This window comes from the organism of the source record quoted next, unplaced genomic scaffold (assembly GCF_019419815.1).
Source record: "Pyrus x bretschneideri cultivar Hongxiangsu unplaced genomic scaffold, Pyrus_bretschneideri_v1 Contig19, whole genome shotgun sequence".
Taxonomy (NCBI): domain Eukaryota; kingdom Viridiplantae; phylum Streptophyta; class Magnoliopsida; order Rosales; family Rosaceae; genus Pyrus; species Pyrus x bretschneideri.
In genome coordinates, this window is record NW_025999490.1 from 3957930 (window position 1) to 4085157 (window position 127228).

At 36.9% G+C, this 127228-nt stretch overlaps 17 protein-coding genes, 1 non-coding gene and 1 pseudogene across 20 annotated transcripts; 7 read left to right on the plus strand and 12 right to left on the minus strand.

Moving 5' to 3' along the window:
• Positions 1-613: 613 nt before the first annotated feature.
• Positions 614-3662, plus strand: LOC103944561 (trihelix transcription factor ASIL2). The gene is given in 4 exon segments (XM_048582290.1): positions 614-706; positions 709-798; positions 800-1772; positions 3339-3662. Coding segments are annotated over 4 exon segments (1155 nt in total). The 5' UTR covers positions 614-628; the 3' UTR covers positions 3353-3662.
• Positions 3663-6173: 2511 nt separating this feature from the next.
• On the minus strand, positions 6174-9585 carry LOC103941087 (protein LIGHT-DEPENDENT SHORT HYPOCOTYLS 10). Of its 2 annotated transcripts, none has more exons than XM_009351364.3 (2): positions 8848-9585; positions 6174-6496 (listed from the first exon to the last, which is right to left on the minus strand). In XM_009351364.3, exon 1 carries the CDS (start codon positions 9447-9449, stop codon positions 8886-8888), a length of 564 nt encoding a protein of 187 aa, XP_009349639.1. In that variant the 5' UTR covers positions 9450-9585; the 3' UTR covers positions 6174-6496; positions 8848-8885. The 2 variants fall into 2 exon arrangements, with proteins under 2 accessions (XP_009349639.1, XP_009349575.1); XM_009351300.3 differs by having other exon boundaries at positions 6174-6484; positions 8848-9584.
• A 17399-nt stretch (positions 9586-26984) lies between these two features.
• Positions 26985-34663, plus strand: LOC103940993 (protein SCAR3). The gene is made up of 9 exons (XM_009351209.3): positions 26985-27477; positions 28253-28416; positions 29043-29166; positions 29307-29436; positions 29940-30007; positions 30148-33448; positions 33567-33662; positions 33968-34075; positions 34177-34663. Exons 1-9 carry the CDS (start codon positions 27323-27325, stop codon positions 34225-34227), a joined length of 4197 nt encoding a protein of 1398 aa, XP_009349484.2. The 5' UTR covers positions 26985-27322; the 3' UTR covers positions 34228-34663.
• A 3349-nt stretch (positions 34664-38012) lies between these two features.
• LOC103940896 (dof zinc finger protein DOF1.5) lies at positions 38013-38891 on the plus strand. Its single transcript, XM_009351106.3, has one exon. It carries the CDS (start codon positions 38126-38128, stop codon positions 38615-38617), a length of 492 nt encoding a protein of 163 aa, XP_009349381.1. The 5' UTR covers positions 38013-38125; the 3' UTR covers positions 38618-38891.
• A 1171-nt stretch (positions 38892-40062) lies between these two features.
• On the minus strand, positions 40063-45068 carry LOC103940808 (dihydroorotate dehydrogenase (quinone), mitochondrial-like). The gene is given in 13 exon segments (XM_048582294.1): positions 40063-40398; positions 40488-40587; positions 40716-40753; positions 41253-41390; positions 41665-41694; positions 41775-41797; positions 41800-41881; positions 41969-42049; positions 42690-42942; positions 43137-43460; positions 44309-44391; positions 44650-44787; positions 44908-45068. Coding segments are annotated over 12 exon segments (1362 nt in total). The 5' UTR covers positions 44785-44787; positions 44908-45068; the 3' UTR covers positions 40063-40323.
• A 2241-nt stretch (positions 45069-47309) lies between these two features.
• Positions 47310-48825, minus strand: LOC103940548 (olee1-like protein). Its single transcript, XM_009350719.3, has 2 exons — positions 48080-48825; positions 47310-47918 (listed from the first exon to the last, which is right to left on the minus strand). The coding sequence occupies exons 1-2, from the start codon at positions 48234-48236 to the stop codon at positions 47557-47559; spliced, it is 519 nt and encodes a 172-aa protein (XP_009348994.1). The 5' UTR covers positions 48237-48825; the 3' UTR covers positions 47310-47556.
• A 137-nt stretch (positions 48826-48962) lies between these two features.
• On the minus strand, positions 48963-51916 carry LOC103940633 (14-3-3-like protein D). 2 transcript variants are annotated; one of them, XM_009350820.2, is made up of 7 exons: positions 51750-51916; positions 51073-51379; positions 50900-50987; positions 50089-50198; positions 49828-49976; positions 49328-49383; positions 48963-49208 (listed from the first exon to the last, which is right to left on the minus strand). In XM_009350820.2, the coding sequence occupies exons 1-7, from the start codon at positions 51820-51822 to the stop codon at positions 49206-49208; spliced, it is 786 nt and encodes a 261-aa protein (XP_009349095.1). In that variant the 5' UTR covers positions 51823-51916; the 3' UTR covers positions 48963-49205. The 2 variants fall into 2 exon arrangements, with proteins under 2 accessions (XP_009349095.1, XP_048438253.1); XM_048582296.1 differs by lacking the exon at positions 48963-49208 and having other exon boundaries at positions 49322-49383.
• A 1095-nt stretch (positions 51917-53011) lies between these two features.
• Positions 53012-56815, minus strand: LOC103940720. Its single transcript, XM_048582295.1, has 11 exons — positions 56617-56815; positions 56327-56468; positions 55826-55893; positions 55492-55562; positions 55144-55386; positions 54685-54848; positions 54548-54603; positions 54391-54443; positions 53661-53829; positions 53487-53584; positions 53012-53400 (listed from the first exon to the last, which is right to left on the minus strand). Exons 1-11 carry the CDS (start codon positions 56765-56767, stop codon positions 53293-53295), a joined length of 1323 nt encoding a protein of 440 aa, XP_048438252.1. The 5' UTR covers positions 56768-56815; the 3' UTR covers positions 53012-53292.
• A 3831-nt stretch (positions 56816-60646) lies between these two features.
• LOC103940466 (heavy metal-associated isoprenylated plant protein 29) lies at positions 60647-62144 on the minus strand. Its single transcript, XM_009350610.3, has 3 exons — positions 62061-62144; positions 61500-61575; positions 60647-61157 (listed from the first exon to the last, which is right to left on the minus strand). The coding sequence occupies exons 1-3, from the start codon at positions 62064-62066 to the stop codon at positions 60745-60747; spliced, it is 495 nt and encodes a 164-aa protein (XP_009348885.1). The 5' UTR covers positions 62067-62144; the 3' UTR covers positions 60647-60744.
• Positions 62145-64186: 2042 nt separating this feature from the next.
• Positions 64187-64750, minus strand: LOC125476457. The gene is made up of 2 exons (XM_048582633.1): positions 64711-64750; positions 64187-64551 (listed from the first exon to the last, which is right to left on the minus strand). Exons 1-2 carry the CDS (start codon positions 64748-64750, stop codon positions 64187-64189), a joined length of 405 nt encoding a protein of 134 aa, XP_048438590.1.
• Positions 64751-65068: 318 nt separating this feature from the next.
• On the plus strand, positions 65069-65476 carry LOC103944542. The gene has a single exon (XM_009355016.1). It carries the CDS (start codon positions 65069-65071, stop codon positions 65474-65476), a length of 408 nt encoding a protein of 135 aa, XP_009353291.1.
• An 827-nt stretch (positions 65477-66303) lies between these two features.
• On the minus strand, positions 66304-68338 carry LOC103944532 (plant-specific TFIIB-related protein PTF2). The gene is made up of 2 exons (XM_048582298.1): positions 66701-68338; positions 66304-66662 (listed from the first exon to the last, which is right to left on the minus strand). Exons 1-2 carry the CDS (start codon positions 68126-68128, stop codon positions 66504-66506), a joined length of 1587 nt encoding a protein of 528 aa, XP_048438255.1. The 5' UTR covers positions 68129-68338; the 3' UTR covers positions 66304-66503.
• An 8801-nt stretch (positions 68339-77139) lies between these two features.
• On the plus strand, positions 77140-84463 carry LOC103944523 (annotated as a pseudogene).
• Positions 84464-90851: 6388 nt separating this feature from the next.
• Positions 90852-94204, minus strand: LOC103940375 (U-box domain-containing protein 7). The gene is made up of 2 exons (XM_009350518.3): positions 93498-94204; positions 90852-91998 (listed from the first exon to the last, which is right to left on the minus strand). The coding sequence occupies exons 1-2, from the start codon at positions 93980-93982 to the stop codon at positions 91149-91151; spliced, it is 1335 nt and encodes a 444-aa protein (XP_009348793.2). The 5' UTR covers positions 93983-94204; the 3' UTR covers positions 90852-91148.
• A 3761-nt stretch (positions 94205-97965) lies between these two features.
• LOC103940288 (ubiquitin-like modifier-activating enzyme atg7) lies at positions 97966-102485 on the minus strand. The gene is given in 15 exon segments (XM_009350409.3): positions 97966-98465; positions 98595-98754; positions 98908-99023; positions 99112-99312; positions 99517-99705; positions 99803-99937; positions 99939-99962; positions 100048-100192; positions 100275-100380; positions 100492-100681; positions 100799-100899; positions 101027-101081; positions 101161-101352; positions 101501-101718; positions 102150-102485. Coding segments are annotated over 15 exon segments (2142 nt in total). The 5' UTR covers positions 102286-102485; the 3' UTR covers positions 97966-98291.
• Positions 102486-104408: 1923 nt separating this feature from the next.
• LOC103940198 (transcription factor bHLH30-like) lies at positions 104409-108214 on the minus strand. Its single transcript, XM_009350313.3, has 2 exons — positions 107363-108214; positions 104409-105243 (listed from the first exon to the last, which is right to left on the minus strand). The coding sequence occupies exons 1-2, from the start codon at positions 107669-107671 to the stop codon at positions 104752-104754; spliced, it is 801 nt and encodes a 266-aa protein (XP_009348588.2). The 5' UTR covers positions 107672-108214; the 3' UTR covers positions 104409-104751.
• A 5468-nt stretch (positions 108215-113682) lies between these two features.
• LOC125476417 lies at positions 113683-114803 on the plus strand. Its single transcript, XM_048582587.1, has 2 exons — positions 113683-114220; positions 114319-114803. The coding sequence occupies exons 1-2, from the start codon at positions 114019-114021 to the stop codon at positions 114528-114530; spliced, it is 414 nt and encodes a 137-aa protein (XP_048438544.1). The 5' UTR covers positions 113683-114018; the 3' UTR covers positions 114531-114803.
• A 4827-nt stretch (positions 114804-119630) lies between these two features.
• LOC103940114 (50S ribosomal protein L34, chloroplastic-like) lies at positions 119631-121065 on the minus strand. Its single transcript, XM_009350221.3, has 2 exons — positions 120715-121065; positions 119631-120107 (listed from the first exon to the last, which is right to left on the minus strand). The coding sequence occupies exons 1-2, from the start codon at positions 120914-120916 to the stop codon at positions 119851-119853; spliced, it is 459 nt and encodes a 152-aa protein (XP_009348496.2). The 5' UTR covers positions 120917-121065; the 3' UTR covers positions 119631-119850.
• Positions 121066-121153: 88 nt separating this feature from the next.
• On the plus strand, positions 121154-121226 carry TRNAA-UGC. Its single transcript has one exon. It is a non-coding gene; the product is annotated as a tRNA-Ala (tRNA).
• The last annotated feature ends 6002 nt before the right edge of the window (positions 121227-127228 follow it).

A 127228-nucleotide genomic window follows, 5' to 3' on the forward strand; every position in this document is an offset into this window, starting at 1 on the left:
CTAAGAGAGGAGGAGCATCTGGTCTAATAGAATTCATCATAAAATGTTATGGATGGAATGAGCTTTATATATTTTTTTTATTTGGATATTGGTAACTTTTTGCGATCGTAGTGGCACCGAGGAGACAGAGAGATAGAGAAAAGGTCGAGTCATCGCCGAAGCCCGCCCATCAATTTTGAGACTTTCTGCTGACCCAAGCGCAGCCACAAGCGGTGCCAAAATCGAGAAAAAATTGTCCCTTACGTACAATATAATATAGCCATATTTTAATTTCTTGACTTTTCTCAAAATTTTGTCTCATATTTTAATTTCTTTGATAACCATCCCCATTCCAAAACGAGTGCAGACTCGTTTGGAGATAAGTGTTTTTAGATTGAAAATGGGTTTTAGTGTTTGCAAGATGTACATGTTTAGTATTTTTTTTTAAATTATTTAAAGTACTTTTAAAAATCAAAATTAATCTTATCAAAAGCACTTTTAGTTATTTGAAAATAAAATAAGCATTATTTTCGAGCTTATAATTAGCCCTGACCAAATTCGTATTAAGTTGTGATGAATTAAAGAGAGATGGTGTTATTGTCTAGTGGGGCGGTAAAAATAATAATCCGTTAAGGCGGAGAGTAATGCGATGGGAAACGGACCGAGCCGAGCCGGTAAATCCATCGAAGCCGCTAAAGCCTTAATGATATCGACAACAAAGCCTCACGCGCCCGTCCCGGCGACCTCCCTCCTACACTCGCGGCTCATGCGGCCGGCGCTTTCCTCCCACCGACGCGACCCCTTTACTCCCTAACAACACGCACCCTCTCTTTCTCTATTCCCACCCACACCCCATTTTTTCAACGCACCGTTCCCGATGGGCGACCTAACGGACCTCCAAACGACGCCGTCCAATGCCACCACCACCCCTCCCTCCTCCAACCCTCGCCCCATGCCCGTCCGCGAAGACTGCTGGAGCGAGGACGCCACCTCCACTCTCGTCGACGCCTGGGGCCGCCGCTACCTCGAGCTCAACCGCGGGAACCTCCGCCAGAAGGACTGGCAGGAGGTCGCTGACGCCGTCAACGCCCTCCACGGCCACACCAAGAAGACCCACCGGACGGACGTTCAGTGCAAGAACCGAATCGATACAATTAAGAAGAAGTACAAGGTGGAGAAGGCTAGGGTTTCGTCCTCCAACGGAACCCTAACCTCGTCGTGGCCTTTCTTCGAGAGGCTCGACTCCCTCATCGGATCTAATGTCAAGAAGCCGTCTCCCTCGCCTCTCTCGCCTTCGCCGCCGGTCGCCGTTCCGTTGCCTTTGGGGTACCGGAAGACGCCGTCCTCGGCTCCGGTGGTGACGGCTGTGGCGCTTCCGCAGAAGCGGTCGGCGTCGACTGCGGCGCTCGACGAGGGTTTCTTTAGGATGAATTACTCGGCTGTGGCTGCGGCTGCAGCCGCGGGGGCTGAGGACGATGACGACGAGGATGAGGATGAGGACGATGAGGATAACGATGAGGTCGATGAGGAGGTTGAGGTGGAGAGGGAGAGGGAGAGCGGAGGCGAGATTGGAGGCGGGGGAGGAGAAGGGTTGAAGAGATTGGCGAGAGCGATTGAGAGGTTCGGAGAGGTGTATCAGAGAGTCGAGGCCGAGAAGTTGAGGCAGATGGTGGAGTTGGAGAAGCAGAGGATCCAATTCGCCAATGAATTGGAGGTGGAGAGGATGAGGATGATCATGGACACGCAGGTCCAGCTCGAACGAATTAAGCACGGCAAGCGATCGGGCTCTAATGGTTAGACAAATCTCTCATCTTTCTTGTGTTTGTATTATCTTTTGAGTTAAATTGATTGAATTGCTGTGCTTTGTTCGATGGTTTAATGCATGAATAGCTGTAGTGACAAAGGTTCTTCCTTGAGTTTGAAGCATCTGTTAATTTTAAAGATCCAAACTTTACCCTGATTGGGAAATTTAAATTAGGGGTTTTACTTGGAACTTTGAATTGGCTTTGGCAGTGTAGTAAAAGCAGTGATTGGCGATTGATTGTTTTGTTGCATATTTTACCGCAAACTATATGCTTGTTCTGCCCCTCTGTATTGGTTATAACATGGATGTTGCTGCTGTTGTTTGATTTTGAGAATTTTACACTTCGCCTATATGGCCAGGTATTCTTAATGCGATTACGAGGGATACTTTTTGTTAAATGGCTTTGATAGGCTTCATGTATGGGAGGCGAGGACGATGTTTCAAAGATGTTGAGAACTCTGAATTGTTTGGTGGAATTTCAAAACTTTGTTCCGAGCTTTACTGAACTTGAACTAAGTTGTTTTGATATCAGTTTTGATTTTGTTTAAAATGAAAATCGATGATAGCAAACATATTATCAAATGGAGGCCAAGATGGATTGGCTAGGGATGGGGAGTTGGTTGAGCTTGTTCATAGTTGTCCGGTCGAGTGTGTTGGTCTTTAATGTCTCTGTTGCATACTTTTCTGAGTCAGTAAAATCCTGTTCTTGCATCTCTTGTCCTTTGGTATGATTCTCTCTTTGAAGTGTTCTGGTGTTCATCACCAACACGCTTGATAAATGATATTGCATGCTTCTCTTACATCCTCATAAAGTTACAATATAACATCTCATGATGCCAACAAACACTTCTTTTCACCCTGATACGTTATCAACATTCGTTCATGAATGTGAAAGTTTGTAAAGCTGACCATGAGAGTTTTATGTAGTGTTCTTTCAATTTGTTTCATACCTCGCACCCCCTCCGTCTATGTGTGAGTGTACTTTTGCCATCTTATTTCTGTGGTCGTAACCTCAGGGGGATGTTTTCTATGACATCTGAGTGACTTCAATGTGAAACTTGACATCTAATTAAATTGACACTGAAAGATGGATCTCCCTGAGTCCTAGTATCATGCGGGAATCTTTCTGTTTGTTATGTTGCCACCACTGCACGGTTTTTAGAGTGGGTCTATGAGATTCATATGGAAATTACGTAATCTCTCGGTTAGCTCCTCTGCTTTTTGTCCAATAGAGCCAATAGTTCAAGTGATATGTATACTCTTGAATTCTTATACAATCATGTGAAATCTCACTTCATAGGATCTTAAAGTTTGTCATCACGTAAGTAATTTGAAGGTATCTACCTGGCATATCCATTTATTTGGATGATTTTGCCTTGTTTTCGATTTGTTGCCGGAAAATCATAGAACTTGTAAGACATAGGCTTTAAAAGTAAATTTCATGCCGCTTTGGGTTTTGGTATTGACCTGGGTTTCGCTCAGCTTGTGTTGAATTCCAGTCTGCATTTGCGTCTCTTGATTTCTAATAGCGTCTTTCGGTTTCTCCTTTTTACAGATATCTTTAGCTAGCTAGCCCAGTGACGGAGAAGCTTTAACGTTAAACTTACATGGGGGAAGCGTTATGTAGCATCTCCTTGATTATCCTAGAAAGTACATATTGTTGCAGCTGATGATACTGGACCTGAGAGAAACTGCTGTCACCAACAGTCCCGAGTTTTCTTTTCGGCTCTTTTTATCTTTTCTTTTCTTTTTTTTTCTTTCGAAATTACTATTATTGTCAACTATTATTTTCGGAACAATATAATTGTATTGTTAGCTTTTATTAGTTTGAACTCCACAATTCTAGTTGTCTTGCAATATATAAATTAGCAGTTAACTTCTTTTTGAATGTGTTTTCTTTTGCTTCTTTGGCTCACTATCCCTTGTTTGTCTATTCTCTTTTGCCATCTTATTTCCAAACTTTCACTTCCGCACAGCAATTTGGTCCTCCAGAATGAGGAGTTGCGTCACTGTCGATCAGGAACCATTTGAGATAAAAAAATCAATAACAAATTTGAATATTAAATGACTACCCAAGGATGAGTAGGAGCTCTAACTCAAAATTCTTTGTTTATGATTCACAGACCTTTGTGTCTATGATAAGAACTGTGTATATTATAAATTACTCTATAGAGATCTTGTCTGTAAAAAATCAATTAAAACTACGGTCATTTAGTCCTCGAATTATGTGAGAACAGGTGAATGGAATAGAAGCATTATGAACTATCTATCTATTTGCTACAGTTGGTCAACTTAATGACCTTAGTTTCAATTCATTTTTTGCAGAGATGATGTGATTTATACTGTGAACAGTTCCGATTATAAACATAAAATTCTGTAAATCAGACATAAATTTTTTTGAGTATGAGCTCCTACTCATTTTAAGTAGCCAAACATTACTCAATAAATATTTACCGTCATATTTTTTTCCTTCCGCAATTTTGGGTTTATGTCAGAAAATCATTCCAGGCACGTACGTAGATCTAGCACTGTCATGAAAAGGACAAGCTTAAAAGTCTCCACAAGATTCCAGATGCACGTTAAAGTTTTGCATCCAATTAGCAAATGATAAATATACCATTAACTATTCGTTCCCATTATTCCATGGCTCTCAAAACCTACCTCTTCTCAGCCTTTCTTTTAACATCGGCCATGCCATTTGCTCCACCCAAACATTTTCCCGCCAACTTGAAGACCAACCATGCTGAAGAGACACCAGAACTGGATGGCCCGATTCCGACACGTTTATAAGGATGCAGAAAAGTCTGAAGGGCGATACGTGATATTCAAAGATACATGTGGAGTTCAGTGAGGATTTTACAAACTCTTGAACCAAAACTACACACTAAGCATACAAGAATTTGCATATGTAATCAATGAGGAATTTCGAAACATTTGTAATGGTTACAAAGAAAAAATCCTCCAAAGTGATCGTGTCCAAAGGTGCAGGTTTTAGATATGAAAGTGTGACTGATCTGCCATGTACCTTCTGTGGATTGGAGAGAAAATGGCACGGTGACACCTATCAAGGACCAAGGAAAATCAACAAAATGCGACTTAGAAGAGAAGAAGGCGCCATTGATGACTTATGTTGTTTCAGTGGTACATGAATCGTTGGCCAGAGGGAGCAAGAGCTTGTGGATTGTGACACCTAGAAGGTGAAAATTATGCCTGTCAAGGAGGTCTAATTGGACAGTGATTTCCAAACAGTCTCCATAAACGGGTACATATGTGCCTAAAACAGCGAAAATGCTTTGTTGCAACTGTAGGCCATTGCGAGCCAGCCAATTTATGTAGCCATTGATGAAAGAGGATCTGCATTTTTATTCGAGTAGTGTGTTTTGTTAGAAAATAGAATTTCACATTGGTCATATATATGACAAAGTAATGTATAATTAATATATGATAGTTTCCATCCTTAATATCAACGATACATTTTACAATAAAACTCAACACCTAACAATAGGTGGTTAAGTTGAACCAATATTGGTAATGTTGGTGGTGGACCTGCATCAAAGTTTATCAGGTGTTACCGCAGTTGGATACAAGACTAATAGTGATGGACTAAGTATTTGTCTAATTCTTGCCCCTACAAAATGGGGAGAAAGTGGATGCTAGGGAATTCATGCCAAAGGAAGGATTCTGTGGCATTGCTATATAGAGGCTTCTTATCTAAGGCCACATGGGTTAGCTCCAGTGGCGGGGGTGGGTAAAGTGATGGGTAAGGGTATGCTCATTTAACGTAACATAAAAAAGAAGAAAAGAAAATGATAATGTTATCATATAGTTTGTGTCGAGCAAGTAAACTACCTTCTTGTTCATCAAATATTGGAAATCAAGACAAACCTTGAATAATAACAACTTACCACCTATATATGTATGTTTTCTGCTGCATTCGGCAATTGATCTGATCTGTACCAAATATCAATATACAGAAGAATTTGGTTTGCATATGTTTAAGGTTCTATATTGAACATGTTAATTAATTGATTTGTCATGCTCTGAATGTTCTATATTCATTGGGAGCGATGTGATTATTTTATAAGGCAATCGAATTATAAAATTATCACAAGCCATTTCTGAACGTTCTAAAATAATCTAGTCTGATAAATTAATTCGGCTCTATAACTGACTTATAAAATAATCACAAGACAATTCTGAATGTTCTACATATTGCAGAATATTTCAACTACAAATCACAAGCCATGATTTATAATTGGACACTTGGAGGAATTCTCGGGCAGATTATAAACTGAAAAATTCGGACTAGATAATTAACCCGAGGCTAATTAACAAAGAAATCACTAATCATTAGAAATTAATGACTAATGTGATATTTGCCACCTGAAGATCAGCAAAATACTCTTGTACCTGTTTATTTTATGGGAGCTGTAACGACGTACTTGATATGAAAATGTCCGGGATAACTAGAATTTAGAAATTAAAGTGTCGATTGCTACCACTTAAAATACAAACCATTGAGCTAGCTTTACGTACGCAGTGAACATTATTTAACGTAAACTAGCTAGCTAGAACTATATTTTTCAGAGAGGGGGAATTAATACATTATATATGATGAAGAGATGAGTCTTCTATAAATATTGCACCATTTCGATATCCATCGTCCATATATATGCATCCAATTGAGATCTTGTAGTGATTCTGCAGAGAAAACTAATGAAACAATCGTTAAATTTCAAAACGAATTAGTTAGTAGTTAAACATGATCAATGACATCAAATTTAATTACAGAAATTTCACATCTTAATCAAAGATAAATTGTTGTTACTACTTCTGTAACTTTTGCTTCCAACAAGTATGTATAACGTATTATACATATGCATGTACAAATTTCTTGAAACCATTGTCATTGTGAAGCTAACATGCATCCATCAAGTAAAGAGACGGAGAAAGAGGTAAAATATCAGGATATATAATGAACAGAATTAAAATGTACAAGAGTACCTATGAAGAACGATTAAACTCTATGAGAATATATTATACCCATCAAATCATGTAGTCGTATGAACCGTCCCATATCTGATCATATATTAAGACTCCTAATCATAATATCCCAAAATAAACAAGGGAGGAGCGTTATTGTCAGCGGATTTCATTGTATTTTTGGTGAAAATTTTTCATGTCACGGTATCAGAGTCTTTTCTCTCAATAACTTTCTCCTCATGTGATTTAGGAGAATTAACTTTTTTTGTCATGGTGAGTATCCCCCTTTCTATCTCTTTTCTCGCATGACTAAGACCGTGACAAGAAATGTATTATTTATCCCTAATTTTTTTGGTCTATTGCGTTTACTTTCTCATTGACATAAAACTGTGTTAATATGTTCAGCAAGAAATGAAATAAGATATATATATACATGTAGAGCCTCCATACCAAAATATAGGTTGCTCTAGTACTATGAATTACAACCTCCTGATATGGTACTCTCTCAACATCGATCAATTGGATCTAAGAAAAATGTTCATGCATGGCTACCTATTAGTGCACATCAATGTTTAACTTCTCAAAGGTAGAAACTTATAAATTCAACCAAGATAAGAGACCTAAATACATCTCAATGCCTTTGAATTCATAAGACTATTATCACTTGAATTTAAATATCTAGATAACAAACTAGAGTTTGACGTTGGCTGAGTTTCCTGTTTAACACAACAAGTCGTTAGTCTGGTTAGGGAACACTTTTTGCCACTTAAACAACGTTTAATTTTAGCTACTAGCAAGCTAATTTAACCTTGCCAATCGATGTCATTTAGCTGTTCATGTGAACTTCAACAGGCCGTACAACCAAAGCTTGGAAAATTGGAGTTCATCATTTTTGTCGACTCCAAATTCCATTTTTCAATTCTCATTGTCTCAAGATCAGTCAATTATTTAGGAAGATAAGAAACAAAACTAGATAATAGCTTGGAACATTCTTAAGTTATAATGCATAGGCAACAAAGTTGATTAATTACTTGAGTTTATAGTGGCATAGAATCCTAATTCTGTGGAATTAAGATAATACAAAATACGTGAAGATCTCATGTATAGACATACAAATCGATGCACAGCACACCAAGATCTTTAGTTAACAAACTAAACAAATCGTATGTCAACAAATATATACACATAAATATACATATATATGTGTATAAATATATCTGTGTGTGTGTGTATCTATGGTTTTGGATCCACCGCAAGAAATAATATATTGTTGCATGCATCCATACATACATACCATACATACATACATATATATATATATAACGATTTGATTGGAGAGAATCATATATACTATTTTATATAATGAATATATACATATATACATATATCACTGTCAGCAATACTAGAACGTTAGTTCTTACGTCCAAAGTATACGACTCATGCAAGGACGTATGTTTGTATGGTATTATCACATATATGTGGTGCACCACGGGGAGCACTAAATCGCACAGAATCATAAAAGACCCCAAAACAAATGAAAAGAGAGAGTATATATACACACACACACTAGCAAGACACATATTTAATATTTAGGACAAAACAGAAACAGAGTTATGTCTGATTGATTGAGAGAAAGAGAGAGAAAGTAATTAATATATAGAGAGGGATCATAGATGTGATCAAGTAAAATTACCCACCTCTACCAATTTAACTAAGTTCTTCATCGATATCACTCAGTGCACTATTATGTATAGGCTATAGCTTGCAGTAACTAAATCTAGATCTTGCAAATTAGGGTTTTTTGGGATTAGGGTTTTATGATGAAATTGAGATCTCAGTCTCAAATTTTAGTCAGAATTTTGAATCTTATAAATTTCAAATTAATTAACCTACCTCCTCCATTTTCCTTTCAGTTTAAACTCCCTTTTCGGGAATTGATGAAAACCCTTTTAACATGAAGCTGATCATGAATTACTATAACTAGGTAAATATCTACAGGTTACAGCAGCACGGGGTAGCTACCATATGTATACATAGTACTTGATGATTGGGTAACAAATTAAAAGAAAAAGAAAAATTACCGTTTAATAATCTCCATCAGAATGCCAAAGGAACTGATTCAAGACGTGATCTGCTTCAGAGTACCCTCGTTAATTGCCTTAAGCTGACCGTTCCTCTTCTTCTTCTTCTTGTACGGAATCCCTCTTGCTTTAGCCTGACACTCCTTCACTTCACGTAAGTAAACCCGAATAGCTCCATTCCCAAAAGGGTTTGTCTCCGGGGACCCTCCATGCTCCTCGTAGGCAGCACGGAGGCGTCCGATCAGCGCATCCAGACTACCCCATGCCTGCCTGAGAGGGCAGGTGCACGGGGCAGGCGGGTCAGGCTGCCCAAAGAAGACGCAACCGTGTAAGTGAACCTTAGTCTTTCCGAACTGATCCAAGTAGCGGAGGAAATCGAGGACGTGGTTGCAATTGCAATGAGAGAGTGACACTGGGGGTGATTGGTTCTTCAAGTACTGTCCGAAAGTGTTCCAGTCGCGGCGTTTCTGGGACTCGTATCGGCTGAGGGGTTGAGGTGCTTGCTGTTGTTGAGAAGTGGATCGTGATGAGGAGGAGGAGGAGCCCTCGATGGGAGTGGAGTCTTTTCTTCGATGACTGTGATCATGATGGGGTGCAGACATGATATTATCGTGGTGGTGGATGTGGAGGAATTCCTGTGTATTTTTTGCAAGAAATGGAGAAATGACAAGGGGAAAAAGAAGGAAGCAAATAGAGAGAGAGAGAGAGAGAGAGAGAGAGGTGTGTGGAAGAAAGAATGAATAGGTTATAGTGCAATGAAAGAAAGATGAAAATCACATCTTGATGAAGTCTATAGAGAGGACTTGTCATGGGCCCTATGAAGGTGCTTTGTGTTCCTCTTTTTCTATCCCCTTCTCCATGACTCTCTCTCAGAGGTTGATTTTGACACTATTAGCACTAACTATATTTTATTTATGCTAATGTAACCTGTAGTGACATAGGGTACTACTCATCCAAAAGAATTAAGTCACACAACCATTTTTACTTCTCATACACCTCTTTTAATTTTGACTATCCGATCGAATAAATTGAAGAAAATCAATGACAAAAATTTAACAAGAATCTATTGAAGGTAAAAATAGGTGTGTAAATTATACATCATCCTATAGTAATGCTAGCGCAAACACAAAATATTTAATTGTTATATGACTTCACATTGTAATCACTAATCACATAGCATATTTATGGACTCCGGTTAATTACATAGAATAATCATTCATGTTAGTACTGTAGATATAATGTTCTCTTTTTTCATTTTATATAATCTAGCACAGTAATGATAAAAAAAATCAGGCAAGTAGAACTACACATAACAACTAAGTCATTTAAATGCTACAACAATCTACCCTTCCCTCACTTTGGGCAATAGAATGTCCCTCCAGTCCATTAGACACCCATACTTACCAAAAGATGAAAATTAGTTACCGTCATATCACATATAGTTAATACTAATTAGAATTGAGTAATATTCGACACAAACACTAGATAACATGATTTAGACACGACATGACATAATATGACTAGATTTACCATCTTTAATGAGCAGTAAATGCACTAAGCAAACACAAGTAAAAGTTTATAGAATTATTAAAGAGCTAGAGATAGAGATAGTTTAGTATTGTGAAAAATTATTACCAACGTGGTCCATGATTTATATATTCACCCCCACTAATAAAGTTATCCTATTGTGACCAATAATGTACGTACGTATCCTTATTTTATTTTGGACACTGTTTTTTTTACCTTGAAGAATATACAAATGGAGTGTGGCCTTAGTATACTTAAATCTAGGGTTTGAAACTCTAGATTTTGGAGACATCTTTGAGAGATGGGTAAGGTAATGGATATGAGTAAATTAGACGTCAATGATTCAAAACCCTCCTTTATATAAATAAATTTAGAAAAAAAGGTATACCTTAAATCTAAGTTAATTCTTTCAGGAAAATTATGGGAAAGAGAAAAGAAGAATTCTTTTACAATGATTATATGCATATCAAGAGTAAAGAATACGAGACACTAAAAAGAGGGGATGAAGCGAAGACATCTTTGAGAGATGGGTCCAACCCTAAGTTTATGTTCCGAATAAATAGTGCTGATTGGAGTATGGACACCGGCTTTATAGATACAACTTGTTTGGCATTCTAGGTTTTATACACAGAAGCTGCTATTGACATTTTAAAAACGTTATTTTACATTCCTTATTATAGATCATAGGCCCTAGCTAGGGGACGAGTCACTTAAGTTAGGGTTGGAGTGAGAGCTAGAGTTAAGCTGTTTCATATAATTTCTCTTCTATTATTAGATGGGCTGACTGGTTTGGTGAAGGGAGTCAGTTAGGATCAGAGTGAGCTAGGGTTTAAGTTGTTTATTAGACGACTCAAGAATACATATGATCATCGGCTACCTCGATCTGTGTCTACCTCTACTCATCTCATTTTAATTAGCTTGAGTATTAATCTAAGCTCTAGGTAAAAACTATCTAATTGAATATTAATTTAATCGATCAGCTACCTTCGATCTGCGGTTACCTTTGATCGATCAGCAACCTATGACATAACAGCATATTTACCATATCAATTGTATCACGAGCACGTAAAGCTCATGGTAAAAACTATTCAATTACCACCGTCCAGTTTAACTCGTGGTAAATAACTGTAAAGCATCAAGTGTTATTGAGAAAAGAGATTATACAGAAGCAAGAAGAAGAAGAAGATAGAAGGAGACGATCGGAGATATTTGAGAGAGAAGTTTGTTGTGAATTGTTGTATTCTTTTCTTATTAGTTACAATGATTTGTTACAAGCTATATATAATAACATTTGGTAGCTTACACTTTAAGTAACAATATAACCAATGTAACTAACTTCATGATCTTTTGACACTTGTCCATTTCATAACCATTGGATCTTAATACTCCAAACATCCCCCCTCAAGCTCAGGGGCAGAGAATTGAAGCCTGAGATTGGCACAATGAGTCTGAAATAGAGGAGCAGATAATCCTTTGGTGAGTATATCAGCAAACTGCTCGTTGGAAGAAACAAAATGCACCTGCAGTTTCTAGTTTGCAACCCGTTCTCGAACAAAATGCACATCAACCTCGATGTGTTTTGTACGTTGATGCTGAATAGGATTTAAGGTCAAGGCGATGGCAGACAAGTTGTCACAAAAGAGAAGGGGCGTGTCTTGAACTGGAACATGCAGAAAATGCAACAGTTGATGGAGCCAATCAAGTTCAGCAGCGGTAGTGGATAATGCCCGGTATTCAGCTTCTGTGGATGAACGAGAAACAGTAAGTTGTTTCTTGGAAGACCACGAAATTGGATTAGATCCTAGAAACACAACCATCCCAGTAGTCGATCGCCGATCATTCGGATCGCCTAGCCCAATCTGCGTCACTATAAGCAGTAATATCCAAAGAACCCTTGACATAATGAAGACCACAACCTCGAGTAGCTTTGAGATACCGAAGAATCCGTTTTACTGCCATGAAATGAGACTCTATAGGATGTTGCATAAACTAGCAAACCTGATGAACGGCAAAGGCAATGTCAGGTCTAGTGAATGTTAAGTACTGTAACGCTCCAACTAAGCTGCGATAAAGGGCAGGGTTATTATAAGGTTTGCCATCATCTTTGAGCAGCCGGTTGTATGGCAGGCATGGAGTTGCACAGGGTTTAGACAGTAGCATATCAGCCTTAGTTAACAAGTCTGTGACATATTTGTCTTGAGAGAGAAATAAACCATCAGTCTTCTGCACAATCTGAATCCCCAGAAAGTAGTGTAGGGTGCCCAGATCTTTGATATCAAACTCTCGTGTAAGGGAGTCAATGACCTCAGTAATTGCATGTGGTGCACTGCCAGTAAGAATAATGTCATCCACATACAAGAGTAAAATTACCACAGAGCTGTCAACAACCTTTACAAATAATGAGGAATCGGCATAAGTGGATTTGAACCCCAGAGATGGTAGAAAGCTCGTAAACCTCTCATTCCAAGCCCTTGGTGCTTGCTTTAAGCCATATAAGGACTTATGTAAACGACACACATAATCTTCATGTTTGGAATTCACAAATCCGGGTGGTTGAGTCATATATACTTCTTCTTGCAGGATACCGTGGAGAAAGGCGTTTTTCACATCTAATTGCCGCAATGGCCAACCAAAATGTGCAGATAATGCTAGAACAAGTCTTACTGTCGTAGGTTTCACAACCGGACTAAAAGTCTCCCCAAAATCGATACCGGCTTCTTGATTAAACCCTTTAGCTACTAGGCGAGCCTTATACCTCCCAATAGAACCATCAGCATTCTTTTTGATCTTGAAGACCCATTTACAGCCTATTAAGTTCTTATGGTGGGGTAGAGGTACTAGAGACCATGTACCTTGATTTTGCAAAGCTAAAATCTCATCTTGCATAGCCGCAGACCACACCGGGGACTTTAAGGCAGACTTATAAGTGGCAGGCTCCACTTGACTCAGATCAACCCCTCCATGTTCATGCAGATCAGCTAAAAGGGCAATTTTCTTGGAAATACCATTCTTGGACTATGTCTGCATAGGATGGAGATTCAGTGGTGGTATAGATAGTACCACTTGCAGATGGTCCGGGTGGAATTCAGGTACCACAGGGAGAGTGGTAGACAAGGGCTGTGTAAGTGCAGCAACAATGGATTGACTAGAGCTTGAGTCTTCAGAGTTTGAACTTGGAGCAACAGTTGAGATGGAATGAGGCTCAGAAGAGGCTTGATGCATATCAGTATTTGACAGAGGACTAAGTGGAGCATTGGAATCAGGATGTACAGTACCATAAGATGAACCAAAACTAGATGAATTTGGAGGTGTTGGGAAACTAAGAACATTATTATGATCTGGAACTGGAAAATGGGAAGGTATGAGTGATGGTAATGGTGCAGAAGTGACAGATTGGTATTTAAGGACCAATGACTTGTAAGGAAACTCAGTTTCATCGAAAATCACATGTCTTGACACATAAACTTTCTTCGTAGCCACATCATAACAAAGATACCCCTTATACTTAGATGCATAACCTAAGAAGACACACTTTGTTGTTCTAGGGTCTAATTTAGTGCAAGTGTATGGTCTTAACCATGGATAACAAGAACACCCAAACACTTTCAAGTGTTGAATTTCAGGGAAAGAATGATACAGCAACTCAAATGGAGATTTATGATCTAATGTTGGGGATGGCATGCGATTGATCAAATAGACTGAAGCTTGACAGGCAAAGGACCAAAACAGGGATGGTAATGAAGCTGTCTGTAACAAGGTAATGGATGTTTCAACGATATGCCTATGTTTTCTCTCTGCTGTACCATTTTGTTCGGGTGTGTGAGGGCAAGACATCTGATGCTTTATTCCTTTATCAAGAAGAAATTGTTGAAGGACCTTACTTATATACTCACCACCACCATCACTTTGAAGATCTTTTATAGTAGTATGAAACTGATTTAGAATGAAATTGTAGAAGGACACAAAAGTTGCAGAAACATCACTTTTATTGCAGATCGGAAACAGCCAACAGTACTTAGTACAATGGTCAACGAAAGTCACATAATATTTGAATCCCTCAAAGGACACACAAGGAGCAGGGCCCCACACATCACTATGGACAATATCAAATGGGTGTACAGACTTTGAAACGGACGGAGAGAATGGTAGTTTACTAAACTTACCCTCTAGACAAGTTTGACACAATGAAGGAATACTATCAGCAACACAAGACACTTTGGAATTCCTTAAAATCTGAGAAACTATGGAATTAGAAGAATGACCGAGCCTCTTATGCCAAATACTGACTGTGACCTGTTTTCCAAGAAAAGCTACAGGTTGTCCTGTATAGTTGACTGAAGAAGCACGCGGTGAAATGATGGGATACAATCCATTGTTACACAGCCCTTTGTAGAGAATCCTCCCTGTGGCTTTGTCCTGAATCCAAAACGAAAAAGCATCGAAGATCAACCAACAGTTATTATCCAAACAAATTTTATGGACAGACAGTAAGTTTTGTGACAGGTTTGGAACATATAAAACAGAATTGAGCTTGATAGGCTGCATTGGAGTTTTTAGGAGAGAAGAACCAATGTGAGAGATAGCTAAACCTTCACCATTAGCTGTCTGAATTACTTCATTGGCGGGATAAGGAGTTGCTAAGGAAAGAGTGCTCAATTCGGAAGTCATATGGTTATTAGCACCAGAGTCAGTGAGCCAAACTTGTGATTGTTGTGCGGTGCAGATGGAACTGAGAATTGAGAAGTAGCAGCATGCATTGCATTCAATTGATTAGACGAATTCTTCTGAAAACAAGTTTCTGCACTATGATAAGAATTGCCACAAATCTGACAACCGGAAGGAGCAACAGCATTCCTATATCTGCAGATATCAGCAAAGTGATTGTTTTTACCACAAATCTGACAACCTTGTAGTGTGATTGTATTCCTGAACCGGCAAGTAGACGCCAAATGATTATTCTTCCCACAGATCTGACATTGGTGATTCTGAAAACCATAATTTGGAGCTCTTGGTGGAGATGTACCCAGAATTCCAGGAGCAGAATTCGAATGAAAATTCTTGTTGTTGCCAAACTTTGAGTGGAAGTTGGAATTGAACCGATTTCGACCCTTATTGTTATTGGTGAATGACTTGTAAGCAGTAGAATTAGGACTGCTATGAGTACCACCAGCAGCAAAAAAAGACTGATGCTTGGGAGAAAAACCATTACTTTGTGCCATTAATGCAGATAACACAGGAGAATTCGTGCCATTTTCAAGCAAAGCTTCTTCAGCAAGCAATTGAGAACGAAGATCTTTCAATGAGATCACAGTCTCACGACCCCTAATCACAGATCGTATGGTATTGAATTCAGAAGGTAAACCATTGAGTGTAAGAATCACCATGTCATCATCATCAAAGAATACACCAGCAGCAGACAATAAATCTCTTGCTTCTTTAATTTTCTGCAAATATAATGTGACAGAATCATTACCCTTCTTTATTGTCTGAAGCTCAGATTTGAGTTGAAAGATACTCGTTCTTGTGACTGTAGAGAACTGATCTTTAAGACGATTCCACAGTTCTTTAGAGCTAGTGCTTCCAATTACACAAGAGACTGCAGCCGGAGACAAAGTCGCAGTAAGTAATTGCATTAAGGCCTTATCATGCATCTTCCATATCTTGTAATCGTCAGACAAAACCCTAGCAGAAGAATCACCAGACGAAATAGCTGAATGATCAGAAGAATCTTGACTGAATTGAGCAGGACAAGGTATTGACCCATCAACGAACCCAATTATGCTATGGCCTTCAAGTAGGAGCTGCATCTGGAAATGCCAAGCCAAATAATTCGTCTCATCCAGTTTCACATTTACCGAACTCGAAACAGATGAGATCAAGGACGCAATCGAAGATTGTAAGATCTGTAGCTGAGACGCTGTTACCATTGTTGCAAATCGTCGAGAAATCACAGATAATCGTGTCTGAAACCAAATCACAAACAGTTGGTGTGCACGTTTGGAGAACGGAAGAACCAGACGTAGAGTAGCAGAGAACACTCGCCAAATACCAGAAACTGAACAGCAATATATCAATATACCAGAAGAACAATTACAGTAGCGGAAGCAATTGGAACCAAGATCGACACCACCGCCAAGTTGTTATGCGGATTTCGGCGAAGATACCATGTAAAGCATCAAGTGTTATTGAGAAAAGAGATTATACAGAAGCAAGAAGAAGAAGAAGATAGAAGGAGACGATCGGAGATATTTGAGAGAGAAGTTTGTTGTGAATTGTTGTATTCTTTTCTTATTAGTTACAATGATTTGTTACAAGCTATATATAATAACATTTGGTAGCTTACACTTTAAGTAACAATATAACCAATGTAACTAACTTCATGATCTTTTGACACTTGTCCATTTCATAACCATTGGATCTTAATACTCCAAACAATAACATTAAACAATCAAACTTTGATCCGTTGTTAAAAATGACTAAGTTACAACAGGCATATAAACCCGTGATGGAATATCAAAACCACCAATCGAGGATGAACTCCAGACCTAAAAATAATTTGTGACACTTATCAATCGATTGACGTAAAAAAATTATTTTCTGGTGACTAAGAACAAATTTGGGAGCCTGTGGATATATTCTATTCGATCAAACAATATTTGGGAGCCTGTGTGACTTATTGATCAAAACCTTTATGCTGCTTTCAGCTTTTTTCTGCCAAAGATGATGGTGTAGTACTAAAGGCAAACAAAATTTTCTCGGCAACCAAAATTTTACGTGTACATGCAAATACCATTTATCCTGTGGATTTATATCTTTAGGGATTTTGGTGTGCCCTTTGCTGGTCCCCTTGACACTTGACAGGTTACATACTCGATCTTCCTATATTTTTCTAACAAAAATATCCGGTGACTACTTCAGCAGTGCGCTTTACAGAGATCCACTGAGACAATCATTCTATATAATATATATCCTATGATACTAAATAAGAAGTCGCTAATTGGTGCAGTTGGTAAAGTTTTTCTTTTAAATTTGAGGAAGAAACTGGACGATCTATCATTTTTTTAGTTCTTTATTAATGGACGTTCATAAGATCTTTTCATTTAGTAGCACTTTAAGAGATGGCATAGTCTTAATAAAGTTAAGGACGAGATTTAAATGAGAAAAGATTTACGATGAATACGTAGGCACCCAAAGATGAGGAAAGGTTGCGTCCAATATAACTTTATTTACAGATGATCTGCTGTAAAAACATCAAATTTGATTCTTTCATGCAAATCTTCATTTTTTTTAATGAATAATTGTTCGCACTTTTGTCTTGTCTGGCCAAAGTAATTTATCTGAAAATGAAGATTTTATTGCATCTCTCTATTGTAGATTGAACCAAACAAAACAAGTTTTGTCATATATATTCTGACCAGTGACCAAACATATAAAGGTTGAATAGTCAAGTTTCTAGGCTTTTAGCAACAGAGAAATGTTACGGGGACTCTCTCTCAAAGCGAGATTTTTATGGATTTTTTATCATTTTACAGTTTAACGTTAATTTTTATCATAGTTTAATGTCAATTTATGTGTCAATATAATAAAATACCGTGCCACAAACATTAGGTGATAGAAAGTCCATAGAGAATTTCACTTTTGAAAGAATCACTTTAGCAACATTATATATGGAAAGTGAAGGATGTTAAGGTACCTTACCGATGGATTGGCAATAAGTAGTCGCAAGATCTCTTAAATCTCTCATGTGTAACTTTCAACATCCTCACATGCACCTTCTTTGGTGATAAGCATGGTAGATACCTAAATGATATATATCAAGTGACGTGGTACCGTGTGATGGTTTCACACACGTGAGTGAAGTTACTGTATTACTACAAAGAACGTTGTTAATTAACGTTTTTATTCACAAACCAACTAACAATCAATGTAGCGAGATATCCAACTTTTTATAAGATTATTGAAATTTTTTCAGTCGGACGATCCACATCCTCACACGGATTATCAATTCAAAAGTAACACATGAAAAATAAAAACACATAATTATTATAACCTGATGCAGAGGCTCATTTTATAAATATGTATATATGTGTGTGTTCCAACTTCCAAACAAGCTATAACTATATTTTAAAGGTTTTTTTAGCTAAATGGTTTTTGAGATTAGCTTAATTCTTTATTTTGGTCTCTGACATTGAAAATCGATAGACGTGGTCTCTGAGTTTGTCCACCGTAAATCATTTTGATAATTCCATGAAAAATTTGTCAATATCCTCATTAAGTGGAGGTGGTTGGTGTGACAAAAATACCCTTAAAAGGTGGTTACATGGTCATTCACGTGACAATTTAATAAGGATATTGACAAATTTTTCATGGCTTGACCAAAATAATTTACGATGGACTAATTCAGGGATCATTTCTATCGATTTCTATTCCCAATAATCAAAATAAAGAGTCATGCAAAATCCAAATACCATTTTGACTTAAAAACCATTACAGTGACTATTTAAGTTCTTCGGAAATAATTGAATGAAAGACATTACACACAAACTATCTAGCTATGATATCTGAGATACGAGAAGATCTTTGTGTGGGACAGCGTAGTATAACTTTTGTCGTATATTATTCCGTCACTCAACATGGACAATGGGACCAAGTGTTTGCTTATCAATGAATTATATTACCACTACTGTAAATTTCAATATAGTCACCACAAAATAATTAAATTTCGTTTAGCAACCATTTTATTTTTAATATTCGGTCTTTTAACTAAATATGAGATAAATTTACATAGAGAAAATAATAAGAGGAAAGATAATGGAGTAAAAAGCAATTGTAATGAAATATTATACATGATGAAAATTATAAACTATTCAAAAACATTGTTGGTGAACAGTATTTTTGACGGAATTGACCTTCAATTACTGGCCATGCCCAACTTCTTTTTTGTGTTGCATAGTGGATTTACAATTTCACCCTTGATGTACGCGTGTTGGTGATGGTGGACGTGTGATGGTGATGGTGGACGCGTGTTCTCTCTCTCAGATCTATCAAGCTCTATCTCAATTAAAATCTAAAAGCAACTTGAAATGATTTTTACTTTAAGTTTTTGTTTCATGCATCTTCCAGGTTTGTCTATCCTCCATTCTCTTCTTTTAGTTATTTCTCTCTCATTTCTTCAAAATGTTTTTACTTTAGCTAGCTAAAAAATGAAAATTAAAAACTAAAAATGAGATTGGTACAAAACGAACCCTAAGTTAACTTATGCTTGGTACAATACTTCTCCCTCTAATATGAAGGATTGGTTACACTAATTAAGGCCGCGCTATTAACCATTATAGTAAGTCCCTCTCGACTGAGAGTGTGAATTTTACATCGAATAACTAAAGCCTGCTTGCCTAATAGTTTAAACAATTTTGCACCTCTCCACCCACTATTATTTAGTTTTGAGTTGAATGCTCGCCTTTTAATACACTTTCGACTTTTGAGTCTTGATCGACTTCATACAAAGTAAACTTGATGAGCTTAATACGAAGTTTGGATGAAGAACTTCAAAGTACCGAAGAACTTCAAAGTACCGAGGAACTTTAGATTTAATTGTTAAAAATGCAGTAAATGCTCAAGCATTACAAAGTTACTACTCAACACTACTAATGCACTAAACAAATAACTTTTAAATGATAGATTCTATAAAAATATATAATGCGTCCTGTTTTCAAACTTCTCTATCTAATTTGTGTAGTCCATATCTGAAGATTTTGAACACACCACAAGCGTATGTTTGGTTGAAGAACTTCCAAATTCCAAGGGATTTAGACAAAGTGGTGAAGAAATGGATCGCAATTAGTTAGATAGGAAAGAATAGAAATGCATCTACATGAGCATTCAAAGGTTATAAAAGGGATGTGTACATGACACTTTTTACATAGTCATTTGCAAATCTCGCTCACATGTCTTGTAATGATAAGCATATTAGTATTGGAAGGGAATGTCAAAATGAGAACAACCCTTTACCTTACCTTACATTTGGTAGAATCAAACCTTTCTATGTTTCTTCTCTATTTTATTAGAATTAGTTGTACAATCAAACTTGTGTGATGCATAGTGAATTGCAGCGCAGGAGGGTCATTTTAAATGGAAAGAAGGCAAGTGGGTTATGCTTGTATTGCATTTGCACTGAATCTCAGTTGCTTTATAAGACAAGCAAAATCAACTTAGGGGTAGGTAGATGCTTGCTTGCTTATATTACCATTTTTTTTTTTTTTCAAATGCTTACATTACTAGTTAAAAGTCACTGTAATGTTCATCATCTAATTTATTATTGTTAAATGAGTTTAAATTTCAAAATTTATATAATTGGTATACACAAATTTTAAATTTTAAACTCATCTAACAATAATAAATAGTATGACGAGCAAAAATGTACCCATAAAAAAGAGTGGCTTTTGGTTGCGACCAAACGAATTATTACCATTTTTTTTGCTTTTAATTTCCTTACAGCATGGACACGTGATTGGCCCCATTTCCTTGTCCAACTTCTCTATGATTGTACATCCTGGTCAAAACCCTAAAAATTTGAGTTTGACTTTAACCTGTCAGTTTATTTACCCGATTGTTTGCCACCCGATCCAAAATATTTTGGGCCGACCCTAAGATTGAGAGCAGGCTCGGTATTAGAGGCCCATTAATAACCTTGTTTTCTTAGTCACACTTGTTGGTCTCTCAATCCCAAGGAGGTACAGGATACACACGAGGAGGCTCTCTGCAAGGATCTCACATAGGGCTGGGCTCGAAAAATAAAAAAATTGAAAAAAATCGAACCAAATATTTAAGGGTGGTGTTGTCCACACATCTTGTTAATTTTTATCTTTTAATCTTCTTCAATTTATTCGATCTGATAACCGACAATTGAGAGGGATGTTTAGAAGATAAAAAGGAGTGTGGAGATAGCACCGTCCTAAAAATCCCAAACCAATCGAAAATCAAAATGAAACTAAATAACCCAAACTGAATAAAAAATTATTGGTTCAGTTTTTGGTTTTGGTGGTTCATAAACCGAATTGAACTGAATGAGATTTAACAATTTTAAGCCCAATTCCAAGTCAAACATTTGGGTAATTCAATCAAAGATTAGGTAAACCCAACTTCAAGCCCAAATATGTTGAAAACATTATTCCCTATATTATTTTCTTCATTCTCTCCAATTTCTACGTTAACAAAATAAATAAAATAAAAACTGAAATTAAAAAAAAAAAAAGAGAAACGAACTAGCCGAACCAAAAAAATGGAACCGAATAATTCAGTTTCCCTTAGTAAATTTTAAAAACTAAACCGAATAGTAATTTTGATTTGGTTTTCGATTTTGGCTAAAAACCGAATCAAATGGAACCAAACTCAGCCCTAATCTCAAGTTGGGTCCATTTTGGTGGCTCAAATTTAAATTTTTTTATGTCTTAAGTAGATAAGTAATGTGACACAACGATCATACGCAGGAATTTTACATTAGAAATGACTCTGTTGGAGTCGGTTTTAGAGCTTAAATCGATCATGTCGGTAATGATTTTGTCAAACCGGAAACTTATCACATTAACACGGTTTGGCTCCGTTTCAGTTAAGTTTCGCAGTAAAAGAGGCAATGTGGCTTTGGGTCCCCGATACATATGGAGCCACCAAACTTCCTAAATTGATCATAAAACAAAGGAAGGAGAGTACTTGCCGGCCCAATTCTGAAATGGATAGCCACACATAGCACTGTGTGTGCCCACACATAACTGTTTCAAAGTTAATTCTATTTGCATCCTATAAATTTGTCGCACCAAATAAATTTAAAAATATAGTCACTCCCACCTCTTCTTTGAATGCCTTTTTACCGAAGGTCTATGGCAGCATGTGTTGATGAGGTTTGGGGTTCATTGGCTTCATCCTCCATGTCCTTCTTTTGTGGACTCTGTGGCAGCCCATTGGCTGGGGAAATTCCTTCCCGTGGTGGTTAGAAAGCTTTCTTTTGCAGTAACTGTCTATTGCATATGGTGTGAATGAAATAACCACATGTTCAATAATTGTAGAAAAACTCTTGCTGCTCTTCTTCAGTCGATCACTAATATGATCTGATATTAGCTGTGTACTTTGCATGTTAAGCCCTCCGCCATTAACATAATGGTCCTCCATAACTAGAATGTTGCTGGTCCTTATGCTTTCTTGTCGTCTTCCCGCGTGGGTTAGGCTTTGTTTTGGGTTTCTTGTCCCTTTTGTTTGTGGGTGCTTTGAGAGTTTCTTTCTGCCTGCTTTTTGTTCCATGTTCTCTTTGGGCTTTGCCATGTTAATATTACTCTTTATTTAAAAGTATATCTATTCTAGCTTTTCTCAACATCTAAGAGAAAAATGTCACTTAGTACTGTGGTATAATAATATTCATCTTTACTTGTAAGTGAGAGGCAGTGTCAAATTCAAGATTTGAACCTTGGGGGTCCCAATGTTAAGGTCCAAGTTTTTTTTTATAGAAACATAGCGAAGTGCGCAAACAAATTTTAGTTTATTCACGGAAGCATTTCAACGAATACTCAGTAGGTTTGTTGTCATTAGTCTAACCGTGTTGCGCATATGTCAACAAATATCGACATTTGGCGAATCAATTTGATGAGTGCTATCAAAAGAATTTGTCGAGTGTTGTCAATGCAACCTGCTGTGTAACATTCCACATCGTCCAGGGAAGTGATCCTTAAATATATATTCTCACCCCTACCTAGCATGAGGCCCTTTGGAAGCTCACTGGCTTCAGGTTCTATGGGAACTCTAAAGTTAAGTGAGTAGCGCGCGAGAGCATTCCCAGGATGGGTGATCCATCGGGAAGTTCTCGTGTGAGTTCCTAGAAACAAAACCATGAGGGCATGGTCGGGGCCCAAGCGGACAATATCGTGCTACGATGGTGGAGCAGGCCCGGGAAGTGATCCGCCTCGGGCTGGGATGTGACATGCTGTGTGCTTCCCGTATATGCTTAGCATACATTCAGAGGGTCCTCAAAGGACCTTCACATGCTTGTTTCTCGAGCTCCGAGCGGTCTTGATCCTAAAAGTTCGAATTTTGTGTTTGACAAATTGGATACTAATTTATTCCATATCTTTTCATGTACATGTATCGATTGTTAAAAAAATTAAACAATTTTGAAACTTTGAGTTTATAACTTTAGAGTAAAAAACTTGTTCATTGACGATGACCATGATTCATGCATGTGAGCAGGGCATCTTTAGACTGGTCATAAACGTGTGTACATACACGTGTGACGGATAGAGGACCCAGAACCCTTAATTGCAAATATTTATACCACCAACTCTGCAATCTGCAGTCCATACAAAGCTGAATGCTGACAAGATGAACTATTGAAACAAAGATGGGATCGGCACCAGGCTGTCCCAGTACAAACCTTCGCTACCTACCTCAATATATTACAAACACTACTGGATCCGTTCTTGAATTATACCTTGAGTTGCATTTTTTTAAACGATTAGGAAAGAACAATACTATAACTCGAAGTTAAATTGAAAGACGGGAGTAACTATTAGAAGAGTTCACGAGCTAAAAATTAGAAGAATATTGTTATCGACATGTGAACAAGAACAATTTGCACTCGTCGAAAGACAACATTTGCTTACTAGCTCAAAACCACTTCGTGTTTCGAATACACTGAAAAATCTCTATGATTCATGATGGGGTTGGCAGGTTCTAGGTCCATATGAAGTATGGACCATCAAATTTTAAATTTCACTCCCTTGGGTATGCAGCAGACCTCATACTGTCCTGCTTGTAATCCCATATGGTCATCGTATACAAACAAAACAGTCAACTTCCTTCCTCTGTTTTTCCTTTTTGTAAAAGGAGTCACCTGCAAATCACCATAAATTGTTTTTGGGCATCCCAATGAAATTGTATCAATTGTCTCTCAGTTAAAAATTCGTGATTATTGATCTCTTAGTTCATCAAAACATTCAGTTATAGTTTTTTTCGTTAACTCTGTTAGAATTTATATCAAAATGAGTCATCTATCACGCACGTGAGGCTGAATTGAGGGACAAATATGGAAAACCAAATGAGAAATTTGTAGCAATGGTCCCTCAATTTTAACCTAATTGGAGTAATAGTCCTACAACTTTAACAAAATTGTAGCAATGGTTTTTCTAATATGACTCATTTTGACGGAGTTGACAAAAATAACATGTATTGATGAGTTAGCAGAACATAGTCACGGATTTTTAGTCAAGAAATAATTACTCCAATTAAATTAGAATTAAAGAACCATTATTACAATTTTCTCTTTAATATAATTGAATTATGAACCTTATTTTATCAATTGTAATAAGAAAATAATTCTCTCGTAGCAACGGCTCTAATCATGCAGTATATCCGGCTTTACTTTTTCTTTTTTATTCCTAATTAATTATTATGCAAATACTTGCCTAAAGTACTACATCATAGCAAGCATGTTTTGGAATCAATGATCTACTCGGTCTGCCACGCTGCTCATCCTATAAGCATTGCACTAAAACGGCGACCAATGTTGGTGGTGTTTATTCACGGCGGTAGCGTGGAAGCCCCGCCACGAAGCCGCTACTATCTTTGGTGACAGTGCCGTAGTAGTAATCTGTATTTATTTCACTTCAAATGGAATATAACTCTCGTGATCTCATTTATATTTTAGGTTAGGTATGACCTGCAATGCAGTAAGACTCGGTATCATAACTTCATACTAAAATACTCATAAAAATATAAATATAAAATGGTTTTTGAATAATAAAATCTTCCATTTGTTACATTATTTTTTGGGGGGTGGAGTGTAAGCTAACTAAGATTCTGGGTTGCTGATTGAAGGTCGATCCCACACCAAATTTGAGGTGATGAGATAACATAGATTACACCAAATTCTCTCTCTCTCTCTCTCTCTCTCTCTCTCTCTCTCTCTCTCTCTCTCTCTCTCTTCCGTTTTATAATTCTTCGGTTAAATAAGCCTACAAAAATCTTCAATTCGTTACATTATTTTGGGGGTGGAGTGGAAGCTAACTAAGATTCTGGGGTTGCTGACTGAAGGTCAATACCACACCAAATTTGAGAGGAGGCTAGTCAACCCCACTGACTGACAGAAGCTGGGGACCTAAATGTTTGTTCATATATTATTTGGATGAGAATCTTAGGTCATCTCATCACTTGTTAAAGGGAACATGAAAAAAAAGAAAATATAAACTTTGATCAGCAATTATTAAGGGCACAATTAATTTCTAGGGTACCAAGGACAAAGAGTTAGGTCGATTATAAGCATAAAAACAAGGAGAAACAAAAAATCTAGCTGGTGTAGCGATTTGGAGAGAGAATTGGGTTCTTTTTATGAGGATTTTGGGGATCCTTCAATCGCATCTGTTTATCATATATCATGTGGTTAGTTTTTGTCAAGTACTGTTTATATTCAATTTTTAAATAAAACAATTTACAATGATTTGTGATGCAAGATTTACGATAAACGGATGTGATTGAAAGATTCTCACAAAGAGAATCATGTGAGAATCCTGCTAGAATCCTCTTGGGCGTAATTGAATGTGCTCAAGTTAATTAAGTTAATGTGTTTTTCTCTTTGTACAGAAATTCTAAATCCTACTAATTGTAATAGATTAGATTAGAATATCACTGAATGAAAAAATATGCTATGTTTTTTTAGCCACTGTAAAGTTGCAAAAAGAGTGTTTAGTGACAGATTGGCAGTTGTCACATGCATAACTGCCTTAGGGTGATTGGGCGACTGTTGTTGCTAACAAACTCGAAAATTAGTGAGAAGGTTCTAGAGGACATCAATGCAAGAAATACATTACTGAATTTAACCACCAAATTTGTTGGGAACTTTAACGAAAAATTCTTGGTATTACTTACTTTAACGAAAAACCATATTTTCTCATTAAAAAGTTGATTATGATACTATTCACTTTACTCTTTAATTTGTTCTTATCGTTAAAACTCAAAGTTTTCAAACCACTTTCATTAATTTTCTTTTTGGAATAATCTTTTGTAACAAGTGAATTTGAATCCCTTGAGACACAGTGTATACTATACGTTGATCTATAACTCATGAACTCATGTTAATGTTTATTTTCTCAAAATAGATTAGATGCTGGCTTCGTCGCAACAATCCACTCTTTTAGAGGTCGGAAAAAGTAACAGAGATATTTCAACCATCTTTTAACCACCATCGTGTGATTTATCAGTGTCAAAAATCGAATTAAAAAATGATGAAACCTAGAATTTGACCACCCTGTGGTTCATATTTAATGACTCAATAGTGTGAATATGGCAAGTGCAGCAGTCCATTTCATCATTAATTTTGTGGACAGTACAACTTATAATTGAGATAATTAGCATTTAATCCTAATTTGCCGCCCATTCAATCCACATTTGGAAATATCACGTTCATATCGCCAGCCACCCTCCCATCACACAATTTTTTTGTAGCCAGAATTGAAAATGATACAAAACCAGAAAAACCCAATCGAAATTCCACTTTTACCCTTATTCTTTTGAAACGCATCCGAGTTCTCAAAGGTCAAGTCACCGCCTAATTATATAAAGATATTAGGGCAGTTTAGGTAGTTCGACCCTCTGCGAACACAATGATTTGTCCGTTGTACCGAAAGAATGGCTTGCAGGGTTGGCAATGTCGCCTCTCCCTTTCTCATTTCCGAACGACACAAAAACACTCGCACACTCACAAATCACAGTCTCTCTCTCTCTCTCTCTCTCTCTCTCTCTCTCTCGGCAGTTAAGCTGCTCCAATCTCTCCACCTACTCTCTCTTTCCATTACATTCCTTCATTCATTGCAAATTGTTCTTTGTAAAGCTTGAAGCTTGTTTTGTTGCTATGAAACCATTTGGTCGGATTTTCTGAGGAGAAAGAGAAAATCAGCTCAGAAAGAAGTAAAAGATGCCGCTGGTGAGGTTTCAGGTGCGGAACGAGTACAGCTTGGGGCAGCCTCAGCTGTACAAGGAGGTGAACAGAGAAGATCCCAAAGCTGTGCTCGACGGCGTCGCCGTCTCTGGCCTCGTCGGGATCTTGCGCCAATTGGGGGATCTTGCCGAGTAAGTGTGCCTTCCAATTTTACCCGGGCAGTTCATTTCTTGCTACCCTTTTGCATTTTCTTCCGTTTTCTGCCTGTTTCTCCATCTGGGTTCAGCTCATTCACTCTAAAGTTTACATCTTTTGGGGTTGCAGTGAATGCAATTTGGTAACTTTTGTAATTTGGCAAATTGGGTTTTGCTTAATGGTTATTATTTTTTGAAATTAGCTGACAAATCATTGGTAATTGCATTTTCTTTTAGATTAAACGTTGTGGGATTATAAGTTGAATGTTTGTTGTTTTTTCCTTGCTGTTTAAGTATGATGCCTCACTGCGCTATATGGGGATTGGGGTGCATGAGTTATCACTTTCCTAAGGCACTTGACGGTTTCTGGAAAAGCTCTGGATCCTGAATCTTTGTAGTTTTCTGGGGTTATGGTGTTTAAATCATTGCAAAATATGGTAGCTTTGTGTTGCAGCTACTTTCAGCATAATGTCATTTTGGGGTGCTACTAGATTTCGTGGTAGCTCCTGTTGGTAAAATGTAACAATTTATCATGGTCAAAGAAACTTAGTTGCCAGTTGCCAATGAACTTTACTTTGTGGCCTGTTTGGGGACATTTAGATGTTCATATTTTTAGAGTAGTGGACCCGTATTTCAGTTCCTGTGAAGCAAAAATTTGGACCTTTGATATAGATGATCAAGTTTGAAATGTAGAACGCAATAGGTTGAAGATAGTGATTATTGTTTTATAACAACTGTTGTTAACAGTACTAAAGTAACTTAAAATATGTAGGTTTGCAGCAGAGGTCTTTCATGGCTTGCAAGAGCAAGTGATGACAACATCTTCTAGAAGCCATAAACTGATGGTTCGTGTGCAACACATTGAAGCTGCACTTCCTTCCCTCGAGAAGGCTGTACTTGCTCAAACAAGTCACATACATTTTGCTTACACCGGTGGTATGGCTTTTGTTTCTACCTCTATGGCTGTATATCATATGCCAGCTATTTCCAACTCGTATCAACAGATGTAGTTCTCTCCTGTGCAAACTTCTCTTCTCATAAAGTTCTATACTGGTGATTTTATGATGTAAAAAGGAAATTGCCTATGGCTAGTTTTAGCTACCATTTACATTCATTACAAATTTAATTATAAGTTTGTTTTGACAACCATTAAAGGACCAGATATTGAAACCAAAAATCATCCTTAAAAGAAAGTCTAGGAAGATAGAATTATATGTCGATTCATATTTAGTGCAAGTATTCTTTTATGGTTTTGTAAACAAGAGAACTGCAATTTTCTCAGATGTGGGTTATTTTTTCCATATACAATCGTGCATTTAAATTATCTTGGAAACCTTGGAGAACACTACTGACCGTAGCGGCAAATTTACACGTGGGACAGCATTACATAGACTGTTAATTTTGAGGGGATTACTTCTGTACGAACCTTTCGTGATTGACCTTGTTTCATCTATTCTTTATTATGGATATAATTTTGTTATATACTCTATAATCCTTATTCCATGGATGTGACGTCATTAACCTGATAATTGAATCATTAATAGAAAGCAGTTGCTTTGCAGGTATAGAGTGGCATCCTCGTATTCGAAATGAGAAAAATCATTTGATCTACAATGACTTGCCACGTTTTGTTATGGATTCATATGAAGAATGTAGGGATCCTCCACGTTTGGATTTACTGGACAGGTATGATTGAAATCTTTTTTTTACCTATCTTTACCTCAATTGGCTTACATTTCATGGATAAATTTTTTTATTTAGCTTAATTAGCATACAAGTAGTGTAAGTAACTGTCACATGATGGAATCCTTTCCTTTACCGTTCAGATTTGATACTGGTGGCCCAGGATCTTGTTTGAAGAGATATTCAGATCCAACCTTTTTCAAAAAAGCATCAGCTATCCTTGATGAAGAAAATGTTAAAGTCCGAAGATCTAGGAAAGCTCAAAGAAGCAAGGTATGCACCTTTGTTTTGAGGAAACACAATAAGCAACTGTTAACCGTTATCAGAAGTGGCTATTTGATAGTGAATCAAAGAATACCCAAATAAGCATAAGTTGCAACCTAGTTATTGCCAACCCATGTTAGGTTTGGTTTTGGGTTTGAAAAGCCTTGACCTGGTCAGTTCTCTGACTGGAGAGCAACCTAAACCATCCCAAATCTTTGCCCACCCTTAGACATTAGTGCTCCATTCCAAGCAGAGAATTTGTATTTCATATTTCAACGTACTTTGCTTATGCTTTCATATGCAATATTGTGGATGAGTAGGGCTCCAAAGTTTTCTTAAGAGAGATAGATGCAGGCATATTTTATCATTGTTAATTTGTTAACAATTTCTTCTTGAGAGAGCTTGTTTTTCTGCTATCTGTATGCAATGCTTTATTGGATTATTCTATCTCTTAAGTACCTCAATGGTTCTGCCAGTTGGGATTTGTCTAATTAAAATGTTGAAATGGACAGAAGAAAAGAGGATCACAACGTAATGGAGAAGTATTGCGTGGTGCATCAGCATCTAATCGCAGTAGCAGGTATCCTATATGTTTACAAAGACACACACACACACACACATACTTAGAGGAATTCTCTAATTAATTCATAATGTTTAAGTGACTTATGGCTCTCATCTTTGACTGAATGGAATTAAAATACTAGATGTCTGACTATGCAGAATGCAACATATTTCTCCCATTGTAAATGGGCGAAGCTCATCTTCTCAAACTGGCTCCACAGCAGACATGGCATTAAAATCTGACTTGGGAGACAATTCCATTTCTTTTGATTCAAGAACTGAGTCGGGATATATTGAGTATGCTGCCCATCCAAGTTCCTCCATGCAAGCCGAAGAACATAAATCCAAGGAATCACCTGCTTCTAAGTTGGTGCAACATGATGATACTATTGATTCTGTTTCGCCTGCTGATCAAACTGGATTGGTCGGTGATAACTCTCCTGGAAGCTCATTACAGGATCAAGTTACCTCTGGTTCATCTTGTGTTAACTGGGATGTGAAAACAGAGATAGTGGATCCAAAATGTCAACAAAATGGTATAGATGAAACTACAGAGATACATCCAACAAAAGATGACTTGGATGCACATGAAGCTGGAGCTGGTAACTTTAGAACTGTTGAGCGAATGGATGCCCTCTTTGTTGATGAAAACATTGTGGAATCAATTTCGATCAGGAACCAGACTGATGAAATTGAAAGTGAACCAGACAATTTCATGGATGCTCTTAACACCATTGAATCAGAATCTGAAACCGATTTAGATTGTCTAACAAAACGAGAAGTTGAACATTTCGCCTCTGTTGTCAGCAATGAAGAACCATACGGGGTACATGACATTAGCCTTGATTGTTCAGGCCTTCAAACTCCAACTTCTGAATTTCATACTTCAACATCTTACATTTCCTTCGAAGCAGAAGTGCCGACAGATCTGCCAAACTCAGCCTTGTCAGAGAGTCCTACACGTAAGCAGATGCCTCAGATAGACATCAAACCTTCTAATCCAAACCACACTGTAGGCACCAATAGTGCTGACTTTTTTTATGGTTTAAGGTTAGAATCTGTTAGTGGTGATTCAACATCCTCTGGCTCCGGAACTACTAATTTGGAGGATAAGACCATAAGCAGTTTATATATTCCTCAAGAATCTCCTGCTGACATTTCCAGGAGCAATTCAACATCTCCTTCCTCTGGAACTACTAACGAGCAGGACAAGACCATAAGCAGTTTATGTGAGGCTCAAGAATCTCCTGCTGACGATTCCAGGAATAATTCAACACCCTCTGGCTCTGGAACTACGAATGTGAAGGATGAGATCACAAGCCCTTTATGTGAGTCTCAAGAATCCCCTGCTGATGATTCCATGAATAATTCAACACCCTCTGGCTCTGGAACTGCGAATGTGAAGGATGAGATCACAAGCCCTTTATGTGAGTCTCAAGAATCCCCTGCTGACATTTCCAGGAATAATTCAACACCCTCTGGCTCTGGCACTACGAATGTGAAGGATGAGATCACAAGCCGTATATGTGAGTCTCAAGAATCCCCTGCTGACATTTCCAGGAATAATTCAACACCCTCTGGCTCTGGAACTATGAATGTGAAGGATGAGACCATAAGCCGTTTATGTGAGTCTCAAGAATCCCCTGCTGACATTTCCAGGAATAATTCAACACCCTCTGGCTCTGGAACCACGAATGTGAAGGATGAGACCATAAGCCGTTTATGTGAGTCCCAAGAATCCCCTGCTGATATTTCCAGGAATAATTCAACACCCTCTGGCTCTGGAACTACGAATGTGAAGGTTGAGATCACAAGCCGTTTATGTGAGTCTCAAGAATCCCCTGCTGACATTTCCAGGAATAATTCAACACCCTCTGCCTCTGGAACTACAAATGTGAAGGATGAGATCACAAGCCGTTTATACGAGTCTCAAGAATCCCCTGCTGACATTTCCAGGAATAATTCAACACCCTCTGGCTCTGGAACTACAAATGTGAAGGATGAGATCACAAGCCGTTTATACGAGTCTCAAGAATCCCCTGCTGACATTTCCAGGAATAATTCCATAAATTTCTGGACTAATGGTGGCCTATTAGGACTTGAGCCATCAAAACCTCCTGATTTCACCATGCCAAGTCCTATAAGTCAAGATTCTGCTAACAGAAGTCACACTGAGACAGTTGGTCTCTCAAATCATGCTTACAAGCTTGTAGTTGATGAGCACGAATGCGAACATAGTCCATTGGTTGAGAATGCTGGTGGTAATGATAAGGATTTGAGTTCTAAATGTTCCATATCATGCTCGGAGAATCAAGATGATGGCATCACCTTCAAGAAAATACCTAACGGATTTTCACCCACTGAGTTGTATCCAAAGCTTCGTAATCTTGGTGATATGATGGAACCTGGGACTGTGTTGCCAGTTGCTCCATATGGAAAATCCACTTCCAATGAAGCGAATCAGGAGAATGAGGAAAGCTCTTCTCGGGTTTTTGGGCTTGGCCGTAGGTTACTTGTGAATGGTTTTGGTAGAAAAGCTGCACAGGCTCACGATGACGGATCTGAGCCTGCTAGTTATTCAAATGCTGGTGTACTGGACCAGAAAAATGAGCGGCACAGAGTAGAGTACCAAGCATTTCCGGAGACATCCTTCAGAGATCAGTTTGAGCATGGAACTGGTATTGGTTCATCTCCTTCGTCACCACCACTTGAACATATGAAAATATCTTTCCATCCCGTAGATGGCATTGAAACTTCCATACTCAAACTGAAATTATCTGATGGCAATCAAAGCCATGAAAGCATAAGAGACATGTTTCAGTCATTTCAGTTGATCCCAGAACCTGCTATTCCTTTGCATGAATTTGGTTCTGATTCCGATGATGACACATTCTGTAGATCATCTCCATATATATCTGATGATTGTCATAGCCAACTCTCGGAGTCGAATTCTGAACAATGGGAATCTAGTGAAACTCTAGAAAGAAATAAACATGGACTGTATGATGGTTTATGTGGATTCTCATCAGAGGAATGTATATCCACCTCCCCAGAACTGGGCGGAATATCCCATAATGCCACTTATGGTGACGGTGGAAGTAAAAGTGTGCACACCGAGAATGGTCTGGAACATTCTCTCTCTGATCCTGTACTTGATCTTCCAAGTTTCGATGCTTTGGGACCTGTACTTCAGCAAGAAACAAAAGATGATTCAGATCCAAAGGATCTCCCTGGTTTGAGATGTTCAGTGGATTATACACCAGGACCACCACCTCTTCCGCCAGTGGAATGGCGTGCTTCAAAACCTCCCTCGAATGTTACAGAAGAAAAACAAGATGCAATCGAAGGTTTTCGACATGCATTAAATGCAGAACTTTTGGGGTCTATCACCCTCCAGCAACCTAAGCCACCAGTAGAGCAACAACAAATGAATGAGGATTTCATTAACCCGAAACGCAAGGTATCATTTTGTTTAATTAAATCCTATTATTTTAAGGCATGAAAGGTATTCAAATAGAAATAGCGGGGGAGTGAAAACTGCTAAAGGACAGATTATCAAATTCTTCTAACTGCAACAGGACCAGCACTTGAATGGGCAGAAAGAAGCTGATCAGGCTCTAAATGGCAAAGGGATAGACGAAAAAGAAGATTTCCTACAACAAATCAGAACAAAGGTGAGTCACCATTTTTTCTTGTCATTTGGCTGCTTTCCAAGTACAAGTCACTTTGTGTTTGTACTGGAGCGTTTCATACTCATATGTAAAACGTGCCAAATCGAGGTTTTTCTCATCTCTTCTACCGCTGCGGATCCATATAAGCTCTATTACTTGGAGCAGGCCTGGTTGTACTAAATCTTGATAGATTGATTTTATCTTGTAGTAAGGCTTTGCTAACTTTGTGACCTTGCGAACCACATTAGAGTAGACTAACAAAGAAAGTATTGCTAACTTTGTGCTCGTTTCTTCTTACGTCCTTCCAGTCATTCAACCTGAGACGCACAGTACCAGCTAAGGCAGCCGACACACCAGTACCCACCACCAATGTCAAAGTCACTGCAATTTTAGAGAAAGCAAACGCCATTCGCCAGGTTCCCCATTTCCCGCTGTCTCTTTACTTTCCCTTGCCTTTTGTCCATTCTCATTATTTGCATCACAGCAACCAAATTGACAATTTATCAAAACTTATCAGGCTGTAGGGAGCGATGAAGGTGACGATGACGATACCTGGAGTGACACTTGATTCAACCGTGGCTATGCCATCCCGGGAAAAGCAATCCGCTTGTTGGTTGGAGTTCACAAACTTGGCCGAGGGCCGAGGCTGTGTTATATATATGTGAATAACTTCAGTTTCTTTTGTAATTAAGTGTAGGTGCTAATCTTGTATCCATCCAGTGCAGTAATTTTGATTGATCCCTTCACATATTTGAGGCAACCATTTATGTAAAGGGTGGTCCTATCCACACACGCATTTTTACCTTTCACACACTTCATATTAATTTTTGTCATTTGATCATCTTCATTTCATTCGATCCGACAATCGAAAATTAAGAGAAGTGTGTAAAAGGTAAAAAAAGATGCGTGGATAGCACCACCCTATATAAAATGCCTGAATATATAAATTGTTGCTGTCTGATTATATTTCGAGAAATTGCTTTTAATCAGGTTTAAGTAAACCATTTTTTCTTGTGAGTGCCAAATTTAGAACACAACTTTAAAACGACATTGGCCATAATTGTGTTTGCGTGATAATTTTTGACCTGTTTAGCACGATTAATAATCTGTTTATGTAATCGTGTAACCTGCTAATCCGTATTTGATCCACAGAAACTGTATAATATGATAAAACCTATTTAAATTGAAAACGAAATGACATGTTGATGTAAAATTTATACCTATGCTTGTTAAACTGATAAATCGTGTCCTTACCATGTATTATGTTTAATAATCGTATTGTACGTGTTTGGGTTTGGGAAAAAATACCTCATTAATAACTGTCATGTTTAGGTTGACGCAACGTTTTTCTCTTAACGATCCACCTTAAACACAAATTAACATGACATCGCAAAAGACTTGTCACTCAACTGATTATCACATTATATGAACAAAGAATGTCTAATATATTCAGCCAAGAACCCAAAGCCCTAATTTTTTTAGACGTATTATTTCACAATTGATTATTTCTACAGTTAAAAAGCAGTTTTTTTAAAAGCATAGGAATACCAAACTAACGCTACGTGTGCAGCTGAACTACTACCAACCAGACTAATGAAAATGAAACAGAAACAGAAACTGAAACGTGAAAAGTACCGAGTATTTTATACAAAATAAGAAAGAGTACATGCATGCAGATGGGGTAGTAGTCTGAGATCAACTTTCTGTAAATTTCCTGTCGGATTCAGAATTTTAAAAACACATATAACTGCGTTTCCAATTCATCAGACTTTTAAAAGACGACTTCTTCTTTCTTTTGTCCCCCATTCTTTGCCCTTTTTCTTTTTACCTTCTTTCTTTTCTTCTAGAACGTATCTGTATGATATCTCTACAGTTTCCTTAATATATATATATATATATATAATATGTATGTATATTTTATGTAAGATACATATACATATATATATATATGTTATATAAAATATCTGTAGAACACGATTTATTAATTAATCTGGTGTTGGGCTGGCACCGCAGCCAACCGGCACACTGAATTCAATATTTAGTATATTATAAGTGAAACACGAAAAGAAGACTCTCTTTTTCATTTGATTAAAGCCACTTGGCCACGGATTAAAAAACCCTAACAGCAAAGCAACGAGCATTGCTTAATACTAATCTTTCCAACTCACCCTAGATTGGCTTTATTTAAAAAAGATATAACAAGAAGTGATATGCGATTAGATATTAGAGGACATATCACATCTCCTCTCTTAAAAAGTGAGAAATGTGATATTACAAATTAACAACCGTAAGCGTGATTTGATGGGAAGTATAGAACAGAAACTCCAGTAGAATTGTTTGATTAAGGTATCTCTTAAATTGGGAGAACTACTTTTAAATTGTGTTGGACACAAAACACACTTGATATTTTATATTTTTGTGAGAAGTGTTCTACGTATAACGTGGTTAGTCAATTCTATCTAAGTTTTTCTCGGATTGCCAGGGGGAAGCAAGTTATATACATTCATCTGCCACCTAGGATTAACCTACCAACCTTGTTTAGTTCCAAAGTAAATGCCCGTCAAATGAAAATTACCTTGAACTAATTAAGGGAATAATTTGAACATTTCAACTTCAAAATTGGCTATGAGAAAGGAAATGCCAATATTATTCTTGTGATGTTTTTTTATTCTCTTTACAGGCACACTAGAAAGGCATTTTCACCCCTAAAAAGAGGTACCCCAAACCATCAAAAAGATGCTCTCAATTAAATCACTTTGTTCTTTACATATCCTTTAATCTTTTGACTAAAAGGGACTTTTGAATTGTGCTACTTTGTCTGTCTGCGTTATGCAGGTTATGAAAAGTGTTGGAAATGAGGTTCCTTGTTTGCATAATTTAAATTGAATAAAGATTCCTTTATTAAAGAAAAAGGGCATGCTAAGGAACTCTCGACACTTCTCAGTTTAACGTCAATTTTTCGTGTCAAAATTATAAAATATTATGTAAAAAACATAAGGTGATAAAAAGTAAATGAAAAGTTCTACTTTTGAGAAAATCTTGTTACCATTTCTTAGAAAGAAATCCCATTATTTTCACATTGCTTTTTATTATTATTATTATTGCAAACTGAAAGGTACCCAGGACCACAAACACTACAATGTCAAGCGTCAAAGTGTGATCAAAAGGAAGCAACAAAGTTAATCATCAAATCTATTGGAACCTGAAAAGATGGCTTTGAAACAAAGTGTTTAGCAATAACATTATCTTAGTAGCACAAGTGATATCCCACTTGAATGACCCAATAACATGCCTTAAACATCGCCTAATTGCTATAAAACATAGTTCAAGTAATATATATGTAAGACATGCATCCCCTCCTAGGAGGCATTTATGCTGGCTCACTGCTGGCAGAATCTGATAGGACAACAAAAATCATTTAAGGCATGTATAGATGCGTAAAGTTTTTCTTTTTTCACCTTTCTTTTTTAGATTGAATAATCTTGCCTTGGTCATCTAAATAGAAATTTCAGTAACTTCGTTTAATTAGAGCAGCTCTCACACTAAATAAGATAAGCGCTAGATTAAATAAGACTAAATTACAAAGAATCTGATGCTTTTGTAAAAGATACATATACATATGAATAGCGTGATTGAATAACCATACAAAAGTGTTTTCTCGTTTATTGGATCTTTACTATTGATTCTTTATCCATTAAATAATACCATTATAGATCTTTAAAGTGATTACTGATATCTGGATGAAACATACTGTAATTGGCACCTTTGAAATCATGCTAGCACCATATGCTAGCACCATATCGAAACCCCCTTGTTCTCCATCCATGCTTTCTAAAAAAGCTCTAGCTTTAAGACCACCTAACTAAAATCTTTCATTTTTCTCTTTTCTTAGAAAGTATATATAAAGTTTTCCAGATACAAAGCTTCTGCTTCACCAGTACTGCTTAAAGTCGCTAATTAGATATCGCATTGGTTTTGTTTAATCAACCAAAAGCAAAAACCCTAATGCATTGAGATTTCTCAAAGCAAGCACTTTTACTTTATTGCTTTTTATTTTTCCACAACTTTTGATTTTAGGGTATAATATGCACACAACGACAACTTTCATTAGCAAAACATGCTTTAATCGGTCTCTTTATGCTTCCCATCCATCAACCACTAACACTTTGTACGCGACCTACCTGGACTGGGATCGACTTTTAGACTTCATGATGATAGCGTGGAGTAATGATGTGGACAAAAAGCTCACCGTCAACTTTTGCAAACCACCTGCCCTAGCTCTTGGCGGCTGTCATATGGATTTTACACATACAATCCTGCTTTTAATTTAAGCACTTTTATCCTCTCACTTCCTCTATAAATACATAAGCACTCGTAGTAGCACAACACCTTTCCTTAAACCATACAAGGTGTATGTTTCTCAAAACATAAACCATCTCTCTCTCTCTCTCTCTCAAACAAATCCCATGGCTCAGGTCCAAAACGGCCAAGATGTTCATGGAATTAAGCTTTTCGGGAAAATGATTACACTGCAGAACAGATCATCACAAGTAAAAGAAGAACCCATAAAAGATGATCAAATGGTGGAGAAGCGGCCAGATAGGATCATACCATGCCCAAGATGCAAAAGCATGGAGACTAAATTTTGTTACTTCAATAACTACAATGTTAACCAACCTAGACACTTCTGCAAGGGCTGCCAGAGGTACTGGACGGCCGGCGGGGCCCTACGGAACGTGCCTGTGGGGGCTGGGCGACGGAAAACCAAGCCGCCTTGTCAGGGGATGGCCGGGTTCCCGGAGGGTTGTGTATATGAGGGTTCAGATGTGGTGCACCAGTTTGAGTTGGATGGGGTGGTGGAAGAGTGGCATGTGGCCGCAGAACAAGGCGGGTTTCACCAAGTTTTCCCGGTGCTGAAGAGGCGGAGGAGCGGCTCAGGTGGTCAACCATGCAGCTGAATCATCATATTGTCCTAATTTATTCTTCCACAATATTCCATATATAATAGTAACTTCACGAAATTGAAAAATGTGTATTGTGAATTAGCCTAATGGTAATTATTGGTGTGTATTTGTACACACACACACACACACACAAATTGGTATTGCAATCTTTCATCCCTATATAATTAATATGTGGATGGAATTAATATCGGTCGGAAAAGAAAAAAATTCACGGAAATTAATGTGGAATCGAACTCAATCATGCAAATGAGCACATAAATAAATATTTTATGCGGCCTGAAACAGTTGACCATGTAACAAGTGGACGGATAGATTGGCTAAGTGAGCACAAAACTTAAATTAAAGATGAGAAATTTTTTAATGTGTCAGGCGTATGATTTGGTACACTAAAAAAATATCCCATCAAGAAGGACATACGAAAGAATGTGAGAAACTATGAATGGAGACTCAGACACAGGAAGGCTGGTTTCTTCTTCCCCTTCTTATACTGAATTCTTCTTTTAAATGGACCAGATCGTCATTGATTAAAAAAAAAAAAAAGAGAGAGAATTTCAATCTTTGAAATTCAAAGAGAATTTTAATTTTCATAAGCTTTGGCAATATATATTACTGTTCACAAGTCGGGTGTTTTGATGTCTTATTGGAAAACACCCTACTTGTCACCATTTTTGTGCACCAAAATCCTAAATTCTCAAATTTTAATTACTTGCCAATATAATAGTCATAGCAAGTCATCCGGTCATTCATTTTCAACCGCACGATCAAATCCAACGGCCATGGACGAAAATTCAATTAGTTTATGACTATGAACCATCTGATTCATAGGGCACTACTCGTAAAAATATGAGACTTAATAAAATTTAATCTGATATGATGTCATACTAGTCTCACTTAGTGTAAGAATTGACCTAATAAAAAAATCTACCAAGATTTCTCTTTAATAAAAAATGTGGAACATGAAGGAAAATCGGTTGGAATTAGAATTTCGAGAATAAATGATGTGTTTCAAAGTGATTGAGGGCGGTGGAAATACTAGTAATAGGGGAAAAGCATTATTTGTGTTTAAAAGGTTTTTCCAAATAAGAGATAGTGACGGGATATGAATAGCTAGTGTTTCAGGCACAATACATTAACCCCGCTCAAATCCCGCAGCATTTCTACAAGATTTATCCGTCAATGAAGAACTTCTTTATATTTAGGTCCATTTTGGTTGATGAAAAATCAAAAATTAAATTTTGTATTCCCCTTTTTCTTTGGTAGAATTAGGTCAAATTAAATAAACAAAGGTTTGTCGTTCGGTAAAGAATAAATAAATAAATAAACTGCGGTCCAATAACTTAATAAATAAATAAATAAATAAAACCTTCACATTCTTCAGTGGATGTGTTAGCTTGCAATAACTTAATAATAAAAACACACAGGTTTTGAATTTGTAAATATAAATTCTAAGGCAACAGATTTTTCTTTTCCATTTTGCTACAATTAAATTTAGCATTCACAGTTCAAAGGTTACAGTACAAACTGCAAATAATGCCTCTTTCCAAAATTTCTCGCACTTTACGGGTCCTCTCCGACCCCCTCTCGAAAAATAAAATAAAATAAAATCGGTTAAAAAAACCAAAATTTACACCATGCAACGTAGAAATTTGCTCCGCAAATAAGGGCACTGCATGTATATTTTGTTATACCTGGGGCAAAACTCATCTGCAATCTGCACCAACTGCTTCACTGATGGACTTGTAACCATCCCTTTCTAAGCACTCGGACAATTCAGCCTAAGAAGAATAAAATGAGTATTATATGCACGTCTTTGACGTTAGGCGAAAAAAAAAGGTTTATGCAGAACGAACGCATCAGAAAATACCTTTATCTGGGGGATGAGAGCAGGTCCCCCGTAAGCAAATGCTGTATAAAGCTGAACAAGACTCGCACCAGCTCGTACTTTCTTGTAAGCATCCTCACCACTAATTTAATGGCATGAACAAGATCAAGTTTGACAAAATAATAATCAAGATTTGAAAACAAGAGCATCTCTAATTCTGAATAAATAGATGTCAACGAAGACAAGATCAAAGGACGATTCTGATCTTACCTGCTAACGCCTCCACACCCAATTAAGGGAATCTTTCCCTGAATGATATTACATTAACACGGTCAAGCTCTAATATATAACGTATAAATGAAACCAAAAGGGAAGAACATTGACTGTAAACAAATAGTTCACATAGATCCGAAAGAGGACTACATGTTTCAAGCCATAAAACTGCCTTCCATAGCAAGTAAATAAAAGAAAATCAGTTTGGCACCAGTTGAATTACAGTGAATGTCACATAGTCATCAGACCCGAAAACAATGACAAGCTACTCTACATGAAGCTAGGATACAATCCATTTTAAGTCATTTACTTTCATAATTCTATACTTTGTAATGTAAGAGACAGAAGAATTATCAATAGTCCAACTTTTCTTGTAGTCAAGCCATGCAGGATGAAAGATCAGTACAGAAATGACATATCCGGACAAAATTCTTCATGCATCTTCAAACATTTAAGTAATCAAACATAATAAAGAAGTGGAATCTGTAAATATTGTGGATAACAGGTTATATGAGTTACGAAGAGACAACATACCCTCGTCAAAATGTACATCTCCTTTAAGACATTGGTAGACATATCGAAAAGTGGCTTCCCACTCAAGCCACCAGCTTCAGAAGCCACCAGGTGTTTACAAATAGTTTCTGGTCTTGACACAGTTGTATTTGATATAATCTAGAAGAAAAAGTAAATAAACATCATAAAGAGTAGAAGAAATTGCAGTGAATTTAAGTATAGACCAATATACTGAAAGATAAATATGTTATGTATAATCATAACCTCATCAACATATCAACATGCAGAACACCACACGCAGCGGGAACTGACTAAGGTTAACTTTCTCCATTTTCTTTAGGAACAAAAGGACTAAGTAGAGGTTCTTCTTATTAAGAAATATGAAATGCTAATCTAGTATAATAGGTAAGTTTGTGATTGGAAGAAAACATACCAATCCGTCCAAGCGAAGGGCAAGGGCAACCTATATCCATAAACAAAGAACCATGAGAAAACCATGTTAAGGGGTGAATAAGAAAATCAATTACTAGCACGGATACATACTGCAGCAATATCTTCAAGGTCTCTTTAGACAAATCAGGAGCAATTTTCACAAGCAATGGAGGAGGACCCTCCTCACCCCATTGCATTTCATCACGAGCACCTTGAACCTTGATAGGAAGAAAGTGTTACAGGAGGTAACATTTGCAGACATTGTGATTAATAAAAATAGAAAATTCATGCTTTGAGCTCCATACCTGCTTCACAAGGTCCTTTAACTGCTTTCTTCCCTGAAGCATACGCAACCCAGGGGTGTTTGGTGATGAAACATTTATCACCTGCAGGCAGATAAGCATAAGTTTGATCGAATTGATGCAACAGGAATTGAACTCGACACATATACACAGAAACTAAAACCTCATTGCTTTTAGTTTGGAAATTATTACCAACAACTTAACTTCCGAGGATTAATATAAAGAATCATGGACGATTATGTATGATGATATGGAATTGGATGTTCAGCAATCACAGATTCCAACCAACTACAAATTCAGCTTTCACTGCTGAAGTTGAACGACTTTTACTTTTTTATAACATTTAATCTGAATCATTTCCAGATACAAGTTTGATTGTTGATATCCTATTCAAGTAAATAAAATTGGACTTCCTGAATATTGCTGCCCACCTGACCAATTCTGTTGTATAATTTGTGAGATCTGAAAGGCTAGCCAAAAGATGGTATGAAAGTATGCAACTTTTAAATGAATGAATCAACTAAAAGACCACAAGAAGGAGGCCTATTCAAAATTCATCTCTCCTTGCTTTTCCGCATGGATAACCAACACAATAACAACATATCTTATTAGATGTTGGCCACTAAACTAATACAGGCATCACAATGAAGTTGATGCATTTGTGAGTACCAAGGAAAAAAGTGAATTCTTGTTATACAAGTTGGGTTGGTAGAGAAAAACCTACCAAGTAATCAGCATACTGCGACAATGTATGAACCCCTTGTCTATAATCAGCAGAAGCATCTTCACTTGTCTTATTCTTCCCAAGATTCACACCTAGTAGGCCGGGGCCAGCTTTACCTCCAGGTTTGACTTCTTCACCTGAAGAAGATGAACTTGTAGTCTCATCCAACTTCCTCTTACCGTGTTGAGCACCCAATCGCTTTGCAACAACAACAATTCCTTCACTATTAAAGCCACATCGATTGATGATAGCTCTGAACACATAATCAGGTAGATTGATAACACATAAGTTAGAAAAATAAATGGAACCAAGCCAACTTATCAGAAAGAAAACTTTCAGGAGCCAAAGTACCTACACCACCTTTAAAAGTGACTCAACACAACATACGAGGAGGAAATTCATGCCTTAATCAGAACAACATAATAAGAATATAAAATATACTCTTACCCTTCCTCACGCAATCTGAAGATACGAGGCTTTGGATTGCCCTCTTGTGGAACAGGGGTTACAGAGCCAATCTCTACAAATCCAAACCCTAAACTAAGTAAACCATCAACTGCCTCGGCATTTTTATCAAAGCCAGCAGCAAGACCTATAGGGTTGGAGAACTTCCTTCCCCAAACTTCTAGCCCTAAATTTGATGGATCTGGTCTCTTCTCTCTAGGAACCCAACCACGTGCTGCAGCTGAGACAGCCAATCTGTGAGCAGCCTCAGCATCCAGAAGAGCGAAGAATGGATTCACAATTTTTGTAGCTGAGAATAGCCAGCCACTTCAAAAAGTTGATATCCAAAAATTAGCAATAAATGTAACTAATTTTTAAGTTCAATATTTCACAAAAACTTAAGCCATTCAACAAACTGATAAATGAATTGGCTTACGTGGTTTCTACTTAATACACAGAAATAAGTACAAACTAGAAAAAACATACTGCCATGACAAGAACGATGCAGAACATAACGAGATGGCAATTCATAATTTATTACCTAATGAGTACCATCGAATTACCAATGAGTTAAGAAATTCCAATTTCAGTCTTTAGTGCATCCACCAAGACCCAGACATCATGATGGGGTCGAATACCATCTTGGCAAAAGAAAATACGAAGATAAATGAATTGAGAATTAAGTGCTCATGCTTTTAACTGATCCTTTAGGTGCCTCGTTAAACCCGTAAAGAAACAGATACAAGTATCTTGTGAAAGGCTTCACCCTTACACTCTGACCAATAAGTAATGTGCATCGCAGGAAACAGAAGGTTTATTCTTTAATGCCTCAAGACGCCTATAAACTTAGCACAAGAAATTTATGATTTCACAGTTAAAGAGTATTAATTCCAAAGTTTTTAGGTGACTACGAGAAATCTACAGAAATTCGCCCTCCTCCAAAACAAAATTCACACAGGTTGAAACAATGCAGCACTAGAATATACAAAATCCAAGCATCCAAGATTGCCTTGAAAGAGTTCTACCTCTGTTACGATCATAATCTTCTCATTGATAGAATGCTTGGTTAAGATAACAGTCATTGGAAATAAACATAAACACCGCAACTGGTAAACCCAAAGAAAGTTCAAATGCAAACAGAGCAAAACTTCGACTCGAAAAATGAAATTCGGTACCAGAAAGTTGCTTCATCCACAGTGCTCACATAAGCTCCGCCACCGATAACTAAGCCTAAGGTGGCTGCCGTCAACAACCTCCCCTACAGTTCAAAACAGGTACACACCCCACTTCAGAAAATCAAACAAAATTTTCTTAAAACATGCAAGATGTTGAACAAAAATCGACCAAAATTAAATTGTAAGCAAGGAAAAGTGAAAAACACCAATTTGGAGAGATGGGTTTGAAAATTTACTGGAAAAAAAATCAACACTTTAAGTTTCATAGTTCTTCCTCTGTGATTATTTGCAACGAGAGAGAGAGAGAGAGAGAGAGAGAGAGAGAGAGAGAGAGAGCGTACTTTCTTCGAAAAATGAGGAATCTTTGGAGCAGTTTGAGCAGCAGAAGAACAATGTCTGGCACATGCAACAGGAGCTGCGCATGCCCTTTTGAACAAAAAGTCTCTCAGCAATTTTCTGGAAGCCCTTGCCGCCATGGCCTTCAATGATGAAATTAAAAACTCAAAGAAATAAAAAAAAAAATTGAAACTTTTACAATTGTTTAAATTTCGACGAACAAGAAAACTAAAGGAAAATTGAATAGCAGAAAAGGAACGTACTTGTTAGCAGTGAGCGGTGGAAGGCAAAGAGAACCACACTGACGGCGGGTTGCGGCGGCTAATTGAAGGAGCGGGCCAAAATCGGTAGAAAAACGACACGAGTGGGTTTGGCTTCTTCTCTCGTATGCGGGTGATATAATTTGGGAAGCGGGCACCCGGTTTCTTAGATTAATCGGGTTAGTTTTCGTTTATGGGTCATTTAGTGGACTGTTCACTTCAAGAAGTATACACTTTATATATTAGACTACAATCACGTCGTTACATGATATTAATTTATTTATACATGGGTACGTTTTTATTAATATTATACTTTAGATTATAGCATATCAACTATATGGTCGAAGAATATTGAATTTACTCATAACATTAGGTGGTGTTATTATTTTACTTAAATTATAACAAACGTGTTTTTGTTTTTATATTTAATTAATATCCTCTAAAAATAAGACATCGACCTTATCGTTTATGTATATTCACTTATATTATAGCACATAGATTAATAACATGACATGAGAATATTATGGTCACTCACAACTTCTCAAATTCTTTGGGTTTGTGATGTAATGAGGAAAAATGTAATCATATTAATAGAACACAGCCTTTCTGTTGAAGAGTATTCAAGTTTTATATATATATACACACATTGTTATTATTTTTAAGGATATAGGGATGGTTCAAAACGATTACAACAATTTAGAAAAATGAGAAGTTTCGAATCCGAAAAGCATGGGTAGATACCCAATATTTTATTCGCTAAATTATTGAACCGTATGCAAGAGTATTCAAGCTTTGTAGACCTACAAAAGTTTTTGATGTGCTGAAAGTTACTTCAAATTATAATAGAGTGAGGAAAAGTAAAATGGTTGTGATAGCAAATGATTGTTCAGTTACTATATATCACCCTTATATTTTAGATAATAAACAATCCTTTATATTTCAGATTTTTTTTTTTTTTGGTGACTAGAGGGGTGAAGACACTTCAGACAAACTAATACATATCATTAATAACAATAGATCGGCTCATAAGGGCACCTATAATATCATCCGTTAAATGTTGTATAAGTCATTAGAGAGGAAATTGAAAACAACACAATCCAAGGTCTAGATTGTAGCTTCATTTGCTTAGCTGATCTACAACATTGTTCACTTATTATTCAGTTGAGTTGGGGGAGAAAGTAGAATGGTTGTGATAGATAAAGTTTATGGCAAATGGTATTTAGTTACCATATTACCTTTCTGTTTGACTAGCATGAGAATTCTCTTTATACATATCTATTTGTCCTATTCTTCACTTGTAATTATAACTAATAAAGATGACGAGTTTAAAAACAATTTATTCCTCCATCTTTTATGACTTGGCGGAAGTTTAGGTTTAGGGATTACGAACCTCAGTTACTCTTGGAAAGAATTTCTGGAATACTATAAGTTGTGAAAGAAATTCTCGTTTTCTAAATTTTTATTGAATGAAAGATGCCCAATACGAGGCCTAAGAACATATTATAAAAGCTCGCTTGAGAAAACTAAAAGACAAGCAATAAAACCCCTTCAAACCCCAAAAGACAAATAATAAACAACCCTCATTTTTAAGTAAATTGTAGATTTCTCTGAAAAATGGCTCAAACCACCACTTTTGTGGGAGAAGGGAGAGCATTTTTCTGCAAAAGTTGCATTTTCTTCGAATTCATATATTACGGGCCCAAACTGACATGCCAAATGATGAAAGTGGTGTTCTTCCGAACAACCTGAAAAGTGCAAAACATCCACTTTCGAGATATAACTGCAGTAAATAATTTTTTAACCCCTGAATTACCAATTCTCCAATCACTTTTCTTAATTAAATGACGATTCCTTCTTTTAACTCTCCTACATCTAAAATAACACAAACTCTGTCCTCCGTCATCTTAAGTTCGATACACATAGTATCATATTCAGATTCATATATAAAGAAAAAGAATAACATTGCTGTGAATGGCCAAGGAATCATATACTTTTTTTTCATGGCTAGAAATCATAGATTAATAGAATTTGCTTTATTGTTTATACGCACTTTATGATCACAAACTCTTTTTGTATAAGCTACCAATTGAGGAGGAGAAACTTGGGTAATATATATCACAAACTCAATTTTTATGGTTCGGCCTTGCAAAGAACATGAACAAGATTCATTAAGGTCCTTGATCAAAGGGTTTAACCTCTATTATGTCAAGAAGAAAAACTCAAGCAGATAATTAATTAAGGAGACTGCGTGAAACCTTGTCGTGATTAAAAGGAAAAAAAATGAATATGTACTGAAACTAATAATTCAAGCAAATGATCCAAACCAGACCAAGTGTGTGTGTGTGTGTGTGTGTGTGTGTGTGTGTGCGTGCGTGTGCGTGTATGTAGAAAAAAGGAGTAGCAGCTGATCACAAGCAACTTGATTAATCAAGATTTGAAGAATATTGCAGCTAACCCTAACAAAAATATACCCCCAATTAAGTACTACTACCGCAGATCGATAGATCGATCGATGTATACTTTACATCTCTCATACATCACGTTGGATTAGTAGGGGAAATTAATAAAACCCATTTATTGATTACACATGATCGAAAAATGAAGGCCGGGATATCGATTCCTACTGTTTAAGTATGTAAAATTATTGATGGCTTATTCAGCACCGCCATCATCAATGTCGCCATCGGGGGTGAGTCCGAGCTCCTTGAGGACCTCAGCGCACTTAGGATCAACCTCCTTCTTCATGAAACCGAGAGGGTTAGCCATGCGATGAGGCCCGGTAATGCCGTTGTGGTTCGTGAGACTGATCCTCGCGCTGAGCTTCACATGAAGCTCGTTGCTGATCTCGCTGCAGTCCTCCTTGGGACTCTTCACCAAGATCACCTCGCAAACCTCCTCTTCATGGTCTCCTTCCACCGGAATGGAGTAAGTTCCTAAGTCGTCGGTGTCTGCCTCTTTGCTTAGAGTTATTTTCCCCCCTTCATTCTCTCTGCATTCCAATCTCACCTTTGCACCTGCACATACGTACCATTCCATGCATGCAATGCAACGTCAGGGAAGAGAAAAGAAATTGTCTGATATCGAGTATCAATCTAGTTTGTTTTATATTTAGTAACTCTTAAGTTTTAACTATATATAGATAATGCATCAGGTACTGTAGGTTGAACATACGTACCTTTGAGGGTCTCGCTGATTCTGGTTACAAACTGGATGCGGCAGTTGTCGCAGTAAACGATGCCGTGCACATTGAGGGTCTCGCCGCAGTAGGCGACGCCGACGAGCGACAAGAAGCAAAGGGCAGAGACAAGAAAGATACTATTAGAATTAGCCATCGTCAGGTTAAATTTCGCGTTTTTTTTTTTCTTGCTTGGATATCAGAGGAGGACTATATATGTGCAGATTAGAGGGGGATGGCTTTTCTATACAGAAAATAGGACGGGATTTGTTTGATTTTCTTGTTAGCAGTTATTTTTCTGAGGTTGTCATTTCTTATCTTGTTTACTTGTGGTTAAGACAATTATTTTGACTCGCTCTTTGCTCCTTGAAACTCTCTCCGTCTAGTTACTACTTACCAATAAAAGAGACATGCCAGAGCAGAATTCCTTCATCTTGAGCATTTTTAAATAACTTTACACGAAGCTTGTGATGCACCGAGGGCTACATGAAAATATATTTTATGATGATTTTTGTACCATTTCACGAAACCAACTAAAAGCAGTGAGTTTTCGTAAAACCTTGTACTAGTTCAATAATAAAAGAAGTATTAGAAGTAATTTAGAAACAGTCTTTATCATTTATTGGGAGTAGGGACCTTCTCTTAAATTCTCTATTTTGTCTTTCCCTTTCTATAAAAAATTAATATAAGATGTTGACGTGTCTTAACTGTAACCGTTCAAATAGGCGGGAAGGAAAGGGGAGGAAAAAAATGAAGGGAAGGAATCCTACTCCCATGTATTGATGCATACGTAGGCTAAACAAAGTTCCGTTGGTTAAAACATATCTATAACGTTTCTAATTTTAGGAAGAAAACAAATTAAACATTCAGCAAATAAATCACATTCTCCACAAACAGAGGATTGAAATTTAGATACGTAGAAGAAAGCTTTTACATTAAGTCAGAGAGAGATGAATTCTGCGTTTCAGGGTAGCGGGAACTACAACCGCAACAATAACAGAACAACAGCATTTAACTAGAATCTCACCGGAGAAAAATTAACAACACCATAAGAAAAGAGACCCTGCATCCACTTTCTCCATCCGTAAAATTACACAAGCCCTGGACACTAATAGGCCGCTTCCATTCACTAAGAAAAGGAAAAGAAGGATGTTGAAGACCCGGAAACCAAATAATTATAACGCTTGCTAGATATGGCCGAAAAATGAAAGAACAAATTGATGGGTGGGATGACCAAATAAGCTATACCTCTGCATCTTCACCACCAGGTTTAGCAGCGCCATCCGCCTTCTGGATATCCTCAGCTGTAGCAAAGAATTATATTAATACCCGATATCTCTGGATTGTTCACAAAATGCAATTTAAAACGGAAAGGCGATTGAACATCTAACCAGACTCGAGATGGGAAACAAAAGGGAAACATATACATAATTTACATCATTGACACATAACAACACACTACTTTCACAAGTCTGTTCTACTTTTACTTATAATATTTCTCATTGTGTTGATGATTGTAATATACTAATAGCGAGACAAACATTAATATACTAATAGCGAGATAAACATCTCACAATCACAATTTCATATATTGATTCCTCAAAAGACAACCCAAAAATTAAATAGTCAAGAACAAGCATCGCATGACTTGGATGAAACTACATAACAAGTTGGGAACAATTAAACCGCATAAACTAACATTATCCAGAAAGCCACAATCCACAAGGAAACAAAGATAAAATCATTACCTCCGTCCTCTGGAATGTCAGAGGTCCACAAAGTAAGGTTGTCCCTTAAAAGCTGCATGATCAAGGTGCTATCCTTGTACGATTCCTCGCTCAAAGTATCTAATTCTGAGATAGCTTCATCAAAAGCTTGCTTTGCAAGGTGACAAGCCCTGGAGCAAGGCACCAATGTGCAATTAATAAGATTTATTTCCTTCAAATTTTGCTTTTGCCAACGAAGAAAAAAAGTGATATCTTGAATTTTGGTCGCATAAGCACACATACCTTTCCGGAGAGTTCAATATTTCATAGTAAAAGACAGAGAAGTTCAAGGCCAAACCCAGTCTGATGGGGTGTGTGGGGGGTAAGTCACTCTCTGCCTTACTAGAAGCTGCCTGCAAATTTGATAAACATAACAAACAACCCAAAGTGACAAATCAACTATTTGTCCACGTACACAATCATCTTAATATTCTACAGAACAGTAATAACAGTTTATTACAGGAGCCCAGAGAACAAAATCAGTATAACCATTTCAAGCGTCCTCTGCGCAATCCTCATTACTCATAGATCACACATATTAATGTTAAGTGTCAGATATAAAATCCTAATTAGAACAGCCAGAAGCAATAGTTTAAAGAGAGAAAATGGACAAAGCCGCCTCATCTCAATAATAGGCTGTTCAGAAAAAAAAGGGAGTAGCTTCAAAATGTGGACAAGTACGATAAGCATACATCTCGACAATCTAACGAAAAAGAACTTAACCTAATACTTAGATATAGCCGGCCACACCATTAAATCACGTAGTTCAATGCAAGGTTCAGCATTGCTGCCGTGTCTGAAACACAATTCCAGCTAATGCAAATGAATCATACCATTAATAGTCGTTTTCAACACAAGAAGATACCGGTTTAGTTAGTACCAATATTAACAGCAGATAAAATGTTTACTTTTTGCTTGTTTGAGTAACAAAAAGTTCATAAAGCCGATTTCTTTTCTCTTCGAGTCCCCCATACTTAGCAAACAAAAGCCGCATACGCCAAAAGCTATCATTGACTGATTAGAGTTCTAAATTAAAGACCATCTCTTACTATACCTGATAAGCTTTCATTGACTGATCAGCAACCTCTTTCCTGTCATCACCAGTCTTAAACTCTGCCAAGTAGCGATAATAATCTCCTTTCCTGCAATTACACAGAATAAACCATTCAAAAGCCAAACACTTTAATCCACTCCGAAACACTCAATCAAAAGCATAAAACCACTCACATTTTGTAGAAAAACACAGTGGACTCGAAAGCGGTGCACGAGGGAATGAGATGCTCATCGATAACCCTCATGATGTCGCTGCAAATGCTGGAGAGCTCGGACTCAACCTTTTGCCTGTACTCCTTGATACGGCTCACATTCTGATCGTTCCCTTTCCCCTCCTCCTTCTGCTCAATCGAGGACAGAATTCTCCACGAAGCCCTGCGAGCTCCGATCACGTTCTTGTACCCAACCGAAAGCAGATTCCGCTCCTCTACGGTGAGCTCCACGTCAAGCTTCGCTACTTTCGCCATCGCCTCCACCATTTCTGCAAAGAACAAAAGTGCAGAAGGCAAAGTAAATGCAAGTCAAAACCCTAATTCCATGAAAAATAAAGAAATCAACGCTCAGATCTCATTCTTTTTACTAAAACAAAATCAATTCTGCGAGAAGTTCTTCCTAACAGTGTCCAAGTTAAGAACTTCAGATTCTCAGAATTAAATAAAATTACAAAAAAAAAAAAAAAAAAAAAAAAAAGGAGGGAAAGACAATTGAAAGTGAATTTTCTTTTCTGGTCTCTTTGATTTTCTGGGTAGCCAAACAGATTATAAGGCTTTGATTAAACGAAATCTGAAGCGAAAAAATCATCCAAAAATAAAAAATTAAATAGTGAGAGAATGAGGGAAATAAGATGGTACCGTCGTAACGCTCGGCTTGCTCGGCGAGCTTAGCAGTGTAGACGTAGTTCTCTCTCTCCTTGGGGGAAGCCATAGCGGATCTCACTCTCTCACTTCCTCTCTCTCTCTCTGGTCTCTGTGAACTCTCAAGTTCTCTCTTCTTTCTCTCTCTAGAAGGACTGTTTTATGAAAAAGGCATCGGGCATCATTTGGTGTGGTTGGGTGGGTGAGGACCGGTTTGGGGGTGGGGCCCGGATACGCCCCCGGATTCGGCCGACTCAAAATCCGACATACAATATCCACGCGCTGATCGAAACGTTGGGCGCACGCACTGCTTGGCTATTGGCTTCGCGTGAGAATATCAAGTTGCGGTTTAGGCAGGGCGCGTGGATTAGACGGGCTTGGGAAAATAATTGTGGCGGGGGAAAGCAGTTGAACGTGGGATGCAAGATGAACGATGCATCTTTTTTTCTTAAGAGTTTTAACGAAAATGTACTGTTTATTTTAACGAAAAATTATATTTTTATATTAAAAAATTAATTTTGATACTATTTACTTTATCCTTTATTTTGTCCTTATCATTAAAACTCAAATTTTTCAAGTTCTTTTCATTATTTTTCTTTGAGAAGTCGCATTTCTCTTTCTCTGTCGATCACAATTTGATATTTGTGCAGAAAAATTTATTCTGTGTTTTTAATAAGTTATATTTGCATGCGTCAATTTGTGATTTGCATACTCATTATACGAGAGTTACTTAACAACCAATAACAATTTGACATATATGCACAAAATAAAAACATAATGACTCACGAGGAAGCCAAGACAGATCCAAACGAAACAATGATGTTGGTTATTTAATAGGCATTTTAGCAAAAATGGTCTTTAAGATTGACATAACTCTTCAATTTGGTCCCTGAGATTTGAAATCGATAGAAGTGCTTATGAAATTTGTCCAACGCCAATCATTTTGATCATTCTGTAAAAAAATATCTGTTAAACAAAGGCCAAAACGATCAAAATACCCTCAATTTAATAAGCAATGGACAAAAATGATTTGACAAAAATTAAGGATATTTTTGTCATTCTATCCTAATTTACCGGAGATTTTCACAAAATAATCAAAATGATTAACGGTAAACAAACTCAAGGACCAGTTCTACTGATTTTAAATCTAAGGAACCAAAGTAAGAAATTAAACCAATCTCAAGGACTATTTTGACTAAAAAGCCTAATTAAAGAGAGAAAAAATAGTATCCAATGTAAATTGCAATTTGCAACTGAGGTTCTGTGTGTAATTTGCTGCTAATTTTCATTGCAAGTCACTTTATATAAATTTCTTTTTTTCGCGAGAGCGAAGCTAACGGACTACATTTATCGATCACATTGCAGATTACATGTACAAATGTGAAATGTACATCCCATACATCTTTGGACATGTTAAAGCTTATACGAGGGCAACAAAGAGGCGAAGGCGATCTACGCTAATTGACCAATAAATGGTGAGGTTAACTTATTCTACAAGTTTTCAACTACACTGCACTTAATAGTACATACAGCTTTGAAGCTATAAGCTGGCAGTGATGAATGAGGAGGAGGATTCTTGTTGCTTCAGGCTGTCGGCAACGTGAGCAACCACCCCGACGCCGGCATTGTGAAGCCATTCATTCTTCACCTGGATTCACGAATAGCAATCGATTTAGAAAACCAGACAACAGAGAAGGAAAATCTCGTTAAAAGAAAGATCGATTGATGGGGTACATGGATGTTATTGTGGGCAAAGAAGGGCCAAAACGCCGAGTGAAAGCTGACATCAACTTTTCTCCATCCTAGCTGCTGTAATCCCCGTATCATTTCATCTGTTCACGGGAAAGGCTAGACTTCATCAGCAATCATCCTATTCTGGATTTCTGTTAGCAATTATCGTTTTTGTACCTTCAACAATTTCATGATATTCTAATGTGTTCTGTATGTTAGGTTCGCTTTGTGCTGCTTCTTTTGCTTTAGCTGCTTTGGGAGGAAAATGGGGACCATCAGAGGAAACTGGAGGACAGTACTCCACGTCTACAACATGTTTGTACCCGTCCAAAGATCGGCGAGGAGGCTGCCAATAAAGTTACATATAACCACTGATTAGTGAACAATTTTACATCACAATATCATAGCAGCTACAAAAAAATATACTGTATTTACATAGGCAAGCTTCTTTCCCATATATAATTTGTAATGAAATCCGAAAAAGTGCCAAAAAGAATGACCCTTTTTATCTGATTACACCCTCTCATTCGTGCATCCCGCCCACAGCACAATATTGACACTTCCAAGCATCATCATAACTGATCATAATTTCTTTGACCCTGTCAACTTATGACTAATTATCACCAATATATAGTTGTAGTTAGGAAAAAAAGAACATTCAGTCGTAAAAAAACTGGCTTTGCCCCTGGCTGAAAAACGCTCCGCTACTTTAAGCCAAGTCAAATAGTAACAACATTATTTGGCATCTTTTGAGATAGAATTGCGTGTGTATTACATACAGCATATACAAACAACAGGCGCTTACAAGTTTTGTGAGATTTAAATTGCAAACGCAAACAACTTTTTAAATTGCTCAACAGTAAAATAATTAATTATGGCATGGGTTAAGCAGAGAATGATCTGTCACCTTAAATATTTCCGTCTCCCTCCTAATGGATGATGTACGCCAGCCAACCATATCTGTTTATTGTTAAGGAAATTGATGTGTGGAGAGAGACAAATGAATTGAAAGTTAATAAGGTCATCTAAATACAGAACAAAATGGATTATATGAAGTAGGATACGATCATAAGATACATTGGCATAAATAATCCGAGATTTGAAGGAGCCCAAAGAAGATCTGCAAAATGAAACATGTTAGAACCACTATACAACTTGGCGAAAAATAAATTCAGCAAAGCAACATAAAACCTGTACTTACATAAACTTTCCATCTTCGCAATCAGATGCCATTCTCAAAAGAAGTGGTGGTCTTTCGGGCTTACCATCAGTGAGAAACAGCTGACTACCAGTTCGACCAACAATAATAGGAGCAATTGGAGCAGCCAGCTTTTCTAAAAAAGGTACTCCCAATAAAAATGGAAGCTGCAGAAAAAAGAAAATCAAAGGAATTTAAAATTTTCTAATTCAAGGTAAGGTTTGAGTAGATCCATATACTGGATATCAGTCTGTTACAGCCATCTTAATTCATCATACAACAGCAAAGCATCGAACACACATAGTCAACAATTCACTTCGGTCATTGTTACAATTTACCATTCTCGCATTCAAACTATCAGTATAAGGACTATCTTTACAGTAAACCTTGAATTTGTAAAGAAGTAAGAGTCCAAAATGGCATCAATTCACAGATACAATGAAATCAAGTTGATAGACAGACCTGCTTTTTCCCTCGCACCCCAAGATGTGGAGTTGCCAATGTTACAAAATTAATAGGCTCTAACCCAGCTATCTTTCCTCGTCTCAAAGAGCTTGCCGTTCGTGTATTTGCAGTAGTTGACCTGGCACTATCATTGGGTGTGTAAAGGACAGAAATTGCGTATCTTGCAAATAAGCCCCCAAGAGAATGGGCTAAAAATGAGATCTTCTTCAGGCTCTCTGTCTTTTGTACAAGTTGCATAACCTGTTTATTATGAATGCCAAGGTTATGCAACTATAATCTGCTATTTCAAAACAAAACTTAAAGCATAAAACTTTTAAACAGTGGCTCATAAATGTCAGAACTCACTTCATCTGCTAATCGTTTCCCAGCTCCATCAATACCAGAAAAAGTTTTGGTGTACGTGTTACATGAACTTGCTGCACATTCATTAACCTTGATGTTAACAACTCACAGACCAACAGCCTATATCAAATTCATGCATTTCAAAGACATGGAAACTGCAAAAAGCAATCTGATGTCGAGTCACCATCTGTCACATCTTAATGACCGTAATATCTGTTCTTCCCAGTAGATGCATAAGATTTAGGTCATTTCAGTTGAGGTTTCTGATTGTCCTTCCTAGTCTAAAAGCCGTCAACAAAGTAAGCTGAAAGCCTGAAAGTAAATAACATAAATTTACCATAGATTAAGAAATTTCTTCCTAGACGCCTTTTTAACTCCGCTTCCACGTATGTCCAGTCACTTGGGCTGCATTACTAAGAATCAGTCAACTCGATATCAATTTGGGGAAAAAAGTAGCTAAAGATATGCACCAAGGAGACAAAAGTTTGAAAGCAATGAACCACAGAAAGCGCTATTGGAAGCGTCAAACATGTGGAACCTAAAAATTGTAGTAAGTAGCACTAAAAAGACTCAAAGATATCCAACAACACCACCCAAGCCTTACTCCACCAAGTGGGATCCAGGGTCGGTTGTATGAATCCTAGAACGTCACTGCGCTCGGTTTTGCGCCAAGTAAACAAAATCAAGCACATTACATAACCCTCTACCTAATTTTCCTTTACCATTTACACTTGCTTCAATGAAAAGTAAACAATTTCCGTAAAGGAGTAAACTTTATAAAAACAAGAACAAATTACAATCACAGGCAGAGCTCCATGAGACTAGGAACAAGATATACCTTGCCATGATGCCATGAACAAGGACGAGAAGATGATCAGGTTTCTCCTCTGCATTTGCAACACCCCTGGAGGGTCCGAAATTTCCCTGACTAGTCATAGCTTGAGCTCTAAGACCTTGATTTCTCCAACTACTATATATGCCTGTAACAAAAAATGTCGACTAGAAATTAGTTCAAATATCATCGAATACCGTTAATTTGACGAAAATTAAGCAAATATTAGACCTTTGAGCCAAAAATCTCAAAACTTTCCCGGGAAAATTGGATGAGACCGAGAGAGAATTGATTACCGGAAGCGAAGCTGAAAGACGAAGAGGAGGAGGACGAACTGGAGGACGAGGAGGACGAAGAGCCGAGAGGTCCCTGGGAGTCGTTCCGCCGATTGCCGCTGAAACTCGGTAAGTACCCAAAGCGCGCGTGAATCAGAGAAGCGGACGCCATGTATGTGTATAGTATATAGAGAGGGAGAGCGGAGGAGAGAGAGAGAGAGAGAGAGAGAGAGAGAGAGAGAGAGAGGGATCCTAATTTCTCGGTTGAATCAAAGGGATGGAAGTCGGCATCGACGCAATAATGTGGTGATGTTTCTTGTTATCCTTCTGAGAGTTGCTCTGACAAATACGATGCACCCATGTCTCTTTCTTCCGCTCTCCGGCGCTCCGATCTTTATTTTCTGGGTAATAATTACCAACTTTAATTAATTAATTAACTACCAAACTAAACATACTTTTGTTCAAGGATTGATACCCACCTTAACACTTTAATTGTTCCAGGAATTTACATTTTTTTTCTTCTTTAAATGGGAAGATGTGCGCAAAAAAATAAACGGAAAAATCAACTTAATTGACAAAATAAATGAACGCCAAAACAAATTGAAAGTATAGAGATTAAATACAAGTAAAAACACCAAAGGAAAGAAAACTGAAAATACAAGAAAATTACAAGATTATTATTTGCAATGTGGCCTATTAATAGGAAAATCACATTTCTTTTTTACGTAAAATATAAAAAATTGTAATTGACACTTCTGTTTCTTAACGAAAAGAAAATAAGTGGTAAAGAAGTAGAATAATCTGGTCTAAACAAAATATTGGTATTATTGCTAAACATAATCTAAGAAAAGCGTGTTATTTTATTACAAATAGTTTTTCTTGATCGGTGATTTTGGGAGATTCATTGACTCGAGCAACTAGTGGTCCTGCCGAGTAGACGATTGTAATGAGTGTATAACTACGTATTTGAAATGTGCAATGTTGGTGTCTCAACGTTGGTTCGGTTAGTAAGTTCTTTATTTTGTATGTCGTCCCACCAAAATTTGAGTTTCGCTATAAGTCTCATTTGTGTGCAATTTATAAATTATTACGTAAGTTCATACCAGCTATACTTAGCAGTTAGATATCATGCGTAAATTATTCCAACTTGAGGTTATAGATAGATTTTGCCTTTAGTTAGAGTAACCAATATCCTCTTAAACCTTTTGTTATCAGAGAAAAAAGAAGACAAAAAGGGATATAAAATACGTTAATTACAATAGTTGTATAATTTTGTGTCTGAGATGCGTAAGGTTACTGTTCTGTGTTCGAATCTTCTCCTCCCGTCTGTAATGATAAATAAACGCACACAATAATATGCTAACGGACGAGATGAAGATATGTATTAAACGGCAGGAAATGGGAGATGATGTCAAATTTGGTGAGCTGCTCAATGTCGAATGGCGCCAAACGGAGGCAATTAAATGGGAGGCGAGTGCCTGAGTGTGGTAGTGGCCACTACGTGGATACATGCAGTGCCCATACTTGATGATTGCAAAAAAAAAAATAATATTGTGATGAAAATATGGGTGGTACATCACGTGTTTTTATATAAGTGGTGAAAAGTTTTATTTTTTAAGTTATTAACTTTTTAACATACATATCTCATTATTTATATAGTAACACATGATGTATTACCTCGTGTACCGATCACAATGAAAAATCTCTCGATGATTGCTAACCATTTTGCTCCTTGCTTTCTCCACTCCCAATATGCCTATTTTGAGGATTGTAGACTTGTAGTCATTAGTAAAGTTATCATTTAAACCTTCTCAGTTCTTTCTTTTCGGTTTTTCTTTCGATTCTGCAATGTTGCACGGTAAAATTAAACTAGAGTTTAAGTCAAAGAACCTTTGGCTCCGAGAACTCCAAGATCAGGCTGAGTATCATTTCAAGATAGAATTATCTCATCAATTTTTTAAGTCATTATATCTGCAAAACTACAACTTCAGGGATATGATTTTTAAAGAATGACTTGAAAAATAGAAGTTTTATTTGTTTTAAGTAGGGGTGGGCAAATGGACCTTGGGCCTGTGGGTAGGGGTGGGGCGGGCCTTTGAAATTTTAGGTTCGGGCTGGTTCCAAAATTATAGAAAAACGGGTACCCGGATCGGCCCGTTTGCAACCCCCGTGTTGGCTACTGTTACTGTCTCCCAGGCCCACTTCTTTTTGTTCCTCCTCATGGGCTATGACATTTCTCACTCTCCAGAACCCTCCACACACACACACACACACACATTCCACTTCCCCGTGTTTCCCCCTCCCCCAATCTCTTGAACCTTCTCCCTCATTCCTCTGCTTTGTTTCTTCTCCCCCCATCTTTACAACTCTCATTCCCGGAGCACAGACACACCACACCCACACCCACACCCCACCGAGAAATGATATGTTGCCACCACCCTCCTCCCCCACCAACTCCTCCTTCTCCTCCTCCGATCTCAACACCAAGGTAACTCATTTCCTTCATTTCTTCCAATTTTGTCAATTTCTTAATTTTGATTTACAAAATTTGTGAAAAGTTGTGAAATTTTCAATTGGATCTCCCAATTTGAGTCGTCTAGCTACAGTGGAGAGTGGTGGAGAGAACCGAGAAGGCGCACAACGTGGTCAACTCAAGCTTTCTCTCTCGGCGAGGAAGTTGGATTTGTGCAACCTGTGCTCCGGTGGCGCTTTCTTCGTTTTTCTTTTGTTGCCAGACGCTCAGATGGGGTTTCTATTAGAACACCTGGTTTCTGTAATGGATTACAATATGACCCATGCTTTGATTTTTTCTGTTTCTTTATCATATTTGCAATGTCATTCTGATACATCTTTTCACAGTTATTGTTTGTTTGTTATTTTGCAGAAAATTAAGCAAGAGAAGCTAGAGAAGATACTGAAAATTAGAAGGAAAAAACAAAACAGGGTACTCGTAGGAACCGGCCCATTTTATACAGGCCGGGTTAGGTCTGGTTCTCAGTTTGAAAATAGTATAATTTGCCCCGGCCTTGCCCGTTGTATTTTCAACCAGGTCCGATCTGGTCCCTTCAATTTTGGGCTCGGCCCAGCCCGTGCCCACCCCTAATTTTTCGAATAAGATTTTCACACTTTTTTTTTATGTGCACTGCTTTATTTATTTTTGTCTTTTATTTCTTCTTTAATTAGTTGAATTCAAAGTCCAAAATAAACAAAAATAGAGGAAAGAAGTGTGTATGATCATTTGAGAGACAATAAATAAATGAGAAAAAATGTGAACAACTTTTTCCTAATATGAGACTTTTTCCCAGATATCTTTTCCTTCAAGGAGAAGGTAAAGATAGGGTTAGGGTTTACCCTGATGCTTTCTTAGTCGATCATGTTAATTTTTTGTTTTTATTTCAAGTATTTTTTCTTATAAATTAGTTTTGATAAGAATTTTGTAGTGCTTTCTAATAAACGTGGTTATATATTGTTTTAGAGAAAAAAATTTTATGAGGAAAAGTGTTTTACTTGTTCCGAGCCAGCCAATTTATGCTTCAACAATTTCTCCTTTATTTACAAAATTCATATATTAAGTGGTTCTATCCTGAAGTCTTTTACGGCGTGTCAAACGAAATCTATGTTTACAAATCGGAGACCGATTATACTCTTGGTGTATCTAGATTTTTATTATATATAATGTAGAACAATGAATTTGACACTTGTCTTATAAACCAAATAATTTAGCACTGTATACTGACTATGCTAAAGATAATTTCTTGACTCACAAAATAGAGCACGTGAGGCTAAAAGAGTGGTGTTAGTTAGAACCACTAGCCTTTTTATATTATAACATATCAATCATATAAGGAAACGAGGAACCAAATAATACACAACGCTTATATGATATACATGATTCTATCCTATTTACAAAGGCAGTGAAGAAAACTTTCAAATTAAATCCAAACATCGTTGCCCCCGTCATGAACTGTAGATTAAGATGGGTTGCATCACACATACGAAACCTGCGCAATAATAACTCTGCAGAGTGAACAAGCGCGTAGCATCGCATATGTATATGTATGCATGTATTCTTCAAACTAAACGTGCCGCAAAAAAGGGTCACGGGACAACCAGAATTGTACATATTTTAAGGTACACCGTCACATTGATTCACATTATGGAACAAGCATGAGGATTGTCATCACTGAACACAGCAATGTCCTGCTCATTAAACATGGTGGAATACGGAGGGGGTTGATAGTAGCCATGGTCCTGATTAGTGGAGCCATGTTTATAGTAGTTGTAGGAATATGATGAGGAGGAGGATTTAGGTACTGAAATGTAGGTAGTGATGGGCAGATGGTGGGTGGTAATCTGACGGTTATGATGATGATCCAGATCAAGCGGCTGATGTTGTTGATAGTAGTCAAGGCCAAAGTTGTGGTACTCAGGGTTGTAAGGGTAAGGCCAAAGCTCGGCTCTCTTTCCGGTCTTCCTCACTGCCCTCAGAACTTTCTCTTGATCAGCCCATCCCATTACAGTCACCTTTTGCATGTTGAAGTCCACATCAACAGCATCTACTCCTGGTACATATATAAAATAATGTCAGAATCACAATAGTAATCAAAATTAATATCGTTAATTATTTTATTTATAATAACCATACTGGCAGTCTGGTTATCTGGGACCTTAACTATGGGAAAAAAGCCTTGGTCTTGGTCTTGGTTTTGTAATTAGTTTTAGTTAATTTTATACGGCAACCCCAGTACTTCGATTTATAATCAAGCCACAATTAGATAATTAAACTTTCGATGTGAGACATTTCTTCATACCCTTACCATCTAGATATTTATTAGAAAAAGTTTCAATCAAACGGGATATTTAGAACGCAAAAAATGTAAAAGGATCAATAACTTGCACCATACCTTTCAGCTTTTTTAGAGAACTCCTAATCTTATTCTCGCAGCCAGCACAATCCATGGTCACTATCATCTCTACTATCTGTACAAAATCAATAGATAACTTTAAAAATTACAGTTCATGCATGGACACAAGACCAGAGTGAAACACATATATGTTGCTTTGGCTAATTAAAATGCGCGACCAATCGGTGGAGAAGATTGCATATGTTGAAGCATTCACTTGAAAAAAATACATGGCATGCATATTGGAAGGCCATATAATCATGCATATATGTGGATGCTGTTAACTATAACCCTAATCATGCATGCAGCTGTATGTGAAACTTCAAAAACAGGCACACGTACACACACACACACACACACACACACATATAGGGCAACAGAGGGATGAGAGTGGACGTTTTGCGTTCTGCATTAAACTCCAAGGAGCTAAGATCGCCTAGTCTTCTATTTTATTAAAGAAAAAAGGCTATAGCAGTACATGTCACTATGCATGATAATAACTTAGACGTGCAAACAGAAATGAAGGAGTGAGGGTAAGGCTAAGCTATGTGGTTTTCTCACCGTCATGTTAGAATATTGAGATATATAGATCTTTGAGCCTCTCTCTCTCCCTCTCTCTCTCGAACCCTTTTGGAATGAGAAACTAAACTGCAATTGCACTCAATATATATAGCAAAAGATTGCAGAGAAGTCATACAGATATTTGATGAGTTCTTCAACGCTGCCATGGCAAGATAAGTGAGAATATTTTTAAAAAGTGAGTAGTCCCCACAACCATCTTTTCTTTTTTATCTTTCGTTTTCTTAATCTTGTTGCTTTGAATGAAAGTGCACAGCAAATGCACAGAAGTTGAATTGCAGCCTGGCTCGTCTGCTGATCTATTTAATTTCTATATTAATCTCTTAATTATCTATTATTTATCAAGGACTCAAACGTGTAGTTAAGTGTGGAAATGAAGTAACAACAGTTTTATTAAATTTTCATTGCAATTATTGAGCCTTTTGGTCGTCTGAATAGTTATCAACGCCATTTACCGTCGTCATCAGCACTGAAATGTTCTTGAACTATCGTCATCATCTGTATATATAGTCGTTGTATGCATGGATATACCATAATACATCACCTTCTGTATAACTTATGTGCAAGGTGGTCTACTAGTTAAGGTTCATCCAACTGTATCGGAGGTATATGCTAGTGAACACCCAAGCTACATGGAATATGGATATATATGCGCGACTGTGAGCCATCGATGCATATGCATTTCACAAAATATAACAATCACCCATGCCACGCATCGGCGTCTTATGCTAGCATAATTCTGACAACTGTTGATTACATCTGTATGATATTCCATTTTTGTTTTTCCATGGTACTTTATGACAATACATTAGCACATAAAGTCATTAAAACAATGCATTTGCGTCATGTAAATGATTCTCCAATACAAAAAGTGTAAACATCACTTTCTAACTACCAAAAGAAAAGAACTGAAATCATATCATATCATATCACAATTGGCGTACTTGGATTCGAAAAGGAAAAAAGGGGGTGCAATTGACTTGGTATCCCGATTCATACATCAAGGTTTCTTCTCCCAGAAAAATGCACGGAGATATTAATATAGTTGGCCTAGTTGCTTCCTGCAGGACCATAGGTGATTCCAAATTCATGTGCACCGTGATCTCTATATGATTCGGGGACTTTCAAGTAGACGACTTTTGTATTTAATTGGTGAAGATAATAACGCCCTACGTGTGAAAGTTACACAATGATACCATAGGTTGCAAGGACGTTTTGAGCAAGAAAGAGAGATTATTTAAGGTCTTGTTTGGAGTTTAGTATTGGTTTGCATATATAACTCACTACATTTGATGAATGACAATTGGAGAAATATACGTCAGCTTGTACTATTGAATAGGATGTTGAGTTTCTATTCATGCATACGTTCTGAAACTCCCACATTCTTTAAATTATTTTAATAGTTTCGAACTCCCTCCCTCCCTTTAATAATAATAAAAATTAATAAAAACTTGTATATTGTCTAATTGAACATATTAGATCGATGAATTAGTCTAACTTAAATTTATCCCTTCCCAGTCCAACCCTTTATCTGTAGCTAATCGATCTTCTACCTACATTTTAATGCAACTAAAGAACATTCATCCATTCATGCAACATTCATTAAATCTACAAGTTATCCAAGTCAAGTCTAGCATAAACATCAAATGATGTTGAAGTCTCTAAAATGTTATGCCGTATTGGTGGCATGTATAATTTTAGTGGCTACATAAAAATATATAACTTCACTCGTTATGCGCGATTCTTTTCAAATCATGTTAGCTTTGCATTAGGATTCATCCCAAAGATTATGTTCTAATTGGTCACTAGAGAATGTATACCCTTACGCCTATATTTGCTCTTCACTGCAATTTCTCTAACGATTGGATTGGAGAACCTTTTGCTTTTCTTTTTTTGGTCCAAAACCTCTTGCTTTTCTAAGTTGTATTGCTTGAGCATAATAATTCTTTTCGTTTCAATAATATTACATAACTTGTCTGAAAGTCTTTAAATTTTAAATACCATCAACTGAATTTTTATTTCTCTAGTGGGAGACCACAATCAGAAGCCATGTCAAAATAGTGAACTGATGAAATGGAGGCACCTACTGAATCTTAGTAGTCCATGCATTACTGCCCGGCAGCAAATGCCTCGACCAGGAAAGTCTTGAAGTTGATTTTTCCGGCAGGCTGATCAACGTTTATTTCACTCACTGGAGGCCATAGCATGAGCTCCTTAGCCTTCACTTCCTTGAGCTTCTTAATCTTCTGCTTCTCAATATAGCCTTTGATTTCGGTGTCATAACTCACCAGCTTACTGATCAACTTGAAGTTGTGTTCGACCTTCTCCTTCTGGATGATCCACATGTAGCCGGTGGCTCTCACAAAGCCAACTTCGATCACATCAGCAAGCCCTAGCGGAAGTCCGAACTCTTGGAGCAAGGTGGTCGCCAATGCCAGCCCCTCGTCGTGGCCCTTCTTCACGATTCCTCCTTCTCCGCCATGATAAAAAAAAATTATTTCCTTAAAAGTTTTCGAATGAAGCAGTGAAGTTATTAGTATTTTGGGGTAAAGAGGGTTAATTTATCCAAGTATGAATTAACATAAACAGGTGGAATTGTAATCGTCCTTTCGGTTTTAAGTACAAAGCTCACTAACATAAACAGGTGGAATTGTACTTTCCAAGCTGCACATAATACTCAATGGTAAGTTGTAATTGTCTTCAACGAACAAGAAGAATAGGACACAACAAGAGCAGCAAAATGGGTGATGACCACAACACACATAGTAGCTTCGGCGGTTTTGACAGTTGCTCGTAGAATAAGGATAAATTTTACGCCGGATTAGAGAGAAATTTTGGTGATTAAAACAAAGAAAAAACACCTTGGTTTCTCCATTCTGTTTGTCCTATGTATGTAGTCACTTGATATAAATTAAACCCATTCACCCCAAAGTGCCTACAACTTCACAAAACTACTTTGGAACTTTAATAAAGATATACAATAGTTTACCATGGCGGAGAAGGAAGGAGGAATCGTGAAGAAAGGCCACGAGGAGGGACTGAGATTGGCTACCGCCTTGCTCCAAGAGTTTGAACTTCCGCTAGGGCTTTTGCCTCTTGCTGATGTGATCGAAGTTGGCTTTGTGAGAGCCACCGGCTACATGTGGATCGTCCAGAAGAAGAAGGTCGAACACAGCTTCAAGTTGATCAGTAAGCTTGTGAGTTATGACACTGAAATCAAAGGCTATGTTGAGAAGCAGAAGATTAAGAAGCTCAAGGGAGTGAAGGCTAAGGAGCTTATGCTATGGCCTCCGGTTAGTGAAATAATCGTTGATCAGCCTGCCGGAAAAATCAACTTCAAGAGTCTTGCTGGTATCACCAAGACTTTCCCCGTTGAGGCATTTGCTGCTGGGCAGTAAGCTCATGTTGACCACCAAGCAGGACAAGATCCAGTAGGTGCCTAGATTTCATCAGCTTACAACTTCGGTTCCTATTTGGGGAAGCCGATCTTTCTCTCTTTTCTCTCCATTGCTGTCCAAGAATGGCTTTATTTTGATAACGTTTCGGATTGTGGTATCCTGCTACAAAAATAAAAATTTAGACAATGATAATCAATACTATATGAAGTGGATTTAAGAATTTCATGCTTTCTCTTAATGCCATTTCACACCATAAAAAATGACGATAGCGGTACAGAATTTTCGAAATACTAAATTTCGAAACAGACAATTTCTTTTCCTGTTCTCTGGTAAGCAAGATATGTAAGCAATAAAATGAGCATCAATCATCAAACGAGTCATAAAAAACAGTTTAAAGCACCAGCGAAAAAGTAACAAAAGAGGGGACCGGAAGAAATACAGATTTTACTGTATTTATTTAAGAGTTAAAGCATAATGAATTACTTAAACGATCAGCCTTACTCGTACAGAGGAACCTGCATTCCACTGCACTGCAGCAGCAGTGCAGAAACTAATACACTTCACTGCAGCAGAAAACAAAATATGAGGAAAAAGCAAGCAGCGTTAAATTGTCCAGAAAAAAAGGAAACAGCTTTATATCTATCACTCCAGATGGTATACACTATTTTCATTCTCTGAAGAATGGCTCATGCGGTATCGATTCTATCCTTTATGACTGAAAAACGCTAATCTATGAGCCAGGCAACATAAAAACCACTACATGTATAGAAAAGATAAACCTTTTGAGACAATTTCCTTGCTTAATAATTAATAATTGAGACAAAGAATTAGGCCAAATGTATATCAATATAATTGCCAATCTTCTGTTCAAAAAGAGGAAACAAAACTTTCGTAACTCGTATGATTGTATCAGTTGTAAGATCTACAAAATCTAGCAAATTCAGTTAAAAAGAAGTCGCTTCGATCATGGAGTTGCAAAGGCGTGCAGGCACATTCCTCACATTTCAGTTCCAAAGTGCAGAAGCTCTCACACAACCCCAGAGTTAAATACATATAATTCCAGTAATACATTGTACCACCCCTTCTCGATTTCCTCCTCTTTTACTTTATGAAGGAGGAGGGTTTCAATAATTAAATCTTCCCAATCAATGCCACGTCCTCTCTTTCTCTTCTTCCTAGTATGTACCTCTTCAGAAATGCAAATGTCGCTGCTGTCACCTGAACGAGCATTAATGGACACATAATTCTATCAATTCGCTGCTTGGCAGCATTTATCTTTTCTTTCCTCCTCTTAACAGCTACACAACCATTAACAAAAGACGGAGGTATAGCATCCAATCCTACATCTTTCTCCAATATCTCCTTAAGCAGAAGCCTCTTGCTCATTTCCGACTGTCCATTCCACCACTCAGCACAAGCATGGAGCGCAAAACCTTGCCTCTTTTTTGTTCCACGAACTTCTTCAAATCCCTTAGAGGACTTAACATTGTCAACCTCATCCGAAAACTTTGAGTAAATCATTGATAAGCATTCATGTGAAAGCTTCAGCGAATCCATATCCTCAACACCCAATTTGCACCCACCATCTTCCACCTCAAAGTACCGAGACTCATGTGAAAGCTTTAAATTATCCATTTCTGTATCAAAATCGTCTTCAAAACAGAAGTCACTTGCGTATCCACTATCATTCCTCAAATATTCTCTAACATTTCCCAAATCCAAACAAATGCCGCCCACCAAGTCCTTTTTCCCACTCGGCTCTGACATCGACTTCCTCTCCATATACTGAATGACAAACGGTGCATTCTTAATCACATTCTTAACTGTAACATCCTTCCCCCAAGGCAAGGCCTGCGCAACCTTCACAAGCGCCTCTAAAAGCTCCCTATATCGCAATTTACAAGTGTGGACAACAGCATGAATTTCCTTAGCCAAATCCTCAATCCTAACCCCAACGCCATTCAACTCCGCCACAAGAGCCAACACTGCCGCCACCATCGGAAGCGGCCTACGCCCGGTTGTCAAAAACCACTTCTTTGCACAATTTAGCAGAAATATCCCCTGTTTTCTCATTCTCTCCCTCTTATCTCCTTCAATTCCCTCGAAACTACAAAAATTCCTAAGCATCCGCTCGAACAAATTGACAATATCGAATTCCGGAAACTCAGGTTTTTTCAAATCCAAAAAATTAACTACACGCATTATCATCCTACCCAATTCATAAACATCCGTGCCGCCGATCACCGAAACGACCTCGGCGATCGGCAAGGGCTTGTTGTCCCTTCTCATGGCAACATACGCGCAAGCACCAACGAAAATATTGAACCAATTACCTTGGCCGTACTCACCTACCGTGACTTCCCTAGCCATGGCTTTGACGGCGTCGGCCTCGGCGGTGGAGAGGCCGAGGCGGAGCGACATGGATTCGATAAATTTTAGGGCTTCGTAAACTTTGGTCTCTTTGTAGCTGTAAACGTTGCCCGAGCCGGTGGTGCCGACGGAGACGAAGGTGCCGGTGGGGCCGGAGACGCCGCCGTATTGGTGGACGTAGTTGTCGTACTCTTGGAGCTTGCCGCAGGTGGAGCAGGAGAGGTTTTCGGTGACGTCATCGCGGATGAAGGTTTTGCCGCGGCAATTGCTGCAGACGGGCATGTTTTGGGGTCGGCGATTGAGGCGGTGGTGGAGGCTCTCAGTGTTTCGTCAGCCAATTTATACAGAGATTTTTTTTTTTTTTCTTTCCGGAATTTTAGAGTCTAAAACCCTAATAAAGCGTTTTGAGAATTTGTAATAGCATATGGGGAAAATTTTGTTTTTTTGTTTTTGAAATATAATGAGAGAGGGAGAGAATGATAGAGGATGTGGGAGTGAAGTTTTTTTATTTTTTTATTTTATATATATATATTTTTTTTATAATTAGAGATATATTAGAATTACATGTACGTGAAATTTTGAAAAAAAAAAAAACATAATTTGGTTGTGTAAAATTACATTTATACCTCATACTTCTTATTCATATTCTGTTTTAATTAGAGAGTTAAACTTGTAATTTCATAAAATTTTGATTGACAATGAATATTTTATTAATTAGTAGAATACATATATTAACATGAATTATATATATGACCGTAAGATGGTGGTTTATTATATACTTTCAAATTGTACGCACCCCTACCACTACGAGCCTGCTTTAGAGTGGTTAGGATAAATTTATTTTAATTTTAATTTTTGAATAAGATCTAGTTGTTTACATGGGGTGAAGGTTGCGTAAAAAACAGTGAAATTCATGATGCATATAATTACTAAATTGTTTATAATTTATTTTTTTTGTTGAGCTTTTGTGAGAGAGGTAGAATGATAATTTTACAAAATTTTAGTTAATAAATAGTGTTTTGTTAATAAATAGTATAGAGTATAGATCAGTATTGTAGTCAATTCACGCCTTTTTTTTTTCTTCTAGGAATACCCACATTTGGTACATTGAAAAATTACTTACCAGCCAACACCACATCATCAATTAAAATTCCTTAATTCCTTGAGTGGGTAAGTTAGATAGCAAGCATTCATTAGACAAGTGATTGCCGTGACTATGCACCCATTGCAAAAGAGAATCTCTCGTTCAAGAGACAATAATTCGAGCCTTTATTAACGAATCAATATTATTTTGAATTTCAAGAAACGCTTGAGCGTGAATTCGTCGTTATGTTTTGTTTATTGATGAATGTGGAACTTAGATTGGAATGCTTTATATTGTTATTTTCTTCTTTGATTACTCTTGAGACAAATCAATAGCCAAATCCCGATGACGAAAAATAAGAAAAACTCTTTTAAGATTACAATTGCCTGTTGTAGTTCAAAATGTTACAAATAGATGACAACCTACAATTGTTCTTATCAAAATATCATATTTTTCCACCAAGCTGTTATTTTCTGGCGAGGAAATAAAGAAACCGCACGTTGCCGGAAAGTAACATTTTTTTTGCTTAAATGCAATTTTTGGAGCCCAAAATGATATAGATGGGTTCGTGGCCTTCTGAAGAAGTGTTTAGTATAGTCCAAGCTTTAAATCCAGCTATTTTGGGCCAGTTTTGGAGCTGATATGGGTCCAAAACATGACCCAAAATAACTGAATTGAAAGCTTGGACTATTCTGAACACTTATCCAGAAGGCCACAAACCCATATGAGGTCATATTGGGCTCCAAAAATTGCATTTAAGCCCAAAAACGTCACTTTCCAGCAAGCTTTTTTATTTCCTCGCCAAAAAATAACCGCTTGGTGGAGAAATCTGATATTTTGATATGAACAAGCTAAGGAACACGAACGCCCTCCAATTTGAATCACTCTAAAATTCGTTCGTTTGAATTCCTTTCGCTTTGGAAGAAGTCGAATGTCTTATGTTGAAAATATAAAGCAAAGTATGAAAATTCTACCAAAATAATTACCAAACTATAGTACTAAAAATATGATAAAATATATAATATAATATTGACTCATCAAAATACCCCCAAACTTAACTTTTTGCTTGTCCTCAAGCAAAACAAAACTAGAAAATAAAAATAACTAACAAACTACAAACTTAACTAAGCCAAAATTTCCATCTGCAAGTTGCAAGCCATAGAAAATGTTAAAAATTAGAACATCTTTTCAAAAGTTCCAACTAATCCCACTACAAAGTTTAAGCCATTTAGAATCAGTTAGAAAAAAATTCATGAAATTCCTTTGGTGTAGAGCGAAGCAATATGGTTAAAGAAACTCGACTAAAACCCTTACCTCTTGTCCTTTTTATTCCACACGTACTAACTTTATATGCTTTTTTCTCTTTTCGAAATTCCTTTTTTTGTTTAATAGTAATAGTAGTCGTCGTGCAATGTCAGTTCACTTAAGCTTTCGATCCAACCCATGTAACGAGCTTTAAGTCAATGACTCTCAATCCACTAAGGCTTTAGGGCAATAGGTGTAGAGCACCCCTAAGGACTTACTAACTCGAGCTAAAAAGGCTACGAAACCAACTAACCACCCTGCCTCATGCCAAAACTCTACCGTTTGACGTGATAATCACTATTGATTAGGCAAGACTGGTCCGGTTACTAAGCAAAGCCTCGGATGGAACAGTTATTACTTATTTGTAACAAGACCTAAACTTTACTTTATTTATAACAAAAATTAAAAATTAACCCAGACTAAAAGTAAGTGTTTCAATTTCACTCTCCACAAACCATGTTGATGTGAATGTGCAAATCTTCAAAGTATAACTCATGAAGTAGTGTCTAAGAAATGATAAATATAAAAGACTTTACTATGGGATTAATCTTCACAATGTCCATTTGTTCTAACGTTTAAAATAAACTATGGATATTAACTTAAAAAGAATGAATTTTTTTTTTTAAACTCACCCAAAAATTAAAATCCTAAAATTTTACTCTCCCATCCCAAACTTATGTCACACTTTGTCCTCAAGGGGTGGAAAGTAAATAAAATATAAAAGATAACAAAAATAAAAGGAAATACTAAAACGAAACCTAATTGAAACATATCAAATAATAAAAAAGAAACACAAGAGAAAATAAAACAGCAAAAACAAAAGGAAAGAAAACAAAACAAATAAATAAATAAAGAAAGAAAAGAAAAGAATGCACCTGGTGTTAAAATGTGGGGGTCGGGGGTGTCGGATAGGACGACGTTCTCGGTGCGGAAGGCATGAGAGGACGCTGAAATGTAAGGTTTGCATCATGTTAGGAGTGCTATTTGGAGCAAGAATTGGTATCTTTGATTGATTGATCGAGAATTTACAGAAGCCTCTAGCGTTTTTCTAGAAGCTTTAATAAAAAGGGTTTGGGCAAATACTATTTTAACCAAAAACCACCCTATAATTTTATTTAACTAAAGAATCTTCAAAATTAACCATAAGTACAGGCCTCAAAATTCTACACGGGCTGGACTACAAAGCCGAAACCACTCAAAATTAAGTTTCCAAAATTGCCCCTAACGGGTACAAAACCCAGCTTGTTAACAATTTCAAGCTAATTACACTACACCAACCGTCATTCATGAAACCAAAGAGCAAGGATAAAAGGAGCTGAGCTCCGATATATGTTTTTTGGTGTTTGTATTTCTTTTGTAAAATTTTGATCTGATTACGAACCAAAGAGCAATCGCATTTATACACGAAGAGTGACTACTGCCTGGCACTTCTACTAACAAGTAAAACCCTTTAAAAGTGAGAGGATGAAGAGAAAGAGACGGTGGAGATCACAAAAGTTAGATGGGAGTGGGGCTGTGAGGCAATGAGTTTCTTCTTCTTTTTTTTTCGGTAATCTGATTTGTTTTAGAAGAAGATATTTTTCTTTTGTTTTTTTTTAAATACTAAGAAGATAGCATTTCGAAAATTATTTTAGAATTTTAAAGAATTTAAACTTTATATTTATTTTATTTTCACGTGGCGCATATGTGGCATATAGGCCAGCAAACATGTGGAGCCTATATTTGCAATGTCGTCACTTAACGGTCATTTTAACGGATTTGACTAACAAATGTATGATATTGCAACTTAACATAATTTAGTGTATGAGATTGAAATGTTTTTAAAGATGTTGTATGAGGTTGCAGTTGCACCAAAACTTGAGAGTACAAACTATAATTTAGCAATTTTAATAGGTTGAAGAATTGGAGAAAATTGAATCAAAATTTTAGACAGAGTTTCTACAAAATAATTAAACTCGATCAAAATCCATAAATTTCGAAAATTTAACAAAATTTTCAAAAATCTCAACTGAATGCACGTCGGTAAAAATATTTTTCCATTTGGTGGCTTCAGGGCGGATGAGCTCATAAATATCAGTGAGGAAGGAATAGAAAGAAATTGAATATTACATTAATACATTTTTTTTTCTCTAGTTTTTTGGTGCTTTCACGAGCCACTAAATAGACTAATAGTATTGGGTGCACACACACACTCTCTCTCCTAGTCTCACGGTTTTCTTCATATTCGTTGAAACCCTAGCCACAATCTGCTTCTCCTTGATTTTCCCTTAAAAAAAAAGCCAGATCTCATTGTCATCATAGAGAGACGGCCTTCACAGATCGACACTCGGGTTTACGGACAACCAAATGTCAAAGAGAAAGCGGCAGCGGCAGGGTCAATAGAAGAGAGTTCGCAGACAACCAAAGTAAAAGAAACAGGCGTTTCCCTTTCGGCATGGAAAAGGAAACAGAAATCCAAAGTGGCAAATTATGTTATTATCTGGCCGTTGGGCGGTCCTGCTCCGGATCGGGAGTGCCTTTTCGCTCCTGTTTTGGAAATGTTGGAGTTTGTCAGGTCCCCAAGTGGAGAGATTCGGACCGTCCCTGTCTTGGTAGGCAGGCATACTGCACCAATTACAAGTACATTCATTATTCATTTGAAATATTGATCGCACCAATTTTTAGTGTGTGTGTCTATATATATAGCTTTCATTTGAAGTGTTGAACTTTGTTGCTTGCTGCTTGCACATGGTTGTTTTGAGCTTAATGCATGCTACATACCCATGTGATTTTTTATATCCATGTATAACATCGATCAACTTCCTGATTTTGGTTCTCGCCTTGATCCAGTTCAATTTGGAGACCCTTTGAATCGTGTTAGGACGACCATCTTTTCTTGTGCAGTAGTGAGATGCTATTTTCATTTATTTTCCCCTTTTATTTTCGCTACAAGTTTTTGCTACCTTCTGCTTGCTTTTGTCATTATGGAGAACGGACATGGCAATGCAAGTCAACTCTCCATGCTTTGTCTTTGTCTTGTGGGTATAATCTATATACATATGATATATATTTTGTTTCTTGAGTTTGAATGCATGTTATTATACTCGATGACATCGAGATTCTGCCCATCGATGTGACAATCTCATTCTCAAGAACAGGTTACTCCTCTTATCACATGGCTACTGTATTGATCTTGATATGCAAGTCGGGAATGTGTTAGGAATTCACGATTTTAAAGTTGTAAAGGTAAGGCGTGCTCTAGCATAACTTACGCCATTCCTTTACCGCTGGCAGAGCAATGAATTAGGTATAGCGTAGATATAGACGAATTTGTTCAAAATAATATTTTATCTTTACCTTTATGTTAGCTTTTTCATGGATGGATTATTGGAGAAAACGTAGGAGTAACAAGCAGAGGATGCTTCTTCCCCCGCGTGAGCTCCTAATATTGGCCCACCTCCCAATGATGATCCACCCCCCGACAATAATCTAGATCAAACAGTGATGACACACTTGACGACCCCATCAGCCTATAGTTAGAGGCAGCCAATTAGGTTCGTGGGTTTCATGTTGCAGCCTCAGATTTTTCTTAGGTAAAAATGGGAGTAGGCAGAGCTTAATTTTCGTTTAACAATTGTAGCTGTAACCATTTGCCACACAACCATTAACAAAAAACAGGCATAACATCCAATCCTACAAATTTCTCCAATATCTCCTTGAGCAAAAACTTGCTCAATTCGGACTGTCCATTCCACCACTTAGTACAAGCATGGAGCGCAAAACCTCGCCTTTTTATAGTCCACAAATTTTTTCAGACGCCATAGAGGACTTAACATTGTCAACCTCATTCGAAAACTTTTGAGTAAATCATTGATAAGCATTCGTGGGAAAGCTTCAGCGCATCCGCATCCTCAACACCCAATTTGCACCCATCATGTGAAAGCTTTAACTTATCCATTTCTATGTCAAAATCATCTTCAAAATAGAAATCACTTCCGTATCCACTCTTATTCCTCAAACATTCTCTAACATCTCCCAAATCCAAACAAATGTCGCCCACCAAATCCTTTTTCCCACTCGACTTCCTCTCCATATACTGAATGAAAAATGGCGTATTCTTAACAGTAACATCCTTCCCCCAAGGCAAGGCTTGCGCCTTCACTTTGAAACCCCGAATTAAAGATGAAGCCTCAATATTTTTACACCCATAATTTGAACTAAGATAATCCAAACTAACCGTATCTTGTGCCACTTCATTGTAAAATGCTGAACAAAAATCTCCTTCTTTAGTTGACTCAAGCCACATAGTGTTGTCATGAAAAAAAGTCAAACACAATGCAAACAAATGCCTCCCTCCCCTTCGGAAACCACAACGCCTCGTCATCGATTTTCGATGTGAGAAATTTTATTGGTGAGATGTCGATGCATCCTTTTAATCTCTTCCATGTTGTCATCAACATACTTGTCATAAACTAGTGGAGAATTCCAATCAACCAAACCAATCTCTTCAACCATTTGATGTTCAAACGGATGAAAAATATCAGCCATGATCTTCTAATGCAGCGGAAAACCTGCTCTGATGCCACTTTACGCAGGACAAACAAAGGGAGTCTCGAGGAGACGGGGGATGATAACCTGGGATTCACTCAACCAGGGGCAACGGAGCTCGCTCACGTCGCTAATCGTGGATTCGCTCACACGACCAAGCCAAATGCTTGATTTTAGAAGGAGAAATCACTCTCTTCAAATGCACAAGGCAAATACAATTTTAATTCATTCCCGTATGTCCAAAGGCTTTTGATACTTCAATATTTAAAGGCACTCAAGATAAAGGAACATAAATATACTACAACTTCCTAAGAAACTCTTTAAAAATGACTTAACAAGTTCCTATATCATTAAAATACACGGCCGTATTATTCCAATGCATACTAGTGGTCTTCAAATTGTTTTCTTTAAGGTCTGCCTCCCGCATCAATAACAGTAAATCAAATTTTTTTTACCGTCGCCAATTATGCAATTACAAAACTCTTTGAGAGAAACCCAGAAGTTGCATTTACCCTTCTGATATGTAATCAAGGGTTTTCTTCCTTCTTTCTTTCCCTCTAAGACACAAGTACGAAAAACTGCTCAAGTGTAAATTATCACTATGGAGTATAAACTACACTACTGATTTATTTAATTCAGAAGACCAAATCTCCTGCTAATTTGGGGTTTATTTGATTGAATTCAAATGTACCGATGCATGACAGCAGTGGATATTAAATTAGGATGCTGAGGTGCTACTGATTTTTGACATTTTTCATGTCAAGAGGAACTAAACCGGTTTTATTCAATTCTCTTGTTAGGAATGACGACGAAGCTTCTTCGAATTCCCTCATCAGCGCAGTAAGGAGAAACTTCCTTATGGTTTAATTAATTCTTTTTTATATTCAAACTGATTGTTATATTCAAAATTCTAACATCCATTTGTTAAAGAGTACCAACCGAACATTGGGGAAAGAAGGACCATATATGTGCTTAGAAGTAGTTGGACTGTTTTACATATTGCCAATTGGTTTTATAATGGAACCTCAACTTTCTTCGTCACGGGAGTAAGAAATAAGTACAAACAAACTACTTATAAAAAGCATCATTGGAGTATAGAATATAAACTACACCATTGATTAATTATATTTAGAAGACCAAGTCTCCTGTTTTTGTTTAGAAGAGGGTTCATTGACTCGATACAACTTCACTGACAGATGCCATTTCTTCAAGACGAATCGATCAATATAGCTGTGGCAAAACTATCATTGACTCACTGTATCCACCATTACTTACTGTTATTCTGTTTATACCTTCATATCATTTGTAGAATAATCCAGTTAACTATGCGCTTATAAGGTAAAGATACTGCTTTAGTTAATTCTTTTCTTGTATTCGAATTTTGAACAACCATACTGTTGTGCGGAAGCTTCAAATATGAAACCAAAGTTAATACGGCAAAATATGACAAGACAAATAATCAGAAAAAAGGGCACAAGGATTTATACTGGTTCGGCGTAAGCCTACATCCAGTTCCGAGACGGCGAGGAAATTCCACTAATGTCAAAAGGAGATTACAAATAGAGTTTTAACTCTCAAACCCAATAGCCCACATACACCCAATAGCTCTCACTCTCACAAAGAACAAATGGAGAAGATGGAAACATATACCAAATTCCTTCTCTCCCAAAAGCCACAAAATGTAGCACAAATATCTTTGATTGAGTGATCACTAACAAAAGGGGATTACAAACAAATGGGAAGGAGCAGCACTGTTTCAAATGGGAGAGCCGAATGCTCTCTCCTCTGCTCTCTACCACACAACCGAATGGAAGAAAGCAACCAAACCCTCCATTATGAAGGAGCCAAAACTCACGGGTGGTGAAGAGAACAAACACAATAGCCAAAACTCACGGGTGGTGAAGAGAACAAACACAATAATGAAAGGTGTTGTTGCTTTTCCCTTTTTTTCTCCCCAAAACAAGGAAAGGTGTTGTCCACCTTTGGTTTGTTTATTCTAAAGTATATGGCGGCCACATAATCCAACAATCTCCACCTTGGCCAAGTTCCGAAAGCATCACAGAGAATCGAATCAACAATCACCATAAGCACCCAAAGTACACACTAAAGACAACGGGAACTAAATCAAATTCCCCAAACTTACCAGTGCTCATAACAATTTCCACCTCGACTCAAACTGTACCAAAGCCAACAAAAGTAGACCATTTCTCTACCGTCTTCTCCAAATTTGCAAACCATAAGTGCCTTGATCAAAACAAAAGGTGATTCAAACGAAGAACTGAAATTCTTCAATATCACCAACAAAAGATCAAGTACACCATACCAAAGTTGGACACACAATGAACTCCACCTGCTCACAAACACCATGGTCTTAAACTGCACCAATAGACTCATTCACATAGCATGGCACATTCTCCAAGTCAAAACTGATTACAAATTTGGCAACAAAGTCTCACATACCACATACGAAAATATGCCCTTCACTCAAGTTTACCATCATCACATGAGCACCAACAGGACAACCAAAATTTCAAATTCAAATAATCAGTAGGAGATTCAAAACCATACCTCAACTGGAGTCTTCAAGAAAACTAATTGCAGATGATGGAGACCAACAAACCAAATAGCAGTGGCAAACAAATCCAACCAAATGTCCATAGCCCAAACAAAGTTAGAAAGCATATAACTTGCCTTCTACACGAGGGTTCCACACAAATGTTCTGCAGTGCATGTGGTGTATCCAAAATAGTGTGGTGCCTCACTATCCAAACTTGCAGAACTCAACAAATTGGCCCTCACTGAATTCAACTTTACCAAAAAAAGCAAAACCATACCAATATCCAAAACAATAAAAAACACCGATGAAGAGCAACTGACATAACACAAACATACATAGAGGCTACTAAGCAACTTTCTCAAATCATAACAAGGAATCCTTACAAACTCTTAAATCTCCATATGTAGTGGAGAGATTTAAGAGTACCCACAACACCAGATTCTCTTTTTTTTTTTTTTTTTTAAACCAAAAAATTTCAAATCTGGTGTAGCCAACTGTCATCATAGAACAAAGTCGAAGTCGTCATCGACGACATTCGCACTCGCACCAGCATTATCTTTCAGTTTTGGGCAATCAACTTTCCAATGCCCTTCCTTGCGACAATAGTTGCATGTGTTGTTTCTGGTCTTAGACTTCGATCTCAAATTTCCTTTATTACTACCTGAACCATATTCCCTATCTCTGCCTCTTGCTATCAAAGCCTCAGAATGAGAATCCTTCAAATTTCCAAATACTTTGTTCTTTAACTCTCTTGAATTCAAAGCGGCTTTTACATTCTCCATACAAATAGAATCTCTCCCATATAACAAAGTTTCGACAAAATTCGCATACGAAGGAGGTAAAGAACACAACAAAATCAAAAATTGATCCTCATCATCAATTTTATTATCCATACTTTTCAAATCCATAATAACCTTATTAAACTCATCAAGATGATTTTGAATAGGCGTACCTTCAGTCATACGGAGAGTGTACAAACGTTGCTTCAAATACAAACGATTGGTGAGGGATTTGGTCATATATCTACTCTCCAACTTAAGCCACAAACCAGCTGCAGTAGTTTCATTATCCACCTCACGAAGAACTTCATCAGATAGTGATAACATAATTGCACTATGTGCTCGATTCAAAGCGTCTTCTTTTTCTTCAGCAGACCAATCTTGTGGCAAGGCTTCCACACCCTGTAGCGCCTTAAGCAACCCTTGTTAAACTAGCACAGCTCGCATCTTAACCCGCCAAAGGCTAAAATCATTCCTCCCATTGAATTTTTCAATATCATATTTCACCGACATATTCGATGGTTTCATAGACATACTTGTACAAAGCCCCAAGTCGAAACCCAGAGCTCTGATACCACTTGTTGTGCGGAAGCATCAAATATGAAACCAAAGCTAATACGGCAAAATATGACAAGACAAATAATCAGAAAAAAGGGCACAAGGATTTATACTGGTTTGGCGTAAGCCTACATCCAGTTCCGAGACGGCGAGGAAATTCCACTAATGTCAAAAGGAGATTACAAATAGAGTTTTAACTCTCAAACCCAATAGCCCACATACACCCAATAACTCTCACTCTCACAAAGAACAAATGGAGAAGATGGAAACATATACCAAATTCCTTCTCTCCCAAAAGCCACAAAATGTAGTACAAATATCTTTGATTGAGTGATCACTAACAAAAGGGGATTACAAACAAATGGGAAGGAGCAGCACTGTTTCAAATGGGAGAGCCGAATGCTCTCTCCTCTGCTCTCTACCACACAACCGAATGGAAGAAAGCAACCAAACCCTCCATTATGAAGGAGCCAAAACTCACGGGTGGTGAAGAGAACAAACACAATAATGAAAGGTGTTGTTGCTTTTCCCTTTTTTTTCTCCCCAAAACAAGGAAAGGTGTTGTCCACCTTTGGTTTGTTTATTCTAAAGTACATGGCCACTTGGCCACATAATCCAACACATACAAGATTAGGAATGAATAGGAAACTTCTTTGAAATAACTCCTCATCAGCAGTCAGCGATTAAGCTTGGTGTGATTATTTAAATTGAGTTGTTATATTAAAAATCCTACTGTCTATCATCTTATAAATAAGTTTCTTATTCTCCCTCACCTACGGGCCATGAATTCCAAACCCTCCAAGAGAGAGTAAATCAAACATGACAAAAAATCCTACCATCAACCCCTTCTTTCTTCTCTTCCTATTCTATAGGATTTTCTTCATCGTGGCACAAAACACAACATTAATCCCAGTACATGTGGGAGTGGTTCTTGACTTGGATACCGGGTTTGGAAAAATGGGGCTGAGTTGCATCAACATGGCCCTCTCCGACTTCTACGCCTCTCATGCCGGCTACAATACTAGGCTGGTCCTACACAAAAGGGAGTCTGCAGAAGATGTTGTTGTTGCAGCTACTGCAGGTTCTTTCTCTACCTCTTCTCTTTTTTGTGTTTTCTTTTTGCTTCATTCAAAAATGTTTCACTATCTATTAGAATATTAAACGCGTTGATGCCCCAATTGGTTCAAATGGTCGCACTTGGGGTCTTCCACGTTATTTTGTCTGGTTCGGTACTTTAACTTGGAAATGCTAAATGACCTTCTGTAGTCTGCTCAGTACGACCAAGGATAAGCCACTATGCCTTGTGGGAAATTTAAATATTGAATGAAAAAAATTTAATCGGTGGCAGCTTCTTCTTCTATTAAGTGTTGTGTGTATGAGGAATGTTTTTTTGGACGAATTCTGAGGAATGTTGTTAAGAAGTGTTTTTTTGTTGAAGTGGCTGCCTTTTGGCTTGCTGCTGTTTTTTTGGCTACCATAGAATCTTTTCTCTATTCATACAAGCTCTCGTTGCATTTAAAAAAAATAAAGTTTGTCAATTTTCTCCTAGTTTGTCTTTAGGATATTGTATCCGTGTAAGTCTCAATCTCCAAGTTTGTCGGTTTTCTATAACTTTACTCAATAATTTAGTTCATCATGTTTTATATAAGTTTTGCCGTTATAATAGTTCTTTGTTTGATATAACACATGCTATCAAATTTCGAGTTTTGTTACAACTAACAGGTAAGTGATGTTCTTGTTCTTCTTCAATTCATACATCTTTACATTTTTTTTCTGAAGTTGCTCCACTTGGCTCACCCAAGTGACCCTAGTCAGTTAGGCTTAGTTGGGTACGACCAAGTTTGTTTGGATTTGGTTGGTTGGATTTGGTTCGTGATTAACCATTATAATTGTCTACAAATGCTTATTTGTGGCTAAAGTTGCATCAGAGTCTGATTAGTTTCCATTTTTCACCTTTGAAACAGCTCTAGACTTGATTAAAAATGAGAAAGTGCAAGCCATCATAGGGTTAGAATCATCAATGCAAGCCAGCTTTGTAATTGAGCTTGGAGATAAAGCTCAGGTGCCCATAATCTCATTTTCCGCAACAAGCCCTTCTCTTCAGGGTTTGTACTTTTTCCGAATTGCGCAGAATGACTCATCTCAAGTTAAAGCCATTAGTAGTGTCATCCAGGCCTTTGGTTGGACTGAAGCAGTGCCCATCAGTGTTGACAATGAGTTCGGAAAGGGAGTAATACCTTACCTTACTACTGCTTTGCAAGCAGTTGGTGCTCGTGTGCCCTACTGGAGTTTCATTCCTTCAATCGCCACGGATGAGGAAATTGTTGCAGAGCTTCGCAAGTTGAAGTCAATGCGAACCAGGGTCTTCATATTGCATATGTCCCCTTATCTTGGCTCTCAGTTTTTCTCAAAAGCTAAAGACTTTGGCATGATGGATGAAGGCTATGTTTGGATAATGACGAATGGGATGACTAACAGTTTTATTTCCTCGAGTTCTTCTGTCGACATAGATAACATGCAAGGGGTGTTGGGTTTAAAGACTTATGTTCCCATTACAAAAGAGCTTGAAAGTTTCAGAGCTAGATGGCAAACAAAATTTCGACAAGACAATCCAACTATCCCTAGTGTTAAATTGGATGTTTTTGGATTGTGGGCGTATGATGCTGCTTGGGCACTAGCCATGGCAGTTGAGAAGGTTGGAACAGCAAACTTCCGCTTCCAGAAGATGAAAGATTCTGGCAATTCCACTGGTTTGGAGAGATTAGAGGTCTCTCAAAGTGGTCCTGAACTTGTCCGAGAATTATCAGGTACAAGATTCAGAGGTCTTTCAGGAGATTTCAGCCTTATTAATAGGCAACTACAATCATCAACTTTTCAGATAGTCAATGTGAACGGTAGTGGGGAAAGAGGGATTGGATATTGGACAACCAAAAATGGACTTGTAAGAAGCATTAAATCGAACAGAAATACAAGCAGACACTCTAATTCTAATGCCAGTCTTGGACCTATCATATGGCCTGGAGATACCACCTCGGTTCCAAGGGGTTGGCAGATTAGTACGAATGGGACCTTAAAAGTTCTAGTCCCGGTGAAGCTAGTGTATGATGAATTGATAAATGTAACGTATGATTCTAGAACTGGCACAACTAATGTCACTGGATACTGCATTGATGTCTTTAACGCTGTAATAGAGGCATTGCCATACCCTGCTCCTTTTGAATTCCATCCCTTCACGAAGCCTAATGGTGAAAGTGCTGGAAGTTACAATGATATGATCAGTCAAGTACTTCTTGGGGTAAAATCTCTTATTCTACGAGTTTTTTTTTTTTTTTCACCCTATTATTTCACAGTATATTCTATCGACATTATGTAAACATTAGCACTTTTACTTGACAGAACTATGATGCTGTGGTTGGAGATATTACCATTAGAGCAAATAGATCCTTGTATGTTGACTTTACATTGCCGTACACAGAAGCAGGAGTATCAATCGTTGTGCCTGTCAAAGGAAACAATGGTGCGAAAAACACCTGGGTGTTCTTGAAGCCATTGACCTGGGACCTTTGGGTAACCAGCTGCTGCTTTTTTATATTCATTGGTTTTGTGGTCTGGTTTCTTGAACACCCAAAAAACAAAGACTTTCAGGGCCTCCACATCACCAAATTGGCACAAGCTTTTGGTTCTCCTTCTCAACCATGTTTTTTGCACATCGTAAGATCCCATCATGTTTAATCATTCCTTAGTGGTCATTGATGCTGTAGAAACAATTGAAATGCACTCTATGAACTAAGCAAAGCAATGTTTTTTCGATGACTCGTTAATGCCATATCTGTTTTGAAATTTTGAAACAGGGGAGCTAGTGTTGAGCAACTTGGCTAGATTTGTAGTGATCGTATGGTGCTTTGTTGTGCTCATACTAACGCAAAGTTATACTGCCAGTTTAACGTCAATATTAACAGTTCAGCAGCTCCAACCAACCCTCACTGATGTAAACACGCTCATTAAGAATGGGGAAAAGGTTGGCTACCAAGGAGGTTCTTTTATTTATAGGATTCTGAAGCAAGTAGGATTTCAGGATGATAAACTTAGGGCCTATTATTCTATAGAAGAATTGGATAAACTTCTTCAAGACGGGAAAGAAAACGGAGGTATTTCTGCTGCTTTTGATGAAAAGCCCTACATGAAACTTTTTGTTTCAACTTATTGTTCAAAATATGCCATTGTTGAGCCAACATTCAAAACTGATGGTTTTGCATTTGTAAGTCCACTTGTTCTCTTTCTGGGCTTCTCTCCCTTAACTAGTACATGTTTTCTGATGTATTATTATTTTTTTTTTCCGTTGGGTTACATGTAGGTCTTTCAAAAAGGTTCGCTTCTAACGCGTGATTTTTCAACTGCAATCACTGAAGTGCACCAGGGAGATAAAATGAAGGCCATCGAAGATAAGTGGTTCAAGAAAAATGAAAGTTGTTCAAACTCCGACACCGTGGGAAGTTCCAACACTCTTAGTCTTGATAGCTTTTGGGGCCTCTTCATCGTTGCTGGTGTTGTTTCATCACTAGCAATCCTCATATTTACAGCTATGTTCCTCTATGAGCATAGCCACATCTTGACACGCGCAGATACAGAAGCCTCATTTTGGACAAGAATTCATGAAATATTAAGAGTATATTACGGAAAAGACCTGACTTCGGATATTTCTAAGAAGAGCACGCTGCAAGATAGTGATCATGGTATAGCTGCGGCTGAATCTTCACCAAACAGCAGCTGTCCCCCAAGGTCATCATCAAGCTCTCCCGACCCCACTGGACCGCACATTGTTCATCAAGAGCTGGTGGGAACTCCTAATTCTTCCGTGCATGGTGGTGACCTGAGTCCCAATGGTCAAGCAACCCAAGACAGTAGTACTCATGAATATGGTATAGAGTTAACTTCCTCCCCAAGTGGTGAGTGACAGAACTATGTTGGCAATATCCACATCAGAGTGCCATGTCAACAAGAGTTTATTGAAGGGGTGATAGATTGATAGAGTTGGTTATTTCTGTTATGTTGGTTATATTTGTTAGCTTTGGAGATAAGCTTTGTACTCTATATAACTGAGTGGTGAATCATATAGTAATTCATTCAAGTCTTTTGATAATAAAGATTATTTCATTTCTTCTCTGTTGGCTCTCTAGCTCTTCATCTTCTTAATTCTTCACTGCTCCTTAATTTTTCCAATGTAGTTAATATGGTATCAAAGTCACCAGGCTCACGCCATGGATTCTAGTGGTATCTCTTCGTAGTAGTTTATATTTTCTTTTTCTTCCTAGTTTAGTTTCTCTTCATATTTCCATTAGATTTTCGGTGCTTCCGTGATTTTTCTTGGGTTGATTTTTCTATGATTGTTAGGTTGATTTTCCGTGCTCCGTTCTATTCGCCGTTTGCGACGACACTGTTGGGCTGTGAGAGAACCTTCGTAGTCATCGTTCGAGATTGTAGAATCAAGCTTTAAGTACCGGAGATGGAGATTTTCGAATTGATTGAGACTTGCGAAGGTTGCGAAGTGAGAAAACGAGAGTGCGTCCATGTGAAATCCAAATCGAGAGGAAATAAGAGACTCTCTTAAAGTGGTTGTGTGGGAGTTTCAAGCAACTTCTTGGATCCAGCAGAATATCTTCATCTCATCAAGATTTGGTGTATTGTCAGAATTGGGGTTTTCCTCAAAATGTGGTGCTGTTTCCCCAAAATCCTATGCTTCTTGTTCGCTGCAGTCCAGGTGTTTGAAGAAAGTCATAGCTCAAAAGTTTCATTTGAAGGTTATGTTTTCAGTCCATTTTTCTTTGAATTCTTGAACAATTAGAATGGATCTTTTCTGGGTTTTTCAAGAGTTGAATTGTTTATGGGTTTTTCCTCTGGGTTTCAAGATGAAGTGATGAATTGGAAGCAGTTGTGTAGTGCATTCTTGCACTTTATATCTTCGACGAATTGGTTTCTTGGTGGGAGTTTAGTTTTCTGGTGTGGAGAAAAGTTCAAAATTCATGCAGTCTACATGTTCGACGAAATGACAGCTCAAGATTTTTTTGTGAAGGTTATATTTCTAATCACTTTCTCTGAATTCTTTGGAGAATTGGAATGATTTCTTACTGCAATTACTTATGGGATGTGACAATCAATTGTTTTCATCCAAATTAAGGCATGAAATCATCTCACTTTCGATGATCTTTTCTGAGTTTCATGTTGTTTTTCTGATATTGGGGTTCAGTATTGTCAGAATAAGTATTTTGTTGATGGTTTATGGATTTTACTTTCAATTGGGTGATTCTTGGTGTCATGATGGTGATGTTACTCAAGGTCCTTGATAATGCAGTTGTTGCTATCATAATTTGTTCCAAATGGGACTTAGTTTCAAGATTGTACACTGTAAGTCCTTGAATTTTTGTTGTCTCGTCATTGGGTTTAAATTGCTCAAGAGCTTATCGCAGCCTATAATTTCAGATTCTAACCAACTCAATTGTTAGCATGAATCTATAGTAAGTCCAATTATATGATGAAGTTTGAATAAGTTGTAAATAGTAAATCCCACGAAGGGTAATTCCGTGTTGTGAATAGGTAAATCCCACGAAGGGTAGAAGAAGTTGTTGTTTGGTAAAATCCACAAAGGGCGATCCCTTGGTGCTATATTTAAGGCCAATGCCACACTGTAGTTTGTTAATTTTTCTGTTTTTGTAAATATTAAAGGTCAAAGCCAAGTTGAATGAGATTGTTGACTGTAAATCCTATAAAGGGTAATCCTATAAGAAGTTATTATACCGACATGAGGGTATGCTACGACTCCTTTATAGAAGGCTATTCTAGTGTGAAGCTCCAGTTAGAGGCAGGTTTAGTGTTCCCAGAAACTAGAGAGAAAATATGATATGATTGCTGTGCTTTAATGGGAAAATATGATACGGATTTCACTGTTTAAAATTAGGTATTTTGTATTCTTAGTTTCAATGCGTTTATATTTGCAACTTTTTTTTTTTAAATGGGTAAAAGACAAAAACACCCTTCTTGTGCTAAACGGGATTTTACATGGATGTATTTGATCCTTTCATATTTTTCTACTATTCAATTTGATACCAAACCCATATGTTGGAACCAAGCGTGCCCATATACTAAGAAGTTTTGATGGTTTTTGTAGTTTTTCGTCGATTCAGGCCAACCTTGTTGGAGATAGGTCTCGATCCAAGAGAGAAAAATACTCCTCTCTTCATGCGCTTCTAGGATATTTTTGGTGGTGATGTTGATTTAAGAGTGTAGTAGCTAAGTGGTAGACTGATGAACAACTTTGGAGGGTAGGACAAGGACAAGAAGAGGTATGTACTTTAATTTTATTGAATTGTTTGTAGTCTTTGGCTTAAAGAGGAAGAATTAAGCATGATATTAGCAACACATTGAAATAGAAGTTAGACTTGATTTCTGGACAGCTTGGAAGTGTCCTGAAATTGTAATTTGAATTAAAAAGGGTATGGTGCTATATTGCAAAAAACTTACTCTGGCTCTCAATTTCCAGGTCCTTACGAGTTCCTTTTTATCCGAAATTCTGTATATTGAAACTAGACATGTATATTTAAACTATATAACTTGAGATGAGAGGAGAATTGAAAGCATCGTTAAATGAAAATTGCAGGAAAATTTAACCAACTAAAAGTACAATTACCTCAATTAACAGAGTGAATTTATCATAGTTGGGTTCACGGTTGAACTAATAGTACTAAAATAGCCAACCAATCAGAACTCATTTGATAAAATTGAATATTTGGAGTTGCATATCCACAGGTTCATTAGTGAGTTGTGTGACCTTAATAGCGTAGTGAAATAAGAAACCATAATTTGTTAAAATGTGAATAACTACAGTTTTCTCAATTGATTAAAACATCATTCGATGGTGTTTTCTAGGCCTTGTTTTTTCCTTTCGTAGGCCATTATTTCATTAGCCATCTACAGAATTGCGTTTGATAGAATTGGTGTTGTTTGAAATAATCCTAACACTTCCCAACACAATGGCAACGGTTTTCCGGGAAGAAAACAGCCATGGATAATCAGCAAGAGAAAGATGCGAACGTTGGACATTTGATAAGAATAAGCAGAGGAACATCGTGAGAGAACTTGAGAGCTTTCTGAGAAAGAAAACTCGAGAGAAGCAGAAAAGAAAGAAAAAGAGTGCGACTCGTCAATTCTTTTTCCACGATGACCAACACGTGGACATTAGGAGTAAAATTGTAAATTCAATGTTCAAAACAGAGAAAAAAGCTTGAGAATCAGCAGTAGCTAAGGGCATTTTTGCCACTTTACTATCCGTGAACAGTACACCCGAGTTTGAGTTTTAGTATAGAAATAATATGTATACACTTGCAAGAAAGCAATGGAACAATATATCCATTAAAAACGTCACAAAAAGATTTGTAGAAATTGTCCCAATTATTATAATTATATGGTTCTATCGACATATTCAGACTTCAAATTTGATAAAGAAGCTAATTTATCGAGGAAAAAAACATTCAAAGACTATGTCTAACCACAATTCATAAAATCCATTTTCCTAGAAAATAGGCTAATCAAAATAGTGTACGAATATTTATTAGTGAACCGCCATAAAATTGCAACAGTAATCGGGCTACTTAACCGAAAAGCAAGAGGTCAAAAATTTATAAATTTTCTTATTTGGTTAATTTAAAAGAATAATAGAATTGAATGCGGAATTTATTATTTTTAGACTCTTAATCATAGAAATTGAGAAATGAAACATATTTACATCGAATTTAAACTTAGGAATTAGAGGTCCTAAATTCCAAGTTTTTTTTCCACGTAGAAATTTTAAATTTCTATATTTATAAATCCAAACAAAGGAATTGGTGTATATCAATTTATAAATTCTAACTTTTAACCAAATTCCTAGTTTATTTTCCACATCCAAACATAGTGTTAGGGTTTCTAAATACAATCACAAGGATTTGGATCCTCTCCTGAGCTAATGGAGAGGATCCTCCTGATCCATCATCATAAACTATTGAATTTTTATCTAACGATTATAAATAAATAATTTCTTTGCAATTATAATAATTGTAACCGTCAGATAAAATTTAACTGTTCATGATGATGAGTTAGGAGATCTTCTCTATTAATTCAGGAGAGAGAATCCAAATTCCAATCACAAATGAGAGCAATGGGACACTCTTTGGCTTTTCAATTGGAATCCTAGGGAGCTCACCACCCGGAAGCACGACACGTGTGCACATCCTGAGCTTCCGTGCTACCCGAGGAAGGACGTTTTGAATTAGAGAGAGGGAGAGCCGTTTGGGCTCTGGGCTCGAGGCCATCAGAGAAAGAGAACGGGTGCAGCTCCCAGGGTTTTTCAAATGACAAATGCAGCTGTTACACCAGCCGTTGCCATGATTTGACACACGTGTGGGCTTGTGCGTATTGGTGAGCGCGGCTTCACAAGTTCCCAGGTCCCGAGTTCACTCTCCAAAGTGGCTGCACTGTGTTCTCTTTTTCATTATTTTCCCAGGGCAAATTTTCCTTGCCCAGGTCACCACTTCGAATCCCAGGTGTTTTTGTTTCCTTGTCTTTTATTTTTTGTTTTCTTTATTATTTTGTACTTTATATTATTGTTTCTTTATTTTAATTTCTATTTATTTATTTTCTTTGTCTTTGTTAGTTATTTTAAGTTTTTATGGTTTTAATATTTTTGTTTTCTTTCTTTATTTTCCACACCTTGAGGACAAAGTGTGAAATAAGTTTGGGGGCGGAAGAGTAAAATTTTAGGTTTTTAATTTTTGAGTCAATAAAATAAATTTTCATTTTTTAAAGTTAATATCCATAGATTAATTTAAACGTTAGAACAAATGGACATGGTGAAGGTTAATCCCGCATTAAAACATTTTCTATTTATCGTTGCTTAAACACTAATTTAAAAGTTATACTTGAAAATTTGCACATTCACACCAACATTGTTTGTGAGGAGTGAAATTGAAACACTTACTTCAGTCTAAGTATACTTTAATTTTTGTTTTAAATAAAGTTAGTTATTGTTATGAATAAAGTAATAAATGTTCCACCCGAGGCTTTGCTTAGTAACCGGGTCAATCCGCCTAATCAGCAGTGATTCTCGTGTCAAACGGTAGATTTTTGGCATGGGGCAGGGTGGGTAGTTGGTTTCGTAGCCTTTTCAGCTCGAGTTGGTAAGTTCTTAGGGATGTTCTACACCTAGTGCCCTAGCCTTTATGTTTTAGGAGTCATTGACTTAAAACTCGTTACATAGGTTTGATCGAAAGCTTAAGTGAACTGACATTGCACGACTACTACTGTTACTAAAAAAAAATATACTTTTTTAAAAAAATTGGAAATAAGAAAACAAATAAAATGGTTATATGAAATGTAGTATGTGTGAAATAAAAGAGGGAGGGGTAAGGGTTTAGTCAAGTCTCATTATCTATGGTAATCCAGGGGCATGATGTTCCAGAGGTGATCTCCAATCTTGAAATACATTTAGGAATATCTATAACGTAAGCTTAATTAAATTCTTTGTTTATGGAATGAAATTATTATTCTACCGTTCCACACCAATAATGCTCTTTGGAATGCAAGAATTCCTTCCTTATTGATATACCAACACGACAAGTTATAGAGTCCATCATTCGGACACTGCAAGGAACATGGGACAAGAGATTCTATCTATCGATGTTGACAATCTCATTCCCGAAAACAAGTTACTGCTCGTATCGCATGACTACTGTATTGGCCTCAATATACAACTCTGAATGTGCCCGGAATTCACGATTTTAAAGTTGTAGAGGTAGGGCGTGCTCTAGCAGACCTTACGCCATTCCCCGCTGGCAGAGCAAGGAATTAGGTACATAGCGTAGATATAAACATTCATATTCAAAATGACGTTTTATCTGTACATCCATTTCAGCTTTTGCATGGATGGATTGTTGGTGAATTTGGAGAAAACATGGGAGTAACAATCAGAGGATGCTTCCTTCTCCAGCAACTGTCTTCTCCACATCTTTTTCTCTTCCGATGAATTATTTCTTCTGCAACTGCCTTAACGTTTGTCGACCCAACTCGCCGAATTGACCCAACACTATTCTGACCTAGATTGAAAATTTCAATCAATTGATTGATTTGGATTTTTAAGTTGAGATTTGAATAAATTGATTCGGGGCGGGGCAGAGTTGGGCGGGGGGTTGCAGGGGAGGTGGGGGTGGTGTGGGTTGGGATGGGGGATTTGGGTTGCGGGGAAGGGGAAGGGATCGGGGAAGGATTTCTGGTTTTTTTTTTTTTTAAATATATATATATATATTTTAGTGTAAATTATTATAATATTTTAAATGCATAAAAAAATTGTCACGTGGCAGCCACATCAGTTTTTAACGGACCAATAGATGGAAAATGTAATGGATGTATTATATTGAAATAAAATATTACTTGAGGTATGAAAATGAAATTTTTTGAAGATGTTGTATGAGGTTGCAATATACCTCAAACCTAAGGTAGTAAAATGTAATTTACCCATGTTTAAAATATCAATATAGGTAGAAATATCGATATGGTTGACTTCGACGGAAATTATGAAAATTTACAATTGAGTCGGTATATCAACTCTTTCAGATTTAGTCGGAACTAAAGAAAAAATTTCTCAAAAAAAAAATTCAAAAGTTTGCAATCTACAATTGGTTTCGGTAAAATTTCTGTAGTGATCGGTAAATATCATTTATATTCATTAATTTTTCTATATCTCGCCGATAAATGGTGAAATTTTTATTTCACCCCCTCATATCGATCCTTGAGTTTTGGAATATTTCGTAGATATTTTAAACACTGGATAACATTACACTTTAATTATGATTATTAGGATTTTTTTTTCTAATTTACTGAAAAAGAGATTGATTTATTTTTAAAATGTTAGAAAATTAGGTATGCCCGGACCTCGGGTTGGGTAGCTTCTCCTCCCCCTAAACCTTTTTTAACCCAAAAAAATTGGAAATTTCAGACCAATATATATTATAGCCAATGGCTTCATGACAATGTGGAAATTTCAAGAAAATATATATTGGATAAAAATATTCTATTATTCAAATGAGAAAATTGTATTATTATATTTTTTTTCAAACAAAGAATGGCACACCTTAGCACATTGAAACAAAGGAATAAAAAACTAGTCACAACATTCCTTTGGATCCCATGCAAGGGTTCATCTTTACCCGTATTAGCATTTAGGGTTTAGGATTTACCCATCTGGATAAGATTTGTTCAAATCTACAATTGTAAAAAACTATGTGCACAACAAATGCAATTTTTTTTTGTTTTTGTTTCAAGGATTTCGCTTATTCCCCCTCGAGATAGTCTCCTAGTTGTTCCAGAGCAGTGAGCAAATGAGAAATTTTCTCAAAGAAATACGAGATTCTGCTTCTGACGGCAACAACCGAAGAGGAAGTATGCTAAGAATAGTGTGTGTATCTCCGTTTAGTAAGGCAAGCTCTTAGAGCTTGTGCTGATGATCAAAGCCTTGAGTTTGGATGAGTCCCCAGTAGCACTAGCCCTCATTGTGATCATTTCCATATTCTTGTACAAACTTTGTTTCACCAAATTGTTCATCATTTTCTTCCCTTGTTGTGCCTCCCTTTGATTTAAAGGTGAACCGATTGGAACCCTAGCTGTCTGGGGCCCTGAGTGTGGGCCCATCTTTGCTTGCCTCTCATCCTTAAACCATTGCAAAAGTTTGAGTGCCCTCTTTTGAGCTAGAGAGCTTCCCAGCAATGCCACCTCTAGAAGTATGGGCACAATTCCTGACTTGGCCATTTTTTCCCTTTGATCTGAGCTTTGGTGAGCTAAAATCATTAGGATGTAGCAGGAGAGCTCCTGGCATTTGGGCTTCTCATCCCATGTCAAAATCTCTATCAAGCTCCCCGGCACCGCCGCGCTATTTTCCATGGCCTTTTTCCCCATTAGGGTAACCACCAAGTTCCCAAGCGTCGCAAGTGCTTTTTCAGAAAGCGCTTTGGTCGTGGATAGCTTCAGGAGAGCCTCGACCACCCCGTTAGAGACCAAACTGGCTGCACTGTCCAACATTGTGGAGAGGTTGAACAAAGCTCCCAAACATGGCTCTTTGGTTTCGATGGTCGAAGTGCTTGACTCAATAATGCCAACAAGAAACGGGACAATTTCTGATGAGGACAGAGGGAATTGGGTATTTGCAAGTGAGGACAACAACAAGAGCAACTCTGCAAATTGGTGCCTTGTTGGCTCATCAAGAATGTTGATGTCGTTTTGTAGCTTTGAGAATATTCCTGCCTCCACCATGAAAGCCTTGTTCCTGAAGAAATTAAGAACATGCAGAGAATTAGAACATAGAAGCTCAAAATATCTCAAACTTATTCTTTCTTGCCTAATGATGACAAGAAGAATAACTATATAGTTCAAGTCAAATAATGGTTTTGAAATTTGACCAGTTGATAAATTAAATTAAACATTCGTTGCTGATACAGAGAAAATTAGAAGTGCTTATGCACAAGAACATATTCTATTGTTTGGTGCTTGAGAGAAAAGTTCCATGAGACCGGCCGTACAAAATAACTTCTCCTATGCAAAGATGACGCACATAATTAAAAATAAAAAAAATAAAGACTTTGAATGATCTCATCTCAAGTCCATGAGATTCCAAAGTTTAGATCTGTATTGTGTTGTGAAGGTCAACAAAATGGGGGTTTTTTATTGTCCAAAAATCAAATGGAATCTGAACAACTAACAATAAAATCCTACAAACCCTAAACAAAGTCATCTCGTTTGAAAAACAGGGTCATGTTAGCTTCCATTATATTGTTTCCCCCTCCAACTCTTCCAACCGCTATGTATTTTATGGTCGACAGCCACCGCAGCCTGCGCCGGGCCTCCTCTGATTAACTGGCAGGTTGTCTAATTATGTTTCATATTTTTCAAATAATGCATCAAACCCATGAAATGAACTAATAGTTAAATCCCATTAACCCCTTTTTAACAACTAATTAATTAAGTTGCATTATGCAAAAATGTGCCTAGTTATTGGGCAAGTCGATTGGACAATAACTGCAGCCACTGAGATAACATATCTACAGACCATAGACGGTGGATCTCAAACTTGTGTATGATAAATACAATGTATCGTAGTATTAATAATACAACGTTATATGATTACTAGCACATGACACTACGATAACGTCATAACTTACTCGTGACATTAGTTCTTCTCGATTGGGTTGATTGAGAAATAGCAACAATTCAAATTTGTTGTTCTATATTCTTGCGTCTGCTCACTAAACGACTTAAACCCTACCCTACCATTAAAATGCCATTGCCTTTTAGCAAGATATTTGTTTTATGTCACGATCAGTATCACTTGATTTGGGCAAGAGTCAAATGAAAAATTAACACACTTAATCCTACTTTTGGAAAATGGAGTCCTTCTATAATTAATTCATTCTTAATTGCCCTAAAGACAATCACTTAACTTTATATTGAAGTCAAATGTGGCCACTGGAACTTAATAAACAAAATTTTATTAAGTGATAAACTTATAGTTAAAAAAAATTAAAATAATTCCCTCTATGCCTAAAGTTCTATATTCGATGCTTCGCTCCCTTAATATTATACTTTTATATTATGAGCAAAAAAAATTGGCATATATCCGTATGCGATGAATACAAATCTATTAATATTATTTTTCAAGTTATGAATTCATAAATTAACTCAACTTCGATTATTAAAATAAACTCTTATCCAAGGACGAAAATTTAAATGCTCCTAAACAAAATATACGACAAGAAAACGGAAGCTTACGTGTAAGTTCCATTAGCAAGCTCAATCAAGGCGCAAACCGCAATTCGCCGGCGAGCAACCACCTCTGAAGCCGCCATGGACACCAAAACCGGTATAATACCTAGCCCGCCCACCAGCTTCCTCACCTTGACATCTTCTTTAGCCAACGTACCAATCTCCATAGCCGCCAACTCCTTCTCTTCCCAACTAATTCCAAAGTGAAGCTTCTTCACTGCCCTTTGCAATCCCATCACAGAATCCTCATGATCACCACCACTCTCCTTCTCCATAACGACTTGTCGTACTGTTACTTCATTACTATTGCTTACAACTTTGGAGGGTCTTGATGATGTGTCGAAGTGATCGGATGGCGTAGGGCGCTTGCGGGCGCTTTTGGAGCGTAGGAACCGTCGGACGCGGTTGAAAAACCTAAGCTTTATGTAAGAATATACCCATAGAGGAGAAGGAGAAGAAGAAGAAGCAGGTGTAGAATTAGAATCAGACATGTTTGCGTGAGAGAGAGAGAGAGAGAGAGAGAGAGAGGTTGAGAAACTGTGCGGGGTTTTGGTTTGTTTATGCAAATTTCTATGGGAGTCTGACTTATACGAGAGAGAGGTGTTGGTGGCTTTATGGGATCAGAGGGACGAAGAAGGACGACTTTAGAAAGATGAAAGAAACTGAAGGGAGCACAAAGCACATGCACAGGAAACAGTATAAGCTGACTATTGGGGCTCACAAACCGTGACAGATATTTAAATGAAATATTTGTGTATAATATATGATCTTCAACATTGATATTAATTATATTTCAATCGTATTCCCGTATGGCCCTTGTCTAATATCTCGAATTACAAGAATGTTATTTTGAACGGCGCGTTATGAGCGTTTTAATGAAAATTTGACTTTTCATCTAGCATACGTCATTTTTATTTACAGAAAAATTATAATTCAACATACATGCACGTATAAACTTTTTTTTTTGTTAATCTAATGAATTATTTTTGCATGTGTTGGACCAACCTGTTTTCTAGATTAGGGTTATTATATGGGGTTGTGTTACTTGTGTAGAGGGGAGGAGGGTCCCCTACACATCACCTACTCCACTGTAGGGAAGTTGCTTGGAGGTGATCAAATTCAGACGGCTTAGACTATTGTTGACCTAAAGTTTCTTTTATTATCATTAACTTCATATTTTAGTTTTAAAAAAAATGATGGTTTAAATTACTCTAATTTATCGAGAAAGAGATTTAAAATTGAATACAAAATTACAAATACACTATACACTATTATAATAAATTGACTTCAACTCACGTTGGCCCTTTAAAACTTTAGACTAATCGTAATTAATATTTATCGTTGTTCTGAGATGTGATAGAGCTACACTTTGAGGCATGTGGGAATCAGGGAAAGAGGGCACCTGCACTGATTTTCCTGCAAGGTCAGAAAATTTTGATCTCATACAGGTGTCCTCCACGCAGAGAATTAATGGGTTGCTGCACTATTAATCCTCTCAGATCTAGCATTTGTTTTTTCTTTAATCTCAGTGTTTGAGATTTTTTCACATGCATGGTTTCGTTTTGGTGGATCTGTTGCTGGAAGGATCTGATCTCCCCATTTGCATGTTGCAGCAAGAAAAACATATCTTCATATCTAACCTTGATAACAATGTTACATAAATTAATGATGTTTGATCTTTTGCTAGCTAAGCTATAGCTTGTTACGTTAAAAGAAGTTGATTTTGGCTTGGGATTCTGCTCACCCACACGCTTATAGATTACTATATTTAATGATATATTTATACTAAAATAGTAGGAAAGAGTAAACCACACAATATGCTTACATAAAAACTTAGTAGTGAACTTAAAATTTTGACACTTATTTTAATAAGAAAAATTAAATTATGATATGCTAATATGTAAATTTACTCAAAATTGTGTCCTTTTTATTTCAGTTGGATTCTATGCTTGAATAATTAGGTCCAAATTTGGTTGGTCTAGTCCAAAATATTTGGCCATCTTGCACCGTTGGCTTTCTACATTTTCCTGCAGAGTGCAAATGATCTAAACTCCATAATTAGTTAGGCTATATCCCATGCCACCATGAATTGAGAGAAGGACCAATTGGCGTCCAAATTCGGGAACAAAGTTGGTGAACTCTTTGTTTAAGATATTTGCACGTCTATAATGGCAGTCAAGTATTGGTTAAATGGTATTTCTTCTCAGCCTCACGCCAACTATTTTAATGATAGTTGTCTCCACTTTGATAATTTTTACAGAAAGAGATACTCTTGTGATTGTATCCTTACGTTAATCATGCATTGTTATATGAGAAAGTAAAAATGCATTTTCTACCGGATTAGAGGAAAAAAGTTTGGCATTAAAAAGTACACATACTCTTGTGATAACATTTTAAGTCAATCATGCATTGTTATATGAGAAAGTAAAAATGCATCTTCTACCAAATGAGAAGAAAAGAGTTTGGTATAAAAATTGCGCAGATTTTCTTCCATATCTCTTATTCTGATATGTGGCCTTTTACAGCCACCAAAACTTCTGCCAAACAATCTATTTTGTTTTTCTTTCCTTTAAAACCCTAGCCTTTGGTCAAGAACTATTCGGAACAATCTGCATATATCTAAGAGTTTAGTGCACCACTTGGACACACGCATTGATCACCAGTATTGACCATTTGATCATTTCATTCAAAGTATCTTTGTTTTGGTGGAGTTGCATTGCGGCCCCAATAGCACGCAGAGAGACATCAGATATGATATATATGATGGCGTGGAAGTTCCACCACAAATTCCTTGAATTTTCCAACGTGTGAAACAGTAGTCACATCAAGCGCAATAGGGTTTTTTTAGTTCGATTATTGTATCATGAGGTGTTTGTGTTCGTGTTTAGCTAAAAATATGGCAGGAAACTAGTGCTTTTCTGATGTGTACCACCCACCACCATCCACAGTTCTTCCTTTATGAATTATGTAGCTGCTGCTACATCTTCTGAGACAGTGAGCAAATTTTGAAGTATATACACTACGGATCTACTTTCATTCGACATGCATAAATCACAATGCATTAACGGTCAAAGTTTAGCGAATTACAATAACAAACTTTGTATTAATTATACCATGTTAGCATTTTGAGGTGTTAACACTCCAGTTCAACTATCATTTCAGTGCAGTCCTTTTAAGAGGGTTTGTTAAAGATTTAAAATCCTTTTGGTATTCGTCAATTTATACGTGCTTTGAGTTGGATGCATGCTTTAACTTGTCGAGATTAACATTGCTTAGCTTCCAAAAACATTAATGGAAAGGTGTTAAGGGGCATAATTTCAATATTTTTTTCACACCAAAAAAAAAAAAAAAATTTAATTTTAAATTCTCTACACTAAGATGTTACTATAGCAATATGCCAACATTCCACACTAACCACAACCTATTGCACGTTTAACTTTTCTGCGGGACAATATTTTTGGAGACCACCACAATAATATATCCTTGTTGCAGAAAAAAGAAGGATAACAAAAATACAAACACTTCATACGGTTTGAAGTCTCCAAATGATGTAATTCTCTCTCATTGCAACTAAGTTCGTCTTGTTTTCGCCCCATGGAACGCCAGCAACTCAAAACGAGATACACACAGGCCAGCAACCCAAATGGAGAGTCCACTAACTAATGAGATCGGGTGAAAGATTAGTCATACAGCGTCAACATGCATAACCAACATCAGCTGCACAATAAATGCGTATTGTAGTTAAACTTATCCTAGTTGTACCATGTGACAGTATCGTAAAATCAATTAAGCGTTGCTATATGTAACTTCTACACATAACACAACGTGATTTACTTGAGATATCGCCACAGTTACATCAAGGTTTAAGCAAGTTCTTCTCGACCTATTCGCTATTGAAATAACTGATAGGGGCTTTTAATTAAGAAGAAAAGTGCAAACCCCACTAAGTTTCAACCTTATGGCAAAGTCTAGGTAGACTTTAAAGTGGTAGACTTTGAGTTTGATTTTGAAACTTCTCCTCATCCTCTACTCTTTCGAGAGAAAAAACTGTTGCCTTTTTCTGCTTTTTGATGCTCCTTTGAACTTCTTGTTTCAAACGTGGTCTGCATTTTTAAGGTTTGTGATCCGAGGTGGAGCCGGCACAACGCCCTTCAAGGACAAGAAAAAGCCAGATCAGGTTTACGGTTGCCACACTATTCAAACTTTCAGAAGTCCTTGCAACGACTAAGACCAGCTGAGCCAAATCCTAGGCTGTTTAAACTTGTGCTACATGCTCAAACACGCAACACGCATTGTGGTGTGACCAAAATTTTCAGGTCACACTACGTACTCTAGTCGTCGGTTTCAATAAGCAATACTTTTACCGTACTTGTTTCAAAATGCTCAGACACACACTTGATGCTGTTATTTTATGATAGCACGAACAATGTCGTGTTTACGGGGAACAAAATCTCCCAGCTTGGTAGGTTAAAAATCGTTACAAACAACCACAACTTGGGTTGAACTTCAAATATATTACTTCACAGAGCAGTACAGCTTACAATTAGAATCGATCGCAATCGAAAACAAACAAATTGAATATTACATGATTTTTTTTACAAACGCTAGCATTAGTGGGATAAATAGTTAGTTGTTAGTGGCGAGGGATCGAATTTGCATCAGGATGCATAGGCATGATTGTTTTCCACCACTACAAGTAAAGGGCCATCTGCGAATATGACATGATTGAATATTACTTTCCTGAGCATATATGTACAATTGAGAATGAATTGCAGCATAGATAATTTAGAACCCCTTCCATCAAACTTCAACCAAATCATCATCGTCTTCATCCGTCCCATCGTCCCATTCCAACTCGAATTTACTAGCTGATTTCATGAGCTCTGTCAGTCCAGTTAGGTCCTCCAGATATGTAGGATAGTTGATTGCTTGCAGTATAAATTCCATTCCTCTTTTCCGATATTCAGACACCACCTGAAACCATTCATTTGCGGTCAATAATTCGAAATTAGCCATGCACATTGGTGAAAGGAGTGCGTAACATGGCATCTAGCAAAATCTCATGACCACCACAAAAAAGTCACCAAGCAAGGGAAAGCTTACAGTGCCGCAACAAGCTGTGCAACTGTCTGAGGAGTGACCAACAAGTGTCATCTGTGAAAACTGTGCGAGGGAACCTCGAATTTGATGGGGTAAAATACCAAGAGGCTGCTCACTGCTTCCACTATTGCTGGAGTTCACCACCTCACCTTCCGCAAATATCCTAAACAATTTGTTTAACATCAAAATTTCAGGTCAACCGTTGGAAAACCCAATGTGGACCTTCTATCTAGCTCTTAATCGTGACAAGTCAAAATAAGAAAAACTTATAAAGCCAATAAACAGTGACAATTTTCAAAAATTTCCAAGGGTTTACCCATGAGGGTGATGCAGGATCCCCACTAAGAGCTCAACTGCAAGAGCTGAGGCAATCGGAGCAAGGCCTGGACGTGTAACAGTGCATTGCTGGTCCAACGTGCGGTTTGAAGTTGACTGTGCAGAGAACAAAAGGCTTATTTATGGATTCGACATACATGGAAGAACAGTTCAATATCAAAGCTATTGCATTCTAAAAACTTACATCAATAGGCGCAACAACATCATTGCAGAAGTAACAGCCCAATCTTTTCCCTCCGTCTCCATCGTCAAGGCCAAGGTTGCTCATATCCGTAGATAAAGAATTTTCAGCTTCAGTTTTTGAGTCACGGCTAGAGCTACAAGGACCTGCTCCATGGCGCATAACCAAGAAGCTATCAAACCCTAAAGCTGCAGTTATAGTAATCTGCAAACAAGTATAACAAAGATTTATCATTAGATAATATGAATGTCAATTTGGTAAGATAGCTAATTCAAATATCCAATATTTTTGAATCAGGTAACTAGATCATCTTAGTTTAGACGTGACTCAGAATACAATTATATCTGACAAATAGCCACATTACACCACACCTGCAGTGCAAGATGTTAAAAGACTAAGTCAACACACCTTGTTAGTATTTGCACAAAGGAGAGATGGTAGCCACCGACTTTCTCTTGTATCAGTCAGCAGGAAAACTACATCGTGAGAATCAATTAAATCATGTAGTCGTCTACAATCATCAAGCACACTCTGCTCTTCTTGACTCGGAACAGGATGTCCAGGCATTGGTATAGCCATGATGACACCCTCTACTTCCTGGTAAACGAACAAAGAGATGGACAGGCAGTATAAGAAAATCAACAAATTATCGGTTTAATCCATGTATTTAGAGGACAGAGATGAAATTAATTACCACAGCTGGAAAGATTCTCTTGAGACTATTAACTGCTGCTGTTGCTTTATATTCACCGCCATTTAGGCAGTCATCTAACGTATACAAGGATTGCCTCAGAGGATTAGACATAGCGACCCTGCCATTGTCAACCAACTGTAATGTTCCGGACACCCCAAGCCTGTAAAACATGTACCCTTCAGTCACCAAATAGATGCTTAGAAAGAACCAGAATTTATTTGGACTTATGAGTTTGAAGCACTCACCATAAGCGTGCGAGCAACCTGGCATCCAAGTGTACCGGCTCCAAGGAGGAGACACTTGAGAGAAGACAAGCTATTTAAGTTCAGAGAAGGCAAAGCACGCCACCTCATTAGTTTCAAATTCAAATCTGCAGCAGATATGGCCAACCTGTAAAAATTATCAAAGGACACTAAGATAACAATGGACTAGTAATGTTATCGACTATAGAGTGCCAATAGAGACAACATACCTAGTTGGATCCATAGATTTAGCAAGGCTTATTATCCTGGGTACTCTTCTCCCTTTGTTAAGTTCCCACCCCACTGCATTCGGTACATGACCATGATTTCTCCATCCTAAAAACATATAAAAATCTAAGTTAGAGTACCTGCAGATGCAAGCGTATTCAGATTGTAGAAGAGAAACTAAAGCAAAACCCAACTGTTACCCAATTTCTGCAGCACTACCTGGCGGAATTGTAATCATGGCTTCCCCAACTAGGGACAATCCCAGATCTGCAAATCCACGACTCTCTCTATAGCATAAAAAGTGAACAGACTTTAGATCCCATCTCGAGCAAACAAGTGCAAGGAGGTTGCGAAGAGGCCAACCAGGATGGTTTGGAAGATGACATGGATCATAAAAGCCAAATAGTAACTGCAATGGCACACAAAGTAACTTTGAGAAAGTTGAACCAGAAATACTACAATCTAAAAAATTATTCCCTTTTTCTGACACCTAAATGTTTCAAAATCAAAAGTTATGCGAACAGACCTTGTGACCATCATCAGCACTTTGGGAAGTTTCCCAATCCTTTAGATGCTTAATAGTAGCGTGTGAATTTGAATCAATATGAACCAGGAAGAATGGCACATCTGAATCAGACAACATAGGTTAGAAGGAACATTCAAGCTTTACATCCGAGCACATGTACACATAGGAAGAAGATTTAGCAGACAATCAATAAAATAGCAAATGAGACATACACACACACACACACACCTGCTGTTAGGCTTGAGTTACGCCACTCATTAAACGCTGCTGAAACAGATTCTGCCTAAAGATATAACAATGGATATAAGTAACATCTAAATACCTTTCTACTGTGCATCGAATAAAAAAAACAACCGACATACCTCCTCCGAGCTAAAACATTGTGAAGCTGGCCTCAAATTAACCAAGGTTGCTGGAGGATCAAGCACCAGAGCAGGGAATGCAAACCAGTAATGAAAGCTCCATTTTTTCAGGTCTGCAAAAGAGATGAGGAGGAATCTCGAAAGCACTGAACTATCCTCCAATGCTTTTCCACTACAAATATCCTCCCAAATCTGATTGTGAACAAGAAGCAGACGTGTGAAGCAACATTTAAATTCATTGTCATCCAACCCTATCAATCCGCCTACATGATATTTCAACCGAAAACTATATATTTTACTGTCACTCACAGAAGTAAAACATTCTAGATACATTCAATACCTTTTGTGCTTCTGCCTTAAGCAAGCCCTGTTTATCAAGCGCATGAAACCCTTCAACCGTATTGGTGTTGTAAATGATTCCGGGAACGAAGCATCTGTTCCTATTGCCTCGACTTACTGCCAGTAACGATGATTCCTCACTTGAATCCGAAGGCAAAGACTCGGCCAGTAGAGTTAAATGATTAGACACTTGAGACTGTGAGCACGGTGCGTAGAAACCTGCAACAGTGTCAGCCCATATTTCAGATAACACGAAAGCGCTGTATTTATATCACACATAAATTCACATTCTAATCATAGAATTTAACAACATCGTACAGCACTAGCATTCATCACAATCACAAAAATCAAACCTTTGTTGTCCCAATTAATCAAAATTCGAAACCCAATTTACAAATCTGGCTGCTTTTTCCTCCTCCAAATTTTCTCAGCAAAATACGAAAAACAACAATTCCACATCCAAAAAACGTCAACAATTCAACTTTTGTTTTTCTTCCATAATCCACAACTAAAACAATTCTTCAACATAAGTACAAGAATTTCCAAAACCCACGATCCAAAAACCAGAAATTCTCTATTTTTTTTATTTCCCAGAAATTGCACAATTTAATTACGGAAATTAAACAACAAAAAAAAAAAAGGGAACGAACCGGTGATGGGAACAGGCGAGTCGTCGACGCCGAACTTGTTGAGCTTCAAGGAAGAGAGTCTGTGCCAGAAACCCTCGTCGACGGAGCTCTGAAACGGTGCGAATTGGAGTATGGATTTACCGCTGCCTCCCTCCATGATTTTTCTGCTGCGATTAGCTGCAACTTGCAAGCTTGCCCTCTTCTTCTTATTGTTCTGTACCTTTTAACTTGTTCCTTTTTGGGGGTAAGATTTCGTAAATTGAAGAGTAAAAAAGGGTAACAGTATTATTAATTGTTTGTCAGAGAGAGTGAAGAGTTCAAGTTCGAAGATAACAAGAAGAAGATACCTCGTTGCGGTTGGAGTGTGACAGGCCGATTGTTTTCGCTACGGTTTTATTTCCCTCCTTTTATCATACTGGCCAATGACAAATCGCCAAATCACCAGATGGTGGACCCACTGACACCCAAGGCATAAGTATTTTATTTTGTTATTTTTAGTTTTGCAAAATTATTTAAAACTACATTTATAAAATTCTCTTTGTCAATAAAAAAGAATAAAAAAATAACCTTGTCTTCTATCATATAAAAAAAAAAAGTTAAGGACAACAACGAATTTCACAAGACAAAATTTTACTATTTTTTTTAAAACTTCACTTACATGTAATTTTATCATCTCTAATTGAAAAAAAAAATTATTTCTCCCTCTCTCCTCACTTCACGTTCTTTCTCACCCTCTTCATCTCTCCTTCAATTTTAACAACAAAAGTACAATGGTGCCCGTAATTATAAATTTAAAAAATGTGGGTTCATTCTATACAAAAAATGGGAAAGTTTTATATTAAAAAAATGAGTACATTTTATATAGAAAACAATGTGTACATTTTATATAAACAACAGTGGATACATTTTAGGTTAAAAAAATAAATAGATTTAATCAAAAAATGGGTAAATTTCACATATAACAATGGTACATTTTTAAAGATACATGGGTACATCATAAATAAATTATGGGTACAAATAAAATGGGAAAAAATTATGAGTACAAATAAAAATTTTAAAAATATGAGGACAAAAAAATTAATATATGGGTACAAATTAAAACTGTAAAGAAAATTGGTACAAATTAAAAAAAGGATTTCAAATTAAAATTGGGTACAAACTAAAAATAGAAATATATGATACATAGTTTAGTCATAAATATAAATATACCAAATGTGACATTTCTAAAATATATTTAGTAATAAAATTTAATTATCTTGACATGTAAATATTTTATTATTGAAATAATGACATTCATTAAAACCTAAGGATCTTGATCAATAGTTGAAAAGGAATAAGATTTTAATAAATGAAGTTGGAAAAAAAGAATGAAAACCTAATTTCTTTCTTAATTAATAACCAAGGGTAAAAAAAAGAAAAAAAGTTAAGAGTCTAATTTGTGTTTGGTAACTCAAGCAAATCATTTTTTCTTTCAAAATCATGACAATTCAAAAACTATCTTAAACAATAGCTATTAATGAAATGATCATCTTCCCTCTCCATCGTCCTTTTTTTGGCGCATCAAACATTTTTTGGTCTCCCAGCTCAATCTCTCCCTCTCTCGTCTTCCACACAAGATAGCAATGGACGGATTGAACGAATTGTGATATGGGTGCTGGGTTCATGTCTCGGGTCACTAGATTGAACTAATCAGATGACCAGATGAGAAGCAAGTTAATTAGAGCACAGATCTCGTTACATATGCAGGGAGGGGGGGGGGTGAAGTTCTGCTAGCGAAGTGGATTGATCGAAGCCTAATTAACCCTTTCGGATGAGAGAGATTGGGAAGTTGGGCTCGTGGCCATATGCAGGGAGAAGGGGAGGTTCTGCAACCCAAAACTTTTATCTTTTCCATCTCAATTGTTTACATCACGATTTTTGTTTTATTTTTCTCAATAATATTCTTCATTTCTTCTCTTCAATAAATCAAATTTTTGTTTATCTTCTATTAGATTATTTGATTGTTTTTGTTTTTTGGAAAACTCTTTGATTATTAAGTGAAGATTGAGAAGATAAAAGATTATAAAAAAAAAAAGAATAAGATAAAATTATGGAAAGTGTTATTGGCACTCCAAAAATCTCATTCTACACTCCTCACAAGTGTATTTTTCTTTCCAAATATAGAAAGTTTTGAATGTAGAATGAGATTTTTGAAGTGCCAATAACAATTCCCAAAATTATAATATCACATTCATCATCCTACCCATTTTAATCATTTTACACGATCACAACACTTACATAAAACTTTACTAAACATTTATACACTGATTTTATTGTTAAAAGGCTAAAAGCACTTTTACAACTAAAATTTACCAAATACTTAGTACCTTATACACATAAAAATATCAAACTAGCCCTTACAATTTAATTTACACTCCAAGCAGCTTTGTCTTCCCTCAATATACAATGTGTACAAGTAGATATCACAAATAATTGATATATCCACGCATCCATGTCTGAAAATATAAATAGAGAATCCTTATTTTTTTATTTTTTTGAACAAACTCCATATTTGAAATTACAATATGCGCGCATCTTCATCTTCATTATCACCAGCAAGTGGCAACGCACACAAATCTTGCCCTCACGAGGATGAGCTTGAGGTATCGATTTTATCGAAGTAAGAGAGCCTTCGCCTTTTGCTCGGCAGCGTTGTTCTCGGGGAGTATTCTGGTGAGGGCGAAGCCTTATCGAGGACGGAACTCAGGACCTGGTGAACCGAACTTGCAAGAAGTTCGTATGCTTCAGTATTGGCATCGTTGCTGTCCTTCTTGAAGCTGGTGAGAACGAATACATTTTTCACTCGGTTTCCCAAAGTCGCTATTTCTGCCTTCACCATTTTTAAGTGCAGGGAGTCGAGGGCTTCTCTTAGGTCAGCGAGAAGCTCAGACCGGTATTCACAGCAGACGGATGCCTTCACAGATATGGTTCCATCCCCTGCCCCAATGACATAGGGTTCAACTTTCACTTCATCGTCATCAACTGGGATGAGAAACCCCTTACTGGATTCTAGGGCATCCTTCTTCAGTTCCTTCACTTGGCTGATAACTGCAGCAAGTAACGCGGCTTTGTCCATCTGTAACGAACAATTAGGTCAAGGTTAAGACAAATTTGTTGCCATCGAAGCTTTTTTCATGTTTTTAAACACCAAAATTTATTGTTACTTTTCATACAAGCAACTAGAGCTATGTTGCATTACTGGCCAACAGCATAAACTGCATAACTATCATAAAGAAAATTTAAGCAGTGATCATAATACATGGACACATACATACACAAGAAATTAGATACGCAGATGTATCCATGCATATATAACAGTATAATACAAATATAAGGGTCCATTCGGAACCATTGGCGGTCACTTTATGCAAGTAAGACGCCTTTTTGTCAACTGGAGAAACCCAATTAACTACTTAATCTTGACAAAGACATGAACAGACACCTAGCTAGCGATTCGAATACCAAGTTTCCACATACTTCCAAGCTCGCTTAGGTAGACTCAATATATAATTAATTACTAATTATAGTAGCATCCGCAAAACCATGTTTATAAGTTATCATAGCATTGACTGTGTCCAGAAACTGTAGAGCTAGTACTTCCGATTTGTTTCAGCCTAGAAGGCGTGGTCGACGACAAAAGCAATTAAAAATATTTATTTAATTAATACAGATACTCTCTTCAGCTTCAAATTAAAAAAGTTAGTGGTTACCGCCCCAGACATTGCGCGCCCTAATTTGATATAAGTAAGATTAATTAATTTGCATAATTAAACAGTTGAGCAAGATACATCTAAGGCCATAAAATATAAATCCAGATGCAGACCTTGTGATGCAATCTACTACACAGCTGCCACTCTACCCCAATTATCCAATCATAAGCATCAATATTTCCCGAAACACATAGAATCGTCTGCTATCGACTGTAACTGTTGACAGCAAAGCATCCCATATATACTTAGTGTTAAACAACCACAGGATTAGAAAATTATTAAGCAAGATGAGGTTAGCATGAAACAATATTCAGCCTACTTAATTATAATTTTATTATAGACGCCTTTGACTTCGTAGATTATACAATATATAAAGTCAAAGGTTCTCTGCCGACAATAATAATTTCTAATTTTTCTTCCATCATAATGCATAGGTGTGCTGTACCTAACAGGTGGAAGATTCATTGCATATGAAAATAGTAACCATGGCTGCTGTTATGCTTAGATTCTTAATTTAATTGAAAATGCAAAACGTAACCTAGATAGCGACTGCAGATCCAATTTATAGATAGTTTTTGAAGTTCTTAGTATGGAAGATGTTATGGATTTTGCTTTTCAAATTTTATAACGTATCTTTGAGTTGACTTTGTAAACTCTACATACAAAGTTGGCTCTACAAGGGCGCAAATAATGCAACAAAAAGCTTTGTTAATTTGAATGATGTGCACGAACGAGCAAATGAACTTCTCTTTACATGATCTCATAACTTGATAATAATCATGTATGACATCAGAAGGACTATTTCATACCGATCGCCTTTTGCTTCTTATGAACAAAAAAAGCACTGTATCCATGATGCATAAAAGTATATTAGTATACAGAAAATTTTATTCAAGTTCAGAATCGATGTATTTGATAAATCTTCAACAGAAACTCTTAACATTCGAAAATTTTGCCTAAAGATGTTTGATGTTTGGCATAAAATTAGACTATAAAAAAGCTAAAAGCTATCAGCTTTTCCCGGTAAGCCTGTTCCATTTAATTTGCTACATATTCTATTCTGATAAACCCCTCTTTGCCAAGCTACGTAAAGAAAACTCATCGTAACAGTTTCTTCGATTTTGCGCAAACAAAATCAAAATCTTTGCTCAAGTCTTTTCGAAGTTAATCATAAATTGAGATGTTCAATTCTATTTTTGTTTACTACCTATTTACCATCCTAAAAGTTCAAAAGAACCTAAACTTCAGATCATAAATTACCACTTCCCAATCAACAAGAAAACGTTGTGTAACTATTGGATAAAGAATCGAAAACTCAGTAAGATACAAATATCAACTAACTAACAACCAGTAAAAAAATTAACAAGCCATGAACACAATCCAACAAATCCATGTATTACTAATTAAAATTAACTAACATAATTGAAACTGATTAGGACTAACTAATATATAATTTGACAGCAAACTCCATAAAAATTACTTTACCTTTTCAGTGCAGGGCACGAGACCGCGAAGCGTAGATAGATGTGCATTGATTCTCTCTCTCCTCCTCCTTTCAGCCTCACTGTGATTCTTCAAAGCCGCCAAAGCCTTAGCCTCAGACACCCCTTTTTTCCCCACTCTCGCAGGAGCCTTAACGAGCTCGCCTTTCTCACTGTCCAAAACCAGTGAGTGAGGCAGAGCCACCGCAGCACCGCCCTGCAAAGCCCCGCCGAACCCACTTGCGCCATGCTTAAAAGGGTCGAATAAGCTCGGATTAAATGAAGATTTGGAGTTAAAACCGTAAAAGTCCATCTGGGTTTAGTTTGTTTGTTTAATTTTTCTACACCCTTTGTATTTGCAAAAATCTATGAACCGAAGGTGGAGAAGAGCAGACCGGGAGGGCGAGTTGTTGGGGCGAACCAGAAGGAGAGCTTGGAGAGAGGGAAACTTTGTGAACAGGCTTTGTTGATGAGCAAGGCGTTGATAATGGTGGCTGTGGCGGTGGCAGTGGCAGTTCTTGCAGGTTTTTTCATACCTTCCATCACGCAAAAGACAAGCTTTGGGGGGTTGGAGGGGCGATCAATGAGAAAACATCCACATTTTCCTCCGCATGGTCATCAAAGTCGAGGATTTCGAAAATACAGAGTGAAAATATAGAGAGTTTTGGGAAGTGGGGTTTATATAGAAACGTGGAAGGCGAAAGCTTTTTTGTTAGGTTTTCGATGGAGATGGAGAAGGAAAAGGGCAGACAAAGAGTCAAAGGGTTACTGGTTCACGGAGAGCTTTGGAAGAAGGTATTTTTGGAAGGAGATGAAAGGATGGGAACAAATGGTTTGTGGAGTTTGAGATGGTAAGGTTCCAAAAGTCCCACCCCTATATATAATAACGAGTCCATAAGGAAAATATTATCACACTGATAGCAATAGTTTTAGCATATAGTATGAAAAAATGCCAAATTTGGTTTAATAAAATAATTGTGTTGTCATTTTAATTTGTATAAAACTATGATTTGTTGTAATATATGTATATGACAAAATATATACCTACTTCCAAGTTCTACCTGCAAATCACATGCTGTAAATTAAGACAATTTTCGAATAAATATATTTGTGGAACACGTAGGAGTGTAGCGTCCAAAATCTGAATCGTTTTTTAATAGTTTTCATGTGAGAAAAACTACTAATATTTTTTCTATCAACGTGAGAAAGAGGATTGAAATTGGAGCATCTCTTCTTCTAACATTGAGAATTAAATAATGTTAGACTAAAAGTTACTATTCAAACTACTAACAATATATGTTTTATTGTTTTATGTGTTGATACACTGTGTATTTTAAAAGGGACTTTTTTTTTTGATTCAGTGTAAGATGATAAAAATAATTAAATGAAATTGATAATACTTTGAATATTTGTCAAATTTGCTTAATCTGGTTGGGTTGAAATTGTAGCAATTTCCAGGACAAATACTTCTATATTCTGGTCGAGAGTGCCTGCCAAATACCTCTTTCATGTGGCAAACATTAGGGCTGGGGGAATTTTGCTATAAACTGACGTACCAACCCAACCATACCCTTCGGCTCGTATTGGTAAGGGAGAGTTTTTGCATATTTTCATAATCAGTTAGCACTATAATGTATCAACTATTAATGATATAATTTTGGTATTGAATTTTGTATACCTATAATATACAGTACCAACATATATACATATAAATAGTGCTTCGAATAATTAATTCATGATCAGGGATCCTATAATCAGAACCAAACTTTTGACTTTCTTTTGCTTTTGCATTGGGTACTGCATTGGATTTAGACAATTATATAATTTAGACTTTTGAGTTTGTGAACTATTAACTATTTGGATTATGTTTGATGACATTGTTGTTAGCTTATTAAGTTATGATTTGATTCCCATTTTAACTTTTAAGTTATGATTATGTTGGCCTATCCATCAATTGAAAGAATATTGTAACAGCTTCTATTTTTATTTTCTGGTTTGTTGTTCTTCGCAGTCGATGTGTTGTGCCATTAACCAACCAAACTAGTCAATAATTTCGGCTAAACTGATTTTTGGCAACCACAAGAAGTCGGTTGACCATCAATAACTAATTTTCGATAACAATGTATATGTGACTGGGCTGGTAGCAAAACTGGCAAACCAAATCCAGCCCTAGCAAATATCATGACAACCACACTAGCTAGCCGTTTAGAGATTTGATACACGTGGGGCTATTTATCTTCATCAAAGAAAAACACACGTAAAAATTATGCATATTTTAAACAAATAATTAAGAATTAATAGTTTGCAAATGAAAAAATAAATGCAAATTTTAATTATTCTAAAAGTTATATTTGCTTGTGTTTATTTTTTTAGTCAAATAGGTTATGCTTTGTTAAGACATAAAATACAACATTGCATCTAAATTTTGTTTCTCATTATTGTTGAAAAGTTTAAAATATTCGAAGTTGGTTAATTCAACAAAATAAAATGAAAATTACTTATCTTTTCCTTATCTCATATATATAGTCATACTTTCTCATGTAATTCTCAACCCTAAATTGACCTACTTACAAAAACTGAGATGCTAGACTCTAAATTCTGTGCAACACCTTGTTTACCATATAATAGGCTGCTACTGGATGATGGGCAACCATTCAACAATCCTGCACTTTATAGAAGTATAGTTAGAGCTTTACAGTATCTAACTTTTACAAGGCCGGATATAGCATTTGCAGTGCATCAAGTGTGTCAATTCATGCACAAACCTATGGCATCACACTATATTGTAGTAAAGAGGATCCTCAGATATCTTAAGGGTACTGTCAAGCTTGGAATTAAATATGTGAAAGGTTCTATGGACTTACATGCGTTTTCAGATGCTGATTGGGCTGGTGATCCAATGACAGGAGATCAACAACAGGTTTTGTGGTCTTTCTTGGTCATAATCTCATCTCTTGGTCTTCAAAGAAGCAACAAACAGTCTCTAGGTCATCCACAGAGGCTGAATACAAAGCCTTATCAACTACTGCAGCTGAACTTGACTGACAACTACTTGCTTTTCTCAAAGTTTCAGTTCCTTCTCCACCTGTTCTCTTCTGTGACAATATGTCTGCGATAGCTTTATCTTGTAATTCAGTTTTGCATCAAAGAACTAAACATATTGAGGTGGACATCCATTTTGTGAGAGAAAGAGTTGCTAAAAAGTTGCTTCAGGTTCGATTTGTTATTTCTAGTGAATAGTTTGCTGACATTTTAACCAAGGGACTGTCTGCTCCACTATTTCAGACGCACTGCATCAATCTCAGGCTCGATTACTCCTCTCCTGAGCTTGAGGGGGGATGTTGAGGATAGTGATCCAATGGTTAATAAGATGCCATTTGTCATTAGATAAGAAAGGTTGTTAGATTAGGTAGTTATAAGGTAGCTTAAGAGATCAGCTTTAGTAATGAAAAAGAGTATAAGTATGTAAGTATCTCTAACATAAAGTGTAATGAAATTCTTGAGTATTAATCATTGAAATCTCTCTCTCTTTCTTCTCCATGCTATCTTTGTTCCTATCTTCTTCATTTCTTCTTCTTCTTCAACATATTACAGTAAGGTTTACAACTCCAACTATAGTAGTTCAATAAGGTTTAATCTTAATGCAATTTACGCGCTAAGAAAAGTGTATTTGTATGAGTGTTAAAGCGAGAGAAAAAGATAGTACAACTAATAAGTAAATTCATTGATCATCGGTCTTTTTCCAATAAGTAGGTGTACAATGACGGAGCCAGCTAGTGGCTGCCTTGGGCTCAAGCACACCCCAAGGTTTAGAAGATGAATACTTTTTGTGTTAGAATAAGTATGTTTCAGAAAATTAAGTCTAATATTGCACATAATGAAAATTTAGCCTATCCCAACACCTAAATTCACTCCATACTACAAGAAAAATAACTTAGTCCACCATTAATATATTCCTAGCTTCACCCATGGATGAACTCATTTGGCATTTAGTTTGGGATTAGTACAATTTTGAAGGTCGATCGAAACCTTAAAGACAATAATATATAGAAATGATTTGCCTTCTACAACCTTCCCTTCGACAGACATGAGATTCCCGCCAGAAAATAAAAAACAGAAAAGAAAAAACAAAACTTTGCTTGAGAAAATGCCAATAATTTATTGGAAAGACTTAATTCTTTAACAGCATATAAGTCTTGCTTTGTCACAGTTTGCCCACCAAAGTGGTCCTCACTTTCCACATCAGAATTTTGTCACACAAAAGTGTTTGTCATCTTTAGTAATTAATTATTTAAGATGTGGCATAAAAAATTTATTTCATATTTTTAAGAGACAAAAAAATTACAAGGAAAAGCCACAAAATAAATTATTTCATATAGGGTTGTGCTATCTACATACCTTTTTTTACTTCACACACATTTTCTTAATTTTTAGCCGTCAAATCGAATGAATTGAAAAAGATCAAATGACAAAAATTTATAAGAGGTGTGTGAGAAGTAAAAGGATCCCCCACTTTCGACATACATGAGATTCCCGCCAGAAAATAAAAAACAGAAAAGAAAAAACAAAACTTTGCTTGAGAAAATGCCAATAATTTATTGGAAAGACTTGATTCTTTAAGAGCATATCAAAGTCATGCTTTGTCACATTTTGCCTACCAAAGTGGTCCTCATTTTCCACATCAGAATTTTGTCACACAAAAGTGTTTGTCATCTTTAGTAATTAATTATTTAACATGTGGCATAAAAAAATTTATTTCATATTTTTAAGAGACAAAACAATTACAAGGAAAAGCCACAAAATAAAATATTTCATATAGGGTTGTGCTATCTACATACCATTTTTTACTTCACACACATTTTCTTAATTTTCAGCTGTCGAATTGAATGAATTAAAAAAGATCAGATAACAGAAATTTATAAGAAGTATGTAAGAAGTAAAAAAGATCCCCCAGCCCCACCCCACCCCGGCGCCCCCCTTTTAATATATTGTTTGGTTCTTGGCCCAGATCTAACTTATCCAAGATACTTCTAAATTAAATACAACTTGTAATATTTAAATTAATTTTGGATGAATATTTAAAATATTGAGAAATGATAAATTATGTGGAGATAACTTGCCTTTTTTTTTTTTTTTAATTAATGAGTTTTCTCCTTGTTTGTTTTGAGGTTGGCATACAAGTGATGAATCATATTATTGTTTTTCTATTTGGGTTGTTATGGGTTTGACAATGATTTGGCATTTTTGTGCTTGTGTTCTTTGATTATTTGTTATTAAACGTGTAAAAACACTTTCAAATAAGCCTATATTTTCAGTTTATTTGTTTTCTTTGACAAAATCAATCATTAATTAGAATACAAGAAAGATGCTTTGCATGTTTTTCGTCAAAAAGCTATTTATTATTTCTAAATTAATAGAACAGATTGATGCAAACAAAATTATTTCAAATGTGCCCATTTAAGTGGAGTTTTTGGCTAATGCAAAAATAGCATCCCACCAAACTTCATAGTCGTTGAGTCGTTGACATAGTGGTTCTTTTGTTAATAAGTTGGGTTATCTGCCTGCCACTGATATAAACATTCTATAATTCACAAGATATATATATATACATATCTTGTGAATTATTAATTTAATTGTGTTATATTTTAAAGGATAAATTAGGTTCTCCTTTCTTATTTTTTAATAATTAAAATCTTTTTATTTTTATTTTGATTAAGGTTCTTTTACTTCGTCCTTGTCATTATTTGAATATTAAATAAGTTATATGCCAACATATTCCAATTTTAAAATTAAAAATTTGTCAATCATTTTCCAATATATCCTTTTTAGTATTTTTCATATATTTCTATTTTAATTTGTTCCTTTTTTAAATTTGCACCAATGTTCTTCTGAGTTTTAGTTTATATCCATATATTTTAACTTTTTGTGCTCATATTTTTTAAAAAACTTTGACTTGTATCATATGATCGCAGCTATATTGAGTTCTTCTTGGACCGAGGAGCTTGAGAAGTTACACCTTCAATTGCATCTGAAAGTTATAAATTATTTTGGTCTACATGGATACGAGTTGTAAAGGCATATCATGGTTTGGGAACATAGACCTGAAGTTCGAAGATATGTGCCGGGAGGTGGAGCAGGTATTGTTTCTTGTTATGTACAATCATCTAGTTCTTGTTTTGCCTTACGCCACAATTTTCTGTTAACATCTACATTTTCCGAATTGTTAAGTCAATGTGGACATGTTATTTTCAAGCTCAGCTATATCAGCTCCACTCTCACGGTTGCTTGACTTAATTTTATGGAAAATTCCTTTGTTTTGCAGGAAGTAATTGAACCTGCTATAAGCCAGTTGGAGACATTTTGTGAGAATGTTGAAAACCTTCTCTCCTCGTCAGAACCTGTAGGAGATGCACTCTCTCAATCTTCAGTGGATATAGAGGAAGGGGCAGCTTCTGACTCATCTCTTGTACAAAATGCTACTTACGAAAACCACGATAAAATGTCATCAGATGACGGAGTCCACTTAGGTTCTGTGGAATTTGTTAAGACCATATCGTGTGGTTATCATTGGAAGAAACTAATGATATCAAGGTGAATAAATTTCAGCTCGATGGAATTTATCATGCAAGTCAAGAATTTGAATTGGATGGTGGAGACAATATGCTAGTCCCAGCCTTCGATGATGTAGGAGGGTGCAATTCTCTTATGGAAACAGATTACAGAAGTAGTAACCACACCGACATGTCTTCTAATATTTCAGATGAGATACAATTTTCCGATTTTGTTAACTTGGTAGAACCATGTAAGAGAAACCCAGCGGGTATTAGATCTTGTCCTGCTGATGCCCTTTCAATATCAAATTGTGAGTCTAGCCACATCTAGTATTCCCAATATTTGTATGTTTCTTCATTTATGCGTTCTTTTCTACTAATTTTTGTGTTGCCTCGGACAATGGTGCAGCCTGCTTGACCACAGATGCAGTTTCTCCTCCCAATGGTATTGAACTGCACAATAGTTTTGATGAATTAAAGTCTGCCGTGCCTTTGCCAGTGTGCAATAGTTTTGAGGATCAATCTACCATGCCTTTTCCAGAAAGTAGTAATTTATCATTTCATCGATCTTCTTTCCTATGTTGCAATTCTGTTGCCTTGCGTTCTAACATGATATACTAGTGTCTAAATGTTTTCTGGTTTTTGAGTGCGTGCATATCATCATCTGGCCCTTTAATAGAGGACCTACAGACTTTTGATGCATATCGGCAGTTTGTTTGATTACATCAAATTATGTTATTGCAGTAGTATTAAGGAAGTATATGTTTTCAACTTTCCTTCATAAAGATTTCATGGCTCCATTTCAGAAGCGTGGGATAATGACATTGCTAAGTCAGGTTTACAGACTTCGCAATCACTGAACATAAAGCTTGACGAAAGTTGCATTAAAGTAGATGGTACCAGAATTCAATCCATTTCTTGTGAAGAGGCAAAATGCAGGTCTTACAAGGTACAAAAACCCTTTGATGGAACTTTCGATAAATCTCGGAAGTGATAATACATCATAAGAATTTGAACTCAAGCTCTCTACTCAGATTTATGCAACTGATATGATTTGATTTCTTTCTTCTTTTGGTTCTCAGAAAAAAAATAAAGGAAGCGTTTGCTTCGAAAATGAGATTATTGAAGATGCAACACCATAAGCAGCTGGCAGATCCGTCTGGGAATCTTGATGCAGGATTTGATCAACAGAAAGGAAAAAAATTCACAACCACCGCAGTCATTGAGAAATCTAATTCTCCGGATTACGAATTTTCTGAGTCTGAGTGGGAGATAGTTTAAATTAGAGTACCATTTTTGTTTCTTGATAGTTGATATGCAAGTTTAAGAGGATTACCATTCTGCTTCCTATTTGTTGTAGAGTTGAAAACACTGAGGTGACTAAAAGACTAAAAAGTATGCTTCCATTTGTGTGGTCGGAATGCTGATTGAGTTTAATATTTCTACTCAATTTTTTAATGAACAATATTTGACTACTTAAAGATGAGTAGAAACTCTTACTCAAAATTTCTCAATATTGTTTGTGGTCAATTTATAGAACTTCGTATTTATAATCAGAACAGTTTATATTATAAATCACCCTGATAAAAATCAATTAAAACTAAGGTCGTTTAGTTATCAAACTGTTAAAAACAAATGAACAGTATTAGTAAAAACATTAAGAACCGGCTATGTATTTGCTACAATAGATTGACTAAACAACCTTAGTTTTAATTTACTTTTTACAGAGATGATCTTTATAGTGTAATTCATTATATGAACTGTTATGATCATAAGTACAAGACTCTGTGATTAAAACGTTAAGAATTTTGAGTAGGAATTCCTACTCATCTTTAAGTAGCCAAGTATTGTTCTTTGTTAATTATTGATGGCAAAGTGTAATCTATAATGAGTTCACAACTTTTCCCCTGATATAAGCTAACCCAACATCTCTAACCCGTCAAATTTTTATTTTTAGAGTTAGCGTACTTTGAGATTTGAGCACTGTGTTGGATCAAAATTGGGCAGCAAACATATATTAGGCTAGGGTGTGGTTTGATTGCCTTTTATAAATGAATGTTATAAGGCTTGTTTGTAAGTGCTTTTAAAATGACTAAAAACGTTTTAAGTGAAATTTATTTTGGATTTCAAAATGAGGCTCATGCATGTATTGGAATCTACGAAGAGTCTCATACGTATAGGAACCATCAAATATATTTAATTGCGTTTTAGAACAACATAAATAATTAAGTAGTTATTTAAGAACATTTTAAATATTTTTGGGAGAGAGTAGAAGTTCAGTTCAGACTAGAGTTTCATTGTGTTGTATTCCTTAAAAATATCATGTACTAAACCTTGAGAAAGGGGGACTTGATTAATTAAAAAAATACATATTTGTTTTGTGCAATTGAAGTGAGTGTTTCCTCTTTAGCTTGGTCATATGAGTGAACTCATGATTAACAACGTCAAGCGAGCTTCATTACCCCTGGCTGAGTAAATCTCAGATTCTATCCTCGTCTCCTCTAGACCCCTGGGTGCTTTCCTGCATCAAGTGGTATCAGGGCAGATTTTCCACTGCATTAGAAGATCATGGATGATATTTTCTATCTTTGAAAACCAAATGGGTGAAGAGATTAACTTGGTAGATTGGAATTCTCCTCCAATATACGATGAGTATGTTGATGATGAAACGTTGTGCTCCAGTGTACGTTCCTCGGTGCTGCCTATTGCAAGGGTGTTAGAAAATGCAGCATTTGTATTGAACTCTGATCACGAGGCACTTCATTTTCTTAATGCTCAGAAAAAGCTTAACCCACAACATGCTAAATAGGTGTCTTACAAAAATTTCGGTGGCAGAGAAGAAGGGTTCTCATTTCAAGAATGTTTGAAGGAAGTAGGTCAATACCACATTGCATATATAAGAGATGACGATGCTGGAGTGGAAGATATCAAATTTCAAGATGTACTAAACCCTTGAGAAAGGGGGACTTGATTAATGTAAAAAAAAAATATATATATATATATATATATATGTATATATGAAACCTTTAAGGAAAGGGATCTTCATTTTTTTTTTTAATGGAGACAACCTCTTGACCGTTAGATTTGGCTTTAATGAAATTTTGTGATTGAGATTTTGCGACTTGTGATTTAATCTTAACCATAGAATTTCATTAAACCCAAATCTAACGGTCAAGATAGTGTCTCTATTTTTTTTGAAAAATGGAATCCCTTCCCTTAAGGAAGGGCCCATATATATTTTTGCTTTATGCAATTAAAGTGAGTGTTTCCTCCTCCTTAATTAGCAATGTCGAGCAAGCTCTGTTGCCCCTGGTTGAGTGAATCCTAGCTTCCATCCACATCTCATGCCCCTTAATATCATGATTCACGTGGGTGTATTTTGTAATTAGCTTTTTTGTTTGAAATACATAAATTATTTATGTTATTTATTTTTGGGACTGAAATGAAAAAGAAAAAAGATTGATTGGGAGTTTGCCTTCAAAAAAGAAAAAATAATAAATTACATTTTACCCTTTCGATTTCGGTGCAATTACAACCTTATACAACATCTTTAAAACGTTTCAATCTCATACATATAGTATTTTTTTTTTTTTTCAATTTCATACAACTGTTAAAAAATCTGTTAAGGTAACCGTTAAGCGATGACATGACAAATATAGGGTCCCCATTTATGCTAACATGACTACCACATTTGTGCCACGTGGCTAAACACTTAATAAAAAATTTAAAATATTAAAATAATTAATTAAAGAAAAGTTAAAAAAAATAGAAACCCCCTTTCATCTTCCTTATCCAAGCCACCCCTCCATCCCCTCCACTCCCTTCACGGCTCCACCCTAGGTCTTTCTCTCAGTTTCAAGAGAGAGAAAGACCTAGGGTTTCTAAATATAATCAGAAATGAGAGACAGGGAGAGCCGTTCGGCTCTGGGCTTGCATCCCATTACAATCCATCTCATAGGCTTTTGCATTTTTGGGCCTCTGTTTGAGGGCTGGGTTCAGACCCAACGGATTGTGATACCAAGGGTGAGAATTAAGGCTGCCACGATGCGTTTAAGTTTATAGAGGTGTGATATCTACACATCTCAATTTACTTCTCATACATTTTTTTAATTTTCGACCATCGGATCGAATGAATTAAAGAATATCAACGGACAGAAATTATCAAGGGATGTGTGGATAGCACACCCCAAGTTTATAATGCACAACAAAGGCATTGCTGCTGAAGCACACTACCCCTACAAGGGAGTTGATGGAACTTGCAACAAAGAACGAGGCCAATACATATCATGCAGCCAAGATCACAGGCTATGAAGATGTACCAGCCAATGAGTTGGCTTTGTTGAAGGCTGTGGCCAAACAACCCGTCTCCGTTGCAATTGACGCCGGCGGAGCAGCATTCCAGTTTTACTCAGGTGGGATCTTCACAGGAGGTTGTGGAACCGATTTGAACCATGGTGTTGCTGTGGTAGGGTATGGGACAGGTGCTGATGGCACCAAGTATTGGTTAGTGAAAAATTCATGGGGTCGAGGATGGGCGAGGGTGGATATGTGAGAATGCAAAGAGATGTTCGTAGTAGGCAAGGCCCTTGTGGCATTGCCATGAAAGTTTCTTATCCTACAGCTTGAAATTAGTAGCAAATTTTATGAAATTATTTATTTTGTCAATATTCATCTGTGTTCTTATTAATTAATGTGGGGTTGCATATCTTTTCATCAGGAACTTTATATAAGCACTTCTGCTAGAAGTACTGATTTTATTGTAACATACAGATTTTTTTATTACAAATTCATGCGTTTTCTCATAAAAGTGCTTCTACGGCCCGAAAGTGATCTTAAGATTTTGTGTTAGACGTAGTCATAAGTGAGTTTGATTATCAAACCCTACTTTGAGCCATTCCAGAAGCAACCCAAATTAAGTTCATAACACTTATTTTCATACATCAAGACTTGCTCCGATTAGTACATCGTATCAATAACATTATTTTCAAGTAATTACAAAGTTTCAAAATCAGATATTACAGGATCGTATGCGTATTTATGTATGTATACATACTCTTCTGCATTACCATTATCGCCAATAAGATCCGATCGAATGCAGAACCACATCATGTAATATACAGTGAGTACCTAAACGAGCAACTAAGGAGATGAATGCGAGTGCAACAAGTTAAACTACTAAAAGTAGAAAGGACAATGAATCTGACTCATTTGTGTTCTTTCCTGCATTTGATTTGTTGTACTTTTATGCACAAACGAATGCAAATGTTAACAAAAGTACCAAATATTACTATCGTAGGCGAAAACGATATAAACAATATCAAAATCAGAACAGAAGAGATTAACGTGGTTTGGCATAAAAGCTTACAACCACGGACAAAGCACGACGAGAAACTTTCACTAAACTTATGTAAACCTAGCCAGGTATGATAAAACTCGACACGACGCGCATTTATCAAGTATTATATCCAGAATTTGTAGTGAAAGCAATGAAGTTAGCGATTAGTGACCAAATACTAAAATTGTGTTTCATCACAGTGAAGCAGAAAATGAGTCAATCCACTTATTTTTCAATTTTTCCAATAAACTTTCGAGATCTTATAAATTGAAAACAGATATTCTATACATTCCATTTTGGTATTGATAAATTTAATGACATGTATAGGGCCGCGAAAGACGTAGGAAGACTTGGAATGAGATTGTAAGAAAAAATATATGAAGTACTTGAAGCTAATGGAAGACTTGTCGCAAAACCAAGCACAGTAGTGTTCTAGGATTCAAACAAGCAATCTCAAAAATTAGCCTTTCCAAATTGAACAATACAGAAGGTATCATGAGAAAGAAGTTTGAAATTCTGCCATTGTTCACAAGAATAGGCTATTAGACATCATTACATTACATGCCATTGCACTTACCTAATCAACTGAACTTGAAAAAGGCACAATCAGGCACGTTTTCCACTGCTGGGATTGCTCTTCGTGCAGAGGACCTTCCGCCCCTTAGCACGTCGGCGCTTCATCATTGCTCTCCCGCCAGTTGTTCTCATGCGCCTACGGAATCCATGAGTTCGAGCCAAGGATTTCCTGGACCTACTTCTCTTGGTTAGACACAGGGCAGCCTTCCCGGCCCTCACCACTAAGCCACAGCCTCTTCTTCTTCCAACCCCAACACTAGAGCTCAAATCCAAACCCAAAGATAAACCTTCAAATGAAAAATCAAGCTCTAATCAATTCAAGGCCTGAAGAAATATCCTTTAACGAGCTCTTCAGCTTAATTTTCAGAAACCAAATAAAGACGCCAACTTGTTTCATTACCATGGAAGTATCGGCATCCTGCGACCGACAAAGAACTCGCATTCCCCTAAACAACACGTATCAAGTACCTAGCTAACCAATTCCATCTCCAATTCACTATGCTGTAAAGCATCTTGTGATTGGCAATCGAAGTACTTACATTGCTAAAACTACGGAAATCGTAAGCAAGAAATTTACTTTCATGAAGCTAGAGTACCTAACAAGACAAAAAACTGAGCAGAATTCAAGTAAACAATGGAATGTGAAATGTACAACCTATTAGCTTATCAAATTCAACCTAAATGAATCAACAAAAACAAAACCCACAAAAAGTTCAGCCACCAAAACCTTACATTCAACTTAGAGACAAATTTCAAGGAAAAAGCATAAATTCACCACCTTAGGAAAAAAGAACAAACACCCATTTCCCAAAAATCACCCCAAAAAACAGTAATAATACTTCAACCATCCATATTTTATCCAGAGTAACAGTACAACAATTGAAGGTAAATTACCTGAGAAGGCGGAAGTGGAAGCGATAGAGGAGGAAGAGATGAAGGAGCAGTGAAGCAACGGGGAACGCGCGGCGGCGCCACCGCTGAGAGACACGGAGCTCTTCCTAGTTGTGGAGCCGGTGAGGAATGTGAGAGAAGCACAGGGTGTGGAGGCACGAGTGGAAAGGTACGGCGACCACGCCACTGCTGAAACTGAAGCCATTATTCCTTTTGCCTTCTTCTGCAGTTGTTGTAGTTCTGCTTTCTTCTATTTTTCTGTGTTTTGTTATCGCCAAAGAGGAAGAAGAAAAAGAAGATGAGTTTTCTGTGCCTTCGCCTTATCCAATCCACTGTCTGTAGATTTGGTTTGGACCCTTTCGAGTCCGGCCGGATCGTGCATACTTGGCCTACCGAATTTAATAATCTACTTATATCACTATTTGGGTTCAAGTAATCAAATGGGGATGTAGCTCAAATGGTAGAGCGCCCGCTTTGCATGCGGGAGGTACAGGGTTCGATCCCCTGCATCTCCATCTTTTTCTTCCTTTTCTTTTCTGCCTATTGTATTTGACTATTTGTGCTAGCCTTTTTGGGCTCCTAAGTTTTAAGTTTTGGATAAATCACAAGTTTATGGGTTAGGCCTACAACATGTATTAAAGCGGGTATTAGGGATTTTTTTTTTTTTTTTTTTTTTTTATACAGATAATATTTTTACACCAATGACTGAGAAATGACTATAATTTCTTACATAAAAGTGAAGGTGAATTCTGTTTGTAACATACAATGTTCTAATAAACGTTGCTTTATGCCACGTCAAACCAATGGGCACTTTTATGTTGCGTATTAGGCTGGAGAAATATATATAAACAGAACTTGGGGACACTAAACAATATATGAACCACGATTTATTCCCTATAATTTATTTAGTCGAAGGATGCAGTAAAGTTACAAGTTTGCAATAAATCAACATACTAATTACGAGACAGAAACAAGAGAAAGAGTGCAAAAAGAAAAAGCGGAATTGTAAAAATGAATCTCATCACAAAATCTCCAAAAAGAGTGGGGTACGACAACAGAATCAGTAGGTACTAACCACTAAATTAACAAATGTGGATAAGGCAAACTACTAAATTAAGGATAGGAAACTTTATTGCTTGAGGAAAACTTAGATGAGCTATATATTTACCTAATCACTAGATTAGGGTGCATAATGTGATATTTGGTACTCAATTATTTGCTTTAGTTTAAGAGACTCAGAGAGAGAGGTCAATGTCAAAATTCCATATATTCTGATACAAAAATGGTGGGTGTGGTTTTGCAATATGGGCATCCACCGTTCCTTCCAACTGAGACATAAACCCTCTAGCTGCCATAGAGGTCTCCCAATGTCTTCCACTACTTGAAGTGGAAACCAAGCAAATGCAGGCTCCAAGTTCCGCATGTGGGATGGGCAAAACCAATTTATATGAAAGGGAAATCAAGTGGGACTCCATTTGTGCGTTTGCCCAACTTGTTGCCAACCCTAAACCACCTTCTACGTTGGCCAGAGTTTGATCCACTCTGTACCAGTTCACTAGTTCTCACCCACTACATACCACCTTCTATGTCGGGCTGCGAAAGTAAGTGTGACCGTAACATCGTCATACAATGTTCTATCTAATCACTTATATTATAATACAATGTATATGCGATGGTTTGAAAAATGGTTGGTTTTATTCAAACAAAAAAGAATGGTTGGCTTTATGCATGTGTCTTCGTGTATCTTTGGATAATGAAACCATTCAAAATAGCATATAGTAGGGTGGGTTCGGTTCATTCGGTTTGATTTTTTGTCAAAACCGAAACTGAATTGAAATTACTGTTCGGTTCAATTTTCTTTAATTTTTCTCAGTTTAGTCCAATTTTGGTTCAATTTTTTCGATTCAGTTATGGGGTTTAGGATCTTAGATCAACTTGTCTAATTAATGATTCTTATCCACAATTAACGCACAAAAAGAATGTGTTAAATTGTTAATCAATGTAAAGTGGGAGTTTGCAAGCAATACCTTGGTCATGAAAGGCTGCTGGTAGTAGGGGTCCCCGAGCACAAGTTGTGCAAGCCAACTATACAAATCCATGATCTCTCCGCTCTCTCACTCAATTCTACAAAATCCGTTCAAAAGGGTGCCTTGCACTGTTCTAATTGAGAAATGTTATTTACATTATCTCAAAAGCAAATTTGTGAGACTTCCTGGTACCTGTAACGTTTCTTTTTTATTGTTTTAAAATAGACTCAAACCACAACATAAATTTTTTTAAGGTAATGATTTTCACACTTCCAGTTTCTCCTTATGCATTTCTCTCCTTATTTATGTCCCTTCTTTTCTATTTAATTCATTCAATTTTAAAATAATAAACAATAAGAAGAGTGCAATAAGAGAATATAGAGTGCGAATATCACTTCTAGAATTTTCAAGTGAAATTCAAGTGTCAACAACTCTTACTTGAGCTTTCTTACAAGAAAGTATGATAACATTAATCTTCTTTTTAAGTGGTATCTACGAAGTATGGATACAAATATGAATACAATAATATGATACGACATGTCACATCCCGGCCCGAGGCGAATCACTTCCCGGGCCCGCTCCACCACCGTAGCACGATATTGTCCGCTTTGGGCTTACCGAATCTCACGGTTTTGTTTTTGGGAACTCACGAGCAACTTCCCAGTGGGTCACCCATCATGGGATTGCTCTAGCCCCTTCTCGCTTAACTTCGGAGTTCCTACGGAACCCGAAGCCAGTGAGCTCCCAAAAGGCCTCGTGCTAGGTAGAGATGGGAATATACATTTAAGGATCACTCCCCTGGGTGATGTGGGATGTCACAATCCATCCCCCTTGGGGGCCCGACGTCCTCGTCGGCACACCACGGCCAGGGTTAGGCTCTGATACCAATTGTCACATCCCGGCCCGGGCAGCACCACTTCCCGGGCCCGCTCCACCACCGTAGCACGATATTGTCCGCTTTGGGCCCCGACCACGCCCTCACGGTTTTGTTTCATGGGAACTCCGAAGTTAAGCGAGTAGCGCATGAGAGCACTCCCAGGATGGGTGACCCATCGGGAAGTTCTCGTGTATTTGTCACATCCCGCCCCGGGCGAATCACTTCCCGGGCCCACTCCACTACCGTAGCACGATATTGTCCGCTTTGGGCTTACCATTCCCTCACGGTTTTGTTTTTGGGAACTCACGAGCAACTTCCCAGTGGGTCACCCAAACACGATAACGACGACAATATGAAAAATCTCTAAAAATTAAGATACGATACATTATAGATATGGCAAATAAAAATATATATAGCAATTAAATATACTATTTGAAACAATGATTCATCATTCAAATTCTAATTCTAAATTCATTAGAGTTGTTAAAGAAGAAAAGTTGAAAATCTAATCCTCTTTATATTCAATAAAAGAAGTGTGAGAGTCACATTCATCGTTTTAATTAGAGGGAAGCCCTTTGTATTCATCAACTTTCAATTATACTTGTCTCCTATTCATTTTCAATTCCTCATTATCTTATTTTGAAAGTGAATGTATCCTAAAAGCTGGATACGTTTATCCTAAACATGGGACACACGTATCCATCAAGACAAAGTTGTGTCCACTGACTATGATACGTATCCAAAGAGTACCTGAAAGTATCAGAGAAGTATCGTATCCGATCAAATGTTAGATATGAAATACACGACCAAACAGAAGTATGCATCATAAGTGGCATGTAATTATGCAAAGATTGCTACTTGCCAAGTCGGTTGAGGGGTTAACCATTTTGAGATGAACATTTGAAATTTCTTGGTTAAGATTCTTAAGACACAACAAATCAAAGATGAGAGACACAAAGCCCCCACCTATACCAGTTTCAATCATTAAATATGTGATTGGAGACATGTTTTTGTAGAGTGAGGTTGAAGGTACTAGTCCAGCAATGACCATGAAGGTTCTGAAAATCCATTTTCTAATCATACCAAGACCTTTTCTTGCATTTCATCTTCAACTTTCTCAAGCTAGGAACCCACCACAGAGAGCTTTTTCAGCTTCAAATGGCAACCAATTCTAATCCACTACTCGTGTGGAGTGCCATTTCTTTTCTCCCATTTGTTATTGGTTATTGCTGCTATTCATCACTTACTCAGGATAACGTTAATGATTGTTGGAAGGACCAAGGCATCACCATGACCAAGTCTGTCATCATCACATCATTTCAAAATAAAGATTCCAATCAACTTGAAACACGATAAAATTGTCGTCCATAACAAAGAAAATCTCTCGAGTCACAGAATAAGATGCAAAATGATATATAATCGGAAAAACAAAATAGATAGACACGAAGAAATTCCCTCTAGATGAAAATTTAGAGGTTGATTATTTAAGTAATGAGATTCCATGGACGAAGAATTTAGCTTTTGAAGCACTCTTATTAATGGAGGATTTTAGAGAGGGCTTTTGCAAGCACCTTCCAAGGGATCCCACAATGGACTATTTACCTACTGCATGTCATGGCATAAGAAATTGAGTTGTGGGGTCATGGAACAACCTAGGGTGGGCCCAAACTTGGGAAACGGGGTTAAAACACCTTTTTTAGAACAGAATGTTTTGAAATCTGGGCCACAAACTCAGAACCAAAGTGTTGTGGTGGGCCTGGCTACCAAGAGCTACCTGATATTTTTCTAACTAAGTTTTCTATCTTTTGAAGAAAAGTCTTAAACAGTTAAATCAAACCCAGTAAAGTGAAATGAATTACCTAACGCCAAGGGAAATGACTAGAACAGCATGTGGAGCCCACCCTTTTGTTTCACTCCCCTGGTTGTTTCAATTTTCCAATATTCCTCTTGTGCTTAAATTCATCGAAGAATTTAAGATCATCTCCAACCAAGGTTATTAATCTTTGAATTTATACAAAATTTATCTCTAACGAGGGACTAGAAAAAATTTATTTCTGATGCTGTAGAATCTGGATTTATCTAAGCTTAAGATTGTAACCTTTGTGGTTCATATTTTAATGAGATAATAGTGTCGTGTGCTTAGACAACATATTCTTTCATGCATAAAGAAAAACCAAACCTAAAATATCGAGTATAGAAGTTGGCTCCTTTTAGATTTGGTTTTTCTTTTTGCATGAACGAATTCTTGGAAAAAGAGGGATTAAGCTTATATAAAAAATGTAAAAAAATAAATTTTATGAATAAATAGAATTAACGATACAACAAACATGGATGTCTACACCAGAATTCGCTTTTGTGGTTGAGTAGTATCAATTTCACTACAAGATTTGTGAACGAGGCTTGGCCACCTCGAATAGTGCGAGCCACATGCGGGAAGATTTGCACGTACGGTTTTTAGGGAGATATCCGGTCGAAAGATCGGCGGCGCCCACCCGACTAGAAGGACTGAGGAATTAATAGAAAGCATACGTTGTATATATAAGCAAACACACTATTATCTCAAGCCTAGATAAATCCATATCAAGCCGCATTAGAAATAAATTTATTTTAACTTGCCATAAATTTGTTTTATTTCAATTAAATGGGATTCTGTTTGCTACCAACGATCCAACATAACCTATATATTTCAACAATCTTTCAATTGTGCCCTTACTTATATTTGATAAAAAAAAATATTTAATTAATATAAAAAATATTTCCACATTTATCTCCCCCTACATGTTATTTGTAAAGTATCCTCAATTATTTCATCATGCCGTTTATGTTATTGTATGGTTAATTTGATTAATCCCCTTATTTCCTCCCATAATTGATATTTATATCATTTGATTTTACCCTCATAAATAAATACCCTATTACTTCTAATCAATTCCACATTCTAAAATTTAACTTTTGATCAAATTCTCCTCCTGCTGGCGATAATCATTCTTTTGGCCTCCTTGTTTTAGCATGTCGACAGTTGCTTTTAAGATATTGGCAATATGATCTTCGACATGATATCGAAAAATTTTTTTGTGGCAAATACTTAGCAAACTATAGTCTTAATTTAGATTTAGGCAATTTTTACTTTAATAAACAAGAATTAATAAGAATGTTCAGAAAGGTAAATAGATATGTGAAAATCATTTCTCTTGTATAATTGAGAATATAAGAAAGAATACTCTTAAGAGCAAAAAGTTCTAGCATGTAATCGAAAATATACAAATTAATATAATATTAATCACGTAATGAAAGCCGTAGTCATTTGAAACTATACAGTTCAATGTATGAGGATCCCCTTAAAACGCACGCAAATTGACAAAAATATATTACATATTTCGGAGAAGGATTCTTTACGTTCCTAATCTCTCAACCATTTCATACCCTACTATTTAAAATAATACGTGAAGAGGAGAGGATAAAAATAGAAAGATAGAGAATCCCCTTCGCATATTTAATAGAGCTACACATGATTTTTGACCCATGTGATGGTCAATTTTGCAATCTTGAGAATACGCACAGCACACAGTGACATTACACAGGTTTTCATGCCCGTGAGTCCGTGACCATGCAG

Excerpts from the sequence above, each read along its gene's own strand:
- LOC103941087 (XM_009351364.3), bottom strand. The coding sequence starts at position 9,449 with ATGTCTGCACCCCATCATGATCACAGTCATCGAAGAAAAGACTCCACT.
- LOC103940993 (XM_009351209.3), top strand. The coding sequence starts at position 27,323 with ATGCCGCTGGTGAGGTTTCAGGTGCGGAACGAGTACAGCTTGGGGCAG. Across the intron at positions 28,417-29,042 it reads ACATTTTGCTTACACCGGTG|GTATAGAGTGGCATCCTCGT; the intron begins GTATGGCTTTTG and ends GTTGCTTTGCAG. Across the intron at positions 34,076-34,176 it reads AAGCAAACGCCATTCGCCAG|GCTGTAGGGAGCGATGAAGG; the intron begins GTTCCCCATTTC and ends AAAACTTATCAG.
- LOC103940896 (XM_009351106.3), top strand. The coding sequence starts at position 38,126 with ATGGCTCAGGTCCAAAACGGCCAAGATGTTCATGGAATTAAGCTTTTC.
- LOC103940548 (XM_009350719.3), bottom strand. The coding sequence starts at position 48,236 with ATGGCTAATTCTAATAGTATCTTTCTTGTCTCTGCCCTTTGCTTCTTG. Across the intron at positions 47,919-48,079 it reads AATCAGCGAGACCCTCAAAG|GTGCAAAGGTGAGATTGGAA; the intron begins GTACGTATGTTC and ends ACGTATGTGCAG.
- LOC103940633 (XM_048582296.1), bottom strand. The coding sequence starts at position 51,822 with ATGGCTTCCCCCAAGGAGAGAGAGAACTACGTCTACACTGCTAAGCTC. Across the intron at positions 51,380-51,749 it reads GCAAGCCGAGCGTTACGACG|AAATGGTGGAGGCGATGGCG; the intron begins GTACCATCTTAT and ends TGTTCTTTGCAG. Across the intron at positions 49,384-49,827 it reads TGACATTCCAGAGGACGGAG|CTGAGGATATCCAGAAGGCG; the intron begins GTAATGATTTTA and ends TCTTTGCTACAG.
- LOC103940720 (XM_048582295.1), bottom strand. The coding sequence starts at position 56,767 with ATGGCGTCCGCTTCTCTGATTCACGCGCGCTTTGGGTACTTACCGAGT. Across the intron at positions 54,604-54,684 it reads TGCGAAGATGGAAAGTTTAT|ATCTTCTTTGGGCTCCTTCA; the intron begins GTAAGTACAGGT and ends TTCATTTTGCAG. Across the intron at positions 53,585-53,660 it reads ATATCATGAAATTGTTGAAG|ATGAAATGATACGGGGATTA; the intron begins GTACAAAAACGA and ends TCCCGTGAACAG.
- LOC103940466 (XM_009350610.3), bottom strand. Across the intron at positions 61,158-61,499 it reads TTCTCTAAAAAAGCTGAAAG|GAGTAGATGCTGTTGATGTG; the intron begins GTATGGTGCAAG and ends TATATGTACCAG.
- LOC125476457 (XM_048582633.1), bottom strand. The coding sequence starts at position 64,750 with ATGTGCAGCTTGGAAAGTACAATTCCACCTGTTTATGTTA. Across the intron at positions 64,552-64,710 it reads AATTCCACCTGTTTATGTTA|AAGGAGGAATCGTGAAGAAG; the intron begins GTGAGCTTTGTA and ends ATCATGGCGGAG.
- LOC103944542 (XM_009355016.1), top strand. The coding sequence starts at position 65,069 with ATGGCGGAGAAGGAAGGAGGAATCGTGAAGAAAGGCCACGAGGAGGGA.
- LOC103944532 (XM_048582298.1), bottom strand. The coding sequence starts at position 68,128 with ATGCCCGTCTGCAGCAATTGCCGCGGCAAAACCTTCATCCGCGATGAC. Across the intron at positions 66,663-66,700 it reads TTATGTGTCCATTAATGCTC|GTACATACTAGGAAGAAGAG; the intron begins GTTCAGGTGACA and ends ATTTCTGAAGAG.
- LOC103940375 (XM_009350518.3), bottom strand. The coding sequence starts at position 93,982 with ATGTCTGATTCTAATTCTACACCTGCTTCTTCTTCTTCTCCTTCTCCT. Across the intron at positions 91,999-93,497 it reads CTTGCTAATGGAACTTACAC|GAACAAGGCTTTCATGGTGG; the intron begins GTAAGCTTCCGT and ends TAATTTCTTCAG.
- LOC103940198 (XM_009350313.3), bottom strand. The coding sequence starts at position 107,671 with ATGGACTTTTACGGTTTTAACTCCAAATCTTCATTTAATCCGAGCTTA. Across the intron at positions 105,244-107,362 it reads TCGTGCCCTGCACTGAAAAG|ATGGACAAAGCCGCGTTACT; the intron begins GTAAAGTAATTT and ends TGTTCGTTACAG.
- LOC125476417 (XM_048582587.1), top strand. The coding sequence starts at position 114,019 with ATGCTAGTCCCAGCCTTCGATGATGTAGGAGGGTGCAATTCTCTTATG. Across the intron at positions 114,221-114,318 it reads TGCCCTTTCAATATCAAATT|CCTGCTTGACCACAGATGCA; the intron begins GTGAGTCTAGCC and ends ACAATGGTGCAG.
- LOC103940114 (XM_009350221.3), bottom strand. The coding sequence starts at position 120,916 with ATGGCTTCAGTTTCAGCAGTGGCGTGGTCGCCGTACCTTTCCACTCGT. Across the intron at positions 120,108-120,714 it reads TTCCACTTCCGCCTTCTCAG|GTTTATCTTTGGGTTTGGAT; the intron begins GTAATTTACCTT and ends TTTCATTTGAAG.